We start from the raw sequence: 106,845 nt of genomic DNA on the forward strand, positions 1-106,845 counted from the left end.
CAACAATGCAACTGCATTTGGTATCTGAACGTCATCGTCACCATAATATACAAATCAAGGTATACGCTGTCAAAGTAACCTCACTGCATTCAAGTGAGGTTATATGTAGAATCTTCTACCAATAGTCTTGGCATGCAATGACATTGTCAAAATAACAAATGACGATGAATAAGTAGGTCGAAACGCATGTTTTCGCAAATGTTCCTAACCAGTTGAAGATAATCAGTTATGTTGGCCCAGAGGACTTAATTTACCTACGTTACCGACCTTCCGGGATTTCTTTTTCTTCTCGTTTTTTTCCGTAAGTCGGCAGAATTGTGCTGGTCTAATATTTCGATGTAACATCTGTGTTAACCATGATTCTAGCAAATTAATTACATATAAAGAGAAATTCATGTTCGTATTTTGTACAAAAAATTGTCACTCGTCACAAAAAAGCTCACTTTTGAATGCTCTAACTGCAAGAAAAATGGGCAAACAATAACGTGATTTTCTATGGCACTAATACAAAGTCCAGAAAGCCTTTTTTAACGAGAATAGCATCATATCTTAGTAGTTACAAATAAATCCTACCAAATTTCAATGATTTTCAACCATTCAATGATTAATCGAATAATTTTAGAGGACAAAAATCCAAAAGTTAATGTCATTGCGCTGGTTTAATCAAAGCCATCTATACAAGTATTATTATAGGTACATAAGCATGTTAAGCCATGGCTCCGTAACTAAGTAAACAGCCAAGCAAGCACAATAACACCTAAGTCCTTAACACTGTACAACGCTGTGCCAAACAAACTCGGCTCTCTGCATTTATTGGAATAATTTGGGGCCCGGCCGCTTGTACAAAAATATCAACGTTTCGAAAATTGATAGATAGATAGATAGAATACTCTTTATTGGCACACCTCAGTAAAAATATACAGAAGAAACGAACAACTGATTGATTGATTTGGATTTTGGAAAGGTTTAAATGTAGAAGAAAAATGAATTTTAAAAGTTATTAACGATTATATAAAATTTTCTGGCACTTCGTTTGTTTTTAATCAGTATTATAGGTAATGCTGAAAGTATACAAAAATTGCTCAACCGGTGCTAAATACCCACCTAAGGCAAAATAATGTGTATGTACATATGGCTTCCATCCGGTCGTTTTCGCAGATTCCTGCCATCCATCACTCGGGCGCTGGACCGTTATCTTAAGATATACACATAATTATACAAGTATATCCCTGAGTCATGGGGAAATGGGGGAAAATATTGTGGAAAATCGAGGTGCTTACTCTATAAGTCATATATACCGTGGGCTCGCTAACCCAACATATTTTAAAGGTGTAAAGGTGTGTCACCGCATTTAGAGACTAAATGGCATACAAAGTTTACTAAAATTGGTCTTGTTTTAGAGATAATGACAATTCTTTAATTGAATTGATTCTTATGAAATTTTTTTTCTGTAATAACTCAGTGAATAACGTGGCTGCGATGCTGCCAATCTGTGACTTAGTTTATACATACATACTCACATAACTTATATTAGTGCATAATTGTTTTTCATCGTATTTTATCGGAAACGTTCGTATTTGTCAAGCTACTTCAGTAAATTAACATTTACATGTTAGATACTTGAGTATATGTACAGTTTAAGATTTTAATACACCATTTCATACTTTGTCACTGGGACTTAATGTTGTTGTCACTACAATCAATATCAAAGTCTCTAGAGAGGACCTATAGGGGCCCTAATACTATTGTTGCTGTGACAAGGTACGAAATGGTACTGAAATTAAATATCTTGATCGTACATTATCATCATGATAGTCATCTCTACAACGACAGGTCGTGTGCATATTGTATATAATCGTAAATTACATATATACCTATCTTATTTCCCGTCAATGCTAACTCCAATAAAACAAATCTCCCTCAAACTCGCTTATCAAACAAAATCAATTCTTATCTCCAATTCAATTTGCCGTCTCAACTTCTCGAGTGCGTCTCTTTAATTCCTGTCCCTGTCCCCTCGCATACATTACCGCTGTTTGTTTTTGCGCATTAACATTTTTATGACTAAACTGAGAGGAATCACTTACTAAAACGGTACCACGTTATATATACCATCCCTAAAAACAAAACAATACCATGTTACGTGAACTTAAAGATCAGTTTTGAATAACTGATGGGAAAGTAGATGAAGATGGTAAATTGGTGGAGAAGTATGGCACCGAGCAATACATTAAGTACGAATGTTTGAGAAATTATAAATAATGCCTAAATTGTTGCCAAGATTGTTGTCATAATGTCCTCATTTTGTCGCGGAACGGTGTATTCTTTTGAAGAGGATAGTGATAAAAATGCTAATGAAGTTGTTGATTTAAAGCGCGTCATAATGGTTAATGTTTCAGTTTTATTAAAATGTGAATCAAGTTAGGTTTGACAGTCTTGGTTACAAGAACACTTTTAATACCTACATCGTGGGCTGGTAAAACCCGACAGATAGTAACCACGCTTTCTTGAGTTATGAGCAGCAAAAAATATTAGACTTTTGCTCAAAATTTGTCGAAAAAAATACGCATCAGACCCGTTAATGGCATTACATTCTTTTTTTCGTAAAAATGATAAAGACAAAAAAGAAACAAACTATTAATATAATGAAACTAGACGTAAGGTTAGTATTAGTGCCATTTCTAAAAAAAAATCGTAAAAGCCAATAATAATATTAATAATTCGCATGTGTTGATACCCAAAGTTTAGTAACATAAATGCTTTTTTAACAATCCAAAACGTATGAGAACTCATAGCGACATTTACATTTGACGTAGGTACCGACTCACCCGCCTTAAATATGGTTAGTAAAGCTTTTCTCATCAAAGGCTGAACAGAGCCTCCCAATCTTATTTACCCCAACGTCCTACACCATAAATTCAGTTACATAAAACACCCACAAAGTAAAGTTTAAAACCATTTAAGTCCAAAAATCACATTACAAACTCCAATCTTCGCATACATTACCTTAGGTACAAACAAAATCGTTATTCAAATCCCTGCATAATGTTCAAGAGGCTAATTCAGATCTAGTCATTTATTGTTATCATTTTGTTATGGATATGATTTGGGCCAATTTATACTTTGGTGGTATATATATATTTATATTTAAGTTTAGTTTTTAATTAGTTTTATGTTTAGATTATGTAGTGTATTTTTAATTGTATTATTGTATATGAATAAATTACATATACTTATAATATGAAAGTTTTCTTTGGTGGTGATTATGTTTTCGTTATAAGTACCTATATGGATAAAATTGGGTGTAAAAAGATCTCTTCTGGGCGAAATAAATACGAAATCAAAACCCCTTTTTTTCGATGAGTTAAAACGTACGATGCTTTTTCGTAACTTAAAGGACGGTGTTTTAGAAAATACGGTGAAATTACGCTTACCTATATTATACAGAATAGAGAACTATCTACAGTATCTACCTATTCACCGAATTTTATCGAAATCGAACGAAAAAATAATAATCGGCCCATTTATCAACTATTCAGGTTGAAAAAATGTCACTGTTGACAACTAATATCATATTCATAACAAATTGATAAGAAGAAATGAGTATCGGAATTGTCCTCCTGCATAATGTTCAGGAGTTGTGCGACGTTTTTGAATTTTAATACGGACTCTAACAAGTTTCGGGCGTCAAAGGAATCGTGTAGAACTCGAAAGCTGCTTGCTCTCGAGCGGGGCGGACGCGAATTTTGAGGAAACTTTTCTAAATCCGTTTTCGGATCGCAGGTAGTAAATGTGGAAATTGTGTTGAGAGCGATTGATGTGAAAGTAGTGAGAGAAAGTTGTAATGTAGAAATGTTGAAATATAAATGTAAAACTCGCACAACACACGTTAATACGGGTTTTGTTCCATTAAGTCATAAGTATAAATTACGATATTTCGAATATGTTGAACTAGTTATAATGGGCACTAAATTCAGAATTCGTCGCACAACTTATTTATTTTTAGATGACATTGAAGCTGTGTTGATTCACACAACCATAGAATAAAGTTTAATACATGTCAATTGGTCGTATTGGTTTATAGAGCCAAATAAATACATAATATTAAAGAAAATTCTAATCATTTCGCAATGTAAAAATATGTTCAACACAATAAACCTCTAATAGTCATAAGTAATCGTACTAATTCCCGTGGAACACATTTTGTTAGAAAAATAATTGATTAAAATAAGTAGATGTCCCTCTTGCTCGTGTGCCGAGGGCGTCCGATCGAAGTAACTGATCAAAGGACCGTCCAGCGTAATTAGACAGGGAGAGTTTGATAGCGCCTCGCACCGGCACAGGGACGTAAGAATAATACGGACTGCAGCCAGTGGGGAGACACTCCTGACTTCGGTCGAACTCGGCTCCGTTCGGCTCAGCATTGCTTCGAGCAATTATTAGGGTTGGCACCACTTGACTTACTTTTGCGTGCACGACCACAGATAAGACAATCACTTGAATTTGACAACCCTAAATAGCCGAAAGGAATAGTGCCATATATTAGAAAGTGATAGCATGATTCGACCCTGAACCGCTGTCAAATTTCGGGTTTGTAGGAAGTGTCCTTTCTGTACGGTATAGTACTATTATTTCTTCTGTGCTGCAGCGGCGGTGAGTCCAGACACGTAACATTCGGAGACAGACTCCACCAGCGACCTCTACGCGGCGGGACATTGCTGGTGACTGCGTTGCTGCTGCTAATGTCAAAATTAGCGTTGTCTCGGTCAAGATTTCAACTTGCATTGATTGAGTAATAACAACCTTTTTCATAAATTCCTGAGCACCCAATACTATATACTTTCATAACTTTTTTTCTCTTATCCGCAAGACACCCTACAATTTCACTATGCCCCTCCGTGGAGATAGAGCCCATCAACTGGCTGGCAACTTTGTGTATTTGCGCCTTTTAGAAAAGCATTTATTTTTGTGAAGCGGCTAACGTGGATTTGAAAGTCAATAGCAACGACATGTAAATAAACACGAATCAGCCTTTCAGCCTTTTTACTTCTGATTTTCGAAAGTAGGCTGAAATAAAACAAAAATCTTCGACTATTGTTAATGTCGGCAAATATTGCTCTTACTTATTTTTAAAATTCATCCTTGTGGCTCATTTAATTTTGTCCAAATTGTCATATTTTTCACATATATATTCCTGGTTTTATACCATTTTAATGAGACCTAAACCCACAAAAGTAAATGTCGCAATATTCCAGGCCTATTTCGGTAAATTAATGCACATAATTAATAAATGTTTGAACCAAACCTCCAAATTTAAGGGCAAGGGGTGAAGCAAAAAGCACCAACAAAAAGGTATGGTTTCTGTATCCCGAATGCCTTTTTGGGCAATTGAATAATAATGTATTTTTTATACAGACCTATATTGCCTTGATGGAACCGTTACTATATATGTATATGTAACGTGTATTTACAAACGTAAGTAGGTATTTAAATACCTTTCGAAAAAACTCCCCGCACGGCGTTTTCGTACAGCAAAAAAGTTCCGGTGCCTTATTTTGGAATGCTATACGCATTTTTATTGAAATATTTCATTCAACACTAGAATATTTTTTAAGTTGATAAGAAACATATTATTCTTCAAAATCACAACGCAGGTTTACAGGTCAGCATTGCGATACAGTGAGGAAAAGCCGCCAGCATCCTTGGTATAATGCTTCAAGGGCCTATTTTAGATTTCATCTAGTTATTAATTTCGTTTAGTAAGTATATAGTACCACTGTATATATCTTGCATGTATGTAAATAAATAATCTAGCAAAACAAACAAGTTACTTAGCATGATGCCTTCTTTCATGAAACCCGTTAATTTCTTTGATCCTTGAATTAAACATAGATAATATTTCAAAACTGATCAATGAGATAGTTTGGGCCCGATTCGGATTTTGAAATAGACATCTATTAGACCTCACCAAGATACGTTAACGATATGTTTTAGATCTAACCTGTCAAATTTGACATTTGCGCAATTCTGGAGATACTCTAGAACGATTTCCACAGGATATGATTTAGAGATCCAATTCACATCTAATAGATATCTTACTCTATCTAACGTAATAGTGACATTGGTTGCCTGAATTGCGCTGTAAAAGAGAACTAGTTGATATCTAAACTAGAACGTATCTAGAATGGATCTATTACTTGTCGTCTCTTGTGAATTTCTTGAAGTTCGAATACGGCAGTTTATCCATTTGATCTAACGTTTATCTATTGGATCTAAGGTGCAGTTTTATTGAACGACCGGAAAGGTTGCACATATAAGGAGATGTTAGATAATCTTCATCTGATCTTGATATCTCGCAAAAGGATCAATGTTAGGTATAGGTATTTTACGAAAACGGGTTTATATTTTGCATTATGTAGGTATTATGTCATTCAAAGAAAGGAAAATTTCAAGTAAATTTGGAAGAACCTAACGATTAGTATTTTGACAAATATTCACACATTTTACATAAAGATTGGTATTTCAAAGCTTTTTCATAGAAACTGGAAGCTTTTTGAACAAAACCAAAACAAGCAAAGAACAAGTTTCTACCTGTATCGTACCTACCTACTTACCACTGGGTATAATTTGGCTCTCTAGTGAAAAGGGGTAAGTACAAACTTATGGAACTTATACCCTCTAAGACCTGCGCTTCGATTTCGATTTCGTACACATGTGTGTATAGACACTACGCTTTCATCGTTTTTGACTAAGTATATAAGTATATTTGTAACCCGCTTAGCATCTGAATGTGAACTTAAAAAACGCATTCAATTTTATACCTTTCTTGCTTGCAATAAAGTACACATTCGCTAGTTTCCTAATGCTCTCACGGTGAATACGCTTTGCGCGAATTTCAAGCTCAAGTAGAAAAATAACGACGGAAAATGCTCGTGTGGTCGTTGAAGGAAACTGCAGTGGAACAAAGACCAGTCTCATTCTGCAGGATGCCCGCGTCTGATCATCGATTTCTTTGGATTAGATACGTAATGCCGCGTAACGGTGTCTTCGACCACCGGCCGCTGCCCATTACTGCCCGCCATGAAATATTTATGACGACTCCATAATAACGCGGGCGACGATATCATTATACTTTGTGATGGGGGAGACAGGCGGGGCGGAATTTCTGAACGCTCCTTACCATTGCAAAGTCGAAATCGTTCGCTTTATGATACAGGTAAATAGTTTAAGTTTCAAACTGACTGATCAGCTGCAGCCAGATGGTTTGAAGATTCGAACGCTCTGCGCAGCCGCGCCGCTCCATCCATATTAACTTGTTAATTAGATCCATAATACGACTTGCAGATGAGCTAGAGTGAAGTTGAATACATAAAAAGGGCTTTTTCAGCGATCGCATGCATTGTGGAGCCGGAGGCTGCCCGGTGGACTGGCACCAGAACTTTGCGTGTTCATAAATAAACGCGAACGGTATTCAACAGCCCTTGGTGCTGTATGCATAACGAATTTGAAGGAGGCAAACTTGGAGGCTCTGGTGGCTCGGATGGAGTATAAAATTCCGTAACAACATGGTGGAGGATTTCATTCGCCGGTCTGCTGTCGTTGAAGACATAGCTCCGTCAATTAGTTTTAACTAATTATCGCGCGTGAAACAGTGAAGTGTTTTCCCGTTTTAAAAACTAAAGTGTTAAGTGTTTATGAATGTAAATGAGTGCGGGTTTAGTGAGAGATGCGGGCAGAATGCAGTTGTTGCGCGATGGCGCTGCGGACGTCAGTCGCTAGTTGGTTCCATCTGCGTCCGCCAGACGGCGTGCGTGTCTCCGAACATGGCTGTCGTAACTGTCTACTTTGAATATTTTTGCATGGAATCTGCATTACGTTTTAATCCATTAGATTATTGCTTATTTGGAGATGTTTGGGAGTCGTAAACAATGTAATACATGTAATATCTAAATGGATTTGGACGCTTTCAGCCGCTGGCGCGTGCGTAATGGTCAAGAAGGGTTATAGAGGTACAATATATCGCGTAAAGCGAACTAAAGAAGTAAGAATTTATAAAGATTATTTTCCCATAAGGTTAAAAGCTTGATTTATTACAAATATATAATGTCAAACCCCGTTTAGACGGTTCAAGCGCTTGCATGCGATTTTCGTTACATTGCGGTATTTGGTCAATCGACTGAAATCATTGTAGTACTCTGTAGTTAGTAATCGGATATCACATGCAAGTTATTGATCCGTCTGGCGCTTAAGATTGTTATTTGGTAAACGCCCCAGTGCTTGACATGCTGTTGCCCAATAGGCGTGACCTCTATTGCTAATGACATAAGTTTAAATATGACGCCGACTACCTTCTAGCAAATTCTAATTAACAATTACGCCACCACAACAAGGGTTCCAGACCGTTTTATTTATAGCCATTGCATTTATTCTACGTACTTATATTTATTTGAATTATTAGGTACAAATACTTATGTAACTATTCAAACATTACTAAAGATCAAAGTGAATTTGAGGTTGATTTCATGTTTTATTTTGTAGGTAATCAGGTTTTCAAAGTTAACAGTTACAATGAACACTGCGACCATATACATATTTAAATAATGTCAATTTAGTTACTGAAGTTTCATTTGACTCAAAACTCTGCATCAACTTAATAAGAATAAAGAAACAATCATTTTGTGCTTCATAAGCCCTTTATTCAGCTTAACTCGGGCTTAATTACGTCCTTGCATGATCTAACATTCAGCGTTTCTTTTCTTACAGGCCTATTCGGGAAATGAATTAGAGACTCACTAGATATGAAATAGTAAAGATATGTGACGTTACACGGTACGGTAAGGTACCTTATGGTGGCCGGCGGTTACGTCGCATAGCGCGGCAATAATATTGGAGCGGCGTTAATAATAGCGTAAGCGCCAACCGCCTTAAGGTACCTTTACCGTGGGACGTCACATATCTTTACTATATCGTATCTAGTTAATCTCTAATTCATTTCCTGAATCGCGCCGTTAGTCACTTTTTGAATGTTTTTACTGTTCTTACAGTTGTTGTCAGTTGAAAGCAAAGTAAATTTTCATGTGGTCTAATAATTTTATATTTTCTTTTCTAACAACTCCAATTTGATATTTAAACTACATGTGGTAATTTAAAATAAATTTTAAGTAATTATAAAGTTTATTATATCGACATTAATATATACTTGGATGGAATAATAAAATTGAATTATAAATATAAAATATTATAAAAATAAAATTATGATGAAAAAATTATAGTCAAGGTAACAACAGGCGGTTTTATCGCTAGTAAGCGATCTTTTCTCCAGACTTATGTGTCTGAATTCATTTTAAATACCTCTTCATGTAAATGCTGCAACTAGTCAACACACCTTCATCCATTTACGCCCATACAAATCACTTGTCACCTGAAGCATATGTCACAACCTTACACCACTATAACTTTGCATCTACCAAACAACTTACACTAGCAAAATTGACCTTACGACTTCGAAATACGATCGCGAATTTTATTGTAGCAAGCACATTTAACGTTGTTATATGCAACCCCGTACTGTACCCCAAAACTGAAAGGGCTTAAGTGTGTTACGTTTGTATGGGACATAGGTCTTTTTGTCTGGTTTTGTTGGAGTGATGTGCTCGGTTAAGGGCGCTAGCGTGGAAAATCAGGTGTCAACGGATTCTGATGTCGAGGGCATTCGATGCATGCGGAAAATGTGTGGATTTCCATTTAAATTCGGAATTCGAGATGGAAATGTTTTAAGTAAAACTATTTTGACGTGCACATGCATGTTGGCACCAGCCGACGAACTTGCTGGAAATGTTTTCTGCCGCACGCAGGTTTTCTGCCCGATCGAACTTTAAGATATGTCAAATAATACGTCTAGATACGATATGTCAGTGTCCAAAGTGACGTTTTTTAAGAAACGTATCGTACCTATCTAGCCTCTTGGGGTTCAATATCCTAATACTAGTACAAATTACCTCCAATGAAATTTAAATCTTAATGAAATGGAATAGAGTTTCTTTTATTTCGTTTCGTTCGATTTTAAAACAAGACAAATTCAACTCTATTTTCTAATACCGTTGATTCAAATTCGATTGGCAATTTTCCTTGTATGGTGGGCCGCTAGAGGCTAGACGTAATATTTGAGACGTTCCTATCTTTAAGTTCGAATCGGGAAATTTGTCAAATATGTGAAGGTATTTATAGATATTTTTGTATTTTACTGATGAATAGGACCTAAATGCGTATAAGTATTTCTAGATACTATCAATTGACTCTGACTCACTGGAGCCATTTCAGCTTTTATTTAAAATTTAAAAGTTAAATGACTAAAAAATTACATAAAAAATTATCCTGAAGCTGAAGAAAGTGTGTGTATGTGTATGATGTAAATGCTGGGAAACTGGTTTGTTTGTATCTTCTTCTAAAACTTCATCTAAAAATTTGAACATAAACCGGATTTCCGACTAAGTTTATCTAGATAAACGTTTACCTAAAACACAAAGGTAAATGAGTCAACACTGTATTTTTATATGATGACTAAGTAAATACTAATACAGTACAACCCACTTAAGAAAATTCTGAAAGAACCACGTAAAAAATACATCTTAAGCGTAAAAAATATATGAAAACAATTTGAGCCAGCGTGAAATGAGGTAGCCTACCTATCAACGTGAGAAATTTTATTAAACGTTGTAGTTCTATGTAGTTATTATACCTATTAACCACTCATTGTTGGGGCTAGTGGAACTAACTAGCTCAATATAGCTAATTATATTTTTCGACATGAATAAAAACGAACACAATCATAAAGAAACTCAGAAAATGTGAAAAGTCTCGATGTTTTCCTGTGATATGTGGCCTAATTCCGTGTACAAAGGCTCGTTAGGGTAGGTGGTAAAACATTGGTCATTAATTAGCCTCACGATTTATTTCTGTCGTTTCTAGAACGTTAACGTAAATATTTTCTACATTGTGTTGGCAACTAATTAACGGCCACGATTTATGCTGTTATAGGTACACCACTTCACCTCAGGTTGGCTAAAAAGTTACGTAGTTATTTTTTAAAAGAACGTAGCTAATTTTTGATATTAAACCTAGTTTATACAGGGTGATTCATGAGACGTGAGCAGGACTAATCCTGCACACTTAGTAACTGATAATTGATCGATCACCGTCGTATTTAGGTGAAACAACCACACTTTTTCCTATTTTTCAACTTTTTGGTGAGGGCAAATTTAATTCTCTACAATCATGGTCACCCTACCAGACCTAATTAATAAACATAAAACCTCTTTTACGAAGAAAATAAAATGTCAAACCTGAGTGAGATACGAGTTTTCAAAAGTAACCAGACCGTGATGACAGTGATGACATTCAATTTGACACAGAATATCGGTAGTTTAGTATTCTAATGTTAGGGTGACCATCCATGTCGTAAATAAATTAATAACTTTTTTTTTCAACACGACTAGAAAATTAACGTTAACCTCACTAATACTGATAGGAAACAGTTGCTTATAATTTACGAAATTCGCAGTGTTAGTCCTGCTCACGTCTCCTGAATCACCATGTATATAACATTTGTATCTAGATAGGTATACCTAACCTAATACAAACACATACAGTCAAGCCTTCAGTCAGTCCGTAGTTGATCATCATAACTTAATTCTTATCGACCTAGTTAGGACCTAGTTATAGTCCGACAAAAAATTGTAGAAAATAAATGAGGCTGCCACTTGCTACTGTCACATTTTTGACGTAAAGTGCTTAAAAATGGCAACAATTTGGACACATTTGGCAAACTGTAACGAGGTGGTTACATCCATGACGTAATGTCTATGTACACTTAGGTTAGAAAAAACTTTAACAATAATATTTTGAAAATAAATCTACGCAGGTTTTATGTACTTACTAACATTAAATAACATGGGTTGAAATCTTAAATCATAGTCGCTTATACAAATGTTAGCGCATTGCAGCCCATTCATAAAGAACTACATTAGTATAATTTTGCCCGTAATATTTCTTCAGGATCGTTTGGTTGACTGAAACCAGTGCAGCACGAACAAAACTAATCAAGGGTACGTAATGAACTTTTTACGTACCTACGAGGCGTAAAAAATGGGTACAATACATTCTGATTCATAAGGTTTTTTTATATAAACAATTATCGCTGACTATATTATTATTATTATTTGTATGTCTTTTCCATATCTCGGGACCATGGGGTCCCGGACCTTTGGGAGGCGTACGTGGGGCCGAAGCCAACAGCGCAGAGGCCCTTTAAGACACTTTAATCTAAAAGCAAGGGATACACGTGGCGGATTATTATTATTATTTGTATCTCCTTGGATATCACGGGCCTATAATCCCGGTTTTTTGATAGGCTTGCGTGGGGACACAGATCCAACACGTAGAGGCCCCTTGGAGAGCTTTTATGTCATGTAGAACGCCTGCTGGAACCCGTTCACAGGTGCAACAATAGACACCCGTGAACCGGTCTCAGCAGGCATTGGGACTATTGTAGAAAAAGAGAACAATATACCGGTCTATGGATTGAAGTTTGGGTGGACTATGAGACTGGGCTATTGTAAAAGAGGTCCGGACACCTGCCATAACAATGTTAACACCGTCATCGAGGCAGGCGGTGACTCGCCGCTGACTAGATGGGCCCCTGAAACTGCCGTCGTAAAGACGACCAGGAGCAACATCGGTGTGAGCGGCTCAGGGGTGTCGAGAGGTGTGCGCCGCTTTCTACCCAGTGGCTGTTAATATTAAAGTTATTATTATTATTAACAGGCAACTTTAATAACAATCATCGACAGGCCAAAAACCCGACTGTCGGGTACATTGTTCGTAGCGACTACGCGCTCCAGGATACGGCAAAGACGTGGCTTATTGGCAATGAATGTGTTATTAAGGATGACTCACGCTAGTCACGCCAGAACGGTACGGATACGGGCCAAAGTGTCCGACAGTTTTCTATAGAAAACATCATGTGGTCACCGATCACCCTTCTAGCGTGAGTCATCCATTAGCTTGCAAGATTTGACCTAAACAAACAAATAGAAGCTTGTAAAAACAATTATTAATCGTACAGCGCACGTTGCATTGCAAGAAAAGGCAGTTATCTCTAAAATGGACTGATTGTACTTCCTTAGAAGTCTACATAAGACTAAAAGGGAATAAAATTATGTCTTCATTCTCTCGGATATGTTCCACATCGCAACAATGTCAAGCTGCCCAGAAGGCCGATTACGATTTCGCAGTTTGATTATTTTTCTTCTTCTACCTAGCGTTATCCCAGCCTTCGCCAGGGTCCGCTTTCCTACTCGCCTTTCTCCACTTTGCGCGATCCTGGGCGTCCTCTCGTGTGAGCCCGTTTACGCTCATCGCCAGTCATCGCTTTCTTTGGTTAAATTTCAATTTAGATAATTTGATTAAAGATTTAATTTTGTTTTGATACAATCGCTGACGCTGATTGGTGTGTGCAAATTGCAATCACAGTTTTATTATCAGGCACCAAAGTGTTAAATCTTTTTTCAAAGATTTTGTTTTAATAAGAAATTCATAATATGATCGCCAAATACTAAAATATTTATAAACAATACTAATCTAGAAATCATGTTATCCTAATTGTTTAGCGTTTGACGATCTCTGTGTAAATTTTTTATCATTGAGTTTGACTTCTTTATTATTTCAATATTTTTAAAGTTTATTTAGTTTAGAGATAGTTTGTATCATTATTTTAAGGTAATTTAATGTTTTACATATATTTATTTAATGGTGATGTTGCAAATTGTTTAAAATAAGTTCATATTTTTTAATAATTGCATCAATAATTTGCTCTGGTAATTAGACTAAGATACTGTACTCAAAACACTATTTAAACATTTTGACTAAATCGGAATCAGCCCCTAGTTAATTGTATAAGGATGTGTCCGTTAAGTTTAATTAGTAATTATGCGAGTATTTGTAATTGATTCCACGATCGCGGTTCCCATGGCTGGATTCCCGGTACTGGGTTATGTTAAAGCGGTGTTAAGGCGATTAGTTTTGTGGAATATTGGTTTTTCGAATCCTGAAGAAGGTACGAGTAAAGCCGAAGAATGAAGGTGATAGAAATCACGATTTTTAGTTCAGACCTCCAGTATCTCATCAACATTTGAACTAAAAAAAATATTTCGCTCATAGCGCTTTTCATTTGCAGTTACTCGCAATTACACACAAGGGGGCCTAACTAAGACTACAATTGTACACCGACAAACGCCAAACGAAAAAAAAATTGTCGGCATCACAGATGCTTTTTTAAAACTCAGTATAATGACTAGCTATGGCAAAAATATATCCAAGCGAGATTGTTTACCATTACTTATATAATAATTAATAATATGTATATTCAAATAAAATTCTCCCCTTTAAAACGTTAAAATACCTGTGTGAATGGAAATTGTTTTATATGCAGCTTCGCATGCGGGTTATGTACCTATTCAATGATGGTCTGTCTATGACGTTGAGATAGTCAGTCGCCTTAAGGAATGCGTGCAAGTTCTACGCAATAATGTATGTATTACCCGACGAGTCTAATCTGACGAGGTTTTTTCGCAAATTCGCTAATGTACAAATATGGGTCAGTCAGCTTTTTTGAGTTGCTATAACAGAGTATTAAGTAGACTACAGTTATGCTATAACAGACGTATTAAGTAGACTACAGTTATGCAGTTTTTTGAACAACTGTTTTTATTGTCGTCGACAAGCAGATTGTGAGAGTAAGTACAGTGATTTCATGATTCTTTAGACTAGAGCGGCAGTAAATACAATAATTTTATTATTGGTTTATGAGTTTTGTCCAAGTTAAACTATAAGCTAGTTACTACACCAAACCCTTGGCATGGCCGACGACATTAGTACGTCAGTTATTACGTAATGATTCGATTATTGGGTAGTGCAAATACCCTGATAAGATTATCTAGTTAGTTCCTATGAAGTTTGATTGTCATAACGATTTTGTGGTGACATAAAAAACTTTAACTCCTTACTAAGATTTAACAATCTTCACAGTTAGCGCTTCCCTGTTATCTGCTGTGCTCAATATAGCACTTTACAAACACTAGCCATGACCTGTACACGTCAGGCGGTAGTCGGATAGGTAATAATTTGATGATCGGTGGTGGTGAGAGCTAGGCGTAATGCGCGGGTGCCCGAGGCGTCGGATGCTCGCGCACGACGCTCTCACGGTCATTACCCTACAGGCTGATTTAAGAGTCAGGATCTAAAAACATATTCGCAATACGCTCCTTACTCTTATAATTATTACACCACAAAATTTCAAACGAAGGGGCTTGGCTATTGCAAACATAAATCAAAATATGTATATATGTATATTCATTCCATAATATATAATCCATCCAGATTTCCAGGAAATTGGATACGAACTTCATACATCATATTGTACTTCATAATAATAATCGACTGTATAACACAATGTTATGGCAGGTGTCCGAAACTTAGCAATAGCCCAGACTTATTTTCCACCCAAATTTAAACCATAGACCAGGACTCTTTCCATTTTTCTGTAATAGCTCCCAATGCCTGCTGAAACCGGTTTACGGGTATCTAATTGTGCACCCGTGAATGGGTTCCAGCAGGCGTTCTACATGACATCAAAGCTCTCCAAACGGCCTCTACGTGTTGGATCTATATCCCCACGCACGCCTTATAAATGACCGGGCTTAAAAACCCGAGAGTTTGTAACGGAGATACAAATAATAATAATAATAAGGCAGAAGGCGGTAATTTTGGACACGGCGCGTATAGTACGTCGGTTCCTCACTCTGCGGCCCTGACCACCGGCAGCTTGGGCCCTGCCCCGCTGCCGGCGGCACCCTAGGTTAGGTTTTTTATAATGTGTTTATAATTTTTTTTATTGTTTTGTAAGTGTTTTTATATTTTACTTTTATATTCATATTATAATTAACCTAACTTAAGAAGAAAAATAAATAAAGATAAATAATAATAAAATGCTTTATTGCACACTACAAAAGAAATGGTACAAAAGTATGAACAGGTACAAATATGTAGGTAACAACAGGCGGACTTACCGCTAAACAGCGATCTCTTCCAGACAACCTTCAGATAGTGAGAAGGCGAAACAAATTCAAGTTAACGGGTGGTGCGAAAATAAAACAAATAATAAAAATAAAATAAAATACATATACTACAAATATAAGAAATAAAAATATACTACATTTATTACTATATAAACATTATATAAATAACAAATAAATATATAGATGACAAAGGAGGCTATAAAACAATAAGGAGTTAAAAAAAAATGAAAAATTTATGAAAGAGACAAATAATGATTTTTCATATAGTGAAGCGGTCGTTTACTTTCCTCTCATAGATACAATAGGTACAACAAGTACTTAACCGGCAAATGTAATATTATCGTCGACACACATTTTTGTTTTGACCGATTGATTCTTGGCTAAAAGTATCCTGTAAATAAATATGTCTTATTGAACTTTGCTACTTTAATTACCAATATGAACTTGCTATTTTGTCTATGATCCTTGCGGACATAGACGAAAAATTTTAACCCATTAACACTTATTAGCAAGCTTAGATTCTTTTTAATAAGGCAGAAGTTTAATTAATCTTTAGATACATTATGTTTGTTAATTGAATATTTAAACTGCTAGAACTTTGACTTGTATAAAACTTAGCCTTCAGTCTACCCTATGACATTTCAGAACATGAAAATAAACAATTGCAACACCCTGTACATTAAAACCAGTGAACAAACAATCGTGCGCATGCCACTACTGTTTGCACAGCGATTACCAAGATCACGACCTTATCAGGTCACTCACCTGACCCTTAGCACCTTGACATAAGACCGGTTTCCCTTTGACCAGGGCAAGAATCTTATAAGCCAATTCGAGTTTTAGTTATTCGATTGATACTGATCTGTCAGTGTCAAAAGTGGTTATTTTCCAACTTCATTATTAGTATTAAACTATTTTTCTCATCTCTTTTTACTGCGAATGAAATGGATACGAGTATCTCTAGAGCTAGACCAAAAAAAGTCTGAAGCCATTTTTATAGCATACGCAGTGCAAGTGTTATTTAATACGTTATAATTTCATAGAAGTTAGATGTTTAAAATAACACTTACACTGCGTGTGCTATCAAAATCGTTGCAGACTTTTCTTGGTCTAATCTATCTCTTAGTAAAATATTTATTACAGAAATATTTCAAATTTTACTTTTGTTAGGCGAAGTTAGGATTTCCTGCGGTAGATACTTTTGCCAACCCTGATTTTCAACTACCTATTCGCAACATTGATTTGATAAAACATTTGATAAAAACACAACATGAGTATGAGAATAATGTGGTACCTAAATAAGGGCTGATTAAGACGGCGCGCGAACTCGCATGCGATTTTAGTTACATTGGGGACTGTTGGTTACGTTCAATTCAACCGACCGATCAAAACCCGCAATGTAATGAAACTCGTATGCGAGTTCTCGCATCGTCTAAATGAGCCCTCTGTGGTATTTATCTACCCACATATCACTTAAGCGACTGCAAGTACCAGTTAAAAATGACTGTATTTTTACGGTACGTAAATTTGGTTTCCACAAATGGGAGACAGAAAAAGATAGTCTAACCTCAACTAGCACAAAGGGCAGTTAACCCGAGACCGTATCGCAATAAATCTCACCCTGTATGTACCCACTTTTGTACTTTTTAAACCGCATTTTTATTCAAATACCCACTTAGTAAATAAAATATGGGTGAAACAAACACAGGAGCTGGGTGGAGATCGTCCTCTTCCGTTCAACTTCCCTTTTAAAAGTGAATTTATTTGCTACAAATAGGGACATGATAAAGAATAAAGACGATAACAACTACATCCTACCCTTTTTAAAGGTTGTTTTTTGTTACTTTTTACGTTTAACATCATTTTTAAAATTAGAACAAAGAGAAAACGCGCAGTTCATTAGACATATTTAACGGATTAATCAATTTTTAACATTTTTTTAAATAGCGCACTAGCACAAACTTTACAGAATAACACATAAAATATTTGTCATTTAACAACTTAATAATTTCAACACGATCTAAAAAAAGTTTTATGATTAAAACGGGGGTAGATAAATAGTATCTTTGTAGTTTACGTTGCGTCGAAACTTTCCTTAAAAAAACTTTCGCGTCTTTCATAGATATTTTTCCAGTTATAAAAATAAGCTAACGCTTTTCCTAAAACAACAATAACAGAGTTTGATGTCGCATGTGCCCTGCTAAAAATACAGTGAAAACAGTGACCGGCGATCGCCGAAATGGCAGTATTTTTCTATGCGGTCATGAATTACGCATGCCGCTGTTTTATATCGGGTCACAATTGCTCAATCGAAAACCTGGGGAATTTTTAGATCAAATATTGGGAATAGATTATTTATTTTCAAAAATTATTAATATACTTTGGTCGCTATCTGGGTATTCGAATTTCGCAGTTTAAAATTTTGTTTTATATTTCAGTACTCAATTCGTATACTACAATCATTAGGATCTACCTAAACAGTCTCACATGTGTATAATTTCTTCGCAACAGTGTCAGGTTGGTAAAAGTTTTAATTCTTTTGTTTTTAAGGTACCGCAACCGACCACAATCAATATCTATTTTGCCACAACGAAAGTTTTATGGTATTAATATAAAATTAGATACCTTCGTGTGCTAATCTTAGCCCTTCATTGTTATAAATTTGTTCCTGCTACTAACTGTAGAAATCACAATAAAATCTGTAATAAATGACAAATAAATAAACAAAATACCTCACCATGCACGTTAATAGGTACGATGAGTGTATATTAAACAACCTACTAGTACCTGCGGGTAGACCAATAACTCCAATAAGTAACGGTCTTCTAAACCGAAGCTAAAAAAAACTCAAACGTACGGCTTTTTCTTTCATCTAAAGTACCTACTTTGTTAGAAATTGTAGCGAAAAAATGTTTAGATGTTGGCAAATTAGCATTTGGACCCGAGGAGGGCCCGGGTTTTGTTTTACTTTTAAACCGCTCTTAGTTTAAAAACTTTCTGGGGACATTATTTAATTTTGTTACTCGCTTCAAAATCAAATTCAGGATCGCGTCACACGGCTCGATTCGGGAAATGAATTAATGAATTAGACTCACTAGATATGAAATAGTGAAGATATGTGACGTTCCACGAAAAAAGGTACCTTATGGCGGCCGGCGCTTACGTCGCTTAGCGCCGCAATAATATTGGAGTGGCGTTAATAATAGCGTAAGCGCCAACCTTCATAAGGTACCTTTACCCATGGCACGTCACATATCTTTACTATATCATATCTAGTTAATCTCTAATTCATTTCCCGGATCGCGCCGACAATTTAAGAGGGAAGTATACCTAGCTACTGACAAAAGTAACTTTTTCATACAATTTCCATTTCGGGAGAAAACATTTTCGATTAACGAAATCTTAACATATCACTTTGATTTTGATGTCGATCGCTTCAGCATAATATATTCTAGGTTTGGGCTAAGCTTTTTTGAAAAAGACTTTTTTTGTATTGAAAATTTTGAAAAAAGGAAAACCTATAATCCTAGTTTTTCATTGTGTCAATAACATACTAAAAATCATGGAGAATGGATAATATTGAGAAGTGGAAAAACGTTTTCTTTTTTTGTACGATCACATGCTTATACTTCCCTCTTATATATCATATACTTATATACTTCCCTCTTAAGATTATGCATTTAGTAGTACCTATATACTTGTATTGTTTCGTTTTTGCAGTTCTAAACTATTATTAACTAACATAAAATCAAAAATTAATTGCTCAAGAATTAGATACCTACTTATTTTTCCTGTCATTAATTCCAAAGGTTTTATCATTGATTTTAGTGTTTGTTAAAACTTAGTAATTACAATACGGTATTCCGTGAGATTGATTTGTATTCACATAAACTGTATAGTAAACTGTCACTCGCGTTATTTCCAGACCAACACGACTTTCGATAAAAGAGCGATCTCCCATCTTAATTCCCAGCAACGCACTTCCAACCTTTTTTGTATTGCAGGTGTCCATGGGTGACGGTATTTGCTTGCCATCAGGAGATTCGTCAGCTCTTTTGCCTCCTAAGTACATCGTAAAAAAATCTCGTCCCTATTAGGCCAAAGTGGATGTTAACCTCATATCTGATTTATTAGTGCATACAAACTTAATACCTAGAAACAAAATAATACCATACTTAAAACATAATTAAATAACTATTAACCTACAAAACTTAAAAACTAAATCTAAAAATAAATAAAACTAATCTAAAACTAAATAATTACAAACTATCCTGCGGAATGGTGCCGTAGATGCTGGCAGCATTTCCCCGCTGTATCGCTATACTTATTCTTTGTGCGAGGAATCTGCCAGCATCTTGCTAAGAGAAAAACAACATACAAGTTTTACGGAAAACAATATCCACTTGGCGCCAACTCCTATCTCAAACATAAATATCACCCAATTCTACTTAATTGCGACCAGCATCCAACCAATTACTTTATCCACATATCTATAAACAAAAGACGGTTTTCAAACGCCCCGCCCACTCAGCAGGGCGTGGTGTAGCCCCGCCCAGCGACACTCCCCCCTTAAAATTACCAGGTTTTATTTTCCAGTGGGTGGAGGGGGGAAAGATGGCTACTATTTATGCGGGGGTCTATTTGAGAGAAATGGGCTTTGGTAACAAAAGGTAGAAATATGCTGGTTTATCTAAGTACCTATATGTAGGTATTGTGCTTTCCTTTGTGTTGGATAACTAACTTAGTTTACTGGCAGACAAAGAGACTTGTACCTATAAATATAGCTAGGTACTATGTATGTGCAAAAATTATGTTTCCCAAAAGTACTTTTAAAACCAGGAAATTAGACAGAGACGAAAAATATGACGTGCCGTCCGAAACTTGCGACGGAAGAAATGGCCATCGCACGGGTTTTTTTTTTACTTTTCATCTCAATTAATGTAAAATATATCGTCAGATCCCTCTGCTATATCACTCACTAACTTCATATATTTTCTACTAAAATTATACTGATATGGTAAGCAAGGGAAGCAGACGATATAGGTGGGTACAATTGAAACTTAATAAAACGATTTGGTAATTTTCGTAAATAATAGTGTTTAAAAATCGTGAAAGTCAAAATCAATCTTTATAAAATTAACATGTTTACAATTTATACTCAATATACATTACTAATAATGAGGGTAGGCACGTAATTGTAAATACCTTAATTAAACAACTGTACCGCTATTCGGAACCTAATAATAATATTGAGAGTGGCAACACTGTGTTGTCGGTCGTATTGTCCTTTTCTAGCATATACGTCCCTCTCTCTCCCACACTCCCACCACACAGCAGTTTGCTTTTTGGCGGTTGTCGCAAAAACAAATTTCCAACTCATTGGCTTGCTGTTTTTCCATCTGGAAGGTCGTGAAGCTAAACTGCTGGTGAGTTTTTGAATTTGTACCTCAGTTTAGCTGACTATATTGAAAAACAGTTTCTAACGGCTTTTGCCGTTCGAAATAAATATTTAAATTTTGTGTCCTTTAAACTATCTAGCAAATAAAAACGATCCGGAATAATAATGTGTAAGTTTTCAAAGGCTGCCTGCGCGCATCGTGGCTATGCTAATGAAAATACTAAAACACATAATGTTAGAAAACACATCGAGCTGGTAAAGCGTGCACTTGTCACCATTAGAATTTAATTAATTTTATACCTACATTAAGTCTCTTCTGAGTCTTATTAGTTTACTTAAATCTTTGTGTGTCTATAGTAACGGTTGAAATTATAACCCTTAAATGGTGATGTGTGGAGGCATACCCTTCAGTTTTTAAGTGATTTGTGTTTTCGAATACGAAAGGATCGGATAGTTAATACGTGTTACGTAGAACTAAGTATTCAGATAGAAGCTTATAGACGTGTAGGTTTTATCTATCCAAGTATCCATCAGCAACTTGTCGTTTTATCCCGTTCCGGGTTAAATATAATATTGCAAAATGAATTTTTTGGTAATAAACTTGCTGATAAATAACGTGTACCCGCTTGGGAGTATATATTTCCGCTCTGAGGGACACAAGGTAACGAACAAACCTACATCGCAAGCATTGCATTTATTTTTGTGGAAAGTGAGTACTTCGGCAGTACGTAAACTTAAATCTGACTAGACAAAGAGAGAGATTAGCATGGCTCTGCGCAAGAATGTCATGGAAATCCTTAAGTATTTCGCTCCTTATCTACCAACTTATATCTCTCCAACTAGATCTTTGATTTTGAAAAAAAAAAAAAAGGTTAAAATGTAGGTAGATAGGTATCTTTTTAAATAAATAACAGGTACTTACTAACAGTTTAAAAGGTTAAAGAAAAGAACTCTTGCATGTAGTTGCTATATGTGCTTGTATTATTTTGGATTTGAATAACTTCATTATTCTATATGTAACTACATACAAGAGGGTCAATCTTTAAGCCTACCTACCTACCTACATAAATAGTACCTACACTTGTAAACGTTTTAAATAAAATCGGAAGCCTGTGACTTGAAAGGGCATTAACGATATGGGAATCTTTAGATTGATTCATTGACGAAGACGCATGGTTTGCTTCATTCATATTGTCAAATTATATTCGCTAACTGTAGAGTTAAAGTTTAGTTATGGCAAATCTGCGCGTCACCGTGAATGACACTTTCTAAAAGTGCCTATTAAAGTAAATCCTTTCCCCTTGTCGAGCGAGGAACTCGCAACTAAGGGAATATTACCCATAAACTTTATTTGAATGATATTCTTAAGCCTATGTCTGTTGTGGTTCCACCTGCGTAAGGTGTGCCTAAGAGAATCTGTTATTCAGTCACAAACTAACGTCAAGTTATTTGTGATGAAACCAATATGTTGTGTACCTATCTAAGCCTGCGCAAGGCTGCCATGTTTCCACCTGCGTAAGGTGTGCCAAAGAATCTTTGATTCATTTACAAACTGATGTCAAGTTATTGATGATGATATTACAACCTATGTAAGCCTGCGCAAGGCATGTCAGAAATTTAAATGATATGGTAATAACACAGGCTAGACCACAATTATAAATATATAACAAAAATGAATATGTAAATACCTCCTCTTAGAGAAAGTAAAAGGGTTCTAACAAAATAATGTTCTGGGTAAAAATCAGTCGAAATAGGCAAGGCTTCGTTATTCGAGTTTTCATTTTTGTTTACCAATCTTTTTTAAGGGTCCCGAACACCCTATTGGCTAAACCCAAAATTGGACTAATGAACATTTCTAAAATTATAATATAATAGGTATAAAATAACATAAGATTCCAGGCCTATCTCGACTCATTTTTATTTTAAAGATGAAAAAATCTTTGCACCCTAATACTTTTAAAATTGTGGTCTGGAGACGCTAAGCCTCATAATGTGGGTGGCATAGATAATACTAAGAGATTTAGTCACCTAAATTCTACCACAAGCCCAGGCACAATATTGATAATTAGAATAAGGTGTGGTCAATCGTCCAAGGTCCAGATAACTACTCTGTGGACTCTAATTAAATCAGGCTCACTTAAGCTCACGACACGACATAGCTTACGGTTCAATTCTGAAATAAGCTATGTTTAATATCACTCATGGTGTGAAAATAAAATTACAAGAGCACAAAGAGTCTGCTCAAGGTGTACAAAGGGTTTCGTTTAGCGGCCCTATGAATATCTAAAAATCTTTGAAGTCTATGCCTGCTATGGCAGACTAGAAATTAATATAAATTATATTTGCCTCGAGAGCACTAGTTTTTCAGTTAACATGTTTAAGAGTACCTACCTATGAGGTACACGATATAACCAAAGTTACCTATTTAATTGTTATATTCCTGACTGGCATGGTATAGGAAAATTGTCATGTGCTGCACAAGCATGTTAGAAATAAAAATATACAAAACTGACCTAACGGGGCGTTTATGAATGATTTATTTTACACCTTTATGTCTGTCTTGTGACCCTTGAAGATTTGAACCACCTTGATCGTAAGTGCTCCTATGCACAGATTAAGTTTATTTTAAACTACCCATGCCCTAATCTCAAGGGCACGCGCTTCTATGCACGGACCAAATATTGTTATCACTTAATTCACTTATCATTATTCATCATAGTTTGATACTATACGTTTAACAAATGTACCCACCGTGGAATGTAATGTACCCACGACATAAGGTTTTTAATAAACAGTGACTTAATGGTTTGCACGAACGGTTCTAACTAGTATAACTTCGGCGGTCACGTCTAGGGCATGACCCTCTAGTTATCAATTTATACAAAATTATAGCATTGTGATACGGTTTGCTTTGCACAATAAAAATGGGAAACAGGCCTTGCGAAAAGGCGAAGCTATTTTGAAACGCGAGTACTTTTCGAAAATACATTGTAATAGATATAAATATGTCTTTGTCGTGGAACAAGTACACCCAAACAAATGCAGTCATTTATTATAATATGTTGGCAAAACTCTGCCAAAGAGTTATATAGTCTGTCTATACAGTGTAACCAAGGCATCAATGCACATGAATCTCTTGAAACATGGTGGATCAATTAATTTACACCCCGTCTGTGTCTTGCTCCTACCAAATCCTCAAGTTAAGGACCTCAACCTATATATAGGTACCCTTCTCGCTCGAGACCTGTAAAAAAATGTACACAATAATTTCATGTAGTCAAGTGTCGGTAAACTAGGTCCCCACCACTTAGCGCTATCGTGAATATATATGCAAGAACTCTGTATATTGCCTCCCAGGAGGCGGGACGTTATTAGACTATCCTATATAGTATACAAAAGTACACTGGCCCAAATTCAGTAATATTTCAGAATATATAATAACATTTACAATCTTGCTATTATTGAAATATAAACAAGGTACAATTATCCTTAGTTCATAAGGAGGATAAGTATACCTAAATATCTAATAGATTCGACAAAGTGCTGATTCTAGCATTGGATGAAATAGGTCCCTCTTAAAGGGCCTCTGCGCTGTTGGCTTTGGGCCACGGGCGCCCGGCAAAAGGTCGGGGACCCCCTGGTTTCGCACAGTTATTGCAAATAATGTAAAATCACGAAATAAGTACATAAATTTGTATATCGGTTAAAAGCACCTATGCGATGAGCTAGGGTTTCGAATTAAGTATCTTATTCCTTATAATTTACACACTGAATATTCAGAATTAAGCAATGTCTATGAATAGTTTACAGAAATTAAGCCACTTTAGCGGTCAGAACCAATAAAGTTTCAAGGCTTATGTCTACCAGTAGGCACCAGATAAAGTAAACCACTGAGAAATTACTCTTACTACATATATACAAATTAATGAGTAAAATTAAGGTTATGATAGCTAAACATGAGTTTAATTAGAATGACTCTGCAAATATCATTGATAAAGTTCTGTGGCAATTCTACATTAACCATTTGAACGCTAAGAACATCAAAAAGCGTCATAACTAGTGCTCACAGCGCAGTGAACACATGAGTGTTGTGGCTTAAGCTCTCAAAGTAACCTTCACACTTTCAAGTAAGGTTTATTTAGGTACATTGACTCGCGTTCTCGTTAGTAAAGCCAGGTAAAGCGTTTAAAAGGGTTAAATGCATTTTATAGCTATAACCTATAACAAAGTATATGGCTTACAGTCATTAAAGAAATTTAGTGATTCTCTATGACATTTCAACAAGTACCTAATTTTATTAACTTTGTGGTGATAGTGATATAAAGAATAATTAAAATATTCGTCTACTTAATCCCGAGGGATTCTGGAAATAAGAAAGGTCCTGTCCTTGTTATATTCCTGCAACTGCTTACTTTACTATTATAGATAATTATTATCAAATTTGATAATAATTGCTACTTATAAATAAAAACTACTCTAGTACTTTATTATTTTTATCTTCTCATACTTGAATTACATTACTCCTTATAACAGATGTTGTATGCTCCTTGAAGAGTAGACTGACCTATCACATTTTTTTTTTTACCCAGTTTTCATGTAATTAAGTACCAGTATAGCACCCTTGTGGTGACTCACTTATTCTTTTGAACATTTATAAGTACATTAAGTACGTATATAAAATGCTAAGTTAGTATCATTATATAATGGAATATCAAATTGTATGCTTTACTAAATACCTCTCTCCTCACGGGTGTTAAAATAAAGGGTGTACTGCATAATTAATTAAACACTCATAATATAATAATATTACATATACATAATAAGTACATGTATAAATCACATTGGCTTGGCGTCTTCCCACCACCAGGCGATAACAAACACGTCTCAATATTATTATTAGGTTCCGAATAGCGGTACAGTTGTTTAATGACAGCGTTTTACACAAAAATAAAACGCTAATTAAATAACTTACCCTATTCGGAACCTAAAGTTTTAATCCTGCCTGGTGTAAATATGTATAATTTTGAGACAATGAGTTGGAAATTTGTTTTTGCGACAACCGCCAAAAAGCAAACTGCTGTGTGGTGGGAGTGTGGGAGAGAGAGGGACGTATATGCTAGAAAAGGACAATATGACCGACAACACAGTGTTGCCACTCTCAATATTATTATTAGGTTCCGAATAGGGTAAGTTATTTAATTAGCGTTTTATTTTTGTGTAAAACGCTGTCATTTATGCTCGCCATTAGGCATTTATACTAAAGATATTTCTGATACAATTTTAATAGTGACATGAAATTTCAGTACAAGTACTTGTACATTTCTGTTTTCCTTGGAAATATAATAATTTAGGTTTAATTATTTACTTATAGGTAGGTACATACTATGTAGTATGCACATCAATCCTGATATTTTCTCCAATCACCTAGAACCATCACTGAACAAGTATGTAGTTATATGAAAAAAAGACCTCCACACAAAATCTAAACAACTCGATTCAATAACAGAATCAATGTTTTGAAATACGTTTTGGGGAGTTACGCAATTTTGTACACAATTTAAAAACAAAAAATAAAAGGAATATTTATGTACGTAGGTACAAGTTTGCTTGCAAGTCTGAGTTTAATTTTTTTCCCAAGAACGTTACGTTAACGAACGTTCCACAAAAAGATGGAATCTTACGATGCGCCTGACGTTTTTGCGTTTTGATTTATTGCGTGAATGTCGTTGACATGTTGATACATGGCAGCCGAAATATTCACACAATGTTGTGGGTAAAAAGTATCTGTGAAAGTGTGAGTTTGACGTACTGCCGTATTCGAACTTTAAGATATTCACAAGAGACGACACGTAGTAGATCCATTCTAGATACGTTATAGTTTAGATATCAACTAGTTCTCTTTTGCAGCGCAATTCGGGCAACCAATGTCACTTTTACGTTAGATAGAGTAAGATATCTATTAGATGTGAATTAGATCTCTAAGTCATATCCTGTGGAAATCGTTCAAGTGTATCTCTAGAATCGCGCAAATGTCAAATTGGACGGGTTAGATCTTAAACATAATTATCGTTATCGTATCTTGGTGATGTCTAAAAGATGTCTAATAGATGTCTATTTCAAAATCCGAATCGGGGCCGTAGTTTAAGTAAGATTGACATCTTATTTTTTTCATCTGGTTCTTAATGTTGATGTATTCTGAATTAACGCATATGTTGACAATGACAACGATTCATATGTAGAACATGGTCGATAAATGATGCGTTTTTGTAACAGTAAAGTATTTTTTTAAATACAGTGGGAAAATAGGAACATGATTTTAGCAGCCCCCTTTAAATAATGATGTTTATGTCGTGTATTCCTTTAGGTTACGTTCTGGTTTCAACTGCAGCTGCGTTACTGTTGCGGCGTCGTTGTTGCCGCCGCTGAATTTCCTGAATAAAATAACTAAAGGAATGAACGTCATAATCGCAGCAGTAATGCGGCGGCGAACGTCACTTATTCGCAAGATTCGTAACAGTAATGCAGCAGCAGTTGACATTCGAACGTCACCTTGAGCAGAACAAATAGGAACGCCCGTACCATTCTTTTCTATATTCAGGCCATTTTTAACCTCACGTAATGTTGTTCTGGCTAAAGCTAAGACCCTGAATTTTTAGTGATGTATTTCCACTACTAATCTACTAACTAGGTAAAGTAGGTAATCAATATAATCATACATAGTTTCGTTGTTATCACGTTGCTAGTGATGTAAATGTTATAATTAAACACATGACATGTGTTCGATCATTATTACATAGGTAATTCTTTAAAAATTACTTAAGCTATTAAATTTTTTGTGTAAATACTTCGAAATCGAATATAAAATCGAAACCGATGCATGTGTATTACTTAGTAGTTATGTTACGGGAATGCGTGACATTTTTTTTATGTAATTTACATCAGTTACAAAATGCCTTACATCATTTTGAAAAAGCTGACACTCTTTAAACTACTGGATCGATTAATATCAATCAAGGAAACTTGCTTCGCGTGAAAAAAACGTATCGAAATCGGTCCATCCATTTGAGAGCTACGATGTCACAGACAGACACTCAGACAGACTTTGGCATCAAAAGTATTAAAATATTAGACAACATTATTTTAATTTACTTATTTATTTCCTAGCTACAACCGTATGCGCCGGAGGCCCTGCGCCCGCGTCTATAAAAGGCAGCCTGCCCACGCGCACGGCGCACTCGGGATCGGAGCGGGACGTAAGTATTCACTTTCCTTACTTTAGCGGCCATTTTGTGATGCCGCCATTTTATTTTACACGTTTGAAATCATTTGGTAATTTTTCAACTCTAAACGTTATTTAAGTGTAGTATAAATGAATATTAATTGTGGAAAATTTTATTTTGTTATTTTTATTGTGAAACTGCGATATCGGAAATGCGCCATGTTGTTTGTGGACACGTGTTGAAATTGTTTACTTAGTTCTTTTTCAATTTTAAACGTTAATTAATAAGTGAGCTATAAATAGACATTTATTACTAGTAAAGTTATTAATCTTGTTTTAAGAAGTCATTTAAGTTTAACTCCTATTTTGGGAATCCGCCATCTTGTTTAAGCCACGTGTTCTTAAAATGTTCCTTCTCGTTCTGGTTTTTCACTTTCAAATGGCGTAAATTAGTAGGCCAGGAAAATTAGGAACATTATTTTTCAACAGTTTACGTGACATGAGTCACATGAGATCGTTTTTGAATGACATTGTGATACCCACGTGTTCGAGTTAGGTTATTTTTATTGCAGTAGGTATATTTTAACATTCTTATAAATTGATTGAAGGATTTTTTAAATCTTATTTATTTTATAAGCCATACATCTTATGATTAAGTCGGCTTATTGATTGAAGGTTAAACTGTGCCATTTTATTTACAACTTAAAGATATACATAGTCGTTTTTAAACATATGTCAAGAAACCAACTGTATTTTTCCACTACTGTTTTTGAAATAAATAAACCAGGAAATTAATGATTTTTAACTAGCCACCTAATTGTTCTCTGAAAGTATCTATATACTTATTTCTGTATTTTATCGTTGATTATGTCCTTTTATTGCAGTGCGCCAGGGTACCCGCTAATACTGGGCTTGCGGCAGCATGGTAAGTGTATTAATTATTATTATGTCTGTCTTTTACAAATTCTCGGGACCATGGGGTCCCGGGCATTTGGAAGGCGTGCGTGGGGCCGAAGCCAACACGTAGAGACCCCTTGTAATAAGACAATTTACTCTAAATGTGACACCAACCGACGATTATCCCTGTTTGCACTATAGTAGTGCACCCAAGGACAAGCCCCGGTTAGTGTAGGACTATTGCAAGAAAAGGTACAAAAAGAAACCGGGCTATTGCGTTGAGTTGTTAGTGGGCTAGTAACTGGGACTATGGAGGAAACTATGGCACCTGCCCTGCTCATATGTTAAAAAACATGAAAAAATGGGTCAGGTGGTGACTCGCCAACTCACAACATGGGTCCCCGAAAACGGCCGCTCGCACGGAGCGACAAGGGGACAACATCACGTGAGCGGCTCAGGGCGTGGAGAGGTGTGCACCGCTTTCTACTATTATTATTACGAGCCCATTGTGTCCCACTGCTGGGCAAAGGCTGGGTGCGAAGAAGTGTATTAATACTATATATTAATCATTTAGTCGTATCCTTTTATATTTACGGAAATATTCATATACCTACGTGCTTAGCTGTAGCTAGTAGACGTATTTTTCACATGAAGACGAGAAAAAGTCATTTTAATAATAAATAGCTGCTAAATATTTATTATTTATTTATTTAAACTTTATTGCACATAAAATTATAAGTACAAATGGCGGACTTAATGCCATAAGGCATTCTCTACCAGTCAACCACTGGGCCAAAAAGAAACTGTTGTTAGGTAAATATTTCGTAGTCTCTTAAGTATATATTAGCGTCCCTCTTATAATATCGATGCTTAGTTGGACTGGAATAAACTGTCAGTACCTATATTGACCATCGTTCACATTGTGATCTGATCTTATTACAAAGACATTAATAGTTATGTACCTAAGGGTACACAAGTTAAGAATGTTGCTGTAAATACATAAGCATTAACATGAAACTTCGTGTTTCCAGGCAGGTAGCACAAGCACCTGGCTCCGGCAGCAAGCTCGGCCGCCCGGTGCCGTTCCGTCGGCGACGTCGATCGACGTCGAGCGACGTCGGGTGACGTCGGGCGGAGCACTGGCCGCGCGGCTGCCCCGCTCAGTGAGCGGCTAGCAGTGGACGCGCTGAGAGAGACCTGCGTTGGTAAGTATTGTAACAGTAGAATGACGTCGGGTGACGTTGGACGTCTGACAGCGCGGCTGTGCTCAGCGAGCGGCTAGCACTGAAAAAGACCTGAGTAAGTGTTGGACGTCGGTTTACAATGTGGTATACTTTTTAACACGAGGACTAGAACTAGAATACCGAGCCGCTACGAGAGGTGTCAGAAGACATTTACTGTCAAGGAATTATGGCTCCCCTACACGATGGGCCAACACCGGCCACTCCAAGGGACGCACTTATGCGTTAGAGAAAGCAAGTGATATTGCTATCTCATTCTGCCGCATGGCTGCGTCCCTTGGAGTGGCCGGCGTTGGCCCATCGTGTAGAGGAGCCATTAAATTTCAGCACCATTTCGTGCATTGTCACAGTGACAATAGTGTGAGCTGTGAGGTCCCTAGCGACTTTCAATAGGTATTGATTGTCACTGTGACAAGGTACGAAATGATACTGAAATGAGCCATATTTTTTGTACTAATAAACATCGTAATCATGACTCTTTTTAGGGTTCCGTAGGTACCCAAAGAGTAAAAACGGCACCCTATTACTAAGACCCCCACTACTGTCTGTCAGTCTGTCTGTCATCAGGCTGTATCTCATGAACTGTTGCCACTACAACAACGGAACCCTCGGTGGGCGAGTCCGACTCGCACTTGTCCGGTTTTTATTATATTTTTCCTCTCCTTGTTCCAGATCGCGGTCTTGTAGCGGAGTCACAGATTGTAGTTTAAACATTAACATTAACATGCTGCGTTTCAGAAAATCAAACCTTTTAACATTTTAGTTAAGTCTTTAGTAATATAATATGTGTAATTCGTTCACCAGTCTTTCACGATTGCATTATAAATGAAATAGGGATTCACCGCTATACTTTTCCGTTACTGATACGAGCAGGATCAGTCTTGCATAGTATAATGCACAATTTTAGAGATAAGTTTTTTGTTAATCCATTTTACATCTCAGTCGGCGCTAGTTAAGTTTCTTTATTGACCCTTAGTTTTAGTTTTTTCTATTAAACTTGTTTTTTCTTACTTTAAAATTGGTACTTTGATTTTGCACCTTGCCTTTCCCTACAGATTATTAAAAAAATATCCTACTACTCTTAAGGGTGGCGTACCTAGTTATTTAAGATACAAATGCGGAAAGTAGGAAATTCGTAACGAGTGGTGATGAGTTGCGAATTACCTATTCGCACGTGTATCATACAACGTTTTACAGTACATGTGGCCCTTTAAATTTTCGACATAGGCACGGAAAGTGCTATAGCTATATTTACAATATCTACATAATATGGTCCTATTTTTCCGCACAAGTGCTAACTTAGATATTGTAAATATCCTACTACTCTTAAGGGATAATATGGTCCTATTTTTCCGCACAAGTGCTAACTTAGATATTGTAAATATCCTACTACTCTTAAGGGTGACGTACCTAGTTATTTACAATACAAATGCGGAATGTAGGAAATTCGTAACGAGTGGTGATAAAATAAAACACGACCGAAGGAAGTGTTTTAAATCAACACGAGTTTTTTTTTAATTCAGTGCCTAGAATATCAGCTACTTAATTTTCTGTATGGCTTCTACAAACCTTACAACAAAGGGCATGCGGTTTGAAATAATTGCTGGCTACGAAGACTAATCAAATACCGCAATGTATAGTCAGACCAAGAAAAGACTGTACCTATCGGATTTGATAGCCCACACAGTGCAAGTATTATTTTAAACGTCCCGTAACGTAATTTCTATGAATTTATTACGTTTAACAATAATAACACATGGCACTGCGAGGGCTATCAAAATCGCTGCAGACTTTTCGTGGCTTAATATTATTGCAAATCGCTTGCTATTATCGGTGACATTTGGAGAGGCCATTACTCGGTTTCGTTCGAAAGGTGCCGATGCCGCTTTCGTTCATTCATTTTAGTGTATTTATATTATAAAAGGTGCGATGAATCTTTATTCGTCAGTTATGAAGCGGTACACTTGACTGGCTCCACGCTATGGGCCGCTAATGCCCGACCCCGCTTTGATCCCCTGATATTGCCGGACCCGCATCTCATTTTCGCAAACACATTAGGCTGCTTTTCATGGAACGTTTTACTGAAAATGTGTAATGTAAGCCACTTTCATTTTTTTTAGTGTACCTAAGGTAAACGTACTGGTGCTCGACGCGGTCCCATCTTGAAACTTAAGTCATTGTCAATAGAGGTGACAGCGAGGTGTCATCTATTGGGCATAAGCAATTTAGTATGTCGAGCACTAGTACGCTTACCTTGTGTGAAAATGTTATATAACTAATGGAATCCATCCGACTGACGACCATTTACATGTATGTATGTAGGCATTTAGCTGGGATCGTGGTACCTACCAAAAGCAAATTCATAATATTTCACACGGGTAGGTACCTAATAAATAAAGTGTCATCAGTCGGTTGGTGGTTTGTTGTTTAAGTAACAATTTATAATATTACACTTAGGGCCACTTGCATCATCCCACTAACCCTGGGTTAAGCGGTTAAACCGTTAACCAAGTGTAAAATGGTACTGGTGTACAATGGGATGGTGCATTAAGTGGCGCTTAGGCATCTTTATTATCCATCTTTATCAACCGATACCTTATTATAAAATAAGTATGTTTTATTGTATGTATGTTTTACGATCTGATCTAAACGTGTTGTTTGAATAAGTTGCTTAGTTATCAATACCAATTACGGCAATTACCAATCGTTTATTCACATATTTGACATTATATATGTACATTCCATGATGAACTACTGTTACCTAGTTTTCGTTTGTAACAGCGCCATCTTTGGTGAAATTAAGACATTAAACTGTATCGGCTCGAACACGTGTCGTCAGTGAATAGGCCTCACTGTAAGATTGGATTTATTAGGTTCAATTAGGTTTACCTAAAAGAAAACATTTATTTTTTTACTATTTGACAGATGCCGCCATCTAAGTAACTTTAACTTTGCACAGATAAAAAAAGAAAAAAACATCTTAAAAGTCCCCTAGTGTGCCCGTCTCCGCAATATTCAAATGAAGATCATCTGCTACTTGCCCGCCATCTTGCGCTAATATTGTTTCACAAAATGAAGCTTTACGCTCATTTTCTGGAGACAGTTTTTAAAATGTGTTTTTAAGGAAACGACATTAAAAAAATTCTTGGCAGAATAAATGATTGTGTCGATCAAAGAAATTGCATATTTAAAATTGAATGGTCGCTAAAAATATAAATGTATGTAAAAAACTATGATATGAATTACATTTTCATTAAAATAAACATTTTTCTACAAGTCAGTAGTACCTACGCATTGTTCATTAAGTATTTTTTATTTCTTCAAGAAAATTCTAATTGGTGCGAATGGTCGCTAGAAATGTAAATGTATGTAAAAAACTATGATATGAATTACATTTTCCTTAAAATAAACATGTTTTTTACAAGTCAGTAGTACCTACTACCTACGCATTGTTCATTAAGTATTTTTTATTTTTTCAAGAAAATTTTAATTGGTCCGAATGGTCGCTAGAAATGTAAATGTATGTAAAAAACTATGATATGAATTACATTTTCATTAAAATAAACATGTTTTCTACAAGTCAGTAGTACCTACTACATAATACGCATTGTTCATTAAGTATTTTTTATTTCTTCAAGAAAATTCTAATTCACGGAGAAAACACCAAGCATCAAACCTTCAAAAAGAGCCTACCTACGTCCATTTTAAATTTCCACAACATACTTGCAACCTTGGTGTTGCGGATATCCATGAGCGACGGTAATTGCTTACCATCAAGCGATTCGTTTGCTTGTTTGTCTCGTATATCATAGAAAAGCATATTTAGTACATACTTGGCTATATTTAATTTTATTCATAGGGTCTTAGGCCCGGTACAGACGGACTGCAACCCGACTGCAACTTGTATGGGAACTGCGCGCCGACTGACAGCCAACTGCAACATCGGCGTGTAGTTCCCTTCGGTATGGCCCTTATATCTCATCAAACTTAAGGCTGTTCATCGTAAAATAACAGGATCTTTGAAACGTGGCAGTGGCTAGCCCCGGAAATAAACAGATGTGATTTTCGGATATATGTTTCTTGACTATATGATAATAGATGTCACACTAGTCGAAACACAAATCCTTAAAATTTTCTCGATAGAAAATAAATCCAAAGTTACCTCTTCATTTTTCTTGTTTACCTCAGGGCAACTAGAAAACATATCCATATCCAGCATAATCCACTTTAAAGTAAAGGTTTTCATATCTTTAGCGTCATTTTTCACAGCAATACAAACTGAAAGATTGATTGATAAATATAAAACTCGATTCAAAACAAATCAAAAGTTCAAAGTCCATAATACATGAGCGTAATTCCGCCAAAGGAACTCGATTAGTAAACATTAGTAGCACAAATGCCGACGCGGCAATAAATTGAAATAAGAGAATTAAGAAATAAATCAAAAGAGGATTTTCCCGACACGTCGTCGGCGCGAAATTGGAAAAATACGACGCGACACGCCGAGCGCGGCGCGGGCGCGTTGTCGTACGACACGACAATCTTGAACGCTTTTCAGTTTTTGTTTAACCTTGTTTTATATCACATTCAAACCTAAATTGTGACGTCATTTATTGTGCCTTTGTACTGCCTATCCAGTATTTTGTGTTTTGTACAATTACCAAGAAAAGCTTGCAGCGATATTGATAGACGACGCAGTGCAAGTGTTATTTTAAATGTGAATATTTTATGAAATTGTGACGTACAAATAACACTTGCAATGCGTGGGCTATGAAAACCGCTGCAGACTTTTGTTGGTCTAACTTTATTGATGTTGCTATTTTTGTAAATGATTGAAGTTTTCTAATAAATTAAGTACCTAGCCACAATTTTACCTATAGAAAGTTAGATTCCGACTTACTTATTGGTTATTTAAAGTTCAAAAGAAGTGAGAAGTTTCAAGAAAAATAAAATACTGAAAAATAAATTCTGATACACTAGATAAAATGTGCTATACTCTGTACCTTTAGGTATTTAAATAAAAGTAAACAAACAATTTGTAAAGTTTCGGGTAAGTATAACAATTATCGATTAACCGACCTAGTACAAAACCGCCTGGATTCGAAGCTGAACGACCTGATTTTAACCTACATTATTTGATCATGCAATGTTTTCATCTACCCTCAACTGGCTTAAAGAGCCATTTGGAGGTAGATTTTGTTTACTTTTATTTAAATACCTAATATAGTACGGGACAGCCCATGGAATGCTTCTCGAATATATCATGCGGGGTGTTCAGTAAAATCCCGTGCTACAATGGACCCTTGCTCCATAAAGATAATAAGAGTGTCGGTACATATTAAGCGCGCAGCTACAGACTCATCTCCATATACATGATGAAATTGAAAGAAAGCGGGTAGTCAGGTGGAACTGCGTTTCATTTTATTTTCCCCTGTTTACTTTTGTACAATATGAAGATAAAGTCATATTTTTAAAGAGGGTAGGTTGATAAATTTTGATGACGATGTTATAACAGACGCCCTGTTATGAAGTGGTCTACAATTCGATTATGATGTCAAAAACAAAGCATTTTTAAATGTTGAATGACTTTTGATAGTTATTCCAATATGAACGCGAAGGTTTTGAATTTCTAACTAGTCTATTAGAGATCCTGAAGACGGTGAAGAGATACTACTCCTAAAAATACGTGTGATACCTGATTAGATTCGTCATGATTCCTAGAAAAATGTAAACGTGCAAAGTTTAATTTTAGAAAACACCCCGATTATTAATTGTTTTAAAACCAAATTAAGGATACCTACCTGTTTTTGTAATTTTACCAATAACTGGGATTAATCGCTAAGCGTGCAAAAAATATCCGGTGTTTACCTATTTATTGTAGATTTAATGTTGTTTTTGTTGTGCAAAATGTTAAGAAAAGCACTTCAATACAATTACCTACCAAAAGAATTCGACTAAAGGTCACCAAAAGCGTGATTTCTACATTCCAGGAGGGTACATATAATTAATAAAAGTGGCGATAACTGGGGGGGCAACGATGGCACACGGAATCTGGTTAACACACAGATTTGGACGTGAGCCGAATGTTGGTTTTTAATTGCTCTTGATTCTGCAGGACGTCCAGCGGCAGATTTTCGCGGCAAAGAATTTTATTATTTATTAATTTATTTAAACTTTATTGCTTAATACAAGAAAGTAAAAATGGCGGACTTAATTTTCACAAAAGAAAGAAAAAACCTCAGGCACTACCAAAAAAGCTTGCGTAATTATGGGTAATTGATATTTAATTCCGTTTTGAACTTGTGTACAGTCGCCATCAGATATATCGGAGCGGCCGAGTGCTCACAAATATCTGAACACGCACTCTATTTTCAAGGAGCTAGACTGTGCGTTCAGGTATTTTTGAGCACCTCAGCCGCTTAAATATATATGATGGCGACTGTCCCGTAGTTGTACTGGAATGTAGTTGGGTGGTATTGATGTAAGTATTTTTCTTTGAGTAAGAATTCAACAATATTATCTTCCTAGCCTCGATTTTTTTTAATTAGAAACATAAAATACATAAATATTCTTTACACACTTTAAACTTCTTACTTTTCTACTTTGTACGAGTATTATGCAGATTTAGTCATGATGTTTCCCATTACTGAATAGCAACTACTAAATGAAATGATTTTCCGTAGTTACTTAAGTTCCAAGAAAGTAGATTCCCAATAACAAAATAAAGAAAATCGCACAAAATATCCAACGTATTTTTCCTCAAAACCTTTCTTCAATTTCAAGATTACTTCAAAGAATTCCTCCACTATTTCACATAAAAGCAGCTCTTTCCAAGAAACATAACCCTCCCTATCTATCGTGGTTAAAAGCTCTCGAAGGCACTTTCAGGAGCAAATCCGTCTTAGAAGTACTTGACATAGTTTTGTGGCCACGCCCCCCGCCCATCCTATGGCCACGCCCAGCTGCCTTGGTTAAAGCGATTCTTATTAGGGTTGCGTTGAAAGCTGAAGCTTTCAGGGAACTTAATGTTTATTTTAGAACGTAAGTATTTACTTACTTATTAGTTTTAATAACTATTTCGTTTTGAAAAGGTTAGAGTCAGACCAACGGCGCGATTCGGGAAATGAATTAGACATTCACTATTAGATATGAAATAGTAACGATATGTGACGTTGCACTGCAAAAGGTACCTTATGGCCGCAATAATATTGCAGCGGCTTTAATAGTAGCGTAAGCGCCAACCGCTATAGGGTACCTTTTTTCGTGGAACGTCACATATCGTTACTATTTCATATCTAGTGAATGTCTGATCCATTTCCCGAATCGCAAGACAAGTAGACAAGTCTGCAACGATTTTGATAACACACGCAGTGCAAGCGTTATTTTAAACGTCAAACTTTTATGAAATTATATGACGTATAAATAACACTTGCACTGTGTGTGCTATCAAAATCATTGCAGATTATCTTGATCTAACTCTACCAACACCAACGTAACCATGTATAATTTTGTATACCGGCTGTGGCCTGTAACACGAGCAAATAATTAAAACATACAATTAGCTTTACCAAAAGTGGACTTTAAACTTAACATACAAACTCAGATACATAAATCAACCCACTGTTTTATTAAGTCTCGAAACAATGAACTCGTAAAATCCATAAAAATAATATTTAATACCAATGGCGGATTTGCAGTCTTTGCCGCCCTAGGCCCCAGGCCTTGTAGCCGCCCCTTTCTCAGCATCAGCACCCATCATATTGACTACATTTAGATCAGGCAACGAAAAGGTATAGAGGGAAATGTTTGGGACACATTTTTAACTTAGTAACTTTATTTGGACTCGGAGGTGAACATATCAAAAGTCCCCTTGAGCGGGGGTGGGGGGGGGGGTTTGGTTAGAAGGTCACATTTTTCGGTTTTTCGCTTATTATATCTCAGAAACTATACGTACTTGTGACATGATCATAGGAATGTAAAACCTATGTAGGTTTTACGGAAAAAATAAACAAATACTTATTCATTTTAAGTGATAGTTTTACCAATAACATTGACTTTTTATGTACCTACAAAAACATTAAAAAAAAGTAAAAAAGAAACATAAGAAAAACATTTTTTTTCCCCCATGAGGGAAATGCTTGTGTTTCAAGCATTTCCCTCTATAGGTACCTTTTTTTAAAAATTCGTTGCCTAGCCTAATTTTGAGTTATTTTTTGTTATCATCAGCGAATTTCTTGTCACAATTTGCCGCCCCTAATATCTTGCCGCCCTAGGCCCGGGCCTACTGTGCCTTATGGGAAATCCGCCACTGTTTAATACAGAACCAAGTATCAAGTACTAAGTATTTCAAGTAGGTAGTAGAATGTTCGGGGCAAAGACAGTGTGGTTTATTACCCCCACTCTCAAGTGGTGGGGGCGTTACGTAAGTTTCAAAGATAAATTACTGCGAACGTTAAACTTTTATATTTCTTTGGTTTTCGTAGACAAAGAAATAATATTGGGCGTTTTAATGGTAGGAAATTTACAAGCTGGAATTTCTGTAAGTTTGAAATTTTCTAACAATATTTTCTCATTTATTTGAACGACTTGAAGCTGGTATAGTGATTATAGAATTTAATGTATTGCTATAAAATACTATAAATAATCTAATTTTAACATAATAATTGAGATGACAAGCAACTCTGAAATGTTCAAAAATTAATGAGGTAAGTAGGTGGGTACTTACATACTTTGTAATTAGAAACAATGTAGTATTTGTGATTTTATTTTATATAATAAGGTCAGATGGGGTAAGATGGACATATGTACTACTAGCATGCACATATAACACATTACTAGCACGGGGCAAGACAAACAGCATGACAGATCCACACTTCCTCTACCCTACCCCTTTGCTACATTTTTCTTGTTGTACCCGGCTCAATTTTATTTTTTTTGCCGATTTTTATTTAGTCAGATTTAAATAAAATTTGGTAAGTGTGAAGAGCTTCTCAATCTGGGCGGAATAAAAACCAAACTCTAATATGGGACAACCAAAAACGTATGTAATTTACCGTTGGTTTACAAAAAATATACGTTTTCGTAACTCAAAGAAGATTTCTGGGACAAACGGTGTAATTGCGCTTATTATACCGGATTAGCAAGCTGAAGTGGCAATGGGCAGGCCACATTGCACGCAGAGAAGATGGCCGATGGGGTGCTCTAGTGGAGACCACGGACTAGCAAGCGCAGCGTAGGACGTCCACCCACAAGATGGACAGACGACCTTGTTAAGGTCGCCGGAAGACGCTGGATGCGGGTCGCTTCCAACCGGCACGTATGGAGGTCCAAGGGGGAGACCTATGTTCAGCAGTGGACGTCTTATGGCTGAGATGATGATGATGATGATATCGTACAGAAAACGGAACTATCTATTCACCTAAATAGGTTAGGTATAAAATTATGTGACAAAAAAAACCATTAAATAAAATTCGGCACAGCTACCTACTCCTTTTTGTAATTTTCTCTATGTAGCGTTAAAAAACAAACAAAGCCCTGATAGGTGCACTTATTGGCTATGAACCGTGCACGTGCCTCAATCCTGAGCCCTCAGAGCTCAAAGAGAAATATCAAAAAATACACGCCGGCCTCTTGGCGCTTTATTAAGAATAAATTTAGGGCGGACGGCGGGCGGCGGGTGCCACAAGGGAGAGGGGACAAGCGGGTTGGAAGACTCGACAGAAATTGGAGCAGTGCTATAACCGCGAAAATCGAAGTTCGCTAATTGCGGGCATTCTTCTCTATCAGTCTTATTGCGCTTTGACTAGCCTAAAAGAGAAAGATCACCGCAATTTGCGAAATTCGGTTTTCACGAAGGCCCCTCAGGAGTAGTTAGTAAGTATCAGTAATACGGAAAAGTAAGTAGGTAAGTAAATAAAATGGATTGGTAAATTAGAGTCAAGGTAAATATAAAGATATTTAGGTTTTACTAATTTGTCCTTTTTGTTCTCAAAAGTTATTATTGTTAAAACAAATGTTGACAATTTCATTACGGCCGATAGAACATTTATTTCACTTGACGTTTTTTGCCTAAAATGCTTTGAGTTTGTAGCAAATGCTAATTCCCCTAAAAATGTCTGAGCAGTACGTGTAAATAAGTTTGTTTAACTAAAATCAGTTGATTATGCCCCAGGAAAAATCATAATCATAATCATAATCATTTATTCATTATATATCAAAAAAAGGATTATCATTTCCATAGAGACTATTGGCTTGGTGCTCCTCTTATTCCACCTGATCTTACACTCGAGATTCTCAAGATGAACCCATTACACTTCGCATTCATGCATATGAACTACATATCACGCACTTTTAATAATCTCAGTCCCTGGTAATTTACAAAGTTCTTCCCGTCTCATAAGCGCAAGCGGAAATTAAATCACTACCTAACCCGCTTGCGCTCCCAACTCGATCCCAACCCAACGCGAGGTGCCTATCTTCAGACTAATGCATTTATTCAACAGGCGTTGGCCTCGATCGATACGCCGCGTAATTTCACCGAAACTGCGACTCCTCACTTCGCTGGTTATCGTCTATTTGTTTCTATCGAGGGTCAATGAAGTGTGTGGAATATGAATTTGATGATACTTCCTGGTTTGGGAAATACACACACACATTACATACTAAAAGTAGAGTCTGTTTAAGCACACCGCCTTACCCCCGTATTCGAACAATGAGATACGTCAAATACTAGATATTGAAACGATATGTATTAGATATGTCAGTGTGAAACAAGTGTCAAAAGTGACGTATTTGTTTGAAGAAACGTCGCTTTTGACACTTGTTTGACACTGACATATCTAATCCATATCTTTTCTAGATCTATTAACTGACGTATCTTAAAGTTGGAATCGGGCCGCTAAAGTGAACAGAATAAAATGAGAGTGTAATTTTTCATATAAATGTGACACGACATTACCACACTTTGTCATTGAAAATGCCGCGCAGAGTTAGCTTTGTCAGACTCTAGTGACTCTGGTTGCCCAAGCTGAAACGGACATGCTTCAACCCGCTTCGCGGCTCGCACTCGCTCGGACAAATTTATCAGGGTTGATAGATAGGGCGTCCAATTGCCATTTTATATTTTATTAAGTATAAAATATATGTCGATTTTTTCCGGTTCTATAGTTCGTTTTTTTTAGCATTAGAAAGAACTCCACAGAAGTAAGCGTACAGTTTTTATCAGGCTCTTTAATTGTTAATAATTATTGTATTATCTAATGTAGCACGGTTAGTACATATAATTTACTTCAAATTATTACCGCTAAAAGTGCCGGATTTGGAACCACAAGCTTACTTCTGCGAAGTTCTTTCTAATGCTAAAAAAACGAACTATAGTAGATTTCTATTTATATTGTATTTTTACAAGCCTTTATTTAGTTTCACCTGACTGTTGTCTGGGTGTAATCAAAACTTGCAAGTTAAATTTGATCCACTTCCCAGTTTCCGATTGAGCTAAAATTTTGCATACATAGTCGGGTGATAATGCAATATTATGGTGTCATCGAGCTGATCTGATGATGGAGACCGGAGGTGGCCATAGGAACTATGTGATAAAACAACGAAACCTAATTGTGTTTGGGGTTTTTAGAATTATCTCGATGAGTATTAGTTGCCTGTGGAAAGAAAAGAGCAGTCAGCGATAAAAACTTGTACCAAAAATGAAATTTTTGCCAAAAACTTATTTTAAAACCTTTTCAAGTTCAATTAACTTCTGAAATCTTGAAGTATCTACCGGTTACTGGAACAATTTTCCTTACACCGCCCTTGATGGATCTATACGCATTTTACCTCATAATTTTCCACATCTCACCAATTTTTTCTCACGTAGGACAAAGCAAAAAGGTTTAGGTATAGGTTCCAATAATAAAATCAAAATCAATAATCTCAATTAAAACCATTTTTGGAGAGCTTTTAAATTTAGGTTAGCTAAAAGAAAATCAAAATGGAAATTCCTCTTTTAAGAGTTTAAAAAACAAACAAGCCATTGCCCTATTTCAATCCTGAATCCTAAAGTAATTCACCTTTTCCTTAAACAATAGACAAAAATAAACAAAAAGGAAAAAGTTGGGAATTCTTAACAAGTTTACTTCGCAAATCGGATTCCGAATTTGAATAAGACCCAATAACAAGTGCGTACTTACCTTGCCGAGCCCCCTTTTAATGGGGGGATGGGATCTAAGTATTTCTACTTTAGCAGAGACATTGCTTAAATAATACACATACATATATTATATGTAGGTACATACCTACAAGATAAGGCATCAATTTCTGGATGTTGACATTATGGAAAATATTTTTAATAATTTGATGCATATTAAATATTAACCATAGCTATGACGCGTTCGTCTTTTTTCCTTTTTTGCATTATTGCAATAATTATTAGGAGCAAAAAATAGATTTCATCCAATGCTCCTAACTCTTATAATAAGTAATTATAAATACGGAAAAAATCAAACACGTTTATAGGCGTAGCTGTAGGTCCCTACATCAAATTGTGTCAAAATATTTTCAATAATAGGTATGAAAACGGGTCATCCAATTTCGCCAAGCGAGCTTTGCGAAAACATATTTGTAAAAAAATTTAATCAGTTTTATAAAATTAATAATAGGTAGATACGTTTTATCATGTCGGGAGACATTAGGTACATAAATACTCACTACATCAGTAATGAGTAGGTAGGTATAGTATTTATACTGTTACTATCTACTGATAGTAATATTACTATACCTACCTATTATACACCCACCGTTTTAATGCTCACGATTACACAAACATAAATAAAGCGGGTACCCGTTTTAATTATGCCACGAAAGTTTATTGGCATAATGGATTGGCACGGAACAATACGGTGAGTGCCAACTCACGTCCGCTCGCCCTCGAAACGAATCGATCAAACTAATGTAACACACAATTATCTATTTTAGTATTTATCGGCTGGATTGCTAGACTGAAAATCGCAGGTCCAAGGGGGTCACCTTGTTGACAACCTGTGCTTGACACAATGGTTCTATTACTAAAGAGTAGTTTCATAGGTGCCCCGTAACATTGCCATAAATATGCATATAAATCATATTTTAGTATAATAAGAGCTGGTATACACATATAAGTATATATGTCGACGGCCAATCATAATATCCGCAAGATCATGAAATTCCTTCTTGCATCCTGAGTCGAGGGAGCCCCGCTACGTGATGGGGCTCCTATTTTTACACGACTGCCCAAAGAAAAGAGTGTATTGTTTTCAGCGTTCATGTTTTTATGTAGGTATATATTTATTTATGTGAGTTTCTTTATTGAACAGTGTTGCCGTCCGGCATCTGAAGCAGCTTAACGAACCTATTCTACCAATTTATTGGTTTAATATGACTACCGTCAAAACATTATACAGGAACTCTACGATCGGGTGGATATTACGATCGGCCGACGACATAATTATATGTATCCATCTTAAAACGTAAGGCGGTTTCCCAACCAGCAGATCACATCAATAAGTATCCCTTCGAGTGGCAGGCCGCCAGCTCGTGGTACGAGTAGATTACTTTAATGAAATTTAAAATTTGACTAATTAATATAAAGTTTAAATTCCAACTACTGAAAAGTGACGTATGCCACTTGGAACTTGATATTAATGGTGCCAGTCGCTTTTTAGTAAAGTAATCATCGAAAAAAATATTACTAATTATGTAAACTTAGTTTTATCTCTTGCTTTGGTCAGATGCCAGTTGCTTTTGTAAAAACGAGTGCCTACACCAATTCTTCGAGACGTAGCAAAGATACAGTTATGTACAAATTGTAATTAGAGGCGTTCATCTAAATGTAAGTAACCTTTTCAAAACATACTCTATAATCGAATAAGTTATTTGTTGTTTAATTGCATAAGAAAACAGTTTATTAACATTATCCTTGCTTTAGCCTGAGCAGGAATATATGATCACGCGCCATGTTGCGGAATTTCACTGGAACTAATTTTTTCATACTATACTGAACTGTCACCCAGTCACTATACAGGCTATACCTACATGAGAATAAAAGCCCGAGCGCGCTCTTGACAATGATTATAATTACTACTGATCAGGTTTTACATTTAATATAACGATCACGGACAAATCCCTCGAAAAATACATCGTATAAGATTGACAATATTTCCCTATAACAGTGTATTGTAATGTAATACTGCTTTATACTCATAAAATATGGGTTATCTGAAAGGAACGAGTACCCGCAACCTGAATAACTCGCCACAAAAGCTCTATAAATAAATTACTTTCCAATATTACAAACATCCCTAATACCGTGAAAGGTATACGCTGAATGACAACCCAATACAACCCACAACAATATCAGACTTACAACCCTAGCAAACTCTAATCTCACCTACTTTTCCGTCAGAAACCAACCTTGTTTGTGTGTAAATAGAGTTCATATTTGAATAATTCGTGTTGATGAGGTAGGAGGTTTGGAAAATGAGTTTGATTGAAGTATCGTTTGTCAGAGCGACACATTTCGATGCGTCACCTTTATAGGCGATTACGTTTTCTTCAATACAGGGTTGGGAGGAGGTAAATTTGGATGTGGCAGTGATTATATTTCTGAAAAAACTAGATAGATAGGGTGACTGCTTTAGTTATTGGCCACTACATGAGTAGTAATTGGCCACTCTTAACAGTAAGGCTTTAGTTGACTTGTTTCTTTCTGATTTGTTAGGAGTGGCCAAATCCTGTGTCCAATAATTACCTTTAGCAGCCACCCTATGATGGAAAAATGAAAGGTTCTTCTTTCTTCATAGTTCTAAGCTATGTAAGTGCCCCCTCTTCATATGAGGCATTTTTCATATTTAATAACACTGTCAATGTTAACGTTGTTCATGAGTATTCCAAATTTCAAATCAATAACTTAAGTACCTAGTTCTCGGGATATTTAGCGATGTGACAAACAGACACACCGACAGACAGAGTCTCACCATACGGATTCTTTTTGTACCTTTTTGGTACGGAACCCTAAAAAGTAATAAACATGAAATTGTTGAAAACTATACTTCCATCAGCGCATTAACCACCCCTTCGTAGCTCTATGCCTTGCCCGAAAAATCGTCAAATCACGTCGATTAGCACGTACAATACGCATTGTACACAAAGCTCGATTGCACAACCCTGTATTTGTCCACCTGCTATTTAAGCGACAACCCTGGATGTTCCCTTCAGTCCTTATGGAAATTCGACGGAAAATAGTGCTTTAATCAGTCTACTTGTGCATACACTTTGTCAGGGTGTTTAATTACATAAATTCTAAGCTTCTTGAGAGAAGACTCTTGCGTTTTCCTTCATTTCTTAAGAAAAATTAATATAAAAAAGTGGTTCGATTTTCTGAATTATCTAATTCTTTTCTGTTTATCTAAAAAAATATAAGCTTCTAAGGAGCTTGTAAATATGTAGTTCAAATTTCGAAAAGAACCAAGTCCTAGGAGAAAACTTCCGATACATAACAGCCTCGTCTTTCGAAACATCCACTGACGTATTCTATATCTATGGAAACATCCCTCTATTCTTGTGTGTCTTAACCATACTTGATTTGACCGGTACAATATTTAACCCACGATGGACTTACAAAATCTAACCCAAACCGAACCACTAGATCTCTCAACCAAATCCAGAAACCTGAGCTTCGATCTCGCGTTCCTCGCCGGGTTTAACAGTCAGCTGGTCAAGTTGTATGAGAGCCAATGCAAGAATCCGTGTCGAGGCAAGAGTGTCCTGCCGTGCCATGTGTGTTTAAAGACGTTCGATAGGCCGTCGTTGCTCAAGAGGCATATGAGGACTCATACTGGTAAGTATCTTAGGTACTCAACTCAAAGAGGAAGCCTGAAAGTTAAACCCATAACAGGAAAAGTAAGGGCGAATCGCCTAGCATGGTATACATCAGGCATGTGATACGGAGGGATGAAAGTCATGTGACGAGAAAGGTATTACGGATGAATGTGGAGGGATGTAGGAGGAAAGGAAAACCGAGGAAAAGGTGGACGGACTGTGTGAGAGATGTGAAACGAACGCAAGTGAATGATATGGAATAAGGATATGTGGATAAGTGAAAGAGAGGCATGGAAGAAAAAGACATGCTGCGCCGATCCCAAGTGAATGAAACAAGGGCAAGCGAATAATGATGATCTTAGGTACTCAACTTAGGTACGTAGTTTTTTGCTGATGCCGCAAAGTTCTCTAAAAACTCGCATTGCTGACGTTGGCAATATGACAGGCTCAAATAGGACTGGGCTGACCACGTCTATCGCATGCGTCCGGATAGGTAGGCTAACATCAAGTGGATACCGGTCAGAGAAGCGTGGGGGGTAGGCCCAGGCAAAGTTGGGCGAGTTCTCGGAAATTTCAGGAACGTTTATATAATAAATTGAGAATATTTCGAAGCTTTTCCAAGTGAATATTTGACGGTTTTGGAAATTCTCCGATGGCATCATCATCGGTAGTCTTGGGACTAATTTCCATTAAAGTATCTAATATTGTCCTATCCCTTCCCGTATAGTAGGAATCACATAATAGGTACAACAAGTGTATACGTGTGTTTGTTCCGTAGGCGAGAAACCTCACATCTGCAACGTGTGCAACAAAGGGTTCAGCACATCCAGTTCACTCAACACGCACCGACGGATACACACAGGTGAATTTTTAAAGGTACCTAACCCAGGGGACCTTTTGACGCCGGGGCCATAGACAGACCTTATTCGGCTCCTTTCTGCAGGCCAAAAGGAAGGCTACGCGTATGAGTGAGACGCATGCAGGCGACGCAGATTCACGCAACGCAGGGCAGAGCAATTTTGAGCAATTTTGTGAAGCATGGAACGTCCTTGCGCCGCAGCGTGCGTAGCTAAAACATGGTACTTATTCCACCTGTCCAATTTCTTGGTCTAATGTCATTGCATCTCATTCTATGTGAAAATGTGAGATGCAAATACACATTGGACAGAGAAATTGGACAGGTGGAGGTGGAATACCTAAAGGGCGTCCCATACTTTACATAATCTGCTCTGCCCTGCGCTGCATGGAACTACGTCGCCTGCATCTCACTATACGCTTACTCCGAGGCCTGATAGGCCGTAGTCACTCGTAGTTAGTCGATCTTTGTTTTTGTCCATTCAGTACTTATCAAACACTGTAGCTACGAAGCACTTTTGCCACACACGGGAAAAAACCTGTTAATGGCTAAGGATGTAGCGCTATAGCCGTACAGTAAGAAGTGAGTAGGTACCCACTTATCCGCGCCCTTATTTTACTTACTTAGCCTTAGTGCCACTTCCACCATCCCATTAACCCGGGATTAACCGGTTAAACCTGGAGTTACCAGTTACTAGTACAATTTGACACTAGGTTTAACCTGTTAACACCGGGTTAGTGGGAAGTGGCCCTTAAAGGTTAGGTTAACCTAACCAAACTACAGACGATTTCCATCGTATTTTCTCGAAAGCGTTCGTAAGTATAATATTTGTTATGCTACTTCAGTCAATCTCAGTACTTTTTGTACTGAGATTGACTGAAATAGCAAGACACGCTCGTACGTTTCCGTGAAAATACGATGGAAAATAATTCTGCACTACATCTGGGCTATAACCGCGAAAATCGAATTTCGCCAATTGCGGGGATCTTTCTCTTTTACTCCAATGACGGTGTAATTAGAGTGACAGAGAAAAATCCCCGCAATTTGCGAATTTCGGTTTTCGCGGTAGCCCCTCTGTAATGTGGTTGACGTGTACAATGTACATGTTGATTGCAGGCGAGAAGCCCCACAAGTGTCCGGAGTGCGGCAAGTGTTTCACCGCCAGCTCCAACCTGTACTACCATCGAATGACCCATACAAAGGTAACATCTAAAATGTTGATAAACTGCCGTATTCGAACTTCAAGATATTCACAAGAGACGACACGTACTAGATCCATTCTAGATACGTTATACTTTAGATATCAACTAGTTCTGTTTTGCAGCGCAATTCGGGCAACCAATGTCATTTTACGTTATATAGAGTAAGATATCTATTAGATGTGAATTAGATCTCTACGTCATATCCTGTGGAAATCGTTCAAGAGTATCTCCAGAATCGCGCAAATGTCAAATTTGACAGGTTTGATCTTAAACATATCGTTATCGTATCTTGGTGATGTCTAAAAGATGTCTAATAGATGTCTATTTCATAATCCGAATCGGGCCCAAAGTCTTCTTCTTATTTCGTGTCGAGGTTCCCTTAAACACTGGATGCCCAGATAGCAGCGGTGCTGACAGCCCTGACCGCCGCGCCCCTTAACACGAAACAGAAGCTGAGTTTTAAATATTTTAGGTAAATATACCCGTCTCGCTAACGGAAGCGGCTCCTAAAACTAGTGCGATAAGGACAAGGCGAAAAATCCCGCGTAAAAATCACAAAAATCGAGGTTTCGTACTCGACTGTTTCCTCCTCCAAAACTTAACCAATTCTAACCAAACTTGGAAATCTAAATGATTATGAAATTCTCTGTGTCGGACCGTTTTGCTTTTTTGGCTAATTGATATCAGTTTTGAATACTACGCCTCTCATTGCGGCATAGTCAATTAGGCCACTTTGGCCATTTTTGAAGGGCTCCAGCACCTTAAAAAACAAAAATATCAATAAAAGCAAAACGGTCCGACACGTACATTGACAATATTAATCCGTGTTGAAAAAAATCATTGCTCTAGCATCAAAACCCACGGAGGAAACAGTCGAGTACCTTTGTATAGAGAAATGACCACTCCTGTTGGCTCTTAAGTCAGATTCCGAGCAGGAGTAGGGGCCCGCGGGGCATACCAACAGGTGCGCCATTTGTGGTACTGTTTGCAAGCGCATTGAGTAGCCGCGAAGTAGTCCCCATTCGGCCATGTTATGTTTACAACGGCCGATCTGAGACCTGAGCCTGTTCAGCGCCTTCCAGGTGGGCCATGGTTCCTTGTGGCCGGGTGTGAAGTACGTACATAAATAGCTACCAACCTAATGATTAATCAAAACAAAAGTATTACTTCACTAATCCGCGAAATAATAACGTGCTAGCCAAACTAATGCTAACCCGTTATACAGGCAAGTACAGTCAACTAAAAAAATATGGGTGTAGCAAACTTATTCAGAAATATGTCCCATAGTTCTTAATTCGCTGATATAAGAGCGATGGGACATATTTTTGAGATGATATGTGCACCCATATTTTTACACTTGACTGTACCTGTTTTTTATGCAATTAATGTTCCCACCGTCCTACGGCACCCGGAAACGAAAAAAAAGTTTCTTTGCGGATTAGCAAATATTTTTTTGTTTTGATTAAGATTAATTTCCGCAAAGTAACCCCGAATTATTACCTAATGATTGTTTCGTTTTCAGAACAAGCCCCACAAATGCATATGGTGCCCGCGTTCGTTCCCGACGCCGGGCGAATTACGTGCGCACACCGCGGCCCACGGCGCGCACGCCACGCATGCGACGCACGCTCGTACTGCGGCGATAGTGCCACGACTTTACGGCAGACGTAATGTTAATATGTAATGGATGAAGATAAAATAAAGGAATCCATTTTGTAGTTTCTTTTTTAACCTTTTGGACGCTAATGACCGATATATCCGCACCGCAGGTTCAACGCCAAAGACTGATTAATTCGTCACAGACCACAGAGCGACATAGACTTACGTGCATATGCATAAAGTTCAATTTCAGTTTTGACACTTCGGTGACGTGGCGTCCGCGTGACAGCTTTTGTGTTTGACACGGTGTCGAAAAGGATAACTTTACTCTTTGAGGACAAGGTACCTAAGGTACCTACGACATGCTGCAAAATTGGATGCACACATTATAAATGAATTCCATTCATAAAGTGGCCATGCACTTTTGCAGCTTACAATATGTACAGTCAAAGTGTAAAATATTTATAAGGACAAAGACAAAGGACTGTAAGGGCATTTATTTGTGTGACCAAGGCATTTGTCCCACCGCCGACGATGAGCGACAAACGAGTAGAACGATAAGCTAGAAACGAGTGGGCGAGCGGCGAGAAGCGAGTGTTAGCTCCAATAGTTTTGACGCTCGACTATAGGCGAGTGTTCGAGTGCGACGGGCTATTACTCGCGTCACTCGCTCGGGCGGTGCAGCGTAGCCGAACACGCAGACGTCGCAGACAGACTTGTTCAAACCTGCACGCGAGACACACTGTACGGTGGTATTAGCGGTTATCTGCACTGAATAATATCTGCACTGAAATCCACGCTGAAAATCACCGCTGATTGGTCTCGCAGCTCGAGTTCTAACTACGAAGCGAGCATCGCCGAGCGAGTACCGCTGAGCTAATTTTATCTTATCGCGGCGACAAACTAGTAGAGCGAGTGTTCTCACCGGCAGTGTGAACAGCCAGCGATGGACTATTAATATATGTGTCTCTTTTACTAACACAGGATCCTAATCTTTTGTTCGTTTCTTGGGCGAGAAAATAGCCGATAGTTAATCGCTTACTCGCTCTTGGTGGGACAAGTGGCCAACACAAATATCCTTTTCCTGGGTCGTCAATTTTATATACCTACTGAAGAATTTATAAAATTTGTGTAAGAATGACTAAAGCCTCGTTTTCACTTATCGTTAATGTTCAGTTCAGTTCCGTTCCGAGCGAGCAAAAGCAAGCTTTAAACAAAATGTGTGCTCAGAAAACTAAGTTTAAACGCGGCTTTATACTATTATAAGAACCTAATTCATAATAAAACACATACTTAATTTAAATATTTATTCTTCGCCTTGCTTCGCCCGTTTGGCGTCACTATCTTCAGAGTCCAACTTTCTCTTCGCCCCATTTTCCTTCTCGCCTTCGTTGCCGTTGTCCGATTCTTCGGTTTTTTCTGATATATCGTTACCTTTGGCATCTGTTGTTGAAAGAGAAAAAAACAAGAATTACTTTCGTAAAACAGTATGCCAGCAAGTATACTTCGTTTTTTTTAGCATTAGAAATTAGGTAAACAATCTTGATGTGTCTTTTAATTAAAAAACACGTTTTAAAAATAAGTTACGGCAAATATGTAACAATTATGAATCTAATACGATCATTTATATTCTTCTGCTTTCATAAGTAATAGTTATTGATTTTTAAATAAGCGTTTTTCAGTTAAAAGACTTGCCAAGATCGCTTACCTTCTTTCAAGTTCTTTCTAATGCTAAAAAAAACGAACTATAGTAAAGTGTCATTCTATGGAACTTGCTAACTATGTAAACAAACCGCCATATTGAAAATTGCTCTGAATAATTCATTTACTAGTAACTTTTGTTTACATAGTTAGCAAGTTCTATAGAATGACACTGTATGTCACTGTATGCCACTTCACAAAATGGTTATTTGAGCGCAAATGCACAAGTAACCAAAATTACTAAAAACCGGGCAAGTGCGAGTCGGACTCGCGCACGAAGGGTTCCGTACCATAATGCAAAAAAAAAAAACAAAAAAAACGCAAAAAAAAACGGTCACCTATCCAAGTACTGAGCACGCCCGACGTTGCTTAACTTTGGTCAAAAATCACGTTTGTTGTATGGGAGCCCCATTTAAATCTTTATTTTATTCTGTTTTTAGTATTTGTTGTTATAGCGGCAACAGAAATACATCATCTGTGATAATTTCAACTGTCTAGCTATCACGGTTCGTGAGATACAGCCTGGTGAGAGACAGACGGACGGATGGAGGGACGGACGGACGGACGGACGGACAGCGAAGTCTTAGTAATAGGGTCCCGTTTTACCCTTTGGGTACGGAACCCTAAAAATAGCCACATCAGAAATCACTACCTAATGGCACTAAGGCACACAGGATCTGAAGAGGACCATCGATTTCTCAGTACCTACGGGATGAATTTTTCTGTCTACGAGTATCCTTCATTATGTATTTTGTTTTTTTAGGAAGAGACAAATAACCAATTGGGTAACATGTCGCAACTTTGAAATATGTATGCCCGATGTTGCATTTGCCAAATTTTCATTTGACCGAACGCGTTTTTTCAAAAACCGTTATAGTTTTGAAAAAGACATCCTGTAAGCCATAGGGTTAGGTTAGGTTATATTGGTGACCCTTCTAAAAATTCAACGGCTTTTAGAATGAACGGATTTTGGGCGCCTTTTCTGTCTCCGTCCTGAGCATTTTGTACGTGTTGACGCTCGCGCTCGGAACCGGTATTGAAATACCAATAGCGTTCCAAATACGTTATATTATTTCGTTCATTAAAATACCGGTTAATTGATGAAACGCGAACTAAAAAAATACGTAGCGAACGGAACTTTATGGTTCGCAGGAAACGACATAATACCGGTTACTCTTGGCTTTCGGAGACTATCAGATAAACTCGTTGTCATACGTGAAAGAGAAAGCAATACTTACTCGTTCTATTTCGCTTTGATATTTTCAATTTAACCGGTTAATTTCGTTCCACGAAAACGGAAAGCGAACGAATTAGGCATAAATCATTATCTTAATGGAACAGTTCTTTAACCGGTAACCGCAAACGGAAACGAAATCCTTTTCGTTTCTGGGTGAAACCTGTTTGAAAAATAAACCGGTTTCCGAGCCCTTGTTGATGCAATACCTGTGGCGTCAGTTTTCTTGTGGTAATTGTTCTGCAGCGCCTGGTTGTCTCCCGAAGTGTCGACTTTGAGCAGTTCCCTGAGCGCCATGGTCGCATAACAACTTGCCGGTAGAGACATGCTGAGAAGCAAGGCTTTGTATTGGCCGTCTGGAAAGAGAGAAATTATACGTATAATGGGAAATATAGATGGTCAAGCAAATCTTGTCAGTAGAAAAAGGCGGGAAATTTAAAAAATGTAGGCGCGAAAGATTATCGCCTCATAGAAAATTTGAATTTCGCGCCTTTTTCTACTGACAAGATTTGCTTGACCAAGATTATCTGGGAAACATAAAAACATAAATGCGCGTTTATTCCAGAGATAAGATAGGTCTCAGATCGTTTTTTCGCCCCCGAAAACTCTCATATAGCAAACAAATCGAAATCGTTAGAGCGGTTTCCGAGATCCCCGAAATATATAAAAAAAAATTACTCGTTTAAAGGTAAGTATAAGATTTACACAAATCACATAAGGTCGTTTTAAATGCTTAACAGATAACCTTTTCAAGCAGTGCTAGCGTTGCGTAGGTTAGCCGTAGTTAATTTCGCTTTTTAGTTTTAAGAACAGGCAGTGCTCAACTGTGTGTAGATTCAGGTAAGCCAGTAGGAATGCTAGGTAATCAACAAACACTATGAAAGCTTTCATCTGTCATTGTATATTCTACCTAGCGCATGATGCAACAAGATCGTTTTTTCATGAATACTTTTATACCAAATTATACTAAGATTGCGATTGTCTTATACCTGGTGTCTCCTTAAGTGTGACGCCCCGTATCTCATCCATATCAGACAGGATCAGATCTTCAGTGGGCGAGTTGTACCGCACGAACGACCAGGACATGTCGATAGGACGGGTAACTAACCGACGATATGCGCCTGACATGCTGAGACTCCTGAGGAAGAAACGAATTGATAAAGTAAAGCCAAAGTGGCCAAATATTTCGGAACATGTCCTTAGGGGTCGTCCATTAATTACATCACACACAATTTCTTTTAGACCATCCCCCTCCCCCCTTGTCACACTTTTTCGTAAGGTCTTTAAAACGTTCTGTCACACTTGGCATGACAAAGGACGATTGGCATTTATAGATTTCGGAAGAAATTTACAGTCGGTAACATAATCGTCAATATTATCTTCTTTTTTTTTTTGCCAATCGATTTCTATTTCTGGCCAGGATCAGAATCTGCATAGAGATCAAACAAGGTTAGATCCCTAGAAAGGTCACATATAAAAGAAAATGTTTTTGATACACCGTATGTATGAATGACAAACAGAATCATGAAGATGGTTCATTCTGTTCTTGACATAAATATCAGAGGTTAAAAAACAAGGTTTTATTAATATAATCTGCATAAATATTACGATTTTGTCCAACGCAGGAAAGACCGTTACTTACTTGATTTTATTTTTCAACTCCAAAGTCAATCCATCCTTCTTCAACAACTCTTCATAGAAATCAACCATATTTGGCGGGTAATCTATAAAATACCCCGGCAAGGGCATTATAATGTCCAATATACTGAACTGCCCACTATCCACGTCTTCTTGCGTTAATATTTTTACTGGGAATTTCACTGGTTCTTTTTGCATTCCTGTTTTGTTTTCTTTAGACTCCGTAGTTGATGTTTGGTCGCCATCTTGGATGTCGCCGCCATCTTGGATGTCGCCGCCATCTTGGATATCGCCGCCATCTTGTGTTTCGACGCCCTCTTGATCGTCGGGGGTTTCTTCATCGCTGTCTTCGTCTATGTCATCTGTTGGGGAAATAAACCTCTTGAGTTGATCTATCTACTCGTAACATTGATATCACTGTTACTTTGATGCTCGAGATGTCATATTTTAGTGATGAAAAGATACTTAAATTATCAGATTGACTGATTTCAGATATGTACCATAGATTGAGGGGATTTATTTCAAGTGTAATTTTTACACGGGGTATTATTTTCAGTTGACAAATCGCGATTATTGGGTCTGAAAGGCATCACGAGTTTCACACATCGCACATTGTAAATATACTTGTGTTTAGAGTTACAATTCGGGTGTTTAGCTTCGCTACAACTATGGCTCCTGCTCGGTCCATTTTTTTTTTTCAATAGGGATCCACCGCAGGGTACAATTTTGAATTTGATGAACAGATAAATGGTATGACTTATTAATTATTATTTTTGTTTTGAATTGTTTACCGTCGACTTCTGTGAGGGGCACGAGATCGCCGGCGGCCGGTTTCAGCCCGAAGCGTTTGATGCGCTCCGACACGGCGCGGTTCCATACCATGGATTGGTAGGAATGTAAGTATAGTAGGCGGGTGTTACGGGCCAACTGAAGAGGATAATAATAATATTAAACAAGAGAAACAATTACTTTAGTTATTTGTATAGGAAAAAAAAAACATCTAAAGCTGGATTCGACAAGGGGCTGCAGCCAAAATGACAATGGAAAAAGTGAACATATATCGGTGCGTTAGATGGAAGATGTAACCAATGATGAAGTATTATTTCAATACGTTATTTGAGTTTCGTTTGAGGTTTTCTATAATGGCGCCGTGGTCACGGTACTGAGCGTATTGAAGCGAAATATAAACACAGGTAAGAAATGACTTTAATTTGTGACCTACCTTGTTCAGCGCTCCCAATAAGTCTTTAGGCTGGCTAGCCAGTGCCTTCAGCAGCCTGAGTTCTATACTGTTATGAGATCTGATCCCGGCCGCCAGCGCCGCGCCGGCGCCGTGCTCGCGGTACTGCTCGAGCGCGTACTGGAGCGGCCCGGGACGGGGCCGGAGGATGCCGTTTATCGCCTGAAATAAAAATAAATGTTTATTTATTCTTAACCCTCTGAAAGCCACGCGTATAGTACTAGAAATCCTCTAGACCGAGTTTATAGCAATTATTTCATGCAACCGATGATGCCAAAAATGCAGGGGTGCGCGGGACGAGGTGACCGAAGTCCCGTGCCGTGATTGGTCCGTTCAAAGACACGGACGTCACACAAAGACACTTTCGACTCGAACATGGAGTAAAATTACCGTATGCGTGGCAGAGGGGGTAGCGCGACTATGCTCAGTCAAGATGATGTTTTGTCTGTGGCGGCACGTTATGAAACTTATCAGAATACACGAAAGTTGATATTGGTCTGTAAAAATGTCCTATTAGATCGTTTGTGTGCGACGATTTCGATGTCATTATAGTTCTGCGTAGTGAGCAGTGGCGGAAGTCTACCGCCCTAGGCCCCAGGCCCTGTGGCCGCCCCTTACGCAGCACCCATCATATTGTCTGCATTTTGAGTTATTTCTTGTTATATTCTACCGAATTTTTTGACACAATTCGCTGCCCCTAATATCTGGCTACCCTAGGCCCGGGCCTACTGGGTCTTAGGGCAAATTTGCCACTGGTAGTTAGTGATCAAAAACTACCTACTATAGGCAACTATTAAATTTTTGCTGGATAGACAATACAGGGTAATTTTTGGACCATTAGCCATATTGTGCGAGGTGATTAGGCAGGCCATACTGAACAACTTTTTCTATGGGACCAACTCCGAAATCACAAAAATTTTGGCTGTTTCATACATTTTCGTCGAGCGCATGTCGACGTTTTCTATGGGAAGACCAATTTTTATTGGGATTGGTTGGTAGAAAAATTTGTTCAGTATGACCTACCTGATCACCTCGCACAATATGGCTAACGGTCCAAAAATGACCCTGTATATAAATGACAACGCATGACAACTACTTAAATTATATGATATGATAAACAAGTACCTCCTGAAACTCCCCTTTGAGCATACTCTTCCCGATCTCATAAGTGGGCGTGTCGGCCCTCGTCCCGAACCGCTGCAGCCCGTAGTAGTTGATGAACCCGCGCTCCGACAGCAGCTGGCAGGCTTTCTCCACTGAGTCGTCGGCGGCGGTCACGTTGCGAAGGGCTATACGGAATCTGGAAAACAAGTTTTTATTTACTAAACGCCACTTGCATTATCCCACTAACCCGGGGTTAATTGGGGTAGCCGGCAATGATGTGTCAAATTGTACTGGTAACCATGGTAACTCCAGGTTTAACCGGTTAACCCCCGGGTTAGTGGAATGGTACAAGTGGGCCTAAGCGGGCCTTAAAATTAAAAGACAATTAATTAAAGATTAATTAAGCGAAATTAAAAGGGCACAAGAAAGAAATGATTGGCGGTTACTCCACCGACAAGAGCAAAGCTCTTAAGTTATAATGATGATGATGATGAAGCGAACCTTAGCGCCACTTGCACCATTGCACTAACCCGGGGTTAACCCGTTAAACCTGAAGTTACCATGGTTAGCAATACAATTTGACACTGGGTTACTGGAAAGGTTAACCCCGGGTTAGTGGAATGGTGCAAGTGGGCCTTAGACTAGTAACAACTTGCATGCAATTGCGTTACATTGTCGACTACTAAGGTTATCTACATTTAAATGTTTTATCAGATACTCAATGGAATTGCATGCAAGTTCTTGCTAGTTTAAACCCCGCTTTAAGCCCTTTGAGTGCTACGGCTACCGTGTGCGGCGCGGCATCATGAACCTTATTGTAATGCACGAAGGTTGATATTGGGTTGTAGCCGTGCGCATCACTAAACGTCTTTAGCGGTAAAATGGTTAAAAGCAAAATATAATACTACAACAAAGTGATTGTATGTTGTTCGCCGGATAGGAAAATTTACGATCGCATACATAGGAGGTACGTAGTTAGTATAAGGCTTCAATAAAAGGCCATCCTTCAATATCTAGTCAACTTATACTAAAATGAACTCTGTTGATAGTTGAATAGGTATAATTCATTTTTACGTTAGGCTGGCCAGTTACTAAACAGTTATTGACGAATTACCATACGTTTGCGAAACATACATTTCCCATCCCATTTTTAGAGTTCCGTACCCAAAGGGTAAAACGGGACCCTATTACTAAGACTTCGCTGTCCGTCCGTCCGTCCGTCCGTCCGTCTGTCACCAGGCTGTATCTCACGAACCGTGATAGCTAGACAGTTGAAATTTTCACAGATGATGTATTTCTGTTGCCGCTATAACAACAAATACTAAAAACAGAATAAAATAAAGATTTAAATGGGGCTCCCATACAACAAACGTGATTTTTGACATAAGTTAAGCAACGTCGGGAGGGGTCAGTACTTGGATGGGTGACCGTTTTCTTTTTGTTTTTTTTTTGTTTTTTTTTGCATTATGGTACGGAACCCTTTGTGCGCGAGTCCGACTCGCACTTGCCCGGTTTTTTTCATACATTTTTTTATTGTTTTAAGCTAAAGCATGGTAAATATCATAGTTATTCCGAAATTTCAAAAAAAGACGATGAGTAGATCCTTCAGAGATCTTTTAACTGGCGAGGGAGCTTGACGACCGAGCACAAAGCGAGGTGTATAACTCACCGATTCCCTTTAAGCATCCCCAGCTTCAAATGCGTATCGCTGAACGTAAAATTGCCTATATGTATGTCCCTCAGATCCCTCGCGGCGCCCGCTAGACGGCGCGGGTCGATCTTGCGCGCAGAGAACCACTGCGAAGTCTTGGCGCGGCGATCTTTGGTGCCGGCGTAACCCAGGCACGATGGACGGAGACTGAAAACATCCATTGCAACCATTATATGTGACGTTAAAAAGGTACTTTATGATGGTTGACGCTTACGTCGCATAGCACCGCAATAGTATTGAAGCGACGTTAGTAATAGCATAAGCGCCAACCGCCATAAGGTACCCTTACCCGTGGAACGTCACATATTAGTGTTTATAAGTAGCAAAGATCGAAACGAAACGAAAACGGCACGGGACTTCGCTCACCTCGTCCCGCGCACCCCCGCATTTTTGGCATCATCGGTTGCATGAAATAATTGCTCTAAACTCGGTCTAGAGCAGCGGTCGGCAACCAGCGGCCCGCGGGCCGCATGCGGCCCGCCAACCTCTCGCTTGCGGCCCGCGAACCTCTCTGGCTATTTTGTATGTAATACTGAAGAACGACAATGTTTGCTAAAGTCACAAATATTACCAAAGTGCGGCCCGCGTCATCTTCGTTAACTTTTATGTGGCCCTTGGCTGCTAAAAGGTTGCCGACCGCTGGTCTAGAGGATTCCTAGTATATGTCTCTCTGTCGCACTTGTAATTTCGCACATAAGTGTGACATGGAGGCCACACGTCGAACGTGGTTCGCGGTAGGACCTCTGATCGTATCGCAATTTTCTTTGTGTAGAATAAATGAGGTGTTCAAAATTATCTGAACACAATTTACTGTCAAGAAAGTAAGAGATTGTGTATAGATTTAAATACACATACTTATCTAACGATATCGCGATGTAGCTGTAACTTATAGCTGTAGCATCAGCGCTACCTAGCGAACAATTTCGGAACTAACTTCATCCTCAGTCGTTCTGCGAGGCGCTGCGCCGCGTCCATAGTGTCGCAGTTTTCTTTGTGTAGAATGAAGTGCACGTGTTCACCGCCCCACACCCACTTCACACGGTTGTCAATGCGCACTGAAACACACATACAATTATCATCAATAAAAATATCAACATTTCAAAAAGTTAGGCAAGGTGAAAGGTTCCTTCACAAAGGCGCGTTGTACGGGTGGGGCCTAAGCGTTTTATACGTAAAAGCGGAGCACCCCGCCCCCTCACGCGCCGCCCGCAAATGCGCCTGTGTGACGGAGCCTTAAATTCTGGGACATTTCAATAGGGAGCGGGCGTATCTAAGGGTGGTATTCCAACTGTCCAATATCTTGGTCCAATATCATTGCATCTCACTCTCTCATTAAGCAAAATGTGAGACAAAATACACACAAAGAAATTAGACAGGTGGAATACCTCGTTAAACTGACGACCTACCGCGACCATCGAAATTCGAAATCCCGCTATCTGCCTCTCTAATAACGCTTGCATATTAAAGTGATAGTGAAAGGCAAATAGAAGAACGAAAGAAGTGGTTCGCAACTTCGCAATAAGGCTGCGGACTGGGCACAAGCGGCGCGCGGCGCGACGAGCGGCAAATCAAGGCCACTCACACATAAAGGGGCCCACTGATTAACAGTCTGCCGGACGGTATCGGCCTGTCAGTTGTTCGCAACTGTCAAAATTTTGTTCTAACTGACAGGCCGATACCGTCCAGTGGACTGTTAATCAGTGGGCCCCTTTAGGCCCGACCAAATACATGAACGACCTTGATTTGCCGCGCGCCGTTTGCGTCCAGTCCTCGACCTAAGGCTCTGTAGGGGGCAGATAACTTTTTAATTCGCCGCTTTAAAGAATAAACTGTAAAGCACCTATTTTTGGGTCAATACCCTATTAAAGGAAATTCGGAAACAACACACACACACACATGGATACGCGAAAAAGTACAGTACCCTATAATTTTGGTATATCTATCATAGATACTTTAATTCAACCACTAGCTGAGAACGACCTCAGAGAATTGTTACATTACACATTGAAATAGTTCGAAAAATCAAATGAAAAACTTGGTAGAACTGGCATGTTGACAGCTTACCTTTTACATGTCCGAAAATCGTTACTGTTCTGATCCATGGCTCGAAAATCAATATGGCTGTATAAAACCCCCACCAAAAGTAAAGCCATAAAAGTAGTTTATGGTGGAGGTTGTCTTGGTTACTTATTAAGTTTGATAGAACGGGATACCTTCTCTCGGCATTCCCACTCTTTCTTTATTGACATTGCCTAAGCGCGTATTGTCTCCGCTTTCTAAGTAATTTCTAAGATTCTGTTCACTTTCCAAATGGTCTCCAAATTCTACATCTTTATCAGAAACTGAGTCAGTCCTTTCCAAAGTTTGGTATTGCATTCCTACTCCTTGGTTGGTCATATCAGCACTTTTCACACCTTTATGCATATTCTGAAAAATATTTTGTGGCGGATATTCAAAATACTTTCCTTTAGAACCTAGAAACCTCACATATACAGAACCTAACATGAAGGCAAGTCGACGTTGGTGCTCTAAAATAATTTTCACCAAAACCTTTGGTACACTAATGACAGCAAAAGTATCAGTCTTCTGTTTTTCAATCCAATGCAGTTTCCAACGATCAACTTCTGCCCAAGAATTTTGATACCTCAATGTTTTTACAATTACAGTAAAGTCATCCCAAACACCAGGTAAAACTATACCACAGCGTACCATCGGTTCTACTTCTGTTTGACTCTTTATAATTATTTTAACTCCTGAAGAAACAGTCATCGTTGAAGTGGTACGTTTAAGCCATGAAAGCGTGGTTTCATCTTCACACCAAAGACGTAAAGCACCGTTGGAATATAGCGGCTTTCCTCTAAATATTGGGCCGGGGCTGTTATTTGATTTTGCTTCTTCCATTAGTCTTGTTTGCATTTGTTGCTGAAATTCTTCGGAAAGCTGAGGAGTAAAATATCTATTTAATGTTGTGATGGAAACTATCAGACCAGACTTTAGAGCTTGTGCATACGTTTTATTTCCTGTAGTTCCTGTTTTCTGTCTCTTAGCCTCATCAATATTATCAATGTTATCAACAAGGACTCTTTTACGTGATGTTGGCTCTTCTTTACTTTCTTTGGCACTGAATTTTCTCCTCTTAGGATCAGTAGGAGATATGACCTCCTCAATAGTTATTTTTCTTGGTATATTCGGGTTTTCCTCATTTCTTTTAAGAGTACTGGCTTCAAGGGCGATAGCTGCTTTCATGGTATTTGTGTTAGGAGTACTGTTAACTGTGTTTTTAGAAGGTACGTAGGTATATAGTGGAATTGTGTTCATCTCTATTGCTTGTCTTGCTTCTTCCCTAGCCTTTCGACGCTGATTCCTATTTTTCTTTTTCTTTCTTTCTTTAATTGTAGGTTCAGACACAGACTTTGTTTTATTTTTGGGATTCTGAATAGTCCAATTAGCTTCAAGTCGTGCGGATATCGCGTCTTGTTCTGTCTGCTCTAAGACATTAGATGCTGCTCGTGAATCGTTACTATCTTCTATGATTATACACTGACTATGACATTCAGAAGCCTCTAATTCAGCAAAATTTCGATCAGTCAGTGTAACGTCTGGATGCGTAGATAATGTAGTTGTGTTCATCTCTATTGCCTGCCTAGCTAGTTCCCTAGCCTTTCGACGCTGCTTCCTATTTTTCTTTTTCTTTCTTTCAATTATAGGTTCAGACTCAGACACTTGCTTTATTGTTTTATTTTCGGGATCTTGAATAGTCCAACCGGCATCGAGCCTTGCAACCACATCGTCTTGTGGTTCTACCTGCTCTAAGGCATCAGACACTTCTGGTGAATCATCTTTTGTGACTAATGACTGAGTATGACATTGAAACGTGGCTGTAGATGAATCCTCTAATTCGCCAACTTTTCTATCAGTCAATGTAATGTCTGGGGCGGACGAGTTAGTTCCCCAAGCCACTGATCTATCATTTATACACGGCAAAGTACGGCTTTGAGCGGAGGAGTCTTTCCAAGGTGGTCCAGCAATTCTTTCGTCAAGCTGGGTACGGTATATAACCTGCGCCGAGCTTGAGAAAGCCATTGGCCCAGCAACTTCTTTATCAGACAGGGTACTGCCTTGGGCTAGCCCCAAACCACATATCGAAGTCACTGTTGCATAAACTCTTTCAGACTGGGTACAGCTTGCCTGCGTCGAGCTTAGATAAACTATTGGTCCCCCTCTTCCACTATGGCTATGGCCTTGCGGTGTTTCATCATTTGTAAACTGGGAAGGTACTGTAGCAATGTCTCGTCGTGAATAGAGAGGCACTGTGGAAACAGCACCCCTTTGTGAATTTTGGGAGAGCATAGTAGAACTGTCCCGTTGAGTAACATGGTAAGGTATTGTAGTAACAGGACCAACACTGTGGGAAAGTCGGGATCTTGCCAAAGCATTTTCGTGATTTAAACTGTATGGCACTGTCGAAGCAGCACCAATACATGTACTATTTGACAAAATTCTGGTATCGCCATAAGGATTGTGTGAAGAAACACTACTGAAATGTACATTCTCTCTGTGCTGTGCTTCATCTCTTGAAACTGGTGTGAAGGGATTTATGTCAGTTGGTAACCAATCTGAAAATGAGTGAACTGTTTCAACATACAGTCTGCGAGTGGATAATTAAATTCAATTCATAAAATAATAGTCACAAGTTTTTGAAATATGATACTGAAGGATTATCAGCAATTCACAAACTGTATGTTCTATGCTGTTTTTATTTGCGGTTTTACGGAAAGTTATCCACACTATACTTACTTACTCAGAAAATTTTAAGTTATTTCTACCTCACAAAAATTTTTAATGTCATAAAAAGTCTATAAAAATGCAAAGCCTCGTCTCCATATCGCGCGGCAAACCATCGAACATTCGCTCGCGCGGCAACCGCGCGCAAGGAACAGCGAGCTGCCGCGCGATATAGAGACTTAAAAAAATCTTTAGACTATTTTCTCATGTGGCGTGGACAACTTTCGTAAAATGGCCTCTGAACAAAATGACATTACAAAAACTACAAAAGTAAGGATGCTAAGCGCAAAGAATTTCGTACATTAACCCGCCATTTTCTATCTTCTCTTCTCTTCTTCTTCAGCGTGTGCTCGCCCACCGTTGGGCATACGCTTCTCCAATCTCTCTCCATTTTGAGCGGTTGTTGGTCACCTTCATCCAGACTGGTCCCGCATTCAACATCCATTTGCATTTTGCTCCATTTTCTATATTACTTAATGGAGAAGATCGAGCAGGAAAGTGGATCTTGGCGCTAGACCGGGAAAACGCTAGGTTGAAGAAGAATTATATTACTGTCCCGTTTACACAGTGGCATTGACCGCCGGCATCATGGACGGAGCAATATAATAACGCGCGTCCGGTATAGAAAGAAAATGGCAGGTCAGTTACGAAATTCTTAGCTTCTCAAAGCTTACCTCCTTTTCTGTATCTCTCGAACCGCACAAGCTTCTTGTCCCCATCACCGACGGTGCTGCCGACAATACTGTCTCCGAATGCCTTTTTCACCGCGTCATGGATTTTGGTCCGCTGCTCTTTGGTCATGCCTGTCACGTCTATCTGTTGATAAAAGGTTGAGGTTATCATAAAACAGAAGACGACACAGATTTCTACAGAAAGTGAAGTGGGTAGATACGAAAAATAAAACTCATCAGCAGCAGAATGATAGAGGATCGGGCCGTCAAGAGGGCGTATTGGGTGCGACCGACTGGTGGGCATCCGGCCGTCGGCCCAGGTATCGTTTGAGTAAGTAAAATACACTTATTCAAAATATGTGTGATGGGGGATCTGCTTCAGCATTGTGTCAGTAACTGGCAGGAAGTTGCGCAGCATCGGGACAGGTGGCACGCTCTCGTTTCGGAGGCCAAGATTCTCTTTGGATCACTAAGCCAAAATAGTAAGTTAGGAGCGGAATTCCTTTATTAACCTCTACATAGCTATAGTTGGTATCTGCTTCATCAGTTTGAATCCTAATAAGGGCTATTTTTCTTATTTACTTACTTTAAACCGAACTTTAGACCGATTTCAATACTACCGGCATTAAGCAAAGTGTTCGAGAAACTTATTCTGAATCAACTATTGTCACATTTCAACAGAAACAAACTGCTTGATAGCAATCAATTTGGTTTCACCAAAGGTCGATCAACTATCAGGTTCGCGCACTCATTGCAACCGCACACCTCTTGAGTAATTAGTAGTATATTTTTTGCGACCACAGAAACGCAGTGGTTCTCAAACTTCGCTTATATACGTGACATTATAAGTCTCACTCTGTAATTAAAATGCAGTGCGCTATTTGTGGAACCGGTGCTAGCGACCTCATTCAGTGTTCAGTTTGCAATAGGGAAATTGGGTACTGTTGTGCCGGCATTTCTGAGCAGGGCTACCGTAAACTTGGGCCAGATCGCAGAGCAGGATGGAAGTGTCATTCCTGCAAGAGGGAGGCTTCGCCCAGTCTATGCAAGCCTACGGATTTGGACACCATTATGAGCGAGCTGCGAGGCCTGAAACAACAACTTGTGTGTCTCCCAGGGCTCGTGCATGATGTTGGTGAATTGCGGACTGAGCTGACCGAGATCAAAACATCTTGTGATTTTGTTTCTGCCAAACTGGATGATTATTCTTCGAGCTTGACTGAAGTGCAACGGAGAGTCTCGGAGCTAGAAGCTTCTCAAGAAAAGGTCGTGCTTCTAACAAGTGAAGTTTCTAATTTAAGAAATGAGCTTGCTCGTAGTGAGCAACTTCAGCGCGCAAATAATGTGGAGATAAAAGGGGTTCCACTAAAAAAAAATGAGAATCTTTATTCAATTATGGATAGCATATGCGCAGCAGTTGGTCATTCAGTGGACAAAAGGAATATCGATTATATATCTAGGGTCCCTATGCACGGCTCAAACGAGAAGCTAATAATAGTTCGTTTCAATAACCGCTACGTAAAAGAAGACCTCATAGCCTCGGCCAGGTTGAAGAAGAAGCTCACAGCGGAAGATATCGGGTTCCAGGGCAGCACTCATAATATATATTTGAATGATCACCTGACTTCGGAAAATAAGAAACTACTTACCAATACAAAAAAAACCCTTAAGGCTAAAGGTTATGAGTATATTTGGGTCAAATATTGTAAAATTCATGTCCGTAAAAATGATAGTTCAAAAATTACTGTTATAAATAACGAGTGCGATTTAAACAAGTTACTCTAGTTTGTTGTTTATTAAAGTTATTGTGGTCGAATTTAATGTTAATGTTACCTACTTTGTTTTTACTCCGGGTGCACGTAAGTTTGAGTACCGCAGTACGGACCACCCGGGTCGACCGCTCCTATTGTTTACTGCACGGGCTTATCACTAAGTGCATTGGTTGTTACGCATTTTCGAGCCGCTCACTTAAATGTAATGATCTCGTTTTGTCGCATTTGTTACACTTTATGTTAATGATCTTGCTCTCTCGCACTCATAGCATTGATTTTATGTTCTGTTTTGGATGGTGTTTGCGCGCTCGCTTATTTTATAAGTTGCTATTCTCCTTGTACCTACCTACTTATTTTTATACGATTCGCAATTATTTCATGTGTTTTAATCTACAATTATTCTATTTTAGTTTTATGTTATTCCATTCGATAGCTCGACAGTAGGAAGGACTTATCCTACTATTTATTATCAAAACGTACGGGGCCTTCGTTCGAAAACTTTAACATTTTACCGTAATCTTAGTAGGGAAGTTTATGACATAATTATCTTGACCGAGACGTGGTTAGTGGATGGGATCCTAGATTCTGAATTATTTGATGACCGCTACGTTGTATGGCGGCGGGATCGTGATCTTGCTTTAACGGGTCAAACCCGAGGTGGAGGTGTGCTAATTGCTACTCGTAGGCAGTTGACAGTAACACCGCAGCCAACTTACCAGTCTTCTGCTGAGGACTTATGGGTCACTTTAACACTCAATGACGGTAACAAACATTCGGTCAAACTTCATATTTGTGTATTATACCTGTGTAAGCAATCTCAGGGCCACTCTTTCTCGCAGCAGTTATCCAATTTTTTGGGCCGTTTAGGTGATAACATTTTGAGTAATCCTAACGATAAGTTTTTAGTAGTCGGTGACTTCAACATGAGTAATATTTTATGGACGCCCCGGGATTCCTCGTTAGTTCCGTCTAATTACGTAAGTAGTGATGAATGCAGTTTAGTAGATGATTTGTTTACACACGGTCTTTGCCAGTATAATGACGTCTTAAATAATTTCGGGAAGCTGTTGGATCTCGTTCTATCGAACGATGTTGTAAGTGTGTGCGAATGTCTGAATCCATTGGTACCGATTGACCCGTACCACAAAGCTTTAGTAATTGAGGTTAATTTCACTTTTATTGACTTGTTGCGATCCGACTCTCGCGTGAAATATTTTTATAACAAGGGTGACTACGCGTCCATAAATAGTGAGTTTTCATCCATAAACTGGGAGGCGGAGTTTTCTACGCGTTCGTTAGTTAATTCTCTCAATTTCTTTTACGAAAACTATGAACGACTGAGGCACAAATTTGTTCCAAGTAAAAAAATTAAAGTTGATTCGTTTCCATCGTGGTTCTCACGTCCTTTGAAATATGCTATTAAGGAAAAATTTAAATATTTGAAAAAATATAAAAAATATAGGAATAAATCTGATTTGGTATCGTTTACTGTACAGCGGGACAGAGTACGAAGGCTGGAGCAACAGTGTTTTACTAATTATATTTGTAATGTCGAGAGTAATATATGTAAAAACCCTAAACATTTCTGGTCATTTGTCAAATCGCGGTCTAAATCACATGGCATACCTAATAGTTTAAATTATGATGGTGACTTAGTTAACACTGGACCAGATATATGCAGGGCTTTCTCAGATTATTTCTTATCGTCTTTTTCAACATCAAATTCCAATAACACTGTTCCTAATCCTAGTAATGTTGTTAATTCTACAGCTATCTTGACGCGTATTGGTGTAAGCTCTGGTATAGTCAGAAACATGCTACTTAAACTAGACCCGTCTAAGTCAGCTGGCCCCGATGATCTACCTGCCCAGTTCTTGATAAATTGTGCTGATAGCTTGGCGGTTCCCATTTCCTTGTTATTTAAGCGCTCACTCGCAGAGGGTATTGTCCCGCCATTGTGGAAGTCGGCCTTCATCACACCAGTACATAAAAAAGGACCTAAAACTGACATCAAAAATTATAGACCTATTTCCAAATTATGTATACTATCGAAAGTTTTAGAAAAAATTGTATATAACCAAGTCTATTCTTCCTTGAAAAGTTCTTTTAGCCCGAACCAACATGGCTTTTTGCAGCGCAGATCGACAGTATCCAACCTTGTCCTTCTCAATGAGTATGTTACTGGTGCGATGGATAATGGCACCCAGGTTGATGTCATTTACACGGATTACAGCAAGGCTTTTGATCGTATTGACCATGCTATCCTGATATCCAAGTTGTATGACATCGGAATCTGTGGCGACTTACTGAGATGGTTCTCTTCTTATATCGACAATAGGTCCCAGGCAGTTGTGCTGAATAATTACATCTCAGGGTGGGTGACTATTCCTAGTGGCGTCCCCCAGGGTTCACTGCTCGGACCACTGCTTTTTAACATTTTTATTAACGACATCAGTAAGTGCTTCATACATTCTAAACTACTCTGTTTTGCTGATGACATGAAGATCTTTGGGAAAGTGAATACGATCTATGACTCACTGCTGATTCAATCTGACCTCACGCGACTCGACGAATATTGTTTAAATAATAAATTAGATTTGAATCCATCGAAATGTTCCTTCCTGACATTTTCGCGTAAACATAACATAATTCCTACCACATATAAACTCAAAGGCCAATTATTGAATAAGGTCCAATCTATGAGAGATTTGGGGGTGGTACATGATTTTAAACTTCTATTTGATACTCATATTGACGGTATTGTAAGTAGTGCCCTGAAAACGCTAGGCTTTATAATGCGCAGTTCCATTTATTTTACTCAGGCTAAAACACTTAAAATCTTGTTTTGCTCTCTAGTTCGAAGTAAACTTGAATACGCATCCCAAATCTGGAACCCCTGCTATAATACGTACATAGATAGGATAGAACGTGTGCAGAAAAAGTTTCTAAAGTATTTGAGCCATAAACTTAAGTGCCCCTCTAATCGAACTGATTACTTAGTTACTTGTAGGAAACAGCATCTGGTACCATTATTCGAACGACGCGAAATTGCTGATGTTATATTCCTCCTTAAAATCATAACTGGTGAAATAGATTGCCCGGAATTGCTCCAGCAGATCTCATTCGTAACCCCTTCTCGGTTAAAAAGACACTTTCCTCCTATCTCATTAAAGCGAACATCATCCAACTACAGACGTAATAGTTTTCTTAACCGTGCGAGCCGTAATTTGAATAAGCTAACGAAAGAGCTTGACATTGATATATTTAATTGCGACATTCCCTCCGTGAGGCGTAAATTGACGGAAATGTGTTTCAATTAGGCACTTTTTATTTATCTCGTAAGTGAGTGCTTTGTATATGTAGTATCTAAGTTATAACATAACACTTCATTTTGTTCTTAGTTTTTCAGTTTTTTTTTTCTTTGTTTTTACACTATTTAATTGGTGTCCTGTCACCTACTAGGCTTTGATTATGTAAGCGAATGTTGTTAGTTTTGGTTTGAGTCTTATCTCTTTCATGTGTGCGATGTGTGTGTGTGTGTGTGTGTGTGTGTGTGTGATGCGTGTTACTTAAGTATATGTTTTTACTACATATCTATTTGCGAGTTCCTGTAATTGGCTCTATATATCTATTTATGATTCCATTGTCATTTAGTTAGCTGTTGGATCTCCTTATGTAAATAAATAAATAAATAAATAAATAAATAAATAAACTACTGACGCCGGTGCGGTACTTCTAAAACACATCTTTGATGCTTGGGAAAAAGCTCAAGATGCTGTTGGAATTTTCTGTGATCTGTCAAAGGCATTTGATTGCGTTGATCACGAAAATTTAAAGAGAAAATTAAGCCGCTATGGGATAAAAGCTAGCGCCCTTGACCTGGTCTCATCGTACCTTTCGGATAGAACTCAGCGAGTAGTTATTAATGGAACTCAATCGGCGGGGTCCCCGGTAGCCCTCGGAGTGTCTCAAGGTTCAATTCTTGGTCCCTTCCTGTTTTTGGTATACATTAATGACTTACCAAAAGTTGTGCAAGATAGACATGATATAGTGTTATTTGCAGATGACACTTCCCTTATATTTAAAGTGGACAGAAAGGAAAATAGCTTCGAGAGCATTAATGACGCGCTATCTACCATAGTAAACTGGTTTACGGCAAACAATTTGCTTTTGAACGCCAAGAAAACCAAATGCACCTAACGTCAAGCAGGTAAATAACAGCAAGATTAAAATAAAAGGTGTAGACATGTGTAAGCAATGCTCGTAATATCACAAATGAGATATCTCTCGAACACGTAATATGGCATTACGTATCTCTCCGCGAAATCAACCAGTACTTCAAACATCACGCATCACGCGAGCCGCACCGAGCGCGCGAGCGCCAACGACCGGCCGAAGCGCGCGAAATGGATTCAATTCCAAATACATTGACTCGTCGATATGAACGGTCAGTTCAAGTCTACGCACGGAGCGCTTAATGTGTAATGTCACTTGTGATAGTGTCATGTTTGTTCGCCATGCCATGCCATCATTGCTTTGTTATCTCGCTCGCACTCGCACTCAGTGCTCGCTCGCTCTCGCTCTGCGATGCTTTCGGCTATCTTCGGAACCATTCGGATAGGTCCGCTCGGCCGATCGGCGCGGTTTAAGTTGTCACTCACTAATATTTTTACGAATATGATTTTCTGCAATAGATTTAGAACTCTAATGCGTCCGCGTAGAGCTTAAAATGTTTTCTTATAAAACAAGAAGGACGCGGTCAAATGGAGTAATTTATTTGCGATTTTGAATTTGACGAAAAGAAAACCGTTTATTATTATTGTTGTGAAATGTTTGATAGTTTGCTTGACTTTCGCGGTTCGCGGCAAACTAAGTACGAGTTAATACTTGTTTATCCTTTAATTTAATTGTTAATTAGTGCATATCGAGACTGACTGTAGAAATTCGAGTTGTTTATAAAGACTGAGTGAACTAAATTGCAAATATATTTAAATTACATTGTGAAAGGTGTAAATAATAGTTTCGTTATGGCAATATTCTGATAATGTATTAGTGCTGGTGAGTAATCGCTTTTTTACGGACTATTGGTGACTTTAACTTGATTGACCTATTAAAAAAAATGGCTCTAAACGAACCACTTTACGGGGACAGAACCAAAGCGAGCAAAATGTACGCATTGTTATAGAATACTCGCCATATCGGGAAGCTCCATAGGCAATTATCTACCTCCGAAACTTATATACATATTACATAATTACATTATTTTATAATTTATAAGAACTAACAAAAAATCTTTCACATAAAGGTGACAAAACGCAACGCGTAATAAATAGATCGATCGCCGATACGGATCCGAGACGCTTAGAATCACTAGAGTGCTGTAGATGCGCTGTGTAATGTAAGAGATAGCTGTAATATGGCCATCTCGCGCGCGCCCGAGCGCTGTTTCACGGTCGGGTCATGTTTCGAGTGATGAGTGATGTGATATCTCAGTGTACCATTACGTGTTCGGAAAAGTGATGTGATATAGCATCACTTTTCGAAGCACTGTTTCGCGCATGTCTAAAAAGGTGATACGCTGGAATTTGAGGATCGAACTGTTTTCCTGGGAGTCACTCTGGACTCCAAACTGCAATGGCATGCACATATAGGCGCTCTAGCCGGAAAACTTAGTTCAGCAGCCTATGCAGTGAGGAGAATCAAACAGCTAACAAACGTAGAGACGGCCAGGCTGGTATACTTTAGTTACTTCCATAGTGTTATGTCTTATGGAATTCTGTTGTGGGGAAAAGCGGCAGATATTCAGACAATTTTTGTGCTGCAAAAACGAGCTGTACGTTCCATCTATGGACTGGGCGCTCGAGTATCCCTAAGAGAGAAATTCAAAGAAGTTAACATTCTTACTGTTGCATCTCAATACATACTGGAGAATATTATGTATGTTCGGAAAAACATCCACGAATTCAAGGTTAACAGTGATATCCATAACTATAACACTAGAAACAAGCATAAGCTTGCTGTGCCCGCCCACCGCCTCCGTAAGGTTAGTACGTCTTGCGTCGGGAACTGTACACGTTTTTATAACAAAGTCCCCACTGATGTAGTGAATTTACCACTTCACAAATTTAAGTCTCACATTAAGCGCTCCTTATTAAGTAAGGCGTACTACACTGTAAATGATTTTATAAACGATAGAGATGCCTTTAAGCCAGTAGCTTGATTTCATTAGTATAATAAGAGTTAAATAAATATTGTTATTTTTTTTTACATTGTGAATTAAATATGCTAGTGTCCAGTAGAATCGACACCTGAGACAATGATGTTCTCGCATGATTATATTGTTTAATCTAATTTTAGTTTTGGACACTTGGAGACCTTATACATCTCTAAGTACATATTTATTTATTTGATTTTTATTTTTGATAGTACATACCTATATTTTTAATGTTTCTGACACTTAGAGACCTTTACATCTCTAAGTCAACTTAGGCTAGTAATTATGTGAAGCTATACTGTCTTTTTATGTAACATATGACTTTACATTGTTTTACATAAAATTAAAGTTATAAAAAACAAACAGTTCTAATTAAGACATGGCCCATTTTTGGGTATAGGCCTCCTCCAACTGTCTCCAATCGTCCCGGTATTTTGCCTTCTCCATCCAGTCTGTCCCCGCTATGCTTTTGATGTCATTAACCCAACAGTCTTTTGGCTTTCCGGATCTCCTTTTGCCACTTGGCCCCATCCATTTAGTGACGCGTTTTGTCCATCTATTATCTGTGGACCTGGCAAGATGTCCTGCCCGTTTCCATTTTAGCCTTTGTGTGTGTTGTACTGCGTCTATTATTTTAGTTTTCATACGTATACTTTCACTTTTTTGTTTGTCTCTAAGTTTTATTCCTAGGATGCTCCGTTCCATAGCACGCTGAGAGGAGCGTAATTTGTTTTTTGTTTTATATGAAAATATCCAGGTTTGTGCACCATAAGATAAGCAACTACTGAACTGAACTGTATGTTACTTACTCAAGTGTAATCAAAATAAGAAAGCCAAATACCTACTTCAACCTTCTCGCTACTAGCTTCCGACACAGCCAGCTTGTTAATCCGGTCCCACTCGTCCATCGGCAGGATCTCCACATTATACTTGTTCAGCAGCAGATCCTCGTCCTGCTCAACGTCCTTGTCTACAGGTGGTTGCGGAGGTTTGGTGTTGGTGAGCTTGGCTATCTCGCCTTTGAGATTGATCTCGGAGACTTGGAAGTCGGAGTATCTGGAAGGGATTTGGAAGTTTGGTAAGAATTTTGGAATAAATTTCAAGTAAGCTTTGTTTTTCTAACGCACACATGTTTAACTGCAATTTTAGATCATCAACAAGCACATTGTATTGTAGATAATTTTGCTATCTGTGATATACAAACACCATTTAAAAGTTAATTGGGAAAATACTCACAATTACCAAGATTAATTAAGTTAAAATAAGGTCTAGTGACATTTACATACACCCACATTCAAATTTACATTTGAAACAAAATCAACCACATGGAAACACATGAAAAAGCTAAACAATAGTAGCACCTCTCACACTAAAGATTTTGACTAATAATCCCATAAATGCCCAACACAATCATATGGTTTTTTGTTAAATAAAAAAAGCTATGAATATTAATCTTACCTGGACTTGATCACACCTAAAAACCCCTCATGGTCGTTGATATACTCTGTAACACCAATCTCCTCTTCCGAAAGTCTCTTCCCAGGCGTATCTCGCGGAGTTTTACTATAATTCTGGAAAGGTTGGGGCGGCCCGCGTCCGCCATAATCATTTTGACGGCCTCCGCGAAACCCCCTGTTATTTCCAAAATTATGCCCCCTGTAGTTCTTATTAACCCCTCCTCTAGAGCCCCGGTCTCTGCCGCCGAAGCCTCCACGGCCTCGACCGCCCCATGGCTTCCTATTACCCCAATTTCCACTGCTCATGTTTAGTTATATGTTAACCTACAAATGCACACAGTTTTACTTAAAATAAAGCAATAAAAATAGTTAAAATGACCGTATTTTAACTAGATGCATTAGTAAAATCTTAAATCTACGTGGTTTTAATGCTTTTTGGCTAAAAAACAGCTCGTCGAATAGAAATTATTGCCGATTAGCAAATCGAGCAAATCACAACACGCTTTAACCTATAAGACAAAACGTCAAATTGACAAATATAGAGTTGCCAGCTAATTAAATAGAAATCCCTTCATTTCCTAATAAGACCTATTTCGTTTATTTTAGCATTAGAAATAAGGTAAACAATCTTGATGTCTTTTAATTGAAAAACACATTTTAAAAATAAGTTACGGCAATTATGTAACAATTATGAATCTAATACAATCATTTATATTCTTCTGCTTTCATAAATGATTGTTTATGAATTTTAAAAAGCGTTTTTCAATTAAAAGATATGTCAAGATCGCTTACCTTCTTGCAAGTTCTTTCTAATGCTAAAAAAAAACGAACTATAGAGTCCTTCTTGGGTTGAAGGGAATGAAGGGTGACAAGGCAGTAGATATGAGCGCCGCGCCGGCGCGCCGCCGCCGCCGACAAAATTTTCGCGCCGCCGCCGCCGACGCTGTGCTATCGGCGTAGCATCGGCGTGACCTTGTTAGATACTACTACTTTCAGAATCAGATAATATATATTTTATCTAGTTTAGATCTTTAACGGCGCCAATCTGAATAGCTTATAGACATTCAAAATCATTTCAGGTCCATATAATTCAAAAATATTGATGGTAAATTAAATGTTTTCTGTTTGTTAACCGCGCCACTAGTTTTAGGGCAACGAAATGACTAATTTTGACAGCTGGCTAGCTCATCCGTCATTCACCGCGAATTTAAGTAGCTAACACACTATCGCACCGCACCAATGGGTGGGTGCGTCCCACAATGACCTTGGTGCGGTGCGATAGTGTGTTAGCTACTTTAATCATTGCAAGCATGCATTCATTAAAAGGAGTACCTAAAAAGGGGTTAATTTCAGATATTAAGCGTTTTCATGCCCAAAGGTCCGGCCGTTGGCTTCGCACTCATTTAAGCTTGAAAATTGTTCAAATTTCAAGCTTTGCCCTCTTGCAGCCCCATGTTTGGCCTCGCATCGCTCGCATAGAAGTCGCTATAGGAACCTCGTATGTTTTCGGCCCTGTTTGGAGCTTAATTTTCGGCCTCGCTTTTAAAATGTCTGGTCATTGGTTCTTCTCCGATCTTAGCTCCACTGCAGCACGGCCTCACGGCTCTGCTGTCTTGCACTTGGCCTTCGGTCTCGCATAGAGGCGCGCCATAATCGGCGCTCCGGGAATTCGGCCGTCAGCTGTATGCTTACCTGCAGCTCAGCCTCTGGCCTCGCATGGAAAGGCGTCGGAATCCGATCTTCGGAATCCGATCTTCGGTGTTTGTTAGGTGGAGCTCGGCCTTGGGTCTCATTTTTTGACATAAATCGGTTTGTTGGGTCGATATTGGCTAATGACGGAGCTTGAATTTTCCTCACTTCGGCTCTTTGGAATGTCGACCAGACGTTTCCCTGATACAGTCAATCCGCTACTTTTTACTTAGCGCAAAAGATAACGGCTTCGCAAAGATCTTCCGGCCAGGGCCTCGCTTAGATTAAGACTGGCACTGATGCCGCGCATGCCGTTTATGCTATATGGATGGTGTTAGGCAAAAATGTGTCAACCCATATTAATATTTCAATAAAATTTCTACTTTAAGCGTCAGTTTTTTGTGTTGACATCTTATTGCAAAATTAATGTGGGTTGACACATTTTTGCTAAACACCATTCATATAAAACTTTTTTCTTCCCTTTATTCAATCAATTTTGCTTGTGATTGAAAAATGCACTTATTTTATAACTTTCTTACAGCAAAATCATGTTTTTTCGGTAAGATTTTGGTTTGAATTCTTTTTTCATTAATCAAAGCTGTTTCAAGGCCACGCCGCCGATTCGCCGCCGCCGCCGACCGTTTTTGACCGGCGCGCCGCCGCCGGCTAAATGCCTATCGGCGCTCATATCTACAAGGCAGTCGCTTAGGTGAAACTGATACTTACACTAATTCTTGGAATTAATTGCCAAGTGGACCCCAGGTTGCCATAAGCCGTGGCAATAAGTCGGGGCTACGTGGAAAGATCATTTATAATACTGCCCTGCTAAGCCGAAAAGCGCTATCTCAAAAGCAAATGATTTTGAAAATGGAATTCTCAGTTATAGAAACTAAAGTATAAATTAGCAATGGATTTTCATTTGAGATAGCGCCACTCGGCTTAGTAGGGCAGAATAGGTACTTGCGTGAATTGTAAGACAAGTTTTGTTTAAATCACATAAATGTAGAATTATGAAATGCAAATAGATAGCCAAATACTTTTAGATTATTTAACAAGCAGTTAATTTTCGTCTATTTTGTGTAAAATTCATTATTTTTTTCACAAATTTAAGCATATCGATGCGCCCATGGCAACATTTTATCATAGACAAGAAATCAATCATGCACTACTTATACTTTTAAATTAAATGCAAGGCAATATTCAATAAGCCAGAGTAATTATACTTGGTCAAGCAAATGTTGTCAGTAGAAAAAGGCGCGAATTTCAAATTTTCTATGGGACCATAACAAACATTTTAAAGAGACAGATAGGATCATACTGTCTTTGTCTTGCGCTAGTACGTAGTAGTGAGTATAGCAGTCAAAAGAAAGTGATGAGTATAGTTTTTTTAGCTCTTATTTACTGACAAATTTGTTTTGCCAGACTATAATAAGTCTAATTATCCCTAGAGAAGAAAGTAAAGTAAGCATGAGAATATCGAGGGTATTTTATGCAGTATAGTAATAAAATGTAATGTTATTAGTAACTACAATTATTTTTAACTGCTTTAAGTGACCAGGGCCGTGTTGCATAATAAATCCACTTATTAGAATAGGAGTTCCGCTTGTAATATTAGTTGTAGTAGGTATTATGCACCACGGCACAGTTTAGAACCTCGTGTATTCTTACGCAGAGTGCAGTCAGGGCACAAAAGCTTGTAACTTGTAATACAAGTGGAAGTCCCTCAAAAGCTGTCAAAATTCTTGTCCTAGTATTACGACTTCCCCTTGTATTACGAGTTACAACCTTTTGATAAACAGGGCACTGGTCTTAGCAAGAGTTTACTTTCAAAAATAAAACCACCGTAACCAGTCTTGTAAATTACATGTAATTTAAATACTGTAAACAAGAGATCTGACATAATTCCTTTACATTGCAACATACAACGTCTAAAATTAAACAAATCAGTATAAAAATCACTTACATCTATAGTTATTTCTCTATCTATGATATTACTTTGAAATATTACTTCATAGATGGAAAATTAACATGATAGGGGTGCTTTTAATACTGATAAATTTACAGTTGAAGAAATATCCATTGATTATAATAGTTCCAAATACGTTCAATTAGATTCGAGGTAGACCTATTAAAAACTAACAGAATATGAAAATATAATAAGAAGAATAAAGATTGCAAAAATAGACTAGTCAATGGTTATAATATAGAAATATATCTAGAAAATAATATACAACTCGCAAAGGAACAATATTAGCACTATTTTAACTATTTACCATCACTGCCTAGGGCACAAAAAGTTGTCTAAATTAATAAAATTAGGAATACTCTCTCTCTAAAAATATGACTAAGTCTAAATACAAAAAGTAGCACGTCAAAAAATATTTTTACAGAGATTTAAAGAAATAAAATATGCGAATGACAGCGGAATAAAATACAGCGATCTGTGATAAAAACTACAAAAAAGTCCGCCTAAAAAAACAATAACGTGGCAACACTGCCTCAATTTGTTTGGATGACGTTTAGTGTTGTCATGTAATTGAATTGAATTTATTCAACTTTCAGTTACCGGACCTAATTTTATAAAGCTGCAGGTTACAACTTTACAAGACCAAACTGGCAACACCGGTCAAAAGGCTAATCATTGGTCGAGAAAATGTTAATCGCATTAATGTTGCCAGTTTACACTTGTAAAATTGCAACTTGTACTTTTATAAATAAATCACTGAAACACGAGGAATATTTAAGACGCGTCAGTAACATTTCTTGTGATTTCAATATCACAGACAGCAACTAAATATTACAGTATCGTTAGCTAAATAGATTTACATTGATTACATAACCTTTAGACGTCATTTTCTGAATTTATACTCAATATGACAAGCAACCTTGACACAACGTCCATTTAAAAGCTCACTTCAGAACAATCCTCTGTCTAATGGGACCCACTGATTATCAGTCCGCCGGACGATATCGGCCTGTCAACGCAAAATTTGACAGCTCCGAACAACTGACGGGGTGATATCGTCCGGCGAACTGGTAATCTGTGGGCCCCTTAAATATTATGTAAGTGACGAAATATAAAATAAGCCGATCTCTCGAACAAGTCTGAACAAGTTCGACTCACTTTATATTTCGTCAACTTTACCTTTCAACGTAAAATATTATAAACACATACATTTCTGATAGTCATCATTAAATAACTTTCTATGAAATATCCTTCAATGATTCTATAAAATGAAGGTTCTTTCTTAGATCTGTCAAACTGCTATACAATTAGGGTTGCCATACGTCCGGATTTTTGTCGCATTGGCCGGATTGCGGCCGGACTTGGCATGTGTCCGGATTTTTAGGAATGACCTTATAAAAATAAAATGCGCGCCCGCGGAGGGGGCTACGGGATCGGGCGAAGGGAAAGGGAAAAGTAGATCCACGATACAGTACACCGCAGAGAGCAGCGCGCCGCCGGGGCGTCGTTCAAGCTACGCCAAATCTCTGCTACAAGAAATGTCCGGATTTTTAGGGTGATGTCCGGATTTTTATCAGGACATTTAATTCTTCCATATGGCAACCCTATATACAATGTCGATATTTTTAGGATATAATCTGTAAATCATTTACATCAGATAAATTTTATCATCTAATCTAAATGCTCTCCGTTTTATTCCATATGGATTTAAATAACAAAATAAAAACACGTGAATCGGTTATTCAGTTAACGAGTTAAAACCTTTTGTATCTAATATATTGGCTCCTCTACACGATGGGCCAACGCCGGCTACTCCAAGGGACGCAGCCATGCGGTAGAATGAGATAGCAATATCACTTGCTCCCTCTAATGCATAAATACGTCCCTTGGAGTGGCCGGCGTTGGCCCATCGTGTAGAGGAGCCATATGGGATTATGTCATTGGTCGAACGACCGACTCACATAATGGAAAACACGAAGGATTGGTACAAATAAATACACTAAATCAGACTTGGGCTGAACCCAACTCTGAAATAGCTGCCATTCAGATAATATAGAGATTAATATCAGTAAACAGTACCTATAATGATAATGACAATGTTTTAACTGCGTAGCTAAATTCTAAAATATATAATATAATTGAAACTGTCATTACAGCACCAAGAACACAATAAAATGATTCGAGCCTTTATATTTTGATCTTGAAATGTATTCAAAAGTAAAGGCCCCATTGGAGCATTCCACGGGCTGTCCCGTACAAACGCATTTTATTTCCTGTGTTGCGACTTTTTTTTCGGCATTTAAAGCAGGCGATTATTTTTCTGTGTATTTTTTGACCATTTGACATAGAAAAGGAAATTCTTATAGCTGCAATTCTTCAGAAAATTCGCGGTTGTACGGGACAAACGGTAGACATTCTCATGGAATACTCGCATTACTTTTTCCTGAGTAAGTCCTTGATTTGTAATCAATACGATTGTGTCATTAAATACTAAAACTCACTCATAAATTATATACAAATATATGTGACGTGAAGATTGCACATAAGACTGGTAGGTATATTATATATTACGGACTAAACAACCATATAAAATCTATGTTATGATATATTTGTTCTGCGCTTGAAATACAAATGTTACAAAATTCTAACTAAGTTAACATTAGGTCGAAAGGTGTAGATATTGTAGATAAGATATTAGCAGACTGATTTTTTATAATAATTACCTATTTAATTTTATTTGTAATGTTTGACCAAGAATGTTCAAAGAATAATACATTCACTGTTTTAACAAAATAAATGTGACGACTCACAGGTAAGGGTTGTTTCACACGTACCACTACCACACCACGTCAAGCAGTGGTTACGTGTGAATTGTACTATTCATTAAACATACAAAATATGCGCCCGACCACGTGTTGTGATTGTGGTGTGGTTGTGGTTGTCGTGTGGTTGTGGTACGTGTGAAACAACCCTTAAGGTACTTTATGGCGGTTGACGCTTACGCTAACGCCGCTCCAATACTATTGCGGTGATATGCGACGTAAGCGTCAGCCGCAATAAGGTACCTCTACCCGCGGAACGTCACAATAGTGTTTAAAATTGGCAAGTTACCTAATGAAAAGTGGAATTAGAATGTTGCTGTATTTGAAGATAATCCCTAAGGGTTTTGGATTTGGAAATGATCACTCCTAATGTAAAAAACAATACTTATTACCTTTCTTACTTGTCAACATTACAAATAAATAGATAAAAGAGGTTTAAAAGTTCATATGCCTTGCCTTAGCCTGTATTCGTCAGAAGTACTTTGGACTTTGAATTTTTTATTCAAATTTACAAACAAATTCAAATTTTAGAGTGGCATATGATATATGATGATATGAATAATAAATATTTTTAAACATGATTGGTTGAGCCTTCAGTTCTACATTTATTTTTAAACCCTCCTCTATTCGTGGTCGCAGTCGCACACAATTGTATTTTAATAATTATACACAGTGAATGTATTACATGCAGTATATTGACTTTTTATAAATCAGTCTGCCGTGGGTAGAAGCATCGTCTGGCAGTGTTGGACAGGCTGTAGGACTAAGGTCTAAGTTAAAATGCGAGCTGAGATCAAAGGAGTGTCGGGGGAATGAATCAAATAGTTTAAGGATTTTGAGGCATGCTAAAAGGTTTGACCTAAAAATATTTCTGGAGATTGCATGTAAAACAAAAAAAAATCGCCTATCCTTGATGTTTTTGCAGAATGATTCTCTTGAAATTACAAGTAAAAGTAACTTTAGAAGTATCTGTCAAGTAACTTTCAAGAAGCAAAGGGAAAGAGTATGTTCGTGACATTGTTTAAGGTAATATTTGACAAACTTCAAAATGGTGTAAGCACGATGGTTTGTATTACATGTATGTAGTAAATCATGAATGGAAACATAATTATAATAGAAACATCTTCATGAAAGTGATTGTCTATTTCAACCTAGGTACATATATTTTAGAGTACTTACAGATTTAATGTTTAGTTAAGATTTGGAAGCGGGGTTACATTCTACAGATGTTGAGAAAATATCCTAAAAGTATGCTAAAAAATTAAGCTTTTAACTCTATTTTTAATAACAAGCGACTATAATATTTGTCGAAACTATTTAATTAATTCCTCCGACACTAAGAAACAACCGTGAACATTATCGCGATATGAGCTTGCCGTATTTATATTTAAATATTCAAAAACTTGGCAACAATGATAAACATAGCATAAATGTACAAATTCACCAATATATCGCACACTCAAAGCTCACACAATATTGGGTACTGAGGGTAGTCACAGAAAACAAAAAATAGTGCTTATATGGTAGGGTCCACTACATAAATTGTTTTAAAACAATCTTTTTTTTTTAAATACCCTAATAAATTAATAAGTCGCAAGTTTGCTATGTGATTTAAGACTCTAATCTATGATAGCACAAAGTCTTTTTCTGTAAGTGCTTGTTTCACATTGAACTAAAGTTTTTTTAATCACTAGTAAAGTAGTCCTTTTTATATTTGGTAATTTCAGAAAAAATATGTTTGTATTTCTGTAAAAACCCTCCACTAGAAATTTTGAAAATACATTTAAATAATTCACTGTTCCATTCGATGTCATACACCAACAAAGAACGATCTAAATGAATTTTCACTCTCATTCATACAATATTTTATTAACAATGAGATTTCACTTGTACAATTTGTTCGAGTTTCATTCGTTTAAAACATTAAATTTCAGGAGTAAATGCAAATTAAAACTGCGTTTATTTCATGTTTGGTTTCACTGACAGTATTGAAAAAATAGGCACATTCTAATTTTGCAAAATGTCAAGAATCCTGACTTAGAATACTTAGAATATTTGTATTGTGGTCAGATTTCAATATTGTCAGTAAAAGTACAAATCGCTCGATATATCGTTAATTAAAACTGCGTTTATTTCATGTTTGATTTCACTGACAATATTGAAAAATAGGTACATTCTAATTTTGCAAAATGTCAGAGTTAGTATACTTAGAATATTTGTATTGTGGTCAGATTTCAATATTGTCAGTAAAAGTACAAATCGCTCGATAGCTCGAACGATATATCGTTAATCGATTAACTGATCATTCGTAAACCTTATTAATTGCAACTGCACAAGGCCTATACTTTGTATTTATATACCAGACACTAAAAATATCAATTGGCTCAATTTGTCCTAACGATTGGTACTGAGTATTTAGTTTAGGTATTCGGCAAGACAGTTGAGGTGAATGAATAGACACACATCAACATAGAATAAGGGCGATGTGTAACGAACCCTCGTAGACATCAGCAGCCGCTCCGTTGGTGGTTTGAGGAATGGCAGCCACCCAAACACGTCAAAAAAATGTAGCCATCGGCGTCATCGCATTCCAATTGAAACTTAGTCATATGATTGTTAAAATGTTTAAAATCTCAGCATACGACCTGAAGGCCGTAATAGCTCCTCTACACGATGGGCCAACGCCGGCCACTCCAAAAGACTCAGCCATGCGGTAGAATGAGTTAGCAATATCACTTGCTCCCTCTAACGCATAAATGCGTCCCTTGGAGTGGCCGGCGTTGGCCCATCGTGTAAAGGAGCCATAACGCAGGAGCCAGGGAGCCATCTATCACTGATTTAAATGCACCAGATTCCTATTTCATCCCCAACGTGGTTCAGGAAGGCGTCTAAAGAAGTCTCGTGAACATCAGTCCCCGCCTAACTCGCGATCTATAGGTAAATTGGCCAATAAAAGTCTAATTGTGGCTTTCCATCAGAAAAGGGCCCTTATGCTTCATCTGCAATAAGGACGTTTCTATCAGAATTTCTGTTGCATTTTCAGACGGAAACGTCTTTATTGCACTTAAAGTACCCTTCTGTTCCAGCAGCAGAGCCACAATTTTTGTGTCTGTGGTTTAAAAACATCTTACAAATGGTCAGTTACCGTCACATTGAACCTGACTAGTTCAAAACAATGCCTAAAAAGCGAACTACGAGCTTAAAGAGCTGAGAGCACTTGTATTATTATCACAATTTTTTTTATCAGTCGAACGCAGAACTAATTTCTGCATTGAGTCTATAATATCCTCACTGACCTCAGAGTTCTCCGGAGAATCTTCTTTATTGTCGAACACAGGAAAGAAGTCGTAGTGCGGCTTCCCGTTGACTTTCTTCTCAGATTTCTTGTCTTCTCCGCTCTTGATGGTGGATATGTTCCGTTTGGAGAACTCGTCCCAGCCCTCCGGCGTCTTCCCGTGGACAGTGTTCCAGTCTTTCCGGAATGATGTAGATGGTTTGGTGTCGTTCGATGAGAGTTTTTGCTGTATGTCGTTGATTTGATTGTGGTTTTCTCTGCTTGAAACTATTTGTCCGTATACTGGAATTATGAGAGAATTTTTCATAATGTGAGATTGGAAGAAATTAAAAAATATATATGAAATACCTATCATTCCATATTTACTATTAGTTGAAGAAAAACATCAAACCCAACATATCCCAAGGTCCCTAATAAAGACAAATTTTCAGATTAATAGGACCTGCACCAATTTTTCGAACCAAAGGACCCTAATAAGACAAACAGGAAAGGTAAGCGCTAAGAGCTAACGGGCCGGCCAAGACATTGCGCGACCGGCGACGGCGTCAACCATAAGTGGGAACGTAAGGTCCGATCGCTGTCTCGCTCGAACCTAAGCCTATGCCGTCGCGCAATGTCGTGGCCGGGCCGTAAGATAATGATCGTACCTGGGGTACAATACGTAGTATTGTCAGTATTATTGACATGGCTCTGATTGATCTGACAGTTGTTCATGCCGGAATCAAACTCCGACTTCTGTCCGGCGTTGAGCAGTATCTGTTTGGATGATTTGACTGGTTTCTTGCCTTGGTCGCGCGACTCTTCCGGCTCCTCGCCGCCTATACCGTCGATGTCGTAAACCTGAAAATGGTCGGGTAAAGTAGGGTTGAGCCAGTTATTATTTTTATAGCCGTAAAACACTACCGCACCGCACCGTGGCTCGGTAGTGTGTTACGGCTTTTAGAATAAAGCATAGTTGATTTGGCCGATAGCCAAGGAGAGGGGGAGTGGCATACAATTAGTTTAGTTACAAGTTTTATTCTCTCGGGGGGAAAACAGCTGACCCCCCTGCCACCACCGGGCGACTCTCTTGTAGATAAATATTATATGTATATTTTTACAGTGTCAGGGCTTTTGGCCCAAGAATATATTCTGAAGAAAATAGCTATTTTCAACCTGTCCATCCTTATACAGTTGCTATCAGATATATCGGAGCTGCCAAGGTGCTTACAAATATTTGAATACAACTCTATTGTCAAGGCGTTAGAGTGCGTGTTCAGATATTTGTAAACGCCTTGGCCGCTCCAATATATCTGATAGCGAGTATAGCGACTATACAAATTATACAATGTTCAGTTAAATCATCAAACCACACCACTAACCTTATACATGACATCCTGGCTGCCTTTTTCCCGTTCTCTCTTGTTCTGTACCGCGAGCCACACATCCTTGAGCTCACCCGCCAGGTCGCGGTCCTATAAAATAATCCAAATGTGACTTTCCAGCTCAGAAGGGTCCTATGCTTCAAGTGCAATAAGCACATTTCCGTGAAGAAAATCTGATAGAAACGTCCTAATTGCAGATGAAGCAGAAGGATCCTTTTCATCAGAAAAGCCACAAATAATAATTTGCAGCAGAATAATTTGAACCATATACTATTAAAATACACACTGAATGTGTAAAAGTTTCCAACAAATATCAAAATATTCTAAATATGATGACTCTTCTGGTCGGAATTTGCAACTTCGCTTCAAATATAACGTCAGTTACGGTGGAAAGGGGTTGGCAACTGTCAAAGGTTTGCATAGATGGCGCCATAATAGCTTGCCCCTTTTTCTATGAGATTTGGCTTAAAGGGCTGGCATCCAGGGTATTAAAAAAAAAAAGACATAATTCTAGGGATAGACGGGGCAAGCTATGATGGCGCCATCTGCCCCATTACTCTACTTAAGTATAGCTTCTGCACTAAAGAATCTAAATATACCTTCAAAATAGTTGGGTTCCGTGCTAGCACCAGCCCTGGGTTCATAGCCTCGACAAAATCGCAGAGCAAACTCACCAGGGCCTCTCTGTCCTGAAATCAGTAAGTTATATTATTTTAGATAGGCACTGACTGATAATGTACTGTCGCCATCAGATGTATCGGAGCGACCGAGGTGCTCGAAAATATCTGAAGACGCATATAGCGGCATGACCAGTGGCGTGCAGTGCATACAAAAAAAGGTAGGCACTAGGGTAGGCAGTCCATACAAAATGACCAAAAAAAAAGTTGCCGATTTTTATAGTTTGCGTTACATTCCTTCAAGAATGACTCTTCTAGAGCCCGATTTAAGTCTTATCTCCACTGCACGCCACTGGGCATGACAATAGAGGTGTTCAGATTTTTTTTGATAACCTCGGCGTCCGATATATATCATTGTACACTTGGACAACCTAAACCACAGAAGGACCTTGAAGTTACATACTATACTAAGAAGGTTTTATTATTAAACATACAGTATTAACATATTTGTGGCTTCCCAGTAAAGAAGAGTCCTTATGCTTCATCTGCAATAAGGACCTCTTTATCAGAATTTCAATTATAATTTCAGACGGAAATGATTTTCTTGCACTTAAAGCATAAGGACCCGGGTTTCTGTCATGTTCATGTCATAAATTACCAAAACAGAATTTTAATCAACCATTCAATTCTTATATTTAGTTGAGACTAAGGGTCAGTTCCAACAACCGCATTTAACGGACTGACTAACATCAATCAGCAGTTTATTATGAAACTTCCCATACAATAAAATTATGCGAACGCTTTAACAGTGATAGACAGTTTGGTACAACCAAACCTAAGATTAAAATTTGTGTACTTGTGGACTTACACTAGGTTGGGCAGCATTTTTCCCATTGGCTTTTAGGATGTCTGGATTCACCATCACAGCAAACACCAGGAGTGGTGGCCGAGTGCTGTTGGGTCCGCAGCCCTGCGGCACCTGATCATTTGTTTTTAATTGAGAATATTAAGTACAGACACCTGTAGGCTTTAGCACAGGAGCGCCCCTACAGTTTCTTGCCTTCTACCTCTCTCTATGTAATACGGTTAGCAAGTGGCCTTGCACCATTCCACTAACAGTTACCATGGTTACCAGTACAATATGACACCATGTTAACGGTTTAACTGCTTAACCCTGGGTTAGTAGGATGGTGCAAGTGGCCCTGAGTGAATTAGAAATATATAGGTAGTTTATTTCGGGGGTGAGATACTGTTGTAGACTTCCATTGCAATGATAAAAAAAACTGGACAAGTATAAGTTGGACCTGCTCACTGAGGGTTCTGTACTTTTTAGTATTTGATGTTATAAGATAAGATAAGATAGTTCTTTACTGTACAACCGTGTTACATATGTGTTATGTAGTACATGTGAGTTTCAACGGTAACCCAACTCGGGTATACAATGGACACTTAAAACCAACTTAAATCTAAGAAAGCAGTGATAGAAATACATTATTTGTGAAAAAAATGAAATTTATTGTCTAGCTACCACGGTTCATGAGATACAGCCTGGTGACAGACGGACAGACAGTGGAGTCTTAGTAATGGGGTCCTGTTTTTACCCCTCGGGTATGCAACCCCTTAAAACCATTTTCTGATAATACTTTCTCTCACCATTTTTAAATAAGTGTTACATAGCAATGTTGCTAAGGTTACACTGTTATTTATGTAATTGAAACTATACTATAAGAATCAGCATAAATCATCCAGACATGACAGAAAAACATCAATAACTGAATTAAATATTCATCTACATGATGTAAGCTGGTGCTATACAGAAACTGATGACATCACAAATCAATAAATGCTACACAATCACAATTTACACTAATAAACAATACAGATCCACTTAATCTTGACATATTGACCCTAAATCATATATTAAACTAGGATAACGAGTAGAATACCAACCTGCATTCCTCCGTAAAGCGGTATAGGGTCCGAATATTGCTTCGGATTCGCGATTTTCTGCCATCCCAACACATTAATAAACAATTTCTCCGAAGTACCCCGTATAGTGTCTTGAATGCACATATGTGGCTGAGGTGGATTTTTAAACTGTCTAAAAGCTCTCGATCCCCGAACATACTGTATTGGCACAGTCCGCTCTGGTGGGTTTTGATTTTCCATAGCAAGAATATAAGTTCATGAATGCTTCGTGTAAAAATCACTTCTAAAAATCGTACATAAAATATCGAATGACATTTATATTCCGGTTAGGCCCAGCCTGGCTGTGCTTGGCGGAATGACATCCGAAGTTTATTGAACTCTTCCGGGCATCGGATCGTGTTGTTTCTATTCTATTACACCGTCTACACTATCACTCACCAATTATCTAATTTAAAACAACCTTTGTTTATCTAATTAACAGCTTATTTTGATATACAAAACGGTCTAGGTACTAAAATTAAGAGAAATTAATTATATTTCACAAAGGACAGAGAGAGAAAGAGGAACGATACTTTTTTTGGATGACGGGAGGCCGCTAGCTAGTGATGTAAACAATCACTTTTAAACTCCGGTTTGAAAACCGGTAAACGGAGATTTAAATAATTATAATTTTATTTATGATCGAATTTCAGCTACAGGATGCTTACAGATAAGTTCGTTATCAATTATATAAAGATACGTACAGAAAGTATGTTCATTGCCGTCGTGTAAAGCAATCCAACGTACATACTTATATTAGCCGCATCCTTATAGAATCATGCCAAAAACATTGTACATAATTATTATGGAAGGTAGAGGTACACTGTTACTTCTACACTCCATACATTGTATGCTTAAAAATTTGGCTTGACACTTGCTTGACACCGACTTCAAACATGTCACTTGCTAACGCATATAACGCATGTACAGTCGAAAGTTTTAATTTATGGCCCATTTTGTACCTTGTCACAGTGACAACAGTATAAGGCCTTTAGCGACTTTCATTTTGATTGTCACTGTGACAAGGCACCTACCTACTTTCGACGCATAGACTTAATAATATATAAAGACGGTGTCTCAGCGAGCTGTCACTGTTGCCACTTTTGTTTAGTGTACGATTAACAATGAGGCCCACGTTGGTGTAGCCATGTCGATAAAGTCATATCGATAAACTATCGACATTTCTTGCAATTTAATTTTACTTCAAATGCTTAACGATACCTAAAATGACCAAAAACGCTTTTATTCTTTATTGTGGTTATCAGATCACAATTTTATAGTCACGCCCCAGCAGGGAACCAAGGGAAAGATCAGATATTTAATTAAAATACATAAATACCTCCTAAAATAGGTGTTCCGCAATAATTGAATTATATTATTATATTATAATATATTCATTATCCATTAGCATTTCAATTATGTTTATGTTTAACGAAGATATTGAAGCTTCAATTAATCGCTATTTCGTTCCGCTGTGTAGCGTTTATCGATATATAACATGATTAATATCGACTTTTCGCATCCCTAAAAGAGCACACATATACGCTTTTACGCACACATACACAGCCTGGGCGCATCAAGAAAGGCAACACTTGATTTGAAGTCCACCTTGTCAACAGTATGGTTGTCCTTTTTTGACAAACGGCATTTTAAAAGAGCGAGGAGAGAGAAATGATACTAGTTGCTGCGTCGTGAAAGAGAACAGAATAGCCCTTGTTTCGACGGTACCATCGCCCACACTGTCAACTGTACATCGGTGGACCTTATGCCTTTTGTAATACGGTCTACCGATGTATAGTTAGGCCCCATTCATACGGCAGCTTTTTCAACGCGCGTTAAAAAAGCGTTTGAATGACATAAATGGATAATATGTATTCACACGACAGCGGTGACGCTTTTTATCAGGCGTTGTTGGATTTTCGACTTTAAGCCTTGGTCGTTAAATCGAATTTAGAGTGCGGGCAAATTCAAGCGCTTTTTTAACGCGCGTTGAATAAGCTCTCGTGCGAATGGGGGAATTTTATCCTTTTTGAAATCGGTTTTTTTTTATAACAAGTTTTTATTCGTAGTCGAGAGGGGGGAAATGCAGCGAAGTGCAATCATAAAATAAAATTATGACATTTAAAGTTTTTTTTTATTATTATTTGCCAAAAAATATACTAATTGACATGAACTCTAAGGCCTAAGATACGTAAAGCGTACGGTTAAAAATAATACAATTGTAACAAAATTAGAGGAGCTGTGGCCTATTTTATAAAGCTACTAGTTACAATTTACAAGCGGAAGTCTCGTTCTAACACATAGGGTTAGAAAGAGACTTCCGCTTGTAAATTGTAACTTGTAGCTTTATAAAATAGGCCACTGGTTTAGTGTTTAGTCCTAATAACAATGTAGGTACGCGTTATGACTACAAATTAGTGTAAATATATTGATACTAAACAATTCATAATTCTCACAAAAATAACACCAAAAAAAAAGAGTAAATATAGACTGGCAAAAAAAACTTGTCAGTAGTATATAGGCGGCAAATATGAAAAATGTAGATGCGACGGATCGAAGTCCCGTATAAATCTGAATTTCACATTTTTGTTTAAGTACTGATAAAGTTGGTGTGCTAAACTATAATAGGTGTATTTTTAATTTGAAGTAGGTACCTATCTTATTTTCTCATTAAGGTGTAATAACTGTAAGCTCCTTTCAAAATCTGAAAAGAAAAAAAAACATCATTAAAATAAAGAAAAATTAGGCTTGGCTCTTTGAAAATAATAATTTCAAATCGATATAGTTTAAATAAGAATTCACAAAATATATAACGTTAATTACAATGGCTTAATTTCTAACATGTTAAGGAAATAAAAAAAATACAAATCGCTTCATTTATTAGGACAAATTCTGAAACTCTGCATATGGGCCATTTTTATTTTTAGTCAGATTTTGGTAATAATTAGTAGGTTTGAAAAGCTCCCCATTTTGGTCGTTGCATTTCATTAAAGTGTCCACGTGATGGCTTCGGCTCCGCGCACGCCTCCCAAAGGTCCGGAACACCATATTGTTCCGTGATAGGAAAGATATAGTTTCATTAGAATTTAAACATTTTGTTTTTAAACGTGTTAAACACATTTTTCGACATAATGTTCTTCAAGTCATAAAAATAAGTGTTAATAAAATATGGGTGTATACAACTTAATTCGCTGATATAAGAGATATAGAGAATGATTTGTACACCCATATTTTTATTTTTTACACTTGACTGTTCCTATGCATACTCAATTTTATGCCGTGAAACTGAGTACTTCTTGAAACGGGTATAACGTAACATGTAGCTTTTGCATAATTTATTAGACTGCCAATCCAACGTTACCTAACGCCTTTTACCTATTTCTCATTTTAACGTGTGTCGTTCATATCGTATGACAAGTTTTAAATATCTACTTGTATGAGCTTGTATATAACTTGTACTACCGTTTTATGAAATAAAAATCGATATACAGGATAGGTAAATTTGTCCTATAATTTAATCGATTAAGCTATCTGCTACCAGACAAATAATTGTATGCTGTAAGGCCACGAGTAGTATAAAATATAACAAAGATGTATCTCCCCGTAAAGATTAGCAATTTTAATAAGAAAACTTCCGTAAGTGACCCGTTTTTAATATATTTAATATAACAAAGATATAAAAAACCTATATATAAAACCTATAAGTGCAGATGTGAGTGCAGTTTTTTTAAATCTTCTACTTTTACTGACAACACTTGTTTCCCAGACCATAATATTTGCTGATTTCGTTAAATAATTAATTGATCATACATTAATAAATGTAGCCAGTGTGAGGTCAGTGAAAGGTCCTGCGGTATAGATGTGCACGATTTGCAGCTGCCCCTGGATAATCAGAATGTTGTTTCTCTGTTTAAGATTGGCTGCCCACCAGTCACTCTCGTAAGGGCCCATCATTACAGCCTCACTCTGAAAAACATAAAAAAGTTTAAATGGAAATAATCAATGTAAGAATCATAATCGATAGAAACCTGTGAACTAACAGTATATCTTACAATATTTTCATGGGCAAAATGTTTAAATATTCGTTGATTCAATGTTTTGAAATTTACATTACACTGATTCCTCATCAAAACTGATGATCTTGTTTCTAGACATGCAATATTTTAAAGATGCTCTCTATGCGTGTTAAATCTTGTCGCGGTTTGCAATAATTGCAATTTGCGGCTCTAGTCTTCCGAATAATTAATTTCACCGTTTCTTACCTTGTAAATAACATCATTGCTATGCCAGCAAAACAGAAACAGCTGAGCAACGCCAAATATCAAATATTCCGCCATCAAAAGTTTTTGCAATGTACTTGTTGCAGACTGTAAAAAATGAATTAAATTATATTGTTACAATATAAATTATTTATCGGTTACTTTTATTTCAATAACGAATATACAAACGGTTAGTTGAAATGCACTGGCACAGATCATCAGTGAGCACATGACGACATAGCAAAACATCACAGGTGACAAAACCGAGTTGAACAATCTGGAATGCCTGAAAAAATATTGAATCGTTTCATTTGGTTTCATGCTTGACGAAATTTAGGGCGTAACCTAATTATTGTTTTGAAGATAAGTGCGCTCAAATAAGCGAGGCCTACGTAGTGCGGTTAATGTTGATGGGAAAATATCGATATCTTCTCGACGAGAGTATAAGTATCTATGTTATTTAATCGGGTTAATAAACAATTGTAGTTATTATTTCTAGTATTTAGTTTATATTATAATTTTTAAGTTTATTTATAGTTTACTGTTTTTATCTGTGTAATCTCGTTTAGAAATAAATGATCGTAATTTTAAGAAAATAATATAAATAATATTGTGATTTAGTTTCCTTCGTTTATTTTAAATGAACGACTGATTGGCTATTTGGCTCTTTGTCAGGCTGGTTGGCTATTTAATTTGGTCATACATATTTTGAAAAAAAAAAAATTTTGTAGGTGGCGGCGCGTCAAACATATCCATAGGCAAGACGGGGCTAATTTGGCTTACATATTTCCTTTACAACTTTGCTCAAACGTCCAAAAACAGGCAAGTTAGTGAAATCGGCTTTTATGGACACGCCGCCACTGGTGGTAATACTCATCAAGACAACTGTAAAAACCCGAAACACAATTAATTTGAGTACCTAGATTTATTACAGAGTTTCCACGGCCACCTCCTGCTACCATCATCAGATCAGCTCCATGTCATCATAATATACAACATTGCATTGTCAGCCCATTTACATATGTATGAAAAACCGGGCAAGTGCGAGTCGGACTCGCGCACGAAGGGTTCCGTACCACAATGCAAAAAAAGAAAAAACAAAAAAAAGCAAAAAAAAAACGGTCACCCATCTAAGTACTGACCTCTCTCGACGTTGCTTAACTTTGGTCAAAAATCACGTTTGTTGTATGGGAGCCCCATTTAAATCTTTATTTTATTCTGTTTTTTGTATTTGTTGTTATAGCGGCAACAGAAATACATAATCTGTGAAAATTTCAACTGTCTAGCTATCACGGTTCGTGAGATACAGCCTGGTGACAGACGGACGGACGGACGGACAGACGGACGGACGGACGGACGGACGGACGGACGGACAGCGAAGTCTTAGTAATAGGGTACCGTTTTACCCTTTGGGTACGGAGCCCTAAAAATGACAGCTCAATCGGAAATCGGGAAATAGGTCATATTAAGCTTCGTAGATTTGATACTAACAAAACAATAGGCATACAAATACAATAGAGTATACATACTAATAGGGTAGGGTAAGTTGAATAAAAGCTTGTAATATAGTAACTTCTAAATTAACATCTTTCCAACGTTTCGGGTACGAGGACGGAGGACGATAGGTAAACGGATATGAATATTAATAACTGTAAAACGTACATACTATGCCTTTCACATTTAAATAAATAAGTAATATTTACAGTTGGTTAAAAAGTGCCATGGCACTGAATAATAAATACACATTTGCCATAGTTACAGTAAAAAAAAATAGCGTACATCTCATAACCCATACCCACTTTGAGAAAAATAAACATTATAAAGCTACAAAACGTATGTTAAATTGCAGCTAAATTAATACATATTTTAAATTTTAACTTACGAGTATTCACTATCAAGAACACGGTGTAGGTGTGTTCATTTTGTAGGTATTAGAAATGAGGCGCTTGGTAATGAAAGTGTTAATAGTCCTCGGCAAGCTTAGTTCTCCATACAAAGGTAGTTACGCTCTCATTTTAAAACGACTAGGTATATAGAATGCTCTGAAATCTTGTCCAGTCGCTATCAGATATATTCGAGCGGCTAAGGTTCTCACAAATATCTGCACACGCCTCTATTGTCAGGGCGTTAGAGTGCATGTCCAGATATTGTGAACACCTTGGCAGCTCCGATATATCTGATGTTATTAAATGTGCAAAGTTTCATTACAATTCTACACGTATTTTTAAAATGAGAACAAAACTCCGTTTATATGAGAATTGAGAAGGTGAAATTCGGCCGAGCTTGCTGGGTCTTCTTCCTGGCGTTATCCCGGCATTTTGCCAAGGCTCATGGGAGCCTGGGGTCCGCTTGACAACTAATCCCATGTTTTGACGCAGGCACTAGTTTTTACGAAAGCGACTGCCATCTGACCTTCCAACCCAGAGGGGAAACTAGGCCTTATTGGGATTAGTCCGGTTTCCTCACGATGTTTTCCTTCACCGAAAAGCGACTGGCAAATATCAAATGATATTTCGTACATAAGTTCCGAAAAACTCATTGGTACGAGCCGGGGTTTGAACCCGCGACCTCCGGATTGAAAGTCGCACGCTCTTACCGCTAGGCCACCAGCGCTTTACCGAGCTTGCTGGGTACTTTTAAATAATTGTTGATTTAAAACTACTGAAAAAAGCCTTTTGAGAATTTAAGCTACATATTAGCGGTACCTACTTGGAGTTGAAACGTTGTGAAGGCTAGCATTAGCTAGACTCTAGCTGCTAGAGATATACATATATATGTGTCCATCCTCTGTCTAGACTAGAAGTGTCTGAGGGACACATTTTTTAACGTATTATTTATTTATTTATTTATTAGAGATAAATCACAATTACATAATATTTTGATCCATGTCGAGACTTAGGCACAGATTTATGTGTGGACAGATCTCCAGCGGACTCATCTCTGCCCAAGCCTCGCTTGGGAAGGCCCCCTACCCCTACTAAATGGACCGACGATCTGGTCAAAATCACAGGGACACGTTGGATGCACAGTGCCTTCCACCAGTTGACGTTTTCAGCCGATATACGAGTATATGATGAGCACTAGTAACTTATACTTACTTGCCGCAAAACTAGGTGGCGAGTCAGGTCATAATCCCATCTTTTCACTCTTGGTTGGTCTTAACAAGGGTTAAGGAGATAGCATTATGACCTGACTCGCCACTTGGTTTTACTGCAAGAACCTGTAGCAGAAAGGTGTGCGACAGAGCTCGTGGGAAGTGTTTTGTTGGGTGTATTTTGAATATAAAATATCCCAGTATCAGATGAAAGTGACTTTTCAAGAACCAGTGACAGTAATATTATTGGGATTAAGTTGCCAAAGGGAACCCCGGGCTATGACATGCGACCGAGAAGCGATAAGATGTGGAGATTATTAATCTTGAATCTGTTGCAGAATATGACAAAATATAATTATTGTTTCTTAGCCCGTTGCCGGATATGGCGTTGCGGATGGTTGCGGCAACGCGATATAACACTAATATACTTGCCCACTTCGTTTCGCCTGTAAGGCTCGTCTTTACGAAGTAATTTTATACAAGTCAATACTTCTTGTTTGATTTTACGCCACTGCCTGCATTTAGATTACTAACTTTTCTTTAGTTTAACACTTTAAATAAAATCCTAACTTAAAAAGTCCTTTTTCCCGTCTAGTGTTAGAATTCCTAAAGGTTACTTAAAAGAGGTCATTTGTTAGCAAGTGAATGTTTCTTCATTATGATAGTCTATTTTGCTAGTTTTTATTATATACGAGTATTTATATATTTTAATATATGCAGAAGTTAACTTCTGCAACAATTTTTTTTTCAACGGGCAAACGTCTAAAATGAAAAACTTGTATTTTATCACTTTTATAATACAAATTAAATCTAATAAAAAAATTAGAAGGACGTAGATACTATTTGATGGTTTCTCCAAGTGCATTACAATATTTTTAATACAGTAAAATAGTTCTTTAATTTACTATAACGGCAGCATAAAGCGGTCTGTCGCTGAACAGCTTCCAGATAATCTTTGTAGTTGAGAAAATATAATAGTAAAATTATGTATTATTTAGGTAGACGTGGGTACATTTTTTTATAGCACTAAAATGAATAAGTTTTTTAAATCAAATTAAAGCAATGTTTAGCTAAATAAGAATGGGTTGACTTACTTCAGAAGTAGGACATGAATTTGATGGAGTTGTCGGACCACTTTATCTGCATTTACATCACTTACTCCTTTTCCTTCTGTGCCCAGCATCTCCCTGCATCTTATACGAAGCAGATCCATTTTTCCTCCAAAATAAACTAGTATCACCATGATACTAGTGTCATAAGCAGCCGCTACAGACCCCCCATAATAAGTTATCAGGATGTGCCATATAACAGTGAACCAGCATCCTGGTGAATACTCTTTATCAAAGGGCACCCATGAGCTGAGTATGTGGGGAAATTGTTCAGTTCCGTTGTGAAAACCTTCCCGAAATTTCTCCGATGTGCAATATTTCATCAATGGTGCAATAATAACAGTACAGGAGGTGAAAAATGCCAACACCCAATAAAAATAAGTTACACGTCGACAGTACTTGGTGTAAGTGTTGATAACATTTCCTTTAGCCTCATCCTGATTATCCCTTTCGAACTTATCAGCTTCAGTTATATAGTCGATGATTTGACGCCAATCTTCTTGCCAAAATAGAAATGTATTTGCTTTAAATGTTACAACGATGCTTAACATAGAAATCCTCAGATTTGTCGAGACGAGATCCATGTCTGATCTTATTATATATAGTTCTATGTACTGGGAGATTACGAAACAAAATGCAAGCTCGTGTATGATTATTTTCAAAATTCTTTCCATCCGGTTTTTGGGAAGCAGTAGCCCAAGTTTACTTAAAAGCCAATAGTTTGGACCAAAAAGAGGTATGTTTGGATCTTCTAAACTTTGGAAAAACTCCTTGATCATTTTGAACTTGTTTTGAGCAAGGTCTGATGAAAAGTGGCAGAAAAATAGTTTCAGTGTCATTTATATATTCACCCCGATTCTCTAGCCTTCTGTCGCAGTGAATAAAGAAATCACAGCGTAGTGTGAAGGTATCATTTTCAACTATTGACAACCCCATTTCCATGTTTTATTAAAGCAATAAATACTTATTTGGTATTTTTTTAATTTTCAACTAATAGTAGAAGAGCCGGCCGCAAATTTTCTAACCGACTTGATACCACGATGAAATGCACAATGGTTTCCCATAAAAGTGATGCTAAGTCCGAATTCGATAGTCTGCCACGGCGGAACTTGCCGAAAGTACGAAAAAGAAGGCCACTTCCGGTGCGAAAAAAGGGGGCTGATTTAACCCATCTGATACCGAAATAATAGTTATGGCAGCAGTTAGAAATTTACATGTAGACACATAAAAGCGAAGTCTGCCAGTAGTTTTTTTGCCGGAAGTGCTTGGCAGACGCTCTCAAAGGTGGCCAACGGGACCCCTAATTTAACCCATCTGATACCACCATGAAACCAATTCCAGTCGGTAGGTATGAACCCTCGTGTCAGGAATATATAAGTCTGCCAAGGCTTTTCCTGCCGAAACACCTTGGCAGACGAGATTATGTAAGCAAGGTCGGCATCGGTTACCCTACACTAACCCATCTGATACCACCATGAAACCAATTCCAGTCGGTAGGTACGAACCCCCATTTTAGGAATATATAAGTCTGCCAAGGTTTTTCCTGCCGAAACACCTTGGCAGACGAGATTATAAACAAGATGACCATCGGTTACCGTACACTAACCCATCTGATACCGCCATGAAACCAATTCCAGTCGGTAGGTATGAACCCTCATTTCAGGAATATATAAGTCTGCCAAGGCTTTTCCTGCCGTAACACCATGGCAGACGAGATTATGTAAGCAAGGTCGGCATCGGTTACCCTACACTAACCCATCTGATACCACCATGAAACCAATTCCAGTCGGTAGGTATGAACCCCCATTTTAGAAATATATAAGTCTGCCAAGGTTTTTCCTGCCGAAACACCTTGACAGACAAGATTATGTAAGCAGCATCCACATACGAGGGATCCGTATTTTGGGATTATACAGATTACGGACATTATTAATAGCTGTAGGCTTATTTATTACTTTATGCTTATACATATTTGTATATAATTATGTTACTAATAAAATATATTTATAATTTATTAAACCTAAACTTAATACATTGGGAATTCATTACCTGCTTACGGCAGTAGTAGGGATAAGTGGGTGAGTTCTGGCTCACTGAGCCAGGCCAACAGTCCCTCCCCCTTTTTTCCCTTGTTGAGGCCCTGCAACCTTGCCTTGAACCCAAACTAATGTCATTGTAGCTCGAATCTAACCTAATCTATTTTTATTGCTTTTAGAATATTTCAATTATCTACTTTTGCAAAGTTAAAGGTTGAAATCTCTATTTCGCAAAATGGAATTTTAATGTGACTTTAATGTATGTGCAGTCTACTTAGTAATTGGGTTTAAAGATATAAAAACACACATTTTATTTCCTATCCTAAGTTTATTCAAATAATATTCTGAACATATATAGTAATTAGACTGGTCATATTTTTCATAAAATCGATTTCGACTGGCAAAGCATATTACTTTTTGGCAACCGGGTTTTTTAACCTAATTAGACCCCGCTGAATTCGAATTTGCCGGTTGCTCGATCGAAATCTTGACCGGAAGTGAGATATTTGACATTAAAGGTCCCTTTTTTTAGTTTTTCGTAAATAACTCTTAAACGGTGGCACATAGCAAAAAATGTTCTATTACATAAGTATTCTGCATAAAATTGCCTACAAGAAAGATTCAGTACAATTTTTCACTAGGATCAATATTAAAAGAGATTTTAACGCGGGAAATTTAATTATAATCTCTTCTAAGGTCCCGTTTTTTAGGTTTTCGTAAATAACTCATAAACGGTGGCCACTATCAAAAAATGCTGTAAGACGTTAATAATCTACACAAAATTTTGAACAAAAAAGATTCAGTACTTTTTGCAGGGATCAATATTTAAAAAGATAATAAAGAGGGAAAATTAATTATAATAAATTCTAAGGTTCCTTGTTTTTATTTTTTCGTTAATAATTTGAAAAGTATGACTCATAGCAAAAAAAATCTTATACATAAATAAATAATAAACGTAAAATTTCCTACAAGAAACATGCAGAACACTTTTCGCTAGGATCAATATTTAAAAAGACAAAGCAGCGGGTAATAATAGTACATTACTACAGAGGCCGGGACGAAAGGGGTTGCCGGCCGAAGACATATAGACGGCCGAGCGAAGCGAGGCCGGATAGGTCTGAGCGCGGGCAACCCCATTTCCCGCCGAGGTATGTATAGTGCTTTTCTCAAACATGCAATGAAATAAATAAAATAAAAAATGCACGAAACCCAAGTTTTATTTATATAAAAAACTAAAAGTAAACACACCCAAAATATAACTAACACGTACCTATATCTATATCACGCGTATGTTTTACACGAGTCGTGTATTTTTGCTACCCGTATATTTTCATGTTTCTTTGATTTTTTCGCCTTGTATCCGTCTGATTGTCGTTTTCGTCACATAAGCTTACATAGTCTTTCATGTTGATATCATGTTGCACATACATCGTTGCTTTATGCATGGAGTATCTAAATACGATTTTGATTTTGTAGTTACTTTCATTTCTTTAAAATATGCCAGTAAACTGTTTCTAATAAACTGTAAGCCATTTTTCTTAGTTTCTCAAATAATAAAATTGCCATAAGCAACCATATACATACTTCGTCTTTGACTTGGCGGCAGAGGCAGCAAGTTATTTAAAATCAATTCAGCTTACGCTGCCAATTCCAACTCCTACGATTACAATTAATATTAATTTCATTATTTCGTCGGAACTCATATTAAAGTACAAAAATCAACAACGCACCATAAATCAAATAAAACAGAAATACAGAGTGAAAATTTTTCAACTTTGTCTCCATAACAATTAAAAAAAATAACTACGCGTGTTTGAGTAGACCTTTTTACCGCTAACGTTTAGATGAAATATTTTAAATGTTTTTATTTGTGTACTTAAATTTATAATATAAATTATAGTATTTGGTTAATAATATATTATTTATTATGTTCATGTTGATTTTATACAAATAAAACTGCAAATTATAGCAAACATTGTTTTTTGTTTTTTTTTATAGGCGTAGTGGCAGAGTGTCATTACGGACCATAAAGCAAATACTGCCTTTAGTTTTTTTTTTATGGATGAATGTCACGATGCTGTGTCACAAATATCTGTGAAATGGAAATTAAAAAAGAGGACTTTGCCGGCCTAGGCCTGCAAGATTTGTATGAAATTCCATTAACTACCTATTGTCCTAGCCGCACCTGAAACATCATACTTCGCAGCCTATTATAAGGAACATAACATCAATATTTCATTGCATGTTTGAGAAAAGTTAATTATAATCAATTTTAAAGTCCCGTTTTAGTTTTTTGTAAATAACTCGTAAACGGTGTCCCATAGCGAAATAGGTTTTTAAGAATAAATTATCTACATAAAATTTCCTCCAAAAAACATCTAGAACACTTTTCTCTAGGATCAATATTTCAAGCGATATTAAAGGAAGAAAGTTAATTACAATCAGTTCACAGGTCACTTTTTTTTAGTTTTTCGTAAATAACTCGTAAACGCTGGCCCGTTGCAAAACAATATTCTACATAAATATTAAACATAAAATTGTCCACAAAAAAGGTTCTGTACACTTTTTCGCTACGATCAATATTTAAAGAGATATTAAAGGGGGTAAGTTAATTATAATCAATTTCCAGGTCCCTATTTTTAGGATTTCGCAAATGACTCGTAAAATAAGGCTTATAGCAAAATAAGTTCTTAATGTTCTTGTAAATAAATAGTCGATATAAAATTTTCTACGAAAGACATATGGAACACTTTTGTCTTTTTAGGGTTCCGTACCTCAAAATGAATAAAAACCGGCCAAGCGCGAGTCGGACTCGCGTTGCAAGGGTTCCGTACATTACCCAATTTTTAACAGTGTATTTTATATATGTGAAACGCGAGTGAATTGCCTTTAAAAAACCTGTAGGGATCGGTTCAAAAACTATAAGTAATGTCCGACTCGCGCTTGACTGCATAATTCTAATAGGTTTTCCTGTCATCTATAGATTCTATTCTGTGTATCTTTTCAAAATTTTAGACCCAGTAGTTTCGGAGATAAAGCCCCCTTCCCCAAAATAAAACATTAAAATACAAAAAAATACCACCCCCCCCCCTTTATCTCCGAAACTACTGGGTCTAAATTTTGAAAATAAAATAAAATAAAATAGTTCTTTACCTATATAGACGTAAACCTAAAAATAGGGACCTGGAAATTGATTATAATTAACTTACCCCCTTTAATACCTCTTTAAATATTGATCGTAGCGAAAAAGTGTACAGAACCTTTTTTGTGGACAATTTTATGTTTAATATTTATGTAGAATATTGTTTTGCAACGGGCCACCGTTTACGAGTTATTTACGAAAAACTAAAAAAAAGTGACCTGTGAACTGATTGTAATTAACTTTCTTCCTTTAATATCGCTTGAAATATTGATCCTAGAGAAAAGTGTTCTAGATGTTTTTTGGAGGAAATTTTATGTAGATAATTTATTCTTAAAAACCTATTTCGCTATGGGACACCGTTTACGAGTTATTTACAAAAAACTAAAACGGGACTTTAAAATTGATTATAATTAACTTTATTACCCGCTGCTTTGTCTTTTTAAATATTGATCCTAGCGAAAAGTGTTCTACATGTTTCTTGTAGGAAATTTTACGTTTATTATTTATTTATGTATAAGATTTTTTTTGCTATGAGTCATACTTTTCAAATTATTAACGAAAAAATAAAAACAAGGAACCTTAGAATTTAGTATAATTAAATTTCCCTCTTTATTATCTTTTTAAATATTGATCCCTGCAAAAAGTGTACTGAATCTTTTTTGTTCAAAATTTTGTGTAGATTATTAACGTGTAATAACATTTTTTGATATTGGCCACCGTTTATGAGTTATTTACGAAAACCTAAAAAACGGGACCTTAGAAGTGATTATAATTAAATTTCCCGCGTTAAAATCTCTTTTAATATTGATCCTAGCGAAAAATTGTACTGAATCTTTCTTGTAGGCAATTTTATGCATATTACTTATGTAATAGAACATTTTTTGCTATGCACCACCGTTTAAAAGTTATTTACGAAAAACGAAATAAACGGACCGTTAATGTCAAATATCTCACTTCCGGTCAAGATTTCGATCGAGCAACCGGCAAATTCGGATTCAGCGGGGTCTAATTAGGTTAAAAAACTCGGTTGCCAAAAAGTAATATGATTTGCCAGTCGCATCAAGAAGGAGAGCGATTTTGATTTTTTTTGTCTAGTCTAAATATCATTACTTATTCTGTGTACAGTGGAGAAAACGAATGAAATCATGCAATTTGATTTTGTTATTTTTAAATAAAGAGTAACTAGAGTCTGGCCATCAAAACGTGATACTGAGATTTTTTTTTTTAATTTCAAATATGTAGATATGGCAAACCTTTATGAACTAGGAATACGCAATCTTGATAATTGTCAACAGGTGTCAACTGTCACTGTCACTGTCAATGGTGGTTTGCAAAAAGAAACAACACAGTTTTCCCCATCGTTTATTTAAAAAGTTACTAGATAATCAATCTCAAGGCAATTTTATGTTTATAACATTGTATTATTTTATTTATTAAACAATGTTTTACTCGTACATATAGAAATATACACTGAAAATTAAACTCTGACAGCTTAATAAAAAAATAGAAATTAATAAAGCGCATTCACAAAGTTTTCAGTATAATACAAATAAAGATTTAATAAATAAAATTTTCGTTATGAACTTTAACCACAGCAGTTGGACAGAGTAATTAACAAATATTTTTTTTTATTATGGTGGGTAGACTTACCTACCCTCCATATATTTTATGAACATTGATAAAGACAGTTGGAAGCAAATATTCATTATAAAACTATTTGGGGACATAACTTTCTTAGGAAGTGAACAGGCCTTGCTGTGAACTGAACTAATCTAGAACTATTCTACCTATAACTAACTATCATAGTCAAAATCAGATTCCAAAAACTCAACTGGCTCCTCAGACTCACTGCTTGAGTCCCTGTCACTGGTTACATTTATAATGAATGGTTCTAATGTTGTGACGATTCCATCTCGTTCTATATATTTTTGTTCCACGTGCAGTACATGATCAGTGCATTTTTTCCAGTCCTCTGGAGTTACCGTCCCAAATTCCGTCGAAATCGCTTTTTCCACTTCTTTTACACTGAGACCCATATTTTTGCTACCAACTTTCCTTTTAGCTAAACTCCATATTTGTTCAATGGCGTTAAGGTCACAATGGTATGGGGGCAACCGTAGAACTTCATGTCCATTTTCTTTTAAAATTTCGTCGACCTCATATTTTGGGTCGGGCTTGTATTTGTCCACCAGACACATCAGCTCTTCCTTCGACATGTAAGTTTCATAATCAATTCCATTGGTAGTGAGCCAATCTTGAATTTCTGCCTTTCTCTGATGCATTGTGGGTGGTTTATTTACCTGAGTTGAATGATAACTTGCGTTATTCATTATTATTACACTTGGTTCCCTTAAATTAGGGATTAATTTCTCTTGCAGCCATTTTAAAAAGTTCTGTCGGTTCATGTCGTGATGATAATCAGCTGACATAGATTTTGTGCTAAAAACCAAGAGGGCATTAGGCACAAATCCTTTTTCGGACCCGGCATGTACAATAATGAAACGTTTTCCTGGGGAAATTTTTTCAATCACGCCGCTAGTAGATGGACCTTGCCATGATTTTTTTGGCCTATAATTTTGATGAATATATGTTTCATCCAAATAAATTAACGGCTTTTCTTGCTGGCGGTATTTACTAATGGCTCTCAAAAATCTGTGCCTCCATGCTGCTATGTCATATCTCTCCATGATTATACTACGTTCGTTTATATTTTTTTTGAACTCAAAGCCATTGGATAATAAAATTTTGCGCAACGTTTCACGACATCCGGTAAATCCTATGCTCTCTCTTAAATCTGTTAACAAGGTACGTAAAGTAGGCACCTGTTTCTTCACTGTGTAGTATTCATTGATCTTCTGCCTGATCGCGTTAATGTCAAAACTATCCAAATTGGCAACTGTTGGTTTATGTGGACGCTTTTTCCCGGGAGTATTCCAAACACCTGCATTTGACTGTCCTTCTTTTTTTATTCTTTTGATAGTAGCTGTACCAACATCTGAAAATGAGAAGAAAATACAATATATTGTTTTTAATAATGGTATAGCTTATGGTTATTGGAAGCATCAATCACTATGTAACCTATTATCTATTATTATATTATAAGTGATCTAAATTATCCCTATGTGGCAAAGTTCCTAACCCCTGACCTGACCCCGGGAACAATAGCGGGTGGTTTGGTTAATAAATTGTTTTGGTCAACTGATCAGAATCCAATGTGAGGGTCATCTAGTGCCTATCCATTTATACATTTCTATAATAACTGTTTTAGCAATATTATTTAAGATCTTTCCCTCATCCTGGCACTATCCTAGTTGCATCTTAGTAGCCCTACATCCGGTAAAGATATTACTTTTACCTAAATGTCAGTTCTTTGCTTATGCTTATATATACCTATATAATATAAATTTGGATTTGAACACACTTAAGTATATTAATTTATTGTCAGAATATCATACCTGTCATTGCAGAAATTTCTTGCACAAATTGAATTTCCGTTTTGAGCCGACTATTTTCCTCTAGTTGTTGTAAACTCTTCACAGCATTATTAATATCATTCAACTCATTTAAGCTGCTGTCATCGGCTTTATCTCTTATCCTCTCTGAAATAAAAAATATATGCAATAAATATCTTTCAGATTACAATCGGAACATAACCTCTAAATGTAGGAGAAACCACTATTTCAAGCTGAAACCAACAACAAAAACATAACTAAACGAATAATATCTTTAATCCAATGAAATATGTCTTGAAATAACTATGGAGTATGGAGTACAAACTATTCAACAAATATCAAAATCATTACAGTGCACTAACCTGTGGCAGCCATTATTTCATGGAAATATCGTTCTTTCTCGCGAAAGGCAGAGGCTCGCTCTTCTTGTTTTGCTTTAAATTTACACATCATTGTATAAATTAACCTCCTAGCTGAACTTTTTATGGGTTTCGACATAATAACGCAAGATAACCGTTTGTTATTCCGAAAATTGACACGACTTGACAAGCAACGTACTAGGGTTTGACAAGTGTTGACTGTTGCCATATAAAGAATTCTGTTCCAAGGTCAATATCACGTTTCGATGGCCAGACTTTAAACAGTATTTTCCACAGTTGTTGGTAATGATACCATCTCTTACAATTTCTCTTCATGAACATTTTATGATACCTAAGCTTCCAGTTTTCGCCCGAATTAATCAAAAAATTCACCAACTCCATTTACACCAACCAAATAGAAAACGGGTCCGTGTCCGAATTCGCGATCTCGAGTTCGGGTCCGCGTCCGGGTCCAGGTTCAGGTAGAAGTCGAATTCAAAATCTTGCTTGTTTTGCCAGTGGGGTAACTTGCTTAACAATCAATTAGAAAAAGACAAGTCGTCGAGGAGTTCCGTTCTGATCACCATCAGCAATACCACTTCATCAAATGCCACTGTTCTTAATGTAAATCCTTGTTTGCCTGATGAAAATACAAGAGTCACTATACAATGCCATTAAGATTTGTAGAGTTCCCTCGATTCCTTATGGATCCCATCATCAGAACTTGAGCTTCACGATAATATGACTTATAAATCTAACGTGCTTAGCAAATATAACGAAGAGGACAAATCCCCAAACATGAGCTATGCGTCGTTGAAGAGTTCCATTCTGATCATCAGCAGTTTCACTTCATCAAATGTCACAATTCTGAATGTAAATGCTTGGTTTGTTTAAAATACACCAGTATCACTATATGTTAGGGTGGTTCAAAAAACATTTTTTTTCCTAAGGGGCACCCCCTTATTTTGTTACACTTATTATGTTGATAAAATACACCAAGTTTCTTAATTTATCTCAACTATACTTCGTTTTTTTTAGCATTAGAAATTAGGTAAACAATCTTGATGTCTTTTAATTGAAAACATTTGAACACATTGAACACATTTTAAAATTAAGTTACGGCAAATACACTCGCGTGCAAAAGTATTGCATCACTTTGCATTTTTTCGTCCGCACCCAATATCTTTGCAATACTAGAGCCGATTCTGAAAATTTTGGTATCAACTGAAAGCTTATAATCTAACGCATTAGAAAATTCGGAAATTTAATGAAATTTCAAATCTGAAGACTAAAAGAAATCAGAAACTGAAAGTAGCGACATAATGGTCGAGAAATAAATTTAGGAAAGTTAAGAATAAAAGTCATTTATTTAATACAAAATAAATTTTTGTATCTCCTTTTGGATATCACGGGCCTATAATCCCGGTTTTTTTTATAGGCTTGCGTGGGGACACAGATCCAACACGTAGAGGCCCCTTGGAGAGCTTTAATGTCATGTAGAACGCCTGCTGGAACCCGTTCACAGGCGCAACAATAGACACCCATGAACCGGTCGCAGCAGGCATTGGGACTATTGTAGCAAAAGTGAATAGTATACCGGTCTATGGATTGAAGTTTGGGTGGACAATGAGACTGGGCTCAAAATAAATTATTATTATTAAATTAATACCTGGTGTTGCCACCCCCAGCCCTCCTCACACAAATCAAGCGGTTTTTCATAGACCTAATTCATTTTCTAATGAAATCTTGTGGAAT

At 37.4% G+C, this 106,845-nt stretch overlaps 6 protein-coding genes and 1 long non-coding RNA gene across 11 annotated transcripts; 2 read left to right on the forward strand and 5 right to left on the reverse strand.

The window, feature by feature from the left end:
- Window positions 1-7,148: 7,148 nt before the first annotated feature.
- On the forward strand, window positions 7,149-50,476 carry LOC134666163 (zinc finger protein with KRAB and SCAN domains 1-like). Its single transcript, XM_063523318.1, has 4 exons — window positions 7,149-7,832; window positions 47,513-47,596; window positions 48,707-48,792; window positions 50,315-50,476. Exons 1-4 carry the CDS (start codon window positions 7,727-7,729, stop codon window positions 50,474-50,476), a joined length of 438 nt encoding a protein of 145 aa, XP_063379388.1. The 5' UTR covers window positions 7,149-7,726.
- On the forward strand, window positions 29,601-31,906 carry LOC134665682 (uncharacterized). Its single transcript, XR_010098407.1, has 3 exons — window positions 29,601-29,675; window positions 30,679-30,852; window positions 31,561-31,906. It is a non-coding gene; the product is annotated as an uncharacterized LOC134665682 (long non-coding RNA).
- A 1,208-nt stretch (window positions 50,477-51,684) lies between the features above and the next one.
- On the reverse strand, window positions 51,685-74,403 carry LOC134665673 (pseudouridylate synthase 7 homolog). Its single transcript, XM_063522615.1, has 12 exons — window positions 73,920-74,403; window positions 73,307-73,517; window positions 64,479-64,620; window positions 59,954-60,074; window positions 58,978-59,166; window positions 57,330-57,504; window positions 56,187-56,366; window positions 55,756-55,891; window positions 54,969-55,326; window positions 54,316-54,464; window positions 53,536-53,682; window positions 51,685-51,834 (listed from the first exon to the last, which is right to left on the reverse strand). Exons 1-12 carry the CDS (start codon window positions 74,222-74,224, stop codon window positions 51,698-51,700), a joined length of 2,250 nt encoding a protein of 749 aa, XP_063378685.1. The 5' UTR covers window positions 74,225-74,403; the 3' UTR covers window positions 51,685-51,697.
- LOC134665674 (uncharacterized) lies at window positions 61,090-63,631 on the reverse strand. The gene has a single exon (XM_063522616.1). It carries the CDS (start codon window positions 63,367-63,369, stop codon window positions 61,210-61,212), a length of 2,160 nt encoding a protein of 719 aa, XP_063378686.1. The 5' UTR covers window positions 63,370-63,631; the 3' UTR covers window positions 61,090-61,209.
- Window positions 74,404-83,210: 8,807 nt separating the features above from the next.
- On the reverse strand, window positions 83,211-88,425 carry LOC134665678 (PIH1 domain-containing protein 2). The gene is made up of 6 exons (XM_063522625.1): window positions 87,622-88,425; window positions 86,540-86,650; window positions 85,654-85,743; window positions 85,052-85,144; window positions 84,338-84,530; window positions 83,211-83,972 (listed from the first exon to the last, which is right to left on the reverse strand). The coding sequence occupies exons 1-6, from the start codon at window positions 87,838-87,840 to the stop codon at window positions 83,587-83,589; spliced, it is 1,092 nt and encodes a 363-aa protein (XP_063378695.1). The 5' UTR covers window positions 87,841-88,425; the 3' UTR covers window positions 83,211-83,586.
- Window positions 88,426-89,802: 1,377 nt separating this feature from the next.
- LOC134665677 (odorant receptor 49b-like) lies at window positions 89,803-97,042 on the reverse strand. Of its 5 annotated transcripts, none has more exons than XM_063522619.1 (5): window positions 96,087-96,942; window positions 92,088-92,184; window positions 91,902-92,006; window positions 91,450-91,605; window positions 89,810-90,343 (listed from the first exon to the last, which is right to left on the reverse strand). In XM_063522619.1, exons 1-5 carry the CDS (start codon window positions 96,938-96,940, stop codon window positions 90,299-90,301), a joined length of 1,257 nt encoding a protein of 418 aa, XP_063378689.1. In that variant the 5' UTR covers window positions 96,941-96,942; the 3' UTR covers window positions 89,810-90,298. The 5 variants fall into 5 exon arrangements, with proteins under 5 accessions (XP_063378690.1, XP_063378689.1, XP_063378694.1 ...); XM_063522624.1 differs by having other exon boundaries at window positions 89,812-90,343; window positions 96,152-96,275; XM_063522620.1 differs by lacking the exon at window positions 91,902-92,006 and having other exon boundaries at window positions 89,803-90,343; window positions 96,087-96,962.
- Window positions 97,043-102,645: 5,603 nt separating this feature from the next.
- Window positions 102,646-105,301, reverse strand: LOC134666268 (uncharacterized). The gene is made up of 3 exons (XM_063523420.1): window positions 105,094-105,301; window positions 104,735-104,878; window positions 102,646-104,274 (listed from the first exon to the last, which is right to left on the reverse strand). Exons 1-3 carry the CDS (start codon window positions 105,227-105,229, stop codon window positions 103,073-103,075), a joined length of 1,482 nt encoding a protein of 493 aa, XP_063379490.1. The 5' UTR covers window positions 105,230-105,301; the 3' UTR covers window positions 102,646-103,072.
- Between the last annotated feature and the right edge of the window lie 1,544 nt (window positions 105,302-106,845).

Source organism: Cydia fagiglandana, chromosome 7, assembly GCF_963556715.1.
Source record: "Cydia fagiglandana chromosome 7, ilCydFagi1.1, whole genome shotgun sequence".
Classification (NCBI taxonomy): Eukaryota; Metazoa; Arthropoda; class Insecta; order Lepidoptera; family Tortricidae; genus Cydia; species Cydia fagiglandana.

Excerpts from the sequence above, each read along its gene's own strand:
- LOC134665678 (XM_063522625.1), bottom strand. The coding sequence starts at position 87,840 with ATGGAAAATCAAAACCCACCAGAGCGGACTGTGCCAATACAGTATGTT. Across the intron at positions 86,651-87,621 it reads CGCTTTACGGAGGAATGCAG|GTGCCGCAGGGCTGCGGACC; the intron begins GTTGGTATTCTA and ends ACAAATGATCAG. Across the intron at positions 83,973-84,337 it reads TACTACGTATTGTACCCCAG|TATACGGACAAATAGTTTCA; the intron begins GTACGATCATTA and ends TCATAATTCCAG.
- LOC134665673 (XM_063522615.1), bottom strand. The coding sequence starts at position 74,224 with ATGAGCAGTGGAAATTGGGGTAATAGGAAGCCATGGGGCGGTCGAGGC. Across the intron at positions 73,518-73,919 it reads TTAGGTGTGATCAAGTCCAG|ATACTCCGACTTCCAAGTCT; the intron begins GTAAGATTAATA and ends AATCCCTTCCAG. Across the intron at positions 59,167-59,953 it reads GCAGAACGACTGAGGATGAA|TCTCCGTCCATCGTGCCTGG; the intron begins GTTAGTTCCGAA and ends GGATGTTTTCAG.
- LOC134665677 (XM_063522619.1), bottom strand. The coding sequence starts at position 96,940 with ATGACACTGAAACTATTTTTCTGCCACTTTTCATCAGACCTTGCTCAA. Across the intron at positions 92,007-92,087 it reads CCAGTGCATTTCAACTAACC|TCTGCAACAAGTACATTGCA; the intron begins GTTTGTATATTC and ends CATTTTTTACAG. Across the intron at positions 91,606-91,901 it reads GCAATGATGTTATTTACAAG|AGTGAGGCTGTAATGATGGG; the intron begins GTAAGAAACGGT and ends TATGTTTTTCAG.
- LOC134666163 (XM_063523318.1), top strand. The coding sequence starts at position 7,727 with ATGCGGGCAGAATGCAGTTGTTGCGCGATGGCGCTGCGGACGTCAGTC. Across the intron at positions 7,833-47,512 it reads TGTCTCCGAACATGGCTGTC|GCGAGAAACCTCACATCTGC; the intron begins GTAACTGTCTAC and ends TTTGTTCCGTAG. Across the intron at positions 47,597-48,706 it reads GCACCGACGGATACACACAG|GCGAGAAGCCCCACAAGTGT; the intron begins GTGAATTTTTAA and ends TGTTGATTGCAG.
- LOC134665674 (XM_063522616.1), bottom strand. The coding sequence starts at position 63,369 with ATGCTCTCCCAAAATTCACAAAGGGGTGCTGTTTCCACAGTGCCTCTC.
- LOC134666268 (XM_063523420.1), bottom strand. The coding sequence starts at position 105,229 with ATGTCGAAACCCATAAAAAGTTCAGCTAGGAGGTTAATTTATACAATG. Across the intron at positions 104,879-105,093 it reads TGAAATAATGGCTGCCACAG|AGAGGATAAGAGATAAAGCC; the intron begins GTTAGTGCACTG and ends TTTTTATTTCAG. Across the intron at positions 104,275-104,734 it reads AGAAATTTCTGCAATGACAG|ATGTTGGTACAGCTACTATC; the intron begins GTATGATATTCT and ends TCTCATTTTCAG.